At 39.8% G+C, this 144,179-nt stretch overlaps 3 protein-coding genes across 3 annotated transcripts; 1 reads left to right on the forward strand and 2 right to left on the reverse strand.

Moving 5' to 3' along the window:
- Nucleotides 1–10,713: 10,713 nt before the first annotated feature.
- Nucleotides 10,714–29,581, reverse strand: ALG5 (ALG5 dolichyl-phosphate beta-glucosyltransferase; the record flags this gene model as incomplete). Its single annotated transcript, XM_079547679.1, has 10 exons — nt 10,714–10,826; nt 12,049–12,134; nt 19,000–19,151; nt 21,466–21,525; nt 23,601–23,714; nt 25,255–25,347; nt 26,341–26,409; nt 27,067–27,113; nt 28,557–28,728; nt 29,504–29,581. 10 exons carry the CDS (start codon nt 29,579–29,581, stop codon nt 10,714–10,716), a joined length of 984 nt encoding a protein of 327 aa, XP_079403805.1.
- A 241-nt stretch (nt 29,582–29,822) lies between these two features.
- On the forward strand, nt 29,823–37,400 carry EXOSC8 (exosome component 8; the record flags this gene model as incomplete). Its single annotated transcript, XM_079534299.1, has 10 exons — nt 29,823–30,149; nt 31,582–31,645; nt 32,531–32,604; nt 33,167–33,212; nt 34,225–34,330; nt 34,415–34,460; nt 34,716–34,812; nt 35,570–35,690; nt 36,777–36,883; nt 37,285–37,400. 10 exons carry the CDS (start codon nt 29,823–29,825, stop codon nt 37,398–37,400), a joined length of 1,104 nt encoding a protein of 367 aa, XP_079390425.1.
- A 432-nt stretch (nt 37,401–37,832) lies between these two features.
- Nucleotides 37,833–70,960, reverse strand: SUPT20H (SPT20 homolog, SAGA complex component; the record flags this gene model as incomplete). Its single annotated transcript, XM_079534421.1, has 22 exons — nt 37,833–37,970; nt 38,756–38,883; nt 39,402–39,507; nt 42,681–42,732; nt 45,059–45,217; nt 46,265–46,577; nt 48,379–48,546; nt 48,786–48,894; nt 53,989–54,106; nt 56,493–56,525; nt 57,930–58,087; nt 59,002–59,073; nt 59,890–59,946; nt 60,034–60,190; nt 61,152–61,291; nt 62,245–62,298; nt 62,404–62,520; nt 62,999–63,102; nt 63,697–63,826; nt 69,646–69,712; nt 69,812–69,870; nt 70,904–70,960. The coding sequence occupies 22 exons, from the start codon at nt 70,958–70,960 to the stop codon at nt 37,833–37,835; spliced, it is 2,496 nt and encodes an 831-aa protein (XP_079390547.1).
- Between the last annotated feature and the right edge of the window lie 73,219 nt (nt 70,961–144,179).

The following is a 144,179-nucleotide window of genomic DNA, read 5'->3' on the forward strand; positions in this document are numbered from 1 at the left end:
TCAAGCCACTCCTGAAACAATTCCTTCATAGGGAGGGTGATGCAGCAAGATCAACCTTCTCTCACTATGTTATCTGAAACTCCTTCAGTATTGGAGGTGCAACATCCATGATTTTGGGGAATGGAGTGGTCCTTGTACTGGATTTTTCTTCCTTCCAGTCTTTCCAGTTTTCTGAATGTAAGACGCAGCCATGTTCACTCTCCTTTGAATAGCTCTTCAGGTGTAACTCATTCCTAGGATACCTGAGCTGTGACCCTGTATTTGGGATTTTATCATGATCCTCTTCACTTATCTAGAGAAGGCAGTGTACAGGATATGAAGTTAGCTCTTCCTTGGTTAGCATGAAGCTTAGAATGGCACTGGTGAAAGACATCACACACAGGCAAAATGCTGGGTTACATCTCCATTCTGCATTATTTGTGTAGGGTCTGATAGGTCGTAGTATTGCATATTTTTTGTTTACCACTAGAGAATGGAAAGGAAAGGAAAGGAAAGGAAAGGAAAGGAAAGGAAAGGAAAGGAAAGGAAAGGAAAGGAAAGGAAAGGAAAGGAAAGGAAAGGAAAGGAAAGGAAAGGAAAGGAAAGGAAAGGAAAGGAAAGGAAAGGAAAGGAAAGGAAAGGAAAGGAAAGGAAAGGAAAGGAAAGGAAAGGAAAGGAAAGGAAAGGAAAGGAAAGGAAAGGAAAGGAAAGGAAAGGAAAGGAAAGGAAAGGAAAGGAAAGGAAAGGAAAGGAAAGGAAAGGAAAGGAAAGGAATAGGAAAGGAAAGGAATAGGAAAGAATGGTTATAGTAAGTAATGGCTAGTAAAACAGTAAGCAAAGGCTATAGCAAGTAATAGCAAAGCCTATAGATGAGTGGCTGTAATATGTAGTCTAGCTGTATATACTAATTCTGGTAAACAATTTCCCAGTAATTGATTCCTTTGATAAATTAAATGAAAAGGTCCATATTTTTTTGCCATGGGATTGCTTGCCCTACATGCAGGTAGAGGTGTGGGTAAAGGAATTTCAGATGTATCATAGAAGTTCAGGAAATACATGAATAGATGAATAGTGCACACTAAAGTTACTTAAATCTAATATATTCCTGTGTAGTCAACCATTCCTTCTGTAGCTTCTTGCAAATGCTTAAATGAAATTACTCGCTGTCTCCCTTATGAGAGTAACTGGTACTTTTTGTAGTCCCATTGCAGCACTTCTGCTGAAAACTGGTGATTTTTAATTCTGTTCCTATTCTTATGAAGCATTTTATTGAGAAAATAAATCATTGAGAGCAATAGAATTAGATAGAATGTTTTTTTTTTTTTTTCTGAGACCAGAATTTTATTGTTTGATTAAAAAACAGTAAAGTCTGTCCGGGCCTCATCTGTTCTTCAGCTTTCATTATCATGAAAGCTTCTACCAGGCAGAATCTAGCCAGACTTGTAAAACTACCAAAGGAAGAGCTGACACAGTGGATTAGCACTTCCAAAACTTATGACTTGGCTTAAAGATTGGAAGATGGCCATGGATATGGTGTTGGTTTCTTGTTTTTTTTGGCAACAAGATAGAAAAGTTATCAGCAGTTCTGTTGTTGAGACCTCAAATGGCATCAGACACAGTCAACCAAAAAGAGTTGGAAATTCCTTGTGGTTTTGACCTAGTTCCTGGTTTGACAGCAGATGATTTAGAGTATGCAGCAGGATAGCTCATGACAGTCCGTGCAACTGAGTTTGCAATGTGGCTACAGGATGAAGCCTGTCCTTGACATAATTGAATGACTTCCACAGCTAAACCTCTCACTGCTTAACAAAGATAGGAAGATAAAGATTTGTCCCACATGTGGAAGGCTGCTTTCCAGAGACCATGCAAAGTGGATTTGCCAAAACTGTTTGCAGAACTGAATGACTCTTCATCATTCTGTGGTTCAAACAGCTCTTCTGATCTCCAGTCCAAAAGCTAACACTCAGTATTTCTCTTTGTTTTGTAGCGGGATCCTTATACGGATTCAGAAAAACCCAGATGAAACATTAGAACATGGCAAAAAACAGATGGGAATTCCAGAGTTAATGTCACCTCATTCTTAAAGAATATTGCACAGAACACGCCAGCAGCAAACGCTTGGATTTAATCTAGATTTTGAAGCTCACTCTACTAAAACAATAAACTATTGATAGTTCAAAGGAGGGCAGTGATCTCAATAGCAGAACATGAAGACACAAGGAAAGCAGAACCTGGCTGGTGGAAACATGGATCTGAGAGGGACTTAAGGCCGAGCAGGTAAGAAGGACCACCCGTGGCTAAGCCATTTCTGGAAGATGTTTGTCCGATCTGCTGCTGTTTCTTAGTACTGAACAAACACATGGAAAGAGGATGTGAGCTTGAGAAAGTTGTTTGTGTAATTTGCTGCTTGTATGGCAGTGCTGGGAAGTGTGGCAGAGTGCGTGTAGATGAAGATAACCACTGGCAGCCTGTTAGAGAGATGATGACTGAGTTACTGTTCAGTGATGGTAAAACGTGTCCTTGGAAAAGGTATGAGCGAGGAGGGTCTGATGCAATACCTGGCAGCTGCAAGGAGTCCCAGGAGGAGCACCCCCAATTAGTGGCTTTCCTCATGGGCAGTTTGAAGGGTTCCCTGTGGACCTGCTGTAGGAGTGCTTACACTGCAGTTGGCAACATACTGTACTACTGCAAACCCTGTGCTGCTGCAGCTTGGCTGCTCCCATTTGCCTGAAGTATGTCAAATTATTTCTAATGACTGCCATCATGCATTCACAGAGCTTCTGTGCTGACCAGGCTGCTGATTTGAAATGGCCTGACTGCTTCTTTCTTCTAAAATGGGTGTCCCATGTTTGCCAGCTATGGAGTGCTCCTACCAGTGGATTACATCCAGCAAGAGTTCACCTCCTTCTGCAGAAAGGGAGACGTGGAACATATTGCTTTTGCAAAATAAGGTTTATCCATGGCACTAATGAATTTGCACTTACTAAGGCTGCATGTGTATTATGTATCTAGTATAAGAATCTGGCAGATAGACAACTTACAAATTGATTGACTGTTACCTGCAAAAGTGTGCTGGTACCTGGAAGACTTCTCCAAACATGAGGGAACTGGAAAAAATGTTCTTTGTTTTCTTTAGGCCAGGGAAATACCTATTTAAGCAGTTAGAACAGTTGAACAGATTTGTGAAATGGATGGACCTATGAAAATCTTAACAATTATCCAGGAAAATGGAGGCTAGTTAGCTCTTTCTCTACTGACAGATCTTTCAAATGAAATCATATTTAACCCACTCCTCCCAGCTATGATCTCACAACTATCATTTAAGCACAGTCATATAAAAATACCATCTCTTTCTCCAGCAAGAAACAAAAGGTTTGTCTGTAGCTTCTCCCCTGAGTCTTGGTGACCCCGTGGGCTACTGTGGTTGAGACTCCCTTATGTGCTGTTGGCTAACGCAACAGGCACGACATAGCAGCCTCCAATTCCTAACCTCTGAATCCCTATCCCGAAGAGGTAGATAACTTATAGTTCAGTTGGCAGGGTGCAGTCTTCGACAGTGCTTGAACACTACTTTAATTCATGCCCCTTGAGCTATAACAGACGTGCCACTGCATCCCTAAGAAACGTACATGGATCATAAATAAGGTTAGATGCTATTTTGAGTAATAAACATTGAGATACAGAAACTTCATTGCAGCATCCTAGCTTTGCCTGTCTCTTCATTTAGACTATTTTTAGTTTGCAGTCAGCATGATGGCTGTGAACCTAAAGAACACTTGGACAATAGGTACATAAATAATTATGGATAGGTCTCCAGAGTCATGAACAGTGGCGGAGGGATTCAAGTTATGTACTGGCTGGGACTATCCAGTGCCTTGTAGTTACTGCTGTGTATGTTTATACATATGAATACAACTTCACTCTCTGTGGTGAAACACTTACCTGGACTTCTCTGCGTTACTGGTGGTTGAAAGGTCTGCACAGGAGCTCTGAGAGTTGTAAACTGATACACTGCTATTGACACGGAATGAACTGGAGCTGTCTTTTGCACTTGGCTGCTTATGCATCACAGTAGAGATTTCTGATTACTTTATATGGCTGAAAACTGCTCACAGCTGCATTAGTATTCATTTCACAGTTACCCTGCTTTGTGATAATGCTGGAGAGTTACCAAATCTAGTTAATCATAGAATCATAGAATGGCTTGGGTTGGAAAGGACCTCAAGGATCATCAAGTTCCAACCTCCCTGCCACAGGCAGGGTTGCCAACTGCTGTATCAAGTAGTTGATCAGGTTGCCCAGGCCCCCATCCATCCTATCCTTGAACACTTCCAGGAATGGGGCATCCACAATCTCTGTGGGCAGGCTGTCTCAGTATCTCACTGTCTTCACAGTGAAAAACTTCCCTTTGACATCTAATGTAAATCTTTCCTCCTTTAGTTAAAACTCTTGTCCTATCACCCGTGTAAAAAGTTACTTTCCCTCCTGTTTATGATCATAGTCACGGAATCCTTAAAGTTGGATGGGGCCTTTAAAAGTCATCATAATCTGCCTTTAAGTATTGGAAGGCTACAATGAGGTCTCCTCACAGCCTTGTCTTCCTCAGACTGAATAAGCCCAGCTCCCTGAGCCTAGAGAGGCACTCCAGCCCTCTATGCATCTTCATGGCCCTCCTCTGGATCCTCTCCAAAAGCTCAACATCTCTCTTGTAATGGGGGCTCCAGACCTGGACACAGTACTCCACATGGGGCCTCACGAAGGCAGAGTAGAGAGGGATGATCCCTTCCCTCTCCCCACTGGCTGCCCTATTCTCCTGTAGCCAAGGATATTGTTGGCCTTCTGGGCTGCAAGCACACACTGCTGGCTCATGTTAAGTTTTTCATCTACCAGGATACCTAAGTCCTTCTCAGCAGGGCTACTCTCAAGTAATTCTTCTTCCAGTCTGTATACATGTATGAGATTATTGTGATTCAAGTGTAAAACCTTGCACTTTGCTTGGTTGATCATAGAATCATACAATGGCCTGGGTTGAAAAGGGCAACAATGATCATCTCGTTTCAACCCCCCCCGCTATGTGCGGGGCTGTCAATCACCAGACCAGGCTGCCCAGAGCCACATCCAGCCTGGCCTTGAATGCCTCCAGGGATGGGGCATCCACAACCTCCTTGGGCAACCTGTTCCAGTGCGTCACCACCCTCCGTGTGAAAAACTTTCTCTTAATATCTATCTTAAACTTCCCCTACAGAGAGGAATGAAGAAAAGCTAGGCATAGTCCTTGTTTGGACAAGAGGCTTTGTGATCAGGGAAGCAATCTACTTACAATTCAGCTCCCTGTAGAATCTCTGCAGTTAAGTAGGACTACATCTAACTTGAATCAATCAGTGTTTCGCCCGCTAGAGCCTCCCATTCTGTGTTGTGGAACTGCATAAAACTGAGTGTTGGCTTTGGAATACATAAAGAGACAGCACCAGGACTTACCTGCTGGAAGTCTGTACCTTCAGCTCCTGTCTCCTGTCTCAGCTTGAAAGAGGAAAGAAAAAATTTAAATTTGCATTTCCTACTGTCGGAAAGCGACTCAGTCCATAGATGAGAAGCCATTCTATGAGCTTGTGGTGAGTTCATGACTGTCAAAAGGGGAAGTCCTCCTTTTGCTGCTTTTTAATGCATGCTTGTTGGAGCATTCAGTGAGTAATTTAAAATCACTGAAAGGACAGAAAATTATCTCAGAAGAAAAGAAAAAACAAAAATGGAAAATGGCATCCTGCCATTGTATTAAGCAGAATTGGTGAAGAAACTCCAAGCAGCCTGAGAACAGGTGTAGAGGGAATGCTCCTTGTTATGGTTGTGTGCAATTAAACCAGCACAGCTGCTTCTGAAATGGTACTTAGGAGCATCCTCTGCCACTTCTGGGATTGCTGTGCAACAATTCCAACTATGTTATGCTGGAAAGAACACAAAGGAGAGTAGTACTTTGAAGAAATCTATCCTTGATTTTGATGCAAAAAAGTAAATACCCCAAAGAGAAGGGCTGGCATCTAAGTTTCCTCACCCTCAGCTAAGTGCTATGATAAATGAGGTATTTAGAGAACATCTCATGGGACAGGTGGGTTTGATCTCCTTCCAGTGTGGGAGTTTGCTCTTGGTCTCCCATTTCTTAGGTACCGGTCTGAATTGTAAGCAGACTCCTGCTCTGTTGAGGGAAAGCTCAGACCTGTTTTTCTGAAAGGTTTCTATTCTGGACCGTGCAGTGAGCAGACCCCTCTGCCTGCTGAAGGGGCTGATGTCACACAGCGCTGACTGAAGCCAACAGACTGGTCTGGGACAAGTAGTACTTCACACGGGTAAAAGGTGCCTCGTTCAGGATTCTGGATTCCAATAAGCACAAGGTCAGGCACCCAGGAACCTGATGGTTAACTTCTGAAGTCACGTACTGGATCCGGTCCAAAAGCTGTCATCTGATGTGATCTTCATGGGAAGATCAAGATACATGATTCCAAACTTCCCATTGGCTCAGATGATAGTTGCATACAGATATTGGAAGTACACTAAGCTGAGTCATCAGTTAGTATCTAAAAATGTACAGATTTCACAAGAAAAGCTCCTCCTTTTAAGGTAAAAGCTTGGAGACGATCAGGCTATGGATGACTTAGTACATGTATTTCATGCAAAGACACAGCATCTCTGACTGCTCCAGATTTTTATAAGACGTCATTAACTTCTAAAGGATCTGAATTCTGACAGTTTCAAACAAATTAATTATATTTCCCTTCAGTTTGCCTCTGACATTTCTATATAATTCTTTGGTTTGTGTAAAATGTTTCGGTGTCAGAGACTACTGCTTGCTTGGGCGTCAGAACTGTTAGATGCTGTAATTTGGGTCTCTTCCACATAGTCATCTCATGTAAGAAATTCATAGCCACTGTGTGCCTCAAAACATCTTCTTATCCTTTATATTTGCTTAATAGTTTTCAGTCTGTACTTGCCAGTGTGCTTCTTTTTCTCTCCGTTCAGTAAATACATGGATTAAGTTATTAATACATTGCTATGTACTGATGTGGGTCTCAAGACACAAGTGCACTTAAGACTTCTGACCCAAATCTGGAATTTATCGGTGTTCAAAATCTTTGCTCTGCACTGGATGGATCTGGATAAGCCATGATGTGTAGAATCTTTTGAAGTTCCTCATACACACTATATTTCACTGTGGACAAGCTCCTTTGCACTTTAGTTTTCATAGCATAAAGTCACTTTCTGCTAATCCTTGTTCTCCTTGTTGGGTTCTATAAAGTAAGCACACCTTTGCCTCCAGACTATGATGTTTATGTACGGCTGCCCAACATACAGTTAGAAGAATGCTGGTGACTGAGTAAAAGCCTCAAGCCAAGCACGAGCTTAACCTTCTGTTAGAGCCTGTGCCTGATGGAGCCCTGCTCACCTGTGAGCCTATGCTTCTTTCATAATCTGCAAATACAAGAAGAAGTTGAAGATGCTGCCCAGGAGACTTCTGAGCACTAAGTATGACAGCCCCGTTGCACTACTGAGTGCTGCTCTCTATAAAGATAGAGATATTGCCTCATCTCTATCACTGAACAGTCCACATACCCCCTTGAAATGACTTTCAGAATGGTTTGGGAATCCTTTCACCATTTCTTAAAATGCGGGCTTGGATTCTCTTAAACATCCCTTTGAGTGTGTTGAACATTTCACCAAGAGGGAATAAGAACCATCTGCCTGCCTTGCTGTGACCTTAGGCTGATGAAGGAGGGTGCACTGCCCCTCTTTTATCCTTGTCTCATGAACACGCTATCCAAGCTTCCAATTTATAAACAAGTCAATCAATCCAGATGCCTTTGCCATACAAGTTATAATTCTCAAATCAGTCCAAACTACTAGAAATACGACTACATGAAAAGCTTTCCTAAAGCAAACATTTCCTCTCACAGCACATAAAACACAATGTTCGAAAATGTCAGAAAGACTACTTCTGTTTCCTGCGTTCTTCATACCTGGATTTCTAGTTCGGAAAAGCCATCTTTTGAAGTTTGGTTTGTATAGTCTCCTGCATCTTTGTTAAAGATTCCATTGCTCCTTAATGCTGTTCAGAACTGGAGCAGACTGCAGTGACCAAGGCTGGAAGAATAACTGATACTGGCAGCCAGTTAAGGACTGGCACACAAAGATGAGATATAATTTGCCAAAGGATTTTGTGAAGGTTAAATAACAACAGAGAAACACTTAGAAAGGGATCCTGGGTTCCAGCCCAGACTCTGAATATTGCCGTATCCTATCCACAGTCCCAACTTGCTTTAAACCGTGAAATTTCTGTCCTAACCTTATTCTTGTGGAGGACTTGGCTTAGCGAACCCCTTCAGCTTCCCCTTCCCTCATTAGCAACGTTTCTTTTTCTGTCCTTAATTGATCTGTCTTCTTAGCCATTCCCTCGCTCTTGTATTTTTTTGCTGAGTCCAATGCTGTTCCACCCCATTCCTCATGCAGTCTCAGTGCTCTGTCTCCCATTTCACTCACTGCCCTCCAATCTCAGTCCCAGATCAGCCTCTTCAGCTTCTCCCCGTGCTCTTTTTGTCCCAGTTTACTCTTTTTTTTTTTTTTTTATCCCAGTTCAACTTTATCCTCTCTGCAAGCGAATGTGTCAGGCTACACCTACACAAGTAACCTAAATTGTGCCAGGTGTCCCACAGCTGCCTACGTCTGTCATATGCTCTTAAAATATTTTTCAGGCCCACTTTGGCAATGAGTGGAGGCTCAGGACTACCTCCAACAGAGCGTGGATATGGCAAACCTGCTCTGAAAGGCAGCTGAGAAGGACACAGATGTTTGGCTGTGACCTGTGCCATGCCTACAGACCTCAGAGACACTGAACAGATTCTGGACCATTTAGACATGAAGCGACCTTTATCCAGGGCTCAAATTTTCTGAGAAAATCCTCATTCATCCCAGAAGAGAAATTTCTGCCAACAAGTCCCATTGTCCAATCCCCAGAAGCTCAAAAATGGTAAATCCAGCCTTACCTCTGCACCTCTGAGGTGGAAGATTAAGCTTTTTTTTGTTGGAATGACCTATGCACAGCTCAATAGTGAGACTTACTGGAGAGTCTTATCTGCAAGGTTTTAAAAGATCTTTGTAGAAAATTAAAAAATAATATATATATATATAAACCCATAAGCAGCACCCCTCTTTCCAAGCTTTGACATCCAATACAGAAGAATTTCTTGAAGAAGAGGTCACCAGATTTTTACAGATCATGCAGAGAACAACGCATGACCTAAGTCTCATCGTTTGAAAAAGATGAACTATGTTGGTTAGATTTAAAATAAATTCCTTTTTAAGGTAAGACACGAGGAACATTTTAGGAATCTACATTTGAGGGTGGGCTAGCAAGCTTAATTAATCACAGCCAGAGTTACAATTATCCAGGTTTGATCAGGGCAATCTCTCTCACCAAAACTGGGAAGCTGGTTTTTTACTTAAGTAGTGTCAGCAGTCAATCATGTGATTGGTTTTGCAGAAATGAGAGATATATGTGAAATCAACAGGAGAACGAAATCTGCAAAATCAAAGATATTTCTGAGAATTTATTCCAGCAGTTTATTATACAGAAAACTGAGGTAACCCTTACAGAAACAAAACTCAATACTGCAGTATAGCACTGCAGAAGGAACAAGAAAAATCATCAGTTGAAAAGGATGTGAAAGCACAGACCATATACCCTTCATTCTTTAAATCTGTTTATATCCGTATTTGGCTTCTTTTGTTGGCAGTCCACAGCTGTTCTGACAACACTAAAGCTGCGTACTGTAATAAGGTGTGGCTTTATAAGAAAGACTCAAGGTCTTCTCCTTCTCCTCTGATCACATTCAAAGAGTGAGAACTTCATATTGGCATGGCTAATGCACAGGCCCCCAAGTGTGGACTGGGTCTCATTTCTGCATTAGATTTCCATACCCTTTTTACTACAGACTCAGAGAAGCCAAGGACTACTAGCCTTGAGCACGCAGTATTAATTAGTATGTATGAACAAAACATTTATCAGTGACAACATTTTGAAATGAAATGTGCTTTTTCTTGGAACTTCTGCAGCCTGGAGGCGATCTGCAGTTTGATCTCAGACGAACTGTTTGAGCTTCAGACAGCTTTAGAACATTTGGAATGTCAAGAGACTACTGAAAGTTCTGAGAACAGCCTTATGAACACTGCTTTTATAAATGAGTAAAACGCACTGTTTCCCATAACACTGAATCTAAACACACATCAGTGCGAATCAATTTTGATCATTCAAGTTGTAAGATGGCCATATATTTCCAGGTATTGCAGAGAAAAGTGGTTGTGGCCATTCACAGCCCAATATTGCACCTTGCAGAAAAGAGTGCCTCTCTTTAATTTGTATAAATGTTACTAGTGTAAATTCTGAATGTACGACGAGACAAAGGCAGATATATTTATGTGAGTGAGTTTACATGACATGGTCATGCAACTATTTCATACAAGGAAGACCCAACAACCAGACAAGAAAATGTTCTTTGGAAATGCTTTCTCTTTACAAAACATTGTACAAATTCCTTGTTGAGAATCTTACAAAACACACACATGCTGCAAAAATGAAACATACAGCAGGAGCAATAAAGAATTACCTCAGCTTTCAACACCATTTCACTTGATTGAAACTGTTCTCATGTTCCATTAAGTATAATAATACATTTGAAAAATGTAAATAACCTAATTACATTTTCTTGTTTCAAGCTGCCAGGCACCAGTCATATATCGCAGTCGTATAAAAAGAAGATCCCTGCCCATCTGCAGCCAGCTCCAAAAGGGAACTAACTTAGAACCTGTGATTAATGAAGAAGAAAATCAGAAGGACATTGTTAGAAAAAATGAGGAATAGCAAAGCATACTTTTACTAGTCGTGAACCTCTGCATTCTCAGCACGTTCAGCCTTAGTACACAGACTTTAATTTTAATTAAGGAATCTTACAAATACTGTAAAAATATGTATTAAAATGTATTGCCTTGCAGTCATTACATTATACCATAAGCAGGGAGATACAGTTTGGAAGCAGCACAGCAGTTCAGCATATGCCACAGGATACACAGACTGCTTTGCAGTAGGGCTTTGTTCAAGTAAATAGGAACCTGAACACCAACAGTTAAGGATTCCTGAGTGACTTTGTACAAGATGATCATCTCCTGCTCTTAAAGCAGTACGAATGTGCCAATGTCCAGGCAATGTAAGGAATGCACATCATAACTCCTCTTCCATCTCTGCTAACATTTATAGTAGATGCAATACACCTGAAACTGCACTGAAAGAAAACATTCTCTTTTAACAGTGAAGTTGGCTTAGGATGTTCTCTGCTTGTCTGCATCCTTTATCACCATCACAACTCATCACTCTTTTTGCTGTTCAGGGTTGTGCCGAGGAGAAAAGATTCAGGTTAAAAAACAAAAAAACACCAGAGCAAAAGAAAGGAAGGAAATGTATTTGATAGGAGGAAAGCAAGGAAGTGGAAAAAAGCAGTACCTCTTGGTACATATATGGAGCTATTCCTCCTAGTAACCCCAATAAGAGAGTCCTCTGTACATATCTGAAAGAGTCAAACCAAATCTTAACAGAGGGTGCTCTAAAGAAGGTCTTGATAGGTAGGATGAGAATTTTGGAAGAAAAGATACAGAAGAACAGAGCTGAATAAATCAAAAATGACAGTTAGGCTTTCTGCATAGCATTTTACAAGAGCAACATTTTTATTATCACATTATAGCAAGAGGATGTGCTGAAGTAGTGCTTCACCACTACTTCGGTAGCCCTAGCAGTATAATTACCTACTTTGTCTCCAGTGAGAGTTTCTCTCCCTTGCCCTCTGTTCACCTGTTCTTCCTGTGTCTGTATTACCCTGCCATGACAGAATCTGCAAGGATTCTGAATTTGTATGGAAAGAAGGCTGCGTGCTATCAAAATTGGATAAAATATGATTCACTTTGAGAAAATCCTCAGCTATTTTATTCTGGATTGATACTTAAGGAACCTTAACAAAAAAGAAAGTGCTTCCTTACCTTCAATTTCAGTCCAGTTGACAGCAACTTCTGCTATAGGTATTCTCAAATGCTGAGCTATATAAAGGAGTTCCACATCAAACGCCCTGCAATAGAACAGCAAATAGAAATTCAGTGATATTTATTTCCAGGAGGAATATGGTGGCATTGTAAATTTAAAAGAGGTTGGTATTCAGTTACAAAATTGATACCAATTCTCTACAGATCCAATGCACATGAAAGGAAAACCAATTTCCTGACTGAATGACTAAGAAAACAGTCAACATACAGGTAACAACACTTCACTGCACTCTGTTTCTGAAGGTGTATTTCATGCTGTGTCCACACCACTGCTCACTTTCCATTCTGTCACAATCATGATTCAGAAAATTTTGAAGACCAAGGAGTCAAACGGGCAATGTCAATCTGCAATAGCAGAGCCCAGTGACCATTTAATGTGCACCTCCAAAACCCCCTTGAGACCGGTCTTTTTCTTTGCTGGCATGATTCTCTGCAGGCTGTGCAACAGAATGAATTTGGGAGGAGATCCTACCCTAATTCAGTTGCCCTCCACCCAATTTGTCCAAAACATGCTTTAATCCTCTTTGTTCTCTGCGTAGAAAATTGTGCATTTCTTTCTTGCAAGTGAATGCTTAGGTAGGACCTCTGAATCAAGGCTTCTGGTGTTGTTTGAATTCAAGGTATTAGTAACCTCATTTGACACTACAGCTGTGGGACAGAAAGATGCAAGCAAGCAAAAAGGCATATTGAAGGTGTTGGCCAGCCACATTCAGGCATCACTTCCTTGTACTATTAATGAATGCAACAATAGGAGTGACTTTAAAGTATGTTCTCAGGTGTGACACATACGTGTATGTTCCATTGAAGTACAGACCGCAGCACGCTGCCTGAAGCTGAGGTCATTCTCACACACACATCAACCTGGACTTGCACTGTACGTGTGTGTGAAGGAACCACTGACACAGCACAGCAGTAAAACATGCAGAGGTGGTATAAACAGAAGTTATCAACAGAGACTACAGTTATTCTGTTGAGAGGATTTAGAAACGGTCTGTAAATCTGATTTTGATTAGAACACAGGCCTTTTAATTGCCATGAAAACAGTTACAGGAATAAATTGATGTTTTTTCCCCCTGTCAACTTAATCTGAGCCAAGCAGCCTTGACACTTTACTGTTGTTTTTTTTTAAATTAGGGTTGAATATTATTTTATTAATTATACCGTGGTCTCTTACTGAAATCGTATTATTTGGCATTTTGCTGACATTTTACATTTGTAAGACAAAAAAAAACATGTATTCACCTCTGGATGTTTATGAGTCATGTGTATTAACAGTAAATCTAATTTTGTAATATTTACTACTTAACTGACTAAAAAACTTAAGAGACAGAATAATTGTCTGATGAATTATACCATATGAACTGTTCTAAAAATATTACTCCATAAAGTATTAGCCCAGCAAACTAATGGTGATTTGCAGCAATTCCTATGGACAACCAATTACCCGAATGTCAGCAATATACATCAGAGCACAGCAACATTAAATAGTTTGGAGAACTACTGTGCTCAAAGTAAAAGACTAAAAGGATGGGAATTAATCAGGTTGAACACTAACATTGTTACATGTGGTTGCCATTAGTGCAGCAGTGAACATATCCTGAAATACACAAAATGCCTTTCAAGGCTGGAAGGAGAACGACTTCTGTCGTACACTGCCTGTGTACAGTTCTTCTTCTGCTCCCCGCGACCTTTTCATAGCATCAGGGAATCACAAGGTTGGAAACGACCTGCAAGATCATCTAGTCCAACCACCCTCCCATCACCAATGCTACCACGACTCCACCACCTCCCTGAGCAGCCATTCCGGTGCCTGACCACTCTGAGAGAAATTGTTCTTCCTTATGTCTAACCTAAACCTCCTCTGGTACAACTTGCGGCCATTTCCTCAGGTCCTGTTTGCTGCCTGGGAGAAGAGGCCTCACCAGTGCTGAGTACAGATGCATGCTACAATAATTAATGAGGGAATATAGCTTGCAGTATATTCCATACGTGATAATATGACCCTCACACTGCAGAGCACCAAATCCAGGTGGTACAAAGTTTTAGGACGTAAGTGTGGGTATTTTAGCTGGAGCCAACTCCAGAGATCAAAGCAATGCCAGCGGACGAGTTGGTGAATGCAATACATGTGTTTTGACATGAAGCAGCATGTCAGACATTTGCAATTAGTTACTGCGTGACAGAAGCACTGCTAGGAATTGCAGGGTATTATTCACATCATATACTTCAGAGGATCCTGCTGCAGAGAGTGGAAGTAAGAGCCTCTGGGCAGGGGAACACAGAGTACCTGAGTGTGGCTCTAGCTTGAATAAGTTCCTAGAAAAGCTTAACACTGCCTTGATCACATAGGAACTTCAGCCTCTAATTTAAGTACCTCAAGTTAGACATCCAAAAATATATGGTGTGAAGCTTGCCTACCTATTTCTAATAGTGGCTCCATTATGTGTTAATTAACACAAACATGAAGTATAAAATACTGGACAACTTTTCCATGTGGCTCTACTTACACTAAATGCTTTTGTCTAAGTTACGACGATGCTGGCTTAAACTTGATGTAACACAAAGCTGCTGGGTGCCCAACTGAAATTAAATCCCTTTTAAACTGAACTTGTTTCAGCTTGTAAAGTACTATGAGGGCTGCTCCAAAAGTAATGCCTTCTGGTTTATTATGTCATCCCACAATTTCAGAGGTGGATGGTGGTGGTATAGCAGTAGAAATTGAATCTTTCCACCAATAACCACATTATATTTTGTTGCTGTGTAACAGACAGAAGCAGAGGGGCAGTCTGGCTTCTGGAGTGGAAGTGTGCCTGAAGGAAAGGTGTTTTGAATTCCTCCATGTGGAAAACATGGCACCCATTTGACATTCAGGGACACTTGCTGAACTCCCATGGAGACAAAACAGTGGATGTGAGCACAGTGAGGCAGTAGGTGGTGTGCTTCAGCAGGTCACATGCAGGCTCTTGTTCACTGCAGGTGAAAATGCATTGCTAACAGGGGTGACTATGTTGAAAAATAGTGTTTTGTAGCTGAGAATTTTCTCTATCAAACAGCATTCTTGTATTCTTTGTATCTGTTACAGTTTCCATGAAAATAAATGAGACATGACTTTTGGAGCAACTGACATATCCTGAGAATTTAATAGTTATTTTGAAATTGCCATTAGGCTCTTTTTTGCTTGTCTAATATTAAATATATCAAGTATCCAACATTTGGCCTTCTGTTATATCATTATGACTGGAATTTATAACTTTTCGTTGATAACATGTTGTTCTAGTGAACTCTTAACAGGGCAGATGCAACTTTCAGTGGCCAAAGAATGAAATACGGTAACAAGCTCCAGCTGTAACAAGGCTTTTGAAAGCCCACGTGCACCTGCCAGGATCAGAATATTTTAATTCTACAAGACAAAACAGAGATAGTTTTAACAGCAAAATATTTTTGTGTTGATTTTGGAGATGAGAAGGCTCTGAGAAGACCTCATTGTGGCCTTCCAGTACTTGAAGGGAGCATATAAACAGGAGGGGGAACAGCCACTTACGAGGCTGGATAGTGATAGGGGGAATGGTTTTAAACTGAGACAACGGGAGGTTTAGATTAGATTAGGAGGAATTTTTTCCACACAGAGGGTGGTGACGCACTGGAACAGGTTGCCCAAGGAGGCTGTGGATGCCCCATCCCTGGAGGCATTCAAGGCCAGGCTGGATGTGGCTCTGGGCAGCCTGGTCTGCTGGTTGGTGACCCTGCACATAGCAGGGGGTTGAAACTAGATGATCACTGTGGTCTTTTTCAACCCAGGCCATTCTATGATTCTATGATTAGACATTCATAAACAATTCTACTTGTCCTGCACAAAAACAGGAAAAAACAATTCATTCCACTGCTTGTGTTGGCCTATGATGCCCAAAGCAGTGGAAAAATATCCCTGTAACAAATATTTATATGTTTTTCTAAGCAATACTTACTTATTTTCCTGTAATTTTTAGAGATTCACATTTACAACTTAGTGATAGAAGAAACAATCATGGGATGTCTTTTATGCTGAACGTGTGAGTTTTAAATGTGAAAAAAAGTGGCTTGTTCAGTGCACAAGGCAATTTTTATAGACTAAAATAATACAATTTGTTCTATCAATTTTACTCTACAAACATTTTAAGCTAACCAATCTATCTAACCAGTGATCTGCTAAGTTGCTTAATATCATTACAAATTGCTGCTTTACAAACTGTCAATCAAGCCAGGGCATGAACTACGCTCTGAATTTCCACTCATTTTATCAATATGCCAGGTAGAAAAGTAACTGCTGCCACGTCTAGTTCTTCTGGGTGAGGAAACAAATATTCTGTCTGGAACAATTGTTATGATTTTTCTGTAGTCAGAAGAAAAAGAAAAAAAATCAACGATCAAATTTTGCACAGAAAAATTCTGTCAGTTAGGCAATCTAATTTTCCAGTTTTCTTCCTGCGCATTACAATTTCACATAAAAATTACACTTCCCCAGCACAGACTGAATGCAGAAATGGAGCTTCTTTTGGGGTCTGAAAGTGAGTGATTCCAACTGTCATCATTTTGTTTTGAAAATACCTCTTTTAATTTTCTTTTAAGTCTTAATTTGAAAAACGTGCTCCATCCATTTCTGAAAAATAGATTAGTGCTGTAATCAGATTCAGAACCTAAAACACGAAGCATATGCTCTCTGTTCAAAAGGTTGCTCTTATTTCAAACTAATGTCAAAGCTTTGCTATGTAGAAAGTAAATTTCAAGAATGTTTGGGTTTTGTTCGTGTATATACAGCCAGCTCTCTGAGGAACAGTTACACCAAAAAGTAAATAAGAACATTAACGGGAAAAGAAAAACTTGCTTAGGATCTGAGCGTGACTTTTTAGTATCAAAAATATAAACAATATCCAGTATCTATTAATTTTATGCTTTCTAAACTTCAGCATAATAAAATATTCTGGGAAGTCTCTCAGCCTCTCTTGAAAAACTGTTGTATGATTCTCATCCCCCTAAAGATAAAAACATTATCTTTCTCTGTATATTTCAGTTTGCTTTTAAGATTTCATAAAAATAAGCATCTATAAATCAAACTCTGCACAGCAAGATGATAACTGTGATTTCAGTTTTCTAGGGTTTGCAACATTAAAGAGATGATATTCAAGTCAGTGTTGGCTGGAAGAGAAGCATGATAAAACCAAAAATAACCCTGGACTTCTGAGCAACTACTGCTTTATTTCTACTACAGCTGAAATTGAGTTATTTCCCTCTCTTTAAACTAATATTAGAAACTGCCAAAACCAGACAGAGGATCATATAAAGGAAGATCTTGATGCTGTGTCTCATTGCTCCCCACTCCCACTTTCGTCTACAGAAAGTGAATATGGAAACGCAAGGCTGCATGGTATAGATGGTGTTAACAAAATATTAAAAACACCATAAGTATTTAATTGTGGTCTTTCTGATAATAATACAAGTATGGAAACTTACTTAACAGTCTTTTGTTCTCTCTGACCTAGCAGCTGGATAGCTATGTTGCTTACATGGACATCTCTATTGCCAGAACATGAGACGTTCAGCTTCCAAGAATGCAACTGTGCTCCTAACACTGCTTAAGTGAGGTATGTTATCATCCTGCTGAGAGACACACAGACAAAACCTGTATTATTTACTGGGTAAGTACTGCTCTGCATTTGATAACATCCAGCACTTCAGTGCAGCCTCCGACTACTCAGCGCTAATTTAACACTTGTGCTGTCTGCTGTACAGACATTGTTGGATTCATTTAGCAAAAGGGAAGAATTGTCTTGGCTTTTAGTCTATTAAGACCACTGACATTGCCTATATGGACCAGAAACTGAGCTGCCTTAGATACAAGTTTGGGTTAGTAGTCCAAATGGCTTTTACTGAATGGTTTTATCCTTCGGATGCAATTAAGGCACAAGCCTCTGACACAGTTTGTTCCTACATATTACTACACTGAGCAGAATGTACCCTGCTGAACTTCAGCCACCTACAGTAGAGATAACTCCTGTACAAGTTGTCCAGGGTTTTTCTGTAGTTGATGGCAGGAAATGAGACTTGTTGGCCATGCTTCACTTGGCATACTTTAGAGCCCTGCATTAGGATGAAATTAATTACATCCTGAAATTATCCCTTCTTCTGTCACCCAAGAGGACAAGCAGAAACACTCTAGATGTTATGGAAGGAAATCTTTGCATGTGCATATTTATATTAGAATCATAGAATCATAGAATCACCAAGGTTGGAAAAGACCTAAGAGATCATCCAGTCCAACCGTTCACCTATTCCCAATAGCTCCCACTAAACCATGTCCCTCAGCACAACATCCAGTCTTTCCTTGAACACCCCCAGGGTCGGTGACTCCACCACCTCCCTGGGCAGTCCATTCCAGTGCCTGACCACCCTTTCTGAAAAGTAATACTTCCTCATGTCCAGCCTGAATCTCCCCTGCCGTAGCTTGAAGCCATTCCCTCTGGTCCTATCATTAATGACACGAGAGAATATTTATTTATTCAGAATAAATATTATTTATTCTGAATAAAAAGCTTATGAATTCAGGGCAGGAATTATTAGACAACTGATTTTATAGGCATTTTATATTAACATCAAGAGTAAATGTATGTTGGTGCTTAGTCTAAATATTATCATAGAATGCCTTGGATTGGAAGGGACCTCAAGGATCATACAGTTCCAAACCCCCTGCCACAGGCAGGGCCACCAAGTTCCAGATCTGGTACTAGACCAGGCTGTCCAGGGACCCATCCAACCTGGTCTTGAACACACTGTTTCACAGTGGTTGCAATGCTGAAATTACTTTACTAAAATCATGCTAATCAAGAAAGAAAAGCAACAACAACAAAGAAAATTTACCAGCGTTCTACGTGGAGGGTTGAGAATGTCCGCAATGCAGCTTCTCTGGTTAGAAGTTTAAATCCACACTGTGTATCCCTGATCTTTTTGACACAGAGAAACCACACAAGGAAATGGAAGCCGTACATAAGGAGAGTTCGAAAGTAAGAGCGCTGTGAACAAAAGGGAAGAAGTTAGATGGTTTTCTTTAGATGATGAGCACAGTGTTTAAACAGAGCTGGCTCTCAGGACAAGAGCTCTGTTTCAAGACAGCTTTCAAAGTTCATAAACTATTTTCTTTAGTGCAGGAAACAAACCAGAACTTTTCAGTTGTTACAATGAAACAAAATTATAGCAGAAAAGGAAAGACTTGCCAGTCAAGTCCATAATTAGGATACACACAGACTTTTAACATCTCTATGTTCTTGTTGCTGTTTTCCCTAATCCGTGGCAGCTTTTCTGGACGGTACCATATTACATGCAGCAGAAGCCCAAACCTGGATTTCAACTCAAGACTGTGAGTCTGTGATTCTCCCAGTCTACTCTTTGGTTACATTTGTGCTCTTGACATCATGTCATGTGGATATGTTTGTCAGTGGAATCCAGAGGCTGATTCTGTGTTTGCAGAATCACTGCCAGTCTTGTATTTGAGGCAGCTCCTAAACGACTGCAGCTCAGATCCATCACTTCTGAACTCAATCCTGAATTTGGTGAATTAAGTTGAATTTAAGATGACTGTATCTAAGACCATGAGCTAAATACCATGCAAAAAAGGAGACAGCAATTTAACTGTTAAACATCTCCGGGTGATAAGAGATGCCTTGAAAGCAAATAATTTCAAACCTTGATTGCAAAATGAGATGATGTTCAGCTTACTATATAACAGCCTTTGGCTTAAGGAAATTCACAGCTCTAAAAAAGTGCTCTAGCCCCAGGTTAATGGTGGATCTGGTGTGGACTCTTCAGTATTCTGGTGAAGGTGAGCTACTGTGTGACAGGGAACACAAGGCTACTTGTGCATGACTGTCATTCATTAACACCACGCACCATCAAAAGTAAGAAACGGGGAGAAACTGAAAGCAAAGAAGGAATATTCTCATTTGCAAACTGTATTTCTGCAGTTTGCACCCAGTCACTTAGTAAGATCCTTCAAAGATGATAAGAAATATGAATGCACTGAAGAAAACGTAGGTATACTCTGTGTTTCCACACAGCATGAAGGATTTTTGTGGGCTACAGTTTATCAGCTACATGGCCTACACCCAGCCCTATGGAGACAATGTTGTTACAAAAGCCCCAGGACTCATTGGCTGTACAGTTAACAAGTACCAGCAAATGGTACTCAGTCACACCAGCACGTGAATTCAATGTCAAAGATTTATCCCTATTTCTGAACATTATGTGAGCTTTCTTTTTGTTTGTTTGAGGATACTAACATATACCCACAAGTATTTATAGGAACTCTTCCCAGAGAGCTGTTCAAATACCATCTGATAAACCAGAAAAAAAAATCCTGAATGCCTACCAGAGGCTGAGCATTACCAACACAACTTCTTTTGGTCTTCCATAACTATTTGATAATTCACATATATATATATATATGAGAACATTTTCAACATCATTCAACATATTTAACATCAGTATTAAAAAAGCTCATTCTTGAGAACATTCAAAATGATGAACACATCCAACGATGCTGGAAAAATTAGTCCAGCAACATGTCTGTTGCAATACAAGTTCAATGCCTGCATTTTGTCAACTACTGACTGCCAAGACATCAGAAAACCAGATGCAAGATAAGACCGTGCCTATGCAGCACTGTTTATTCCACAAGAGCCACGGACTGAACAGTACCCATCTCTGTGTTCAAAACTCAAAAATTTCACTATGAGTAATACAGAAAAATTACAGTACTTTCCCACTGATTAAGACACCCTTCAAACAGCTTAGTGCTAATTATCCTAACTCATTTTGAGCAGATCTCAAGATTTGTAGATCAGTAAGATCCTGCACTGGAAGAGAATCAATAAAAATGAGCTCATCAGTCGCCCTGCACTCCAGCACCAGTACTGGCAGAAGATGTACATTCACACAGAGACTACTCCTGCAGAAGCTTTAACTCATCAGTCACAAAATGTTGCCTTCTACAGACCTGCCTCTAAAACTTCAGCTCCTAATAACAGCAAACTTAAATGGTCTCTAGCTATTAATTGTCAGGAATTTAAATTCTGCTTCTAAGATGCTCTCAACTAGGAAAATGAAATCCTTCAACTGGAACAGTAACTGAAACCAGTTCCTAATTGGTGGTGCCTGACACGCAGAACACATCCTTTGTAATGTGATGGAGCACAAGATCCATTCACAGCATTTCTTATTTTTAAGCTCCCATTCTCTTACAGATGTTTATTTAACTGTAAAATCTGTATAACAGAATCAAATAAAGGAAGTATTTTGAGTAACAGAATACAGGAGGAACGGGAAACAAACCTTTGCTATTGAGTCCTTTTCCAGATGAGCTCTAGAACCACAGGAAATAGCCATCTGGTTCTGCACAAGAATACACATTAAAGACTTATTAGTTAAACTATCATTTTCTGAGTCACTGGAATCTCCTGACTCTATATGAAACCTTTAAGAGTGATAAGGACCGTACAATAAAAACTTCAAAGCCATACACTTTTCTGCTTTCTGTAGCTACACTTTATCTACTGTTGGTTTCCAAGGTTAAAATAAATCTCTTCTACAGTTAACAGATGATCTAAAGGCTAATACACTTCGTATATAGTGCATACAAGTTGCTGCAGTTTATTCATACCTATCAACTATAAACAATTTAGTTTACATTGTTCCTCTCAAGTACAAATACAATAAAAGTGCAAGGTACTGCACCTGGGTGGGGGTAATCCCAAGCACAGACACAATTTGGGTGGAGAATGGCTTGAGAGCAGCCCTGAGGAGAAGGATTTGGGAGTACTGGTTGATGTAAGACTCAACATGAGCCAGCAGTGTGATCTTGCTGCCCAGAAGATCAATCATATTCTGGGTTACATCAAGAGAAGCATGACAAGTAGGTCAAGGGAGGTGATTCTGTCCCTCTACTCCACTCATGTGAGACCCCACCTGGAGTACTGCATCCAGCTCTGGGGCTGCCAGCACAAGAAGGACATGGAGCTGTTGGAGTGGGTCTAGAGGGCTGCAAAGATGATCAGAGGGCTCGAGCACCTCTTATGAGGACAGGCTAAGAGCTGGGGCTCTTCAGCCTAGAGAAGAGAAGGCACTGAGGAAACCTTATAGTGGCTTTCCAGTACCTGAAGGGAACCTACAGGAAAGCTGGGGAGGGACTTTAAATAAGAGCATGTAGCAACAGGACAAGGGGAAATAGTTTTAAACTGGATGAGGGCAGATTGAAACTAGATATTAGGAAGAAATTATTTATTGTGAGGATGGTGAGACACTGGCACAGTTCCCCAGCAAGGCTGTGGATGCCCCCTCCCTGGAAGCATTTAAGGCCAGGCTGGATGGGGCTTTGAGCAACCTGGTCTAGGGGGAGGTGTCCCCGCCAACAGCAGGGGTTTGGAACTACATGATCTTAAAGGGCCCTTCTAACTCAAACCATTCTATGAAATGTAGTGAGCAGCACTGATAAACATTTAGCATTACAAGGCACCTAAAGTTATAATATATGTTTTCCCTTTAATTTGCATTGTGAAAAGGATAACAATACTTGTTCCATGGAAGCACCTTCAAATAAATTAATTACCATGGTATCACTCACAAATATAATCTCAAATTAAACCAAAAGAGGCAATCAAAACAGAATTTTTACATTTATTCTCAGACGACTCCTATAAAACTCCCAAACCTGCTGTATTTGAGCATGGGATTGATGCTGGAGACCCAGCAGCAGCCGTGGTAGTGAGGAGCATGAGAGAAACACTGCCACCCGGCGGCCCCTGCATGCTTACACTCACAGATGGACAGTGGGAGCTGCCACCTGTCGCACAGATGCAGCCAGAAGAGCTCCCACTGGAAAGCTGAGCACCACTTCTTGCTTTTTGGGAACCTCACCAGACATATATACCTCTGTTCTGGGTTAAGCACTGGGCTTAAACCTCAGTTCTTTCAGGTCACGGCAAGACAATGGCTATCCAGGGAGGAGATCTTGTTTCACAGTTTATGAATTTATATTTATAATAAAAGGCATTCCAAATACCTTCATTAAACTAACAACTCTGAAAAAGAGTTAAAAAGTGGGGTGAAATTAAGATGCGCCCTTAGCTATACAAGATGACATCAGATAAGAATAAAATACTACACTTACTAAGCAAAATAAAGGTTATTTAAGTGAGTAGGAACACATGCTTTTTATAGTGACTGTAACAACTTCACATGAAGAATGATGAGTAGAACAGAACGTGCTGCACATTTCATAGGCACAGTGAATGCAAAGGAGCCCCATGCAAGCTACCTCCTGACAGCCCATTCTCACAACTTCAAAGCATAACGTTTTCAGACTTACAGCTAGAACTTCATTCAGCTGGACTCCAAACAACTCAAAGTGAATTACAAGAATCCACCTGTATGTGTATGTATTAAACTGAAAAAACAGAATTTATACTCACAGGCCACGGTTGGAGATTTGTAAGACCTTCTTCCACTTTTTCAATATCTGCAAATTTTGTAGCTCCATCTGCATCAGCCATAAGAATTTTCTTCCCCCGAGAACTAAGAACACCCTGCAATCACAACAGTCAAGAAAAGTCTACACCTCCCAATTCAGTGTTTGCATTTATGTTGCAGTAACATCTAGAAACTGCACGTACTGCACACCATCCCATAACGACAGACAATGCATGAAAATGGGACCTTAAGGATCCCTCTTATCTACGGAAGGTTACAGGCTAAAAGCTTTACAACTAAAATCGTGAGACACGTTGCTACAGTCAGCTACACAGGGGAGCACAGAGCAGTAATTAGTGGTTAAAAGTGCACTGGACAGCTTTCCTTTGTCATCTGAGCTATGGAAAGGAGGATGCAGTGCTATATGTTCTTCTAACTTACTTTCAAAAGAATTCAAGAGATAATCTCCAATTAGTTCTGAGAAGTGTCACTGCAAAACATCCATGATGCAGCAGGTTTTGTAGCCTATTTTGACACATTCTTGACAATGAGATCTTTGATGCTTATTGAAGGGCAAGAAAAACAGGAGAGGGTTTGCCAAACGTATTGTCACAAATGGGCATGTGGGACTTAAATAATGAAAGGACCCCACTCAACACTCTGAACAGCAAAACTGTATCACATACACAATCAGCCTCCTTCTGGAATAACTAAAAAATAACTCAATGACTCGACATCATGATTTCTCCATTTGCTATATATAAAATACTAATGTTCCCTAAAAAAACAAAAATACCCCAAACTGGACGTGATAAAGATACAGCTTAAAATTTGCATACATGGTATGCATGAGTAAAAGTGTTTGTTGAATCATAACTAACTTTACATTTTACAGTTTCTCATTAGGCTTTGATAGCTCACAAATGATACCATCCTTTTCCATATGAGTACAGTGTCATTTATCCTAGGAAAAGTGTTCCCCCCAAATGTGTAGCAGCTATTTTATGTTTAAGGATAAGGTGATTTTATGACAAGATCTATGTGCAAGTATTAGTATGTGGAAGCACAAATTCTTCCTGTTCTACTATGAAATACAGGTGATAAGCAGTGGGCTTAAAGTACAAACTTCACTGTACTTATTTTTTTTTTTTTTTTTTTAATAAAAAGAATGATCATAGAATCACAGAATGGCCTGGGTTGAAAAGGACAACAATGATCTTTCAGTTTCAACCCCTTGCTATGTGCAGGGTCACCAACCAGCAGACCAGGCTGCCCAGAGCCACATCCAGCCTGGCCTTGAATGCCTCCAGGGATGGGGCATCCACAGCCTCCATGAGCAACCCGGAAAACAATACTTGCAAACTTTGTATTTCCTCTATAAAATCTGTGAGGGTATTTTTGCTGTTGTTTTCTTTTTCCCCTCACACTGCAAAGTCATTTCTGAACAGAACAAGAATATGAACATTACATTCCCAGAATCTAAAATAAGTTAATTTTGTAAAGAGTTTTTGCTTCAGTTCATGGAATTTGTATTCAGCTTTCTAGGAGTCATTTAGTTACTATATTGAATTCAAAACGTGTATCAGCACGGCTGTATTTCCTGCGTATTTGGGTACAGGAAGTTCAGACAGAGAAGGAGATGAAAATATCAATTACCATCCTGACTGCTCCTCCTTTCCCTCGATTTTTTACCAAAGAAAGCACTCGCACTTTGTCGCTTCCGTATTTCTCGCAGTACTTCATTGCAACCTGAGAGACATACAAAAAGAACAGCACAAAACAGAAAAAAGACTCAAGGTAGAAGTTTACCATTGCTCACCCTTTCCTTTTTTTCATTTAATAGCACAGAGCTATAATCACTTCAGTCTCAACAAATACACTGCCAGTGTTTGCTGGAGTCTGTTTGGGAAAATAAGAAGTAGTTCACAGTCAACACAAGAAGTGTGAAGGAGGTATTCATATTCAGGAAGCACAGGATATTCCTCCAAGCAATTCTAAACCCCATTCACTGAAGACCAGGAGACTCCCAGTCCTAATATAAATTTATAGCACACTGTTTCAGACTTTTATACTAACACAAACATTCAAAAGTAAAATAATTTTCTACTACTACTACCTACTTCTCACTCGTCTTGCTGCTCTCTGTGGTCTTAAACAAAAATTCAGTGATGTAAAATCCCATTCACACTGCAGAGATGTGCAGGTTTTGTTCCATGCTACGGGGGGAAAGAAAGCATGAGCTTTTCCCTCTCATCTTCTCTAACAGCTGTTGCAAGTCAACATTCATCGAAGTAGAAGAACACAGAACTGTGTGGGAAACACTGCTACTGCCATTGGGGTTTTTAAATGAACAACATCATGAAAGATAAGGCAAAGAGACAAAATGTCAGCTCTCCTGTCAATCACAGCATGAAACAGGTACTTTAAAAGGCGTCTTATGCTTCCTCAAGATCACATTCACATCACTTTGCATGTGAAGAATACGTTCGAAGTTGTTAACTGAAGCTAGGATTAGAACTTCTAGAGTTCCAGCTGCAGGAAAGACAATTAAGAGTAATAAGCATTTGAAAAATAATTATATGTGTATGTTTATGTATATGTGATATTCATACTGCATGTAGGACCATAACAGAAAACGTTCAGAAATATGAATTTGAATCAATTACTTCAAGTGCCAAAATACATCATCATTATATTTCACAACTGCAATATCAAAACTCATACCTCTGATTGTTTCCTTACCTCTGTGGTCCGATCTTTACTACCATCATCAACCACTATTACTTCATAAGTGAAGGAAGGGTCTCGTTTCTTAAAAAGAAGAACACAAATAGTGCACTGCATGCCATTTCTGAAGTTCACAGTAGGCCTTTTAAGCATCAGCATTCTTTGTGTCTGGCAGTTTTCAGCTCATTCCCATGTGCAGACAGGCTCCAATATTATGCAGTAAATTTGCTAACATAGTTACTTTATTGAAATAATTTTGCCATATTTGATGCCTCTTCCATTACATTGGTTGCCATATTTTTCCTCAACTACTATTTAGAACTGAAAAATCAATTAAATTCATAAAAACAAGGAAGCCCAAAGCAACATTACTGCTAAAACAGATAAACAAAACCAAACACCTTCTTAACTCAAATAACCAACCCTGAAGAAGAACAAATGTTTAAAAACTGGTTGGGACCAACCAATATGTAGTTTCGAATGTTAAATGTATTGTTCATCCTCATCTCTGTCTTGGAGAAATCATACATCATATAGTAGCACATTCAATTTAATTAAATAATAAAAAAAAAGCCTTACAGCATACTATCCAAAAGAAAGTGAACTGATAAGACATGTTTCACTTCCAAGAGGCTGTTATACTGCTTTAACATACACCAAAATAACAAAGTTAATAGATCACATCCTTCTTATACATAACACATAGAAAGACTTAATTTTGCATTCAAAAAATGCTAATACCTGTCTTTTTTCTAGATAATCCAAAGCTTCATCCATCATAAGAGGTACTAGAGGGAAAAAAAAAATAATAAAAAAAAAATCAGTAGATTATAACAGGCTGAACAACAAAGGCACCAAAAAGCATCAGCACAACCAAGCTGACCACAACCAGAAGGGGAACATGAGTGAATTGCCTCAACCGTACAACACTAGTGAACAAGTTCAGGACCTGCGATTCAAAGCCCTGTCCTTTCTGAATGCAGAAAGGGAATGAAAAAAATCATACATGCAGGACAACATAAAACCATTTCTTTTAAAGATAAGAACCAACATTCCATTTTGAATTAGGTAATGATATCAAGTACTAAAAAAATAAATAAATTAAAAAAATTCTCCAAGACAGATCCTATAAATCAGCACTGATTTCTCCTGTTCAAGCAAAGCGACAAAGATCAAGAGAAGTTCCCAATGACAGTCAGTATTATGTCCTCTCTTACTAAGGCTGTTAGCCATGATGATGCCAAAGAGTAGGCACTGATTTATCTGCACGTTAGAAAAATATTCAGCCTCATGGCTGCCTTTGGTTCAAGTGATTATTCTGCCTCCAAAGAGAGAGATAACTAAGTGAAAAGCACAGGGAACATGTGAAGTCTTTGCTTACTGGAAGTATGTATGGAGAAGCAGGACTCAGGAACGCACTCTTCTCTAGAAAGGGTCAAGTTCTTTACTATGAAAGTAGTGAGGTACTGGAACATGCTGCCCAAAGAAGTTGTGCATGCCCTGTCCCCAGAGGTGTTCGAGGCCAGATTGGATGGGGCCCTGGGCAGCCTGGTCTAGTATTAAGTGGGGAGGCTGGTGGCCCTGCATGTGGCAGGGGGGTTGGAGATTCATGATGTTTGAGGTCCCTTCCAACCCAGCCATTCTATGATTCTGTGAAAGGGTCAGGTGTACCTCCTGTCCATGTCTCTCTCAGTGGAATCCTGAACAGCTCACTACTTTCACTCACCAAGAACAGGAATAACGTCAGCTACCACACATCAACAAGAACAGCTCTAGAGCTTAATGATTTCTATCAGATAGGAAAGCACTCACTTTTTAGTATTTTGTCCTCATAAATAAGGCCACACCACACAGCAGAATGAGAGACAAGAGATCACCCTTTTCCTTGCTTGTCTGAGACTGCAGCTGTTGCTTACAGAGTAGGAAGCTCTCTAATTTCAGAAGTCTGTTTCTGCGTCTTGCCTTATAGCAACTACTGGGGCAGTAAGCAGCTTTCTGCTGCAATTTATTAAAATAAAGCAGATTGCTACAAGTGCCCCATGCTATTTTTAGCATAAGAAATCAAATTACACAATGTTTTAATTTTGAAACTCCACCTAGTTGGTCAGTTTTCTGGAAACTACGTACAGGCCTGTTAAAGACTACCGCCACCAGAAAGAAAACCTCTGCATTATCACAGTCACAACAGACTTCACTTTTTTTTTTTCTCCTCAAAACAAGACAAATCTTACACCGGTCTTCCTCGTTGTAAGAAGGCACAACTACAGAGAGTTCCTTTGTAGGGGGGTCATGGATGCTCGGTACAGGTTCTTTCCTGCCTTCAGCACTTGTGAAGAATTTTTCTTCAGCGTGTCGGTGGAGGGTTGGCATTTTTACTGCGGTTACGTGAGCAATTATACAGACCTGTAATGAAAAAGAAGAGAAAATCTTTGAGCTCTGTTTATAGAATCATAGAATAGAATCATAGAATGCCCTGGGTTGAAAAGGACCACAATGATCATCGAGTTTCAATCCCCTGCTATGTGCAGGGTCGCCAACCAGCAGACCAGGCTGCCCAGAGCCACATCCAGCCTGGCCTTGAATGCCTCCAGGGATGGGGCATCCACAACCTCCTTGGGCAACCTGTTCCAGTGTGTCACCACCCTCTGAGTGAAAAACTTCCTCCTAAGTTTACCTACCAGCACCCTGTTAAAGGTTTATCTAACTGCTGAACGCATTACAAGGGGCAACCAAAGACATAACAAGATAGATCAACAGTAGTGCATTTTATCACTGAGCTGTAGAGTGCTTGGGTTGAAAGGGTCATCCAGGCCAACCTCCTACAACGACCAGCCAGGTCAAGGTGCTCAGAGCTTGAACCAGCCCGACCAGGGATGCTTCCAAGAATAGGGAATCCACCACCTCTCTGGTATCCTGTTCCAGCGCACAGCCTACACCAGAGGGCCGGAACCCTCTCGTGTAGTGGCTGCCACTGCATGACACGGTTCACCAGTCCTGGCCACAGAGGGCGGGTTTTCCCACAGGCGCGGTGAGAACCCCTTTTCTCCAACGCACCTCGGACGAATACAGCCAGCGGGAGCCCCAGCCAGCGGGAGCCCCAGCCAGCGGGAGCCCCAGCCAGCGGGAGCCCCAGCCCCGAGCGGCCCTCGCCCCCACGCGGGATGCCCGCAGCTCTCACCAGGAGCAGGAGGAGGGCGGCCAGGACCGCCAGCACCGCGCCGAGCTCGGGCAGGGATAGGGGCAGCGGCAACGCCATAGCCGGGGGGCGGCAAGGAGCCGCTGCTCCAGCGATGCGGAAGCCGCCGTTTCCCCGCCCCGCCGTACCGTGCCGCCAGCTTGGGCTTCCGGGCCGGGCCGCTGCGCAGGTCCGGAACTACGGCCGCAAAGGACGGCGGTGCCGCCATGGCGACGGCTTTCAAGTGAGTCGGGGCGCCGCGGCCCCTGCGATCTCCGCGCCGTAATGGAGCGGGTCCGTTCGGGCCGCGCTGCTTTGGGGGATGCGACGTGGCGAGGGCGGGGCTTCTCCTCTGGAAGCCGCCGTTGCGGGGTTTCTCGGTGACGGGGCTTCGCGAGGGTCCGTGGGTGGCTGCGTTAAAAGCAGTAGCGCTCCGTGGGACCGGGAGCTCCCGGGTCCATCAGGGACTGCGCTGCTGAGCGGTTTCGCTGCCCGCCTTCGCTCTCAAGTGATGCGTTGCCGAAGGCTCCCAGCTCGCTTTTCCCTCCTACGCTCTCGATGGGAGCTTGCACGTGAACCCCCCCCCCCCCCCCCCCTTTCTGTCTGTTTTAGAACAGTGGAACCGCTGGAATATTACAGGAGATTTTTGGTGAGTAAAAGATGGTGTGCGTGCATACCTCGGTGTTTGCAGCTTTCTTTTGCGTGCATACGGTTTTTAAACTTGGAATCATACAATCATTAAGGTTAGGAAGACCTCTAAGATCATCCAGTCCAACTGCCCACCTGCCACCAACGCTGCCCACTGCGCCACGTCCCTCAGTGCCTTGAATGTCTCCGTGCATTTCTTGAGCACCTCTGGGGACGGTGACTGCAGCACTCTGAGAAAAGATTTCCTGCTACCCAACCTGAACCTCCTCTGGAACAGTATTGTAAGGCCATCCCTTCTCATCCTATCACTGCTATCCACAAGAAGAGGCCGACCCCCGCCTCGCCACAACCTCCTTTCAGGCAGCTGTGGGGAGCGATAAGGTCTCCCCTGAGCCTTCTCTTTCCATACTGAACAATCCCAGCTGCGTCAGCTGCTCCCCATCAGACTTGTGCTCCAACCCTTCATAGCTTTGTTGCCCTTCTCTGGCCTCAGTGTCTTTCTTGTCTATGTGGAAACCTGAAGCTGTGAGGAAAAGTCATAAACCTTGTCAAATTGGGGAAAAATGGTCATAAATCTTTCAGAAGTTGTTTTTTCTCCTACTTGTGGCATTGGTACCACCACAGGTTGTGTTCCTGTTTAACTGCAGGTGAGTAAATACTTTCATTGGCTTTGTGTCTCTTTTATAAAGGCAGGGCTCTCAGATGCTGCTAAATGCTAATAGAAAATATTGCTACTGACTGCTCATCATAACTGTGAAGGAAATCTGCTAGCTTTCTGTCATGCAATCTGCATGTTACTGAAACAGCCTCGGCTTGGAAATGAGTACAGTATTACTGCAGTTCTTGTAATTGAACCAAAAGTCTCTGATTTTTGAGAAGCTTGAACTTGTGATGAATAGTAGTCCAGCTCTAACATGAAAATGAATTGATGCTGCTTTTAATTTAAGATTCAGGTTTTGTTGTACAGTGTCTGACTAGGCAGTATTTAGAGGTGTTATGTTTGGTCTGATTCACTCTGACCTTCATTGTCAGAGTTCTGCTGGGTGAGAGTAAGGAAGAGAGCTGTAGACAGGTAAAAACTGTCATCTTAAGTCATCAATGAGTATCCATTTCTGGGTGGTTTTCTGAATCTAGCCTGTGGTACTTATCCTTGAGACAGACAGTCAATCTGTTATATTAATCTTCTAAATAAGTTAAATAAAAAAAAAAAATTGTGATCTACAAGCCTAAACTGGGTATCACTTGATAGAAAAACAAGTTGGAATAAGATTGAGCTTGCGCTAGCAATTTTGTAACTATATTCCTACTACAAGAAAAACAATGCTTTATTTTTCCCTTTAATAAACACATTGTTCTATTTGATATAATATGCTATGTTTGGTGTGTTCTTTAATCAAATGTTTTCTAATTTGATCTCTGTAAATTTTGTTTAGAAAGAGAACTGTCGACCTGATGGGAGGGAGTTGGGTGAATTCCGAGCAACCACTGTCAACATAGGTAAGTACTTTTTTGGAATGTCTTTATTGATTCCACAGTTCTATTTAGGAACATGGCTTAGTGGTGATGAGTGATGATCTTAGTCATCTTCTCCAACTTTTAACGATTGTATGAATAATAATAATGGGAGTAGTATTAATCTCTTAATAGCTAGTTAATGATTTGCTTTGATTTGTCAGTCTTCATGGTGCTCACAGTTTGAAACAAGAGAGCATTTTTATTTGTAGTTTATTTGTAGTTACCTGCCTTTCTTGGTCATCACTTTCTAAAAGCACTGTGCAGGTTCGCATTAAACTGCCATGGAATGGCTGCTGATCATTGCTCAAACTGACACTGCAGGTTTTTTCCTTTGTCTAATGTTGCCTTTTCATGAGGTCTTGCTGTAAGCCCGTCAGAAGGTGATCTTGTCATTGCCATCCTTGATTAGTGGTTTGTAAGTTTCCCACTAGTAGGATTGTGGCATTTAGAGCTGGGTTTTTTGCTGTTTTACCTGTTTGTGTGGTAACACTTTCTTGTAGTAGAACACTGAGTGCTTTTAATTTAAGGGATATTTTTAGTTCAGATTTGTATTAATGAACCAAAAACAATATGGTGATCATGGGAAAGCTGGATCAAGATAATGAAGCAGACTTATTTGGTAACATTCTGGGGGAAAACACTAGAAATACATTTTGGGTAATGGATTCAGCGATTCTTAGCTTCAATTTTAGGATTGCTAGTAATCCAGTATTTTGACTGTTTGCTAGAAAGGGAAGCTCAGCTCCCATCTTGGGTCATCAAGACTTTGCTGAGACTGGTTTAGAATAATGGAGAATAAACACTGTAAAGGTGGATGTTAAGGATGAAAGAGAACAGATTTTACTAAACAGCACTTTCTCTCTTCAGGTTCAATTACAACTGCAGATGGTTCTGCCTTGGTGAAGTTGGGAAATACTACAGTAATTTGTGGAGTGAAAGCGGTATGGTTGGTTTTGATTTTAACTTGTCTGTTAGCTGAGTTTGTACCTTCATTTGTAGAATGCCTCTCCCACAGATTTACAATAACATACCAGTCAGACAGAATTACAGTCTTTCACTTGAGTTATTTAGTTGTCCAGTGCAACTTGTACATTCAGAGAATGTGTGTGTTTGTGATGTGTGCTGTGCATAGGGGAGGACGTGCACAAGGATATAGGAGCTTTTCTCCAGAAATGACAGAGTAATTGATGAGTTCCTTCAGATTGATCCATAAGTGGGTTGGTGAAGAGCTGGCTGAGCTGTTGAGTGCCTTGTTAGCTCAGCTCTGGTGGCCTGCCATGAACCATGAGACAAATCACTTCACACCCCTGCAGCAAGAAGTTTTCCCATAGGTGAATTAGAGACAGTTTGCTACCTATTAACTTGCAATCAACTCATTAAAAATAGCTCTTTTAACTCTAACTGTAATAGTAACTGGCAAGAAAATGACACTTCATAAACGAAATAGCAGGAAAATCATTTTGAACAGAACTGAGCTCTTCATTTTTACCTTTTTTATTCCAGGAGCTTGCTGCACCTGCAGTCGATTCTGCTAATAAGGGATATATTGGTAAGATTTTTGGTATCGTTCTTATGCAGATCTTTTCCCTTCAGCTAAAGGGCTGCAATCATGGGACAGGTTGAGTGTGCTGTGAAGGCCTCTTAAAAGAAAGAAAATGGTTAGCACTGTATTATCTTCCTTGAAATCAGTTTCCAAATTGGCATTCAGGAAGTGGTGCTTCAGAAATTTCAGAACTCCCCTGCTCTGCTGGGAGTTTTCCGTGCAAAGATGTTCTTTTTCATTCCTGGTTCCAGCCCAGGTTGAAAATAAACCTCCTCTGGGGGGTAAGTGTGTATGTTAGGAGGAAGAAGGTAGTTCATCTCTGAAATACAGCGCTGTGAAAGGCTGTGCAAAGGCATGCATCTTTATTGAAGTCTGAACAGACAAAAAGTGCTTCTTGTGAAAAGAGTGAACTAAAATCTACTTATTTCTCAGGGAACTGTAGAAATCGAAGTACATCTGCATTCCTGTGTGATTTTTAACTCAGTGGAACTGAGATCTTCTGCAAAATATGTCGTTTGCAGTGAACTTGATACTGGTCTCAGATTTTCTTCTACCCCCCATGAATGTTTATGCATGTTTTTGCTTTCAGTTGAAAGCATCAAGTTTTGACAGTTGAAGAAGACCAGAGAGCATACCAGTAAAGCCAGGCAGTGGGATGAATGTGGTGTTGTTTCATGATTTAACCAAGAATGCTTACAAACACTTATGAACACTTATGAAGAACACTTATGGAAGAGTTTGTATGTGGTCATGATATTCATAGCAGGAATATAAGTGGAAAATGGTACATATCAGTATTGGCTTTCCAGTGGAATATGTATTTCCAACTACAGACTTGTAGAAGTCCTTTACTACAAAGTCACATTGGATTTCTTTTTTGAGGGGAGAGGTAGAAAGGCTTGACTGAAAAAGTCTTGGTTTTACCTTTTGTTTCAAGTATATAAAATGGTATTGGAAGTACATATTGTCCTATTTCTGAGTTCCCATTAGTTTATAACTAACGACCTTTGCTCCCCAGTTCCAAATGTAGAATTGCCATCTCTCTGCTCAACGAGGTTTCGCTCCGGACCTCCTGGTGAAGAGGCTCAAGCAGCAAGCCAGTTCATTGCAGATGTGATTGAAAAGTAAGAGCCATTGTGCTGCATTTAAAATACAAAAAAACTGCAGGATGGGTTTCTGTTCCCTGGTTTACACTCATTTTATTTTAGTTCACAGATAATAGCAAAAGAAGATCTGTGTATTGCAGATGGCAAGGTAAGTTCTGTCTCCAAATGAAGAGGGTCATAGCAGCAAGATCAGAGTGTTACAACTTTAAAGAAAATAAGGGGGGGTTATAGATTTTGTTGAGTTTGTTTTTTAGTCAGCATAGATTTATTTATGTTTGAAGTGTAAAAATTTCTTTCTCATGTGAGAAATAAGTGTATTTATTCAGGTGGCCCGCGTTTGCTTAGATATTACACTATTTATTTAGCTGCTGTAATACTCACATGTGCAAACCTTTTTTGGTAGCTTGCTTGGGTGTTATACTGTGATATCATATGTCTGGACTATGATGGGAACATCTTGGATGCCAGTACCTTTGCTTTGTTAGCAGCACTGAAAAATGGTAAGTCTTTTGTGGAGTAAAACACACTGACTACTGCTGCTGACAGAAATGGCCACCAACTTAAATATCTTACCTTGTTCATCTTCCCTTGCTCATTGATTTTATGTAGGCAGAATAAGTTGGGGGCTTTCTTGTTTGGCAGAACAGAATATTCCAAGCTCTTAATGTATTATAGTCTGAAATAAGTGTTTTCATGCATGCAATACACTGATCGATCCCCACAAGATGTGGGTTAAGCACACATGTTGGAAAGCTTAAGGAGAAGCTTACAGTAAGGCTTCCTTTCTTAGTGTGACCTGTATGCCTTTAAATTCCTGTGGCTACTTTGCTCTTGATTTCCCTGTCTCCAATACTGTATGGGTTGACAAAGAGTTATCTGATGATTAGATTGTGTTTTTTTTCTAGATTTATGAAACATCTGTATGTCCTGTAGGCTTTTTGGGTGGGAAAAATGCTTTTTGTTAAAGATATTGTAAGTGTATGGTATTTTGGAAGCAGAAAATGCTTCTGTGTAAGGAAGAATGTTATATACTTACTTGAACAGGTACTTCTAAGTTAAACACTTTCCTTGAATTTAAAAAATGCTTTGTACAGGAGCACCAGTAATGTAGCCACGACTCTATTCTCATCTGTTTTCAGTGGCTTATCAATATGGTAGTAGAACAGCTGAACTGTTTCAATAGCCTTGGATATCTCTATGCTTACTGAGAACAGCAATGCTTAATATCGTACCAATGCAATGCTTTCATTTCTTCAGTGCAGCTGCCATCTGTGACTATAAATGAAGAAACTGGTTTGTCCGAAGTTGATTTCAAGCAGAAGAATCCCTTGGTTATCAGAAAGCATCCAGTTGCCACATCGTTTGCTATATTTGATGAGTAAGTCTGTAACTGTTTTGTACTTAAAAAACTGCTGAGTGTATAAAATCACAGAATCACAGAATGGCCAGGGTTAGAAGGGACCTCAAGGATCATGAATCTCCAGCCCACGTGCAGGGCCACCAACCTTCCCAGCTAATGCTAGACCAGGCTGCCCAGGGCCCCATCCAATCTGGCCTTGAAGACTTCCAGGGATGGAGCATCCACAACCTCTCTGGGCAGCCTGTTCCAGCACCTCACCATTCTGTAAAGAACTTCCCCCCGAAATCCAACCTAAATCTTCCCTCCCTCAACTTAAAACCATTTCCCCTCGTCCTGCTGTTATCTGCCCTTTCAAAGAGTTGATTCCTCTCCTGTTTGTCAGTCACCTTCTTTTCTCCAGGCTGAACAAGCCCAGCTCCCTCAGACTGTCTTCATAGGGGAGGTGCTCCAGTCCCCTATTATCTTTGTGGCCCTCCTCTGGACCCTCTCCAACAGCTCTGTCTTAAAAGAAGTAGCGAAAACTTCTTAGGATGCTTAGGATGACAATTCTGCATGTCTCATCCACTTCTAGTGAAGAATCTAGTGAAGGCCTGTTCCTCTTGCTCTTGCTACCAAGGCCTGTCCTGCTGATCTGTAGTTCTGTTATGAATGAGTATGCAGCAGAATGAAACAAAGTCTGTCCAACTTCTTCCTGTGACTTAAAGCAGAATGGTTTCCCTGCCTAAGACAAGCTTGAAAAGTAGTCCAGGATTGAAGTTTCTGGAATAGGTATTGTGTGTTTATGCAGTATTTTTGAGACAAAAGAATGCTAAGAACAGATAATCTTTTAAAAGTGTGTATACATAACTGATATAAAAGATGGTAATTTTTGAACAGCTTATATCAAGTATTTGTCAACCGAGGAAATAAAAAATACCGGTCCAGTTAGAATAAAATCTCTTGATAATGGAAACATATTTACCCAACTTGAAATATGACCAGCATTCCTACGTCCTTGTTTCTGTAGGTAGGGAATCTGAGAGTTCAGGGTAATCACATCTGATAACTTGGTGATATTTATGGTACATCACAAACTAATGCCTGCATATGTTTCTCTTTCAAAAGCACATTACTCATTGTTGACCCAACTGCTGAAGAAGAAGACTTAGCAACTGGAACAGTGACTGTTGTCACAGATGAAGATGACAGACTTTGTTCTGTCCACAAACCAGGTACCACACAAGAGCTAAAGAAGAGGATGGTCTTTTCTTGACCTATATGTTATGTACTTGCATTTCTTTGTAAAATGTGGGCCCTTTATGATGACAGATTGCTTAAGTACTGATTAAACCACTTACTGTTAAAATCCATCTTGAAGGAGGCAGCATGACTGTTAAAAAGTCATAACTGGTCCTTTGTATAGCAAAAGGCAGATTTTGAGCATGTCTGCATTTTAGCCCTAATGTTTCCTTCCTGTGCTTGAGGTTATAGTTGGGGAAGCTGTATAACTTCCCAGGTGAAAACTGCTGGTTGGGAGAATTACTGTATCAGTACTTTGATTTGGAAAATACAATTAGGGATACGTAACTGAAGTACAACTGGAAAGCCATTTTTTTTCCCTCCCAATTCTTAGGTGGAAGTCCTCTGACAGGAGCCAAGCTTCAGGACTGTATCAGCAGAGCCATTACGAGACACAAAGAAGTAAAGAAGCTGATAGACAAAGTAATAAAAAGTATAAAGCCCAAGTGAACAAAAAGATCTTTTCAAAAGTGGATTTATAAAAATTGTATTTGTTACGGTGTTCACAAACCTTTTTATACTAAATAAACAAATACTAATACTACATTTACAAAGTTCATTTTCTTCTAAAACGTTTTTCACCCTTTTGCTATGTACAGTGCTGCTGAATGGTAAAAAATACAAGATAAAACATTCTGTTAAAAAATTAAGTGACTTACGGAAGCCAGACCCCAGCTGCTTTATTGATGAAGTCATTACATTATGTAGGAATGGCTTCCAAGGAGTTCATCTTTTTTCAGTGTCATGTCAAAGTTCAGTTTCCCAACAACACTATAAAATACTGATTTGTTTTTAAGCTTCATCCTTTTTAAACAGGGAAAAAAAAAAAACAACCCACACCTTTAAATCATTTTTATACTAAGGAAAAAAAAAGAGAAAGTCTCAGGATTTTGGAGGGGCAGGTGTGCCTCTTTTCCTTTTACTTTTTGAGTGGCTGCCTGAATGCTGCTGATGTCGTAGATGAGCTGCTTGTGCTGCTGCTGCTGCCATAGCCATTTGATGCTGCAAGAATCGCAACTGCTGCCACAAAGGAGGAGGAGAAAAAGCTTGTTAGTGTTAGCTACAAAACTATGGCTCACATCAGAAAGAACGGCAGTAAGGTGGTGGGGGGGGGGGGAAACAAAAATGGAAGTGCTGGGTGAACAAAAGAAACATATCATGTGCAGGGGGGCAATGAGTACAGTCAAGCAGCACCAGTGGCACAGAAGCCTGAGGGCGTCTCGTGTTTTACACACATTCTCTAACAGCTACTTCTTCGCCCTTTCTGTCCATTGCAGTAACTCAGCAACTTCAGGAAACATTTGGTGACGCTCTTTTAGCATGATGCATTTTCCATGCATGTATTATTTTCTATGTACCTCACAAGGAGACTGTGCAGAAGTATTTTAATATTTTCATCGACCACATGAATGACAATACTGAAGGAATGCTTTGCCAGAGCTGTTTCTGCATGCTGCCTGTAGCTGCACTACATTTGAACTTGCAGGTGCTTACAGTTTTGTTGTTTTGGAATCCTAATGGCACCTGGCAGTTTATTTAGTAATGTGCCACAAGCACTCCTTGAATGTTACCAAATTGGGAAGGTGGATGGCTTAAATGAATAAAAATAAATTCAGTGCTCCAAGCTGAGAGAATCACAGATTTCAAGTCTTATCACAATCATTTGCCAAAATTCAGAGGTTTGTTTCTTTGTAAGACCATAGTGACAGTTAAAAAAAAAAAACAGAAAACAAGGTTTTCGAATTTGGAGCTAAGAACTGTATTACTGTGTTCTTTTTTTAAACGGAGTGAAGTTGCTGGATTACTTGTATCTGTTGCTGCTGCTGCTGCAAGGCTTGTTGTTGTTGCTGTTGTAAGGCAGAAGAGAGCTGGAGTCTCTGCTGAGGAAGGCTTTGCCCAGGTCTGTTCATGGCAGAGCCAAGCTGAGACAACACTAAGAAAGGAGAAGGGGAAAGCAGGCAGGTCAAAGAGGTCAGGTCAAATTTATCAGGGTAGGGAAAGGAAGGCATAGGAAGAATGTAACAGAAAAGGAGAGTCACAGAATTAGTCTGAGTAAAACTGGAAACAGTACAGAATAAAATATACGTGATATACATACTTGGTTAGTTAGAACATAATTAGATTATGAAGTGCTTGTGGAGACACAAAGAGGTTTATTATACTAGATGTTCAGCACACAGTTGAGCATTCCTCAATGAAGTCTGGCATGGAATTTTCCTGTATTTTGTTTTCAGATCGGATGTGACAGCAAAATAATAAACTGATTACACTTAACTGCCAAACAAAGCAGAGAAGTGCATGCTTGGAAAGTCAAATATTTCTTGTACAGTTCATATGCTGATAATACATAGTGTGTTGTTCTGATTGTCTTAAATCAGAAAGACCAAACTTCATTTCAGTGTGAGTTTATCAACGTACACAGATACAAAGGGAGGCTCAGCAAGCACGTACCTGTGGCTTGAGGTTGCATGAAATTCCCTACTCCCGTCAGGTTAATGACAGCAGCTTGCTGGGCAGACAATGCCTGATCTTGATTTGATGGACCTTGGTCAGACCCCTAGCAAAAATGAAAAGCTTGATCCTTATTACCAAACTTTAGTACAGGTAAGTAAATAAAGCCAGTGTGAAGACAATCTATTAAAGTGCTATTTGAAAACATTTAATTCTACCTATCACAGTGCATTTACATACAAACTATTCTGGAGTTGCTACTGAAGCATAACAAACATGCTAATGCCCCCAAACAGCTGTGTGGGAGAAATGGTATTATGTTCATTGCCCAGCAGAAGTCCCATGCAGATAGCAGCTTCCCTGCTGTCAGGCAGCAGAGATGACAGTTTATGGTTGTAATGGCATCATGTCTTTTCTCTAGCCCAAAGCCTTCAGGTGACACCTGAAGCCATCTATATGCAAAAGATCCTAACCAGAATCAAAACAGGGTAAGCATAAAAACATTAAACTGTGTGACATGTGCCTCAACTTCATGATAAATACAAATACTGCTTTTAAAGTTTTGTTTTCTAAACAAAGTAGCTCTGACCTTAATCACACACATGGACTTACTGGAACCTGATCCAGTGTCTACTGATGTGAAAGGGTGCTGCATCACGCACTTTTCTAGAACTTAAATTATGCATTTATTCAAGAGGTAGGAAAATAAAGTATGTATTACACATATGACTTCCAGAAACAGCATGGCTAGTGTCTTAAGGAGGAAAAAAACCCCACCAGTTTTTGAGCTGGTACCTTTCCAGCAATAGCAACACTTCTTTTGAATGACCATATGAAATAATGCCAATAAGATTCGGGTAAATTGGACTAAGAGACTGAACACTCAGACACGCATCATCATCTCACTGAAGACCACAGAGAAGACTTACAAAGTCACAGAACCGACACCAGGAAGAAAAAACTTAAGTAAGAAGTACCTATGTATTCTGTTGGCAGCACAGGAAATTTTTGGTCTTTTTGGGCCAAAGTTTTTTTTCCACTAAGCAATTGCTTCACAGCCCTGTGAACACATACTTTCCTGCCCTTAGTAAAAACTATGGGATTTAGTATACAAAGTAGATCATTCTAGCTTTATGACCCCTAGCCCTAAACTGTAAGGAGTAGTAAAAAAACCAGTTCCTCGGGGCAAGTTAGCCAATGCAGAGAGATGGATTTTCTCCAAAAGAACTTTCTGTCATAGGAAGGTCTAGGCTCAAACCAGCCTTTGTATGAATGCCCTTAATGATCGATATCTAGAAAATAAAACCCAAGAGAACGAGCTTGCATGATTTTTTAGTAACTCAAAAAGTAACTGACGTTTGGATTCTAAGAATAAATCCCATGGGGTTGTACACTGTGAAACCACAGCGAATTCTGTGTGCAGAAGTCCTGCATATCTGGAAAGACAAATGTAATTCTCAGAAGCATAAAAGCAGAGCAGCTAGTTTTCCCAAAGTACTGGTGCTTGTAAGAGTTTTAGACACAGGCAGTACCAACCACTCAAAATCTGTCACTTTGAAGACAGATCAGATTTCCACTGCAATTTTAGACCTACACAATTCAACCAAACTGCTGAGTTTCCCCCTGTCCTAGGATGGACACGACATTGATAATGATGTACTCCCTGGAGAATTAACAAAGTAATAATCCTTTAAAATTGACTGGTTTACAATTGTTGTTTGTGAGGAAGTCTCATAGAATCATAGAACCACTAGGTTGGAAAAGACCTTAAAGATCATCGAGTCCAACCACAACCTAACCATCCTACCCTAACTCCAATAACGCTCTGCTAAATCATGTCCCTGAGCACCACATCCAAATGGTTTTTAAACACATCCAGGGATGGTGACTCAATGGGGAGCCTATTCCAGTGCTTCACAACCCAGTTTTTCCTAATATTCAACCTAAACTTCCCTGGTGCAACTTGAGGCCATTTCCCCTCATCCTGTCACCAGTGAGAAGAGATCAACCCTGCTCTCACTGTAGCCAGATAATTTTAAGAATAATTAAAATACATTTTAATGTATTCTACTTAATATAGTAGATTACACCAATATCAGAAATGTTTTAGTAACTCAAAAAGTCTTCAAAAGCACTGCAAATTAATTTCACATTCTAAATATTCCACTGAATTTTAGCATATTCCTCTGAGAACCTGCAAGGTCTGATGCAAAAACTGTTAAAACAATCTTGATTCCACTTCCTTAACCCATTTTAAATGCACTGATTTTCAGCCAGATTATTTTTGGCTTACCAGCAACAGAGGTAGTGTGAAAGGGAATACTTCAATTTGGAATCACATAAATAGAAGCACTCAATTTCATACAAGTGCTTTATTCTGGCATATCTGCCTCCTGTGCTGTCCCCTTCCCATAGCTCTGGAGTGTGTATGGGAGTGGCAGAATGAAGTAGGTAATGAAGCTGCCCATGATCTCCTCCTGGTATCCATTTTTTGAAGCATGGTGCAACATTTCACAGAATCATAGAATGGCCTGGGTTGAAAAGGTCCACAATGATCATCCAGTTTCAACCCCCCTGCTGTGTGTGCAGGCCTGCCAACCATCAGACCAGGCTGCCCAGAGCCACATCCAGCCTTTGTGGCATTTTGGAGCTGCCACCTCTGCAGTAATTAGAATATCTAGAAATTACACCCTGTTCTGCCCTGAAATGGAGGTCAGACATAATTAAGCACCTTTTGCTCATGTTTCTACCTGTATGTATGCTTAAACGAAATAAAATATTTACAGACCTTTCGAACAGCCTATCCCACATCAAATCTTACTTTCACTGCCAGCAGCAATTTAAAGTCAACACTGCACCTACCTGTGCATGTTCATGTCCACTTTTAGGCCCTACAAGCTGATTTTACTGTACTGTTTTTTGCTTCTCATGTAAATATAACATTAAAGAAAAAATGATTTGCAATAAAAACTCAAACACAGTATTTTTGGATGAATCTCTTGAATTCAAATGTCAGCATTTCTACACTGACAATGAAAACTAGCTGCTTTGTTGTGAGTTGAGAACGTAATTTTCACCTGACATCTTTATGGAAATAACTTTTTCCTCCCATTTTGAATGTCTTAATAAAAAAAAAATCAATTAACAACCGCAGGACATGCTTTATCCAATCAACTGGCTTCAAAGATTCGTGTGGGCTAAATATAGTAAACAGCACTAAGCATTAAGCATGGGTCTATAGCAATGTAAGAAAGGATTGTGTCCATGTGTATCAATTACCTGTAGAAGATTTAAGGGCCGAAGATTTGATGCATTTTTCAAACCAAAAGGGCTGCCTGTTGAAGAAAACATCTTTTTATTAGTAGAAAGTCTTTACTTATTTATACATGTGTATTGCAATCAATACACCCTTCCACTGGGATTATTTGTAAACATTTTGAAGCTGGAAAACTGGCAAACTTAAATTTTGTTTTTAAACATGAACGCTACATTTTCCTTTAAGTTGAAATGTTCACAGTTATCCAGATTTAAAGACAATTGGCTGTACAGAAAAACTACTGAACATTGTACACCGTAACCTGCAACCTCTGTATGCTTTTAGGATAAAGATGAATGTGAATATTATAGCAGTTCTTTTTCAGCGATTCTCCTTCTGGCTTTGAGACATTTTATTGTTTGCACAATAAAGTAATGGTCAAGAACTGAATGAAGTAGCAAGTCCGCTGGTTCTCAATCATTAAAACCACAAAACCCTGATCAAAACCTTAGCAGCTGCCCTCCCCTCCTGATGCCCCTGTGAAGATGCATCTGACTCATAGGGCTTTTGGCATCACTCCCCATGGAACTCTTCCAAGCTATGCTAAAAAGGTTTATATGTAGTTATCTGAGGTGGGTACCAAACTGATCTGAATGCTCCAGTAAAACAGTAGCTGTCAAACAGAATCCCCACTGAGGTCTGCCATGGACTTAGATAGCCTCTACTGTCATTTGTTATGTGAATGACAGTGTAGAGTGTAAAAATCTGTGACAAAACTGGCAAGGGTTGACGATGCCTAAAAGGACAGGATTAGAATTAGAAGTGATCCTAATGAGTTGGAAAATAAAGTCCAAAATCAGTGACATTGAATTCAAAAAGGACAAACGAACAAGTACAAAACTGAGCAACCAGCTTTGCATCTATACACAAAGAAATGAGAAATTACAGAAGTTACAGGTATATCTGAATAATCCGTATCACAAATTATAGAACACAAAGAAGAAAAGAACTTCTTCACACAGTTTACATTTATAAAACTGTCACAAAATGCTGCAGGTAACAAAATTACGAATGGGTTTCAAAAACCAATCAAGTAAGATCCCAGAATTAAATCTGCCACTGGTTATTAAGCAATCTGCAGCTGAGAAAGCCCCTCAGCTGGAGACTGCCAGAAGATGTACAGTCATAGACCAAAGGATGCATCGCTTTACATCTGCCTCAACTTAAACTCTTCCCTAAGCATCCTCTAATGGCCACTGTCAGAGCCAGTGAGAACATAAACTGGGTGGATTTTTGGCCTAAGCCACTACAGCCAATCGTAGGTTAATGCAAAAAAAAGAAACGCAAATAAAAACAGGCAGACCTCACTTGGGGAAATGTTAACAGGAATGTTGTGGAAGAGATGAGATGCAGTTATTCTGCTGTGCTCCACAGTGGTAAATCAGCCAAGCTCAAGCTTGTGTCCAGTTTTGGGTATCACATTTTAAGGATCTGAGCAAATTGGACAGTCTAGAAAAGAGTGACAGGATTATGAAAGGTTTGAAAAATACAACCTATCAGAAAGACAAGACAAATGTGGGACACAACAGCATGTTTCTGACAGAAGGTAAAGAGAAATGGTGAACAACTATATTCTACGCCTGCAAGGAATAGGAGAAAAAGTAATTCAACTTGCAATTAAGGAGATGAGCTGTGGTTAGAAGAAAACAATTTATACAGATCATGAACTACTCTTAACAGCTACTGAAGGAGACTGGAATCTTTGTCAGCAAAAGTATTTATGGAGAGTTTAGATACGGACAGCTCAGTACGAGCTTAGATAGATCCAACATTGTCAGTGTAAGAGATGCATATTTTGATGTCCCTTCTATCCTCTCAATTCAGTAATCATACTTTCAGGTTCTTTGTCTTAGTTTATTTTTTTGAAAACAATAAATACTGCTTTAATAAATATTGAAGCATACCGATTTATTTATATAGTCATATTTGAAAGCAATAAGAAACAAATTCGTTGTCCATCTAGAATTAAGTAGATAGATAGACAGAATAGAATAAAATACCCTGCACATTTAAAAAGGGAGGCCTCTTTCTACATTCAGTCATGTCTATTTCCACACAGTTATTACCAGTACCTGAATTTGGATTCGACCTTAAACATCCTGCTGGGCATGTCAAGTATAATCTGGATGTAGAGTATATTTCCCCAGCCTAGCTTTTAATAGTCAAATAATCTGTCATTTGCCTACACTTAGAATGTGAAAAATACTTATGCTGTTCTGAGATGCAGAGCTGAAGTCATCAGATAACCATCCATCCACAAACAGCCACTTTGGCCCACTGTTCTCACAAGACGTTCTCACACTGTCCCTCTCTGAAGGGTGGCTTTCCATGTTATTCACACTAACCTGCTTGAGAGGCAGACTGCATTGCAGCGGGCAGTGCACTTGGTACCAGACCTCCTGATGGTAAAATGCCACTCAGATTTATACCTGCAGGGGCTATGGCACCAGTGTTGCACCCCAACATAGGGTTTGAACCACTCATCAATGTCTGTGCTCCACTGTAGAAGAGGAAAGACAACACATCAAATCCAAGTGGTACAAGCAAAGCCAAGTAACTGAGGTTTTGCCCTCTGTCTTGTGGAAAGTAATTCAATTGTTTGCCAGAAATAAGATTATGGATAAAGCATCAAAGCAGCGTAAAAAAAAAACAAACATTATGCCTAGGGTATAACAAACATGTAAATCCATATTCCAGCAAACAATTTTCTATTTAGTTTAATCCATAGAAAAAGTAAGTCGTTCTTTTATTTTAGAAAAACTGAAAAGGTCAGTCCTCAGAGTGGTTGGAGTACTGCACCAAAAAGCTGAGGAGCGGCTCATGTTTTCCTCTAGCACCATATTGAAGTCTCCTCAGCTGATCAGCACTGATCAACTGCCAACACCTCAGATAAGAAACTGCAGTGCCTGATAACTGCACTGAAGAGCACCGTGTATCTTACACAGTCCATCCTATACTGACCGTGGTATTTCCATTCAGTCTAAAAGCAGTTCACTTTATACCATATAGCCTTCTCTCACCAGCAGCATTATTTCCTAATACTGCAAAATGAGCTTTACAGATCAAAGGACTTTCTACCTCAGTATTTGATTAAACTGTCAGAAAACGTACTCGCTCTTTTCTTAAGTTTTACACACTTTTCATTCATAGACATGTTAAAAATGAAAATCTTTCCATTTCTCATGTAGAGAGGTCTTAAACTTATGGCACAGCTTATGGAATTCAATTATATGCATCTGGAAAAGCTGAAAGTAAAATTTTTCTAATGGAATTCTTTCAATATTTTGATAGTAAAGGCCTTAAATTTCAGAAATATAAATAGTTTCTAGTGGGTTTTCACTTCAAAATTACAAAGTCAGTGATCTTTTTGTATCACAGCTATTGAGAAACACCTATCCTCCTAAAGGACGCTGAACAGCTTTGTGCAAAAGGACAAAAAACCAAAAATGAAACAAAGAAAAATGAAAAAAAAAAAAAACCCAACCCAATCCACCACCAACCAACCCACCCAGGACAAACTAAGAAATCATCGTAACAAAGAACTTACCACACAGAGCCCACTACATTGATGAAGTTAAGTCCTGCAGGGTTTGCCATGACCTGGGTGGAGGCTGTTCCTGTAGTAATGGATGTTACCATGGTGGAAAGAGGAATGGTCATTACAGGCAGTGCCTGGCTCAGAGACATCTGCTGCTGAGCAAACGGGGTTAACAAAGTGGGCTGAGGGGTGAAGCCTGATTCTTGGGGAGTAGGGGTGGCAGAAGGGGTAATAGGAGTTGAGCTCTGAGCATCAGAAGGGTGTGGGGTCGATGAAGGGGTGTTGGTTGGAGTAGGAGTAGATGGTTTAGGAGTTCCAGACCCTGCTCATTGAGAAAAATAAAAAGTGCTAGTTTGTTATAAAAGGCCTGTTGGTTTTCTTTTTTTTTTTTTTTTTTTTTGTATAATAAGGTTAATGGACTCTTATTTAGCACTGAAATTTGTCCCATTTTTCAAATGGCAAGTGTTAATTTCTACATGACACGAGTGTTGCAGCACGCACTCAGTGTTAAGGATGCAGTATAATCACACAGAAAGCTCAATCTCCGTCCTTTAAGCCAAACACTGTTTTTTATCCTGCATTAAGAACCTTCCATAGTTTACCACACATTAAGTCACAACTCTATTTAGAAATACTTGAACCAAACCAAAACAATTTCTTAGCGACCGGCTTATCCTAATTAATGTTTTCTGTCCTAAAATGTTAAACACACAGTCTGTATGCGCTGCCTGCACAATAGCACCATGCTAAGAACGTACCATGGAAAACAACAGATTCAACAAAGAACAGATACTGCCACTAAATCATCACGGGGGTCACTCTGAATTTCGTCAGATAGCTAAACTCCCATTTGCCAACTTCTGATCAAATAAAATGAACAACTTCTTTTAAAACAGGAACCAGATGATAATACTGCATCTTTACAAGTTACTGTTTGGTGTCTTTACTTGAATGTAGTTTGTACGTAGCAATATTTGTTGTGGATGCTGTTAGCATAATTTATGAATAGAAAAATGAAACAAAAAAAAACAACCAAAAAGCTCAGTGTTTTTCTCTCTCTCTCTCTCAAAAAAAAAAAGCTTTCATGTCCTGCAGAAAGAAAGGAAAGAAGTGTGAACGTCCAGCTGTTGTGATCAGGGCCTTACTTCTTAAAGTAACAACTGCGAGCAGTAGATTTACACAATCCATAGCACTAAAATAAGCACTGAGTAAATCTGGTAGAAGAAAACTTGTCTAAGTTTTCTAGTTTTTCTTTGTGCAAAACAAGAAGGCAGAAAAGTTACACCTTTTGAGCTACAGAGATTTTAAATTATTTAATGAAAAAAATGCATATTATAACACTGTGCAGGATACTGGAATGTGCAGTACATGATTATTCATTAAAACTGAAACTGCAGCTATGGTTTCTTTGTACAGATCTTTTCACAAGATGTCTCAAGACACATACATATTTTAAAAATGGAGTTTGATCTATTGCTATGATTACAACGATCCTGTCAGTGTTAATGAAAATAATTAAGCTAGGATGTCATTTATTACTGAAATTTACATTTTAACACCTGAGAATACGGTGCTATCATCATCAGCATCACCACCACACTTGCAATCAGCAATGATTTGTAAAACAGTGTAGGAGTGTTTTAAAAAATCATCTTATAGTTTATTGTATCACCACCTTGGGACTGATCAGATTATATACATACACAGAGATACAACTGCATCAGCTCCTGTAACATTTAAAAAATCAGATGCTTAAATTATGTCAAGGCAAACTGATCTAACATACTGTTTTTACACGGGAGGAAAAATCTACACTTTGGAATTTCATCTCATCACATCATCTACCAGCCTTTCATAGAAGAGGAGATCATACTAATTGCATAAAAGGTATTAAAACGTATACACAAAGGGTGCATACATATATACAGAAAAAACGAACACAGTTACAATAAACATAAAAATACATACAGTGAACAAGAGACCTGCCTAAGGCTGCATAACTTATACAATTTAGGGTACACTGTACACTTAACTTTCATCATTCCACAGGTTAAGAAGTTTTATCTCAGGAAGCATTTATGCAAAAGCCTAAGATTTAATGGAGAATTTAGGTCGTGACTCACTTTGTGAAGAGCTCGCAGGAGACATGGCAGCTGGAGAGAGCATGCTAACTTGGTTAAGATCCATGGATTGTTTCCGAGAAAGACCAGGAGGCTTAGAAGAAGGTGGAGGAGGTGGAGGAGTTGGGGATTTTAGATGGCCACTTGACTGCTGTGGACTAAAGATATTACCTGAAAACAAGCGAACAAACAAAATTAAGATACCTTTTTTTACAAGATAACTCAAGTATCTTTTAGGATATGCGTTTGTGAATGACACAATCAGAAATTAACAAAGTGCTACACAAAAATCTCGTTTCACAGAGAAGATACTGACTTCTACAATGCAAAACTTTACTAAAGGGTCAGCATATCACTTTACAATAAGCAGAACGCATGGAAAGGAAATGCTCAAGTGGATAAATAATTACCTGAAGAGCTACTTCCTGAACTTGAAGGTAATTTGATGGGAGGAGGTCGGTGTTTTACACCTTTCCCCAATACTGAAGACTGAACAGAGCCTGATATACTTTCGGGCTGCTAGGAGGAAAAGAGAAATTAACACTACCAGAGCAATAATGTGAGCTTTCATGTATTTGAGAGATAACATAAATCAATTAACTGGCATTAGAATTCTCAAAATGATGACAGGATATCCTTAAAACATTTCAGGATTGTAGTTATTCAGAAAATAAGCTACTGAAAATCCTTTTTAGATAAAGTGCTTACCATCAAGAAGAAACTCTGTACTTCCAGAAAAAATTAAACTGAGAAAAAAAAAATTAAGGTCTTTGTTTTTCTCAAATCTTTCTTTGTAACTTTTTACAAATGCAAGTGACAGATGCACTTGAATAAAAAAGACAGTTTACTCTTACTTGAAAAATTACGTTCTTTCATTCATTCACCAGCTGCAAACATCTGCTATTCCAATCAATGAAGATCTCTGTTCCTAGGAATAGGAATCTGAATACATTCAGGAAAATCCTGAATGTGTACAAATCAATACTTTTTCTCACTGACTTCAGTGGGATCAGAATTTCCCTAGGCTGTTTATATTAAATGTGCTAGGTTTCTGTTTTTTCTCTGTTAACATGCTTATCAGGGTGTTTAAAACAATTCAACTTCAGCAAATCAAATCTATAGTTCTTAGCCACCCACAAGAGACCATAAATCCATAATTTCAATAGCTGACATCATCAAAAGACTCAGTGAAACACATTTACATATATAGACTATATATAAAACATGTATCCAATAAATGAAAATGGTGTCTAAACAAGCCTACTATCTACAAACAATCTGCAACTAGAAAATCAAGCTCTCAGTAAAGCAAACAGAATATTTCAGTGCTGGAGGCCTAACTTAGATTAACACAGGCTAAGAAATCAGAGCAACCACTGCTGTGCAGAATTAACTTTTCTGGAGAAAACACACACTTACAGCAAAAAGAGACATTGCCCCATTTCTAACTGCTAACAAAAAGAGTACTTCTGAAATTCTGAGCATAAGTTTCTCTTCTGCTATCAAAGACTCCTTTCTCCATTTTGAAAACAAAGACTAAAGCTCCATTCAAAATAAAACAGATCATCAAATAAAGCAAAATAAGTAACTTTGGTCCACCCTTCAGCGGGGGCTTGTACAGCTGGACTCTTCCAAACTAAGTTATTCTATGACTTTGTACATGTGAGCTGTGTGTAGATGTGCACATACACACACACACACACACACACACATTCACGTGTAGATGTGTATATACAAACTAAAACACACTCATATTCTTTTCATAGAATCATAGAATCACTAAGGTTGGAAAAGACCTACAAGATCACCCAGTCCAACCGTTCACCTATTCCCAATAGCTCCTACTAAACCATGTCCCTCAACGCAACATCCAGTCTTTCCTTGAACACCCCCAGGGTCGGTGATTCCACCACCTCCCTGGGCAGTCCATTCCAGTGCCTGACCACCCTTTCTGAAAAGTAATACTTCCTCATGTCCAGCCTGAATTTCCCCTGGCGTAGCTTGAAACCATTCCCCCTGGTCCTATCACTAATGACACGAGAGAAGAGGCCGACCCCCAGCTCACTACAACCTCCCTTCAGGAAGTTATAGAGAGCAATGAGGTCTCCCCTGAGCCTCCTCTTCTCCAGGCTGAACATTCCCAGCTCCTTCAGCCTCTCCTCATATGGCCTGTGTTCCAGACCCCTCACCAGCTTCGTTGCCCTTCTTTGAACACGTTCCAGGGCCTCAATATCTTTCTTGCAGTGAGGGGCCCAAAACTGGACACAGTACTCAAGGTGCGGCCTGACGAGTGCTGAATATAGGGGAACAATCACCTCTCTGCTCCTGCTTGCAACACTGTTTCTGATGCAAGCCAGGATGCCATTGGCCTTCTTGGCCACCTGGGCACACTGTCGGCTCATGTTCAGCCCAGCATCAATCAATACCCCCAGGTCCATTTCCTCTACGCAGTCCTCCAGCCACACCGCCCCAAGCCTGTAGCGTCGTCTGGGGTTGTTGTGGCCGAAGTGCAGGACCCGGCATTTGGCCTTGTTGAAACTCATCCCATTGGCTCCAGCCCAGCTCTCCAGCCTGTCCAGATCCCTCTGTAGGGCGTCGCTACCCCCAGGCAGATCCACGCTTCCAGCCAATTTGGTGTCATCTGCGAATTTACTGAGGGTGCACTCGATGCCCTCATCGAGGTCATCTATAAAGATATTGAAGAGGACAGGCCCCAGCACCGACCCCTGCGGAACACCACTCACGACCGGTCGCCAGCTGGATTTGACTCCATTCACCACCACTCTCTGCGCCCGGCCCTCCAGCCAGCTCCTTACCCAGCCAAGAGTGTACCCATCCAAGCCTCTGACTGCCAGCTTCTGCAGGAGAATGCTGTGGGAGACAGTGTCAAAGGCTTTGCTGAAGTCTAGGTAGACCACATCAACAGCCTTTCCTTCATCCACCAGATGGGTCACTAGATCATAGAAGGAGATCAGGTTGGTCAAACAGGACCTGCCCTTCATGAACCCATGCTGGCTAGGCCTGATCCCCCGGTCACCCTGCACATGCCGCATGATCTCCCTCAAGACGATCTGCTCCATAACCTTCCCTGGCACCGAGGTCAGGCTGACAGGCCTGTAGTTCCCCGGATCCTCCTTACAACCTTTCTTATAAATGGGAGTCACATTGGCAAGCCTCCAGTCATCTGGGACCTCACCAGTCAACAAGGAGCGCTGACAGATGATGGAAAGCGGCTCGGCTATCACCTCCGCCAGTTCCCTCAGCACTCTCGGGTGGATCTCATCTGGCCCCATCGACTTGTGACAGTCCAGCTGGAGCAGTAGGTCTCTGACTGTTTCTTTCAGAATCGCAGGGGGGTTAGTGTGCTCCCCGGCCGAGATTACCAGGTCAGAGAGAGGGGTATCCTGAGGATAACTGGTCTGACTTTTAAAGACAGACGTAAAGAAGGCATTCAGAACCTCCGCCTTTTCCTTATCCTCAGTGGTCACATTCCCAGCCTCATCCAGCAAAGAGTGGATATTCTCCTTTGTCCTCCTCTTACTGTTAATGTATTTATAAAAGAGTTTCTTATTCCTTTTCACACCAGCAGCTAGGTTAAATTCAAGCTGGGCTTTTGCCTTTCTGATTTCACCTCTACACATCCTAACAACTTCCCTGTATTCATTTTGAGTGGCCTGTCCCTCTTTCCACAGGCGGTAGATTCTCTTTTTCTCCCGGAGCCTCAGGAATAGCTCCCTATTCATCCACGCCGGTCTTCTTCCCCGCCGGCTCATTTTGCAGCTCAGGGGGACTGCCTGCTCCTGCGCCCTTAAGACTTCCTTCTTGAAGAGCAACCAGCTCTCTTGGACCCCTTTGCTTGCTAGGACTGAATGCCAGGGGACTCCCCCTATTAGTCCCCTGAACAATTCAAAGTCCGCCCTCCTGAAGTCCAAGGTAGCAGTATTACTATTCCCCCTCCAGGCTCCACCGTGAATCACGAAGTCTATCATTTCATGATCACTCTGTCCAAGACAGCCTCCAACCTCCACATCTCCCACCAAACCTTCCCTGTTTGTGAACAGCAGGTCTAGTGGGGCAGTTCCTCTCGTGGGCTCTCCGACCAGCTGTATCAGGAAGTTGTCCTCTACGCATTCCAGAAACCTCCTAGACTGCTTCCTCTGTGCTGTGCTGTACTCCCAGCATACGTCAGGGAAGTTAAAGTCCCCCATGAGGACAAGGGCAGGCGACTGTGCAGCTTGTGCCAGCTGCTTATAGAATACCTTGTCTGTTTCTTCATCTTGATTTGGGGGTCTATAACAGACGCCCACCAGGGTGCCTGTCTTGTCAGCCCTTCCTCTGATCTTTACCCATAGGGATTCAACGTTATCGTCCCCAGCCATAATCTCAGTAGCGTAAAAGCATTCCCTAACATAGAGAGCTACACCTCCACCCCGCCTTCCTTGCCTATCTTTCCTGAAGAGTTTATAGCCATCCATTGCAGCACTCCAATCGTGGGAGCAATCCCACCACGTTTCCGTTATGGCTACTAGGTCATAGTTTGCCTGCTGCACAATGGCTTCCAACTCTTCTTGTTTGTTGCCCATGCTGCGTGCATTAGTGTAGACGCACCTCAGCTGAGCCCCTCGCCTCTCACCTAATCCCACTACCACTTCCCCAGGCTGCTCTCTAGCAGGCCTGTCTTTATCCCCCTCCCCCTTCCTATCTAGTTTAAAGCCCTCTCTACAAGTCCCGCCAGCTCCTGGGCAAGTATCCGTCTCCCTTTTGGAGACAAGCAATTCCCATCAGGAGACCTCAGGCCAGATGCCGAGTAGACCACCCCATGATCAAAGAATCCAAAATTTTTACGCTTGCACCAGCCTCTCAGCCATGCATTTATAAGATGGCTTTTCCTGGTCATATTCTGTATTCCTGGTCATTTTCTGTAACTGCTGCAGCTTTTCTGGCTGACAGAAAGAACTCCCAGAGCATGGTTATGGCACTTCAGAGGAGTTATTTAGTAGAAAGATGTAGCAACACAAATAGCCACATGAGACACAAATTCATATACTAGCTGAAGTTACACTACTGAATCTCACCAAGAAAGCCAGCATAAGTAATGCACAGAGCAGTGTCAACAAGAATGAAAGTTCAGGAATGTAGGAAATTTCTAACAGATGCATACATATGAATATATGCACGTCCAGTTTTATTTGAAAATTATTCTCTTTAAATTAAGAGGAAAATAAGTTTTAAAGGAAAAGGAAAAGTTCAGCAACTGTATCTACTTTTATGTTTACTGATGCATTTTATATAACATACAGGTGCACTGTACCATACTGCTCTGGGAAAGGTTAATCTGAATAGAGAAAAAAGCTGCATCAAAACACTGGAGCTAACTCTAATACAGATTACTGTAAAAAAGAGTCATGCCTAAAATACAATTACTGAATAGTAGAAACAAAAGTACTTTTCTCTAACTTGCTCGATATATTCACCATAAATGATTATGGCAATGCGTTTAAAATTAATTCAGCTTGAATTTTTACATGATTTCACTTATAAATGTGAAAGATGAGAATTCTAATAATTCAGTAATCAAGCATGAGTAAAAAATATTCAGCTCAATAAACTCACTTCCATTTCCTTCCCTGGAGAAAGATGACTAAGATTGATTGATCCACCTGAATTATGGAACATTTTCACAGGACATTTAGCTTCACTTTTTACCAACTCGTGATACTGGTTCACCACTCTGAAACAAACAAATACATAAAAACATGTTAAAAGACTAATAATTTGAAGATGATACAAACACAGATGATACCTAAACATATAACTACGCATAAAAGGGACTTTAAATACATATCCATGTAAAACACACATACATAAAGACATATGCTCCTGGGTTCTGTTCTTATTCTTCTTTCTAATGCCAACTACAGCTCCTCAGATAAAGCAGTTTCCCACAAGAAACTTGAGTTTCTATAAGACCCATCTTACCAGAGAAACATATCCCACCCTTCTCAATCATGCCTTATTAACTTATTCACTGCGTTTTGGAAGTATGGACATTTGTAAACAACTGTTTTCAAGGATGAAGCAGAGGAAAATTTCAAAGGTCTCTGATGAACACCTTGAGAACTCACTAAGAATGGCAACTGCTTACACTGAACCAGACTGACACATTACTTTCACAAATATCCCACTAGTTTTGTGCTTCTTGCTCTTTCTGTAATGTTATAATAAAACTATTAAACATTAAAATAGGTTTTGTTGCTTACGTACGTTAACTATCTTATAAATTTTACAAGGACTGCTCTGAAAGTAACACTTCTACTGCTAGCCCATGACATCAGAGGCAGATGTTGGTGGTATGGCAGTAGAGGCTGAACCTTCTCATCAATATTCCATTACATTTTGTTGCTGTGTGACAGATGGCAGAAGAAGGGCAAGTCTGACCGAATGGTGTCTGACATGGAAGTACATATGAAGCAAAGTGTGGAACTGAATGCTTCCATGCAAAAAACAACTTCAGCCATTAGCATTCGTCAGTGTTTGCTGAGCGTTTATGGAGACCAAACAGCGGATGTGAACACAATGAGGTGATGGGTGGTGTGTTTCAGCAGTAGCAATACCAGGTCATCTCCACTGGTACAGATTTTCATACATGTTTACAAGCAGGCTCTTGTTCAAGGCTGGCAAAATGCACAGCTAATGGTGGTGATTCCGCTGAAAAACAGAATGTGTTTTGTAGCTGATAATTTGCTTTGTTAAATACTGTTACATTGCTCTCTGTATCTGTTGTAGTTTCCATGAAAATAAACAGGAGGCATTACCTTCAGAGCAACCTGTGTTTATGGGCCCCCAAGACAATCTCTTTTCACTGAGAGCAGCCAAGGCAAGCCAAAAGGTTAGACACACATGAACTGTATTTTAATTTGGTATAATATTGATGTAATATCCTGCCATAAGCAGTGGCCCAAGGCTTAACAACATAGAAAAGGAGATAGAGTACCTTTTCTGCAATTAGAACATAGACAATTCAAAATTGAAGTGGGACAAGTAATAAAAAGCTATGTACCCAAAAACTGGCCCTGCCCTCTTCCACCTCTAATATTTCCTGTTCCTACCCCTGAAGCCCAACTGCTTATTCTGATAGAAGGATTTGGACAGAGCAGTAAATGTGATCAGGAAATCAATCACAAGACTGATCAAAACTAAACCCCTGTATTATTACTATTGTGCTGGTTTTCAGCCAACAATTCCTCAATTCAGCTTGCAGCACCAGCAACGAAAGCCTCTATCAGCACAAGGAACTAGGAAAGCAAATAGGTATTTTTGATCAATAAATTACTAAAACAAAGAGTATTATTTATGATTTTTTATGAACTCTGGGTTTCATCTCCTGCCAGGCATACAAGAATGGGGAACAGTTAGGGCATGGGCACCACATCAAAGTCTCCTAAGAGTGCACAAATGTGCAATCAGCATTGTGAGAAACTGCTTTTTAAAAGCTCTGCTTTCATATGAAAGAAGGTACAACACACACATCCAATCACATCAGGCATGTTGATAAATATTCAAAGAAATCCTTATTTTGCTACCACACAGTTATGACAGACAGCATTGCTATGCCAACCATTCTACAACCTAAGTATATTGGAGAGCTGTTTTGGTATTTGCTTCTCTAAGAAAGCTGAAACAATGAGCAGCATTAAAAAAAACACAAATAAATGAAGTCCTATACCACTCTTTGAGCTGAAATTAACAACTTCCATGACTGCTAACTTGCCACATAAAATCTCAAGACAAAATTCCTTGTAGGAGCTCTCAGAATTTTATCATTACTTGTATGATCAAGAATAACCATGCAAACAGTGAACAACATGCTTGGAATTTAGGTTTTGGAACAAGCCATATTACACACTTGTTTTCCTCTGTATTTCCTTGCTCATTAAATGTGGGAACTGCAGGCTACCTCCTACCTATTATAATAGCAATTTATTCCTCTTATTTTGCTTATCTGCTCTGCACATTTCCAGAAATACAACATAAACAGTCACAATAGCAAAAAGGAACAAAATTAAGCATCAAGTCAGCTGGCCATATACACAATATCTGTTGCATATACAATTTACCTTTCAGCATCAGTCTTGGAACCAATGAGGAACCTGAAATGTAAAACAGTAAAAAACATCTTCAGTGATGAACTGCATTAAAATAGTATGATCTTTATAATTATGAACCTTGAAAAAATAAATATCAATGCTATTCTCTTCTTAGACTCTCTCAGAGACAAGAGATACTTTTACTCATTTGATGGACTGGGTATTATTTAGTACCTGAAGTAACAACTTAGCTTCATTACCATGGGTACAATGGTACAATGAACTTAGCTTCATTACCATGGGTACAATACACACATGTTGTCTAATACAGGTGCCTTTAAATTACAAAGTAAAAGGTAGAATATGGAATTCTTTTTCTTTAAAAGAAATGGAAGCAAGTAACTAATATAGCATGGCTTCTGCTAAAAGAATAAATCAACATACCAACCCAGAAACACAGAAATACCCATATAGCACTTATGTATGTGTGTCAAAACCAGCTCTATCTGTAGGACTTCAACATTTGGTTTCCACTGTTGGATTTCACATGTCCAAATTCCAGTTTCCCACCATTTTCCAAAATCAAGCATTTTTCTTTTGTTTAATACTCCTGGTTTGCAAACTATCTTATTACTTCTCTTAATGTTTTAGTTTAAGAAAAAAAAACAACTCTTCCTCACTCCTAGTGTTATTACACAACTGTAAACTAGATCTGTTGTTCTAAGTAGATCAGTATTAAGTACAGAAAGAGAAGAGCCTTAGATTTAGCAAAAAAAAAAGCAGTATACAGCAATTATATGCCAAACAATGCTAAAAATTCTTTTTTTTTTTTAATTGACCTAAAGTTTGCTCAACCTAACTGCTCCCTGCCTGCTCTGCTGCACAGGTTTCTCCATGCAAAGCAGTGTCACATACAACAAGAAGAGCTAAGAGTTGAGAACCTTTGTAAAAACTGAATAGCAGACTCAAACCAGTATTACAAACAGGACTAAACTTGGGAGCCCATGTTTACTGCCTTCATTTGTTTAGCCTTAAATTCTCTATATAAAGGTAAATGTGATATAGTCAAGTCTTATGTTTTCACAGCATCTGGCAGATTTCATCAGAATGATTACAGCTGTGAGAACCATTGTGAAACTGAAGCTAAGTTGTTACTTCAGGTATTTCATGCTAACCATGTCTGGCAGGATTTTCACAACTGGAGATTTTTTCTTAAAATGTAGTTTTAACATACAAGAGCATTCAGATTTTGTATAAAACAACATGCTCTACCAACATCATATCTTCAATATATCTTTTCTCATCAGAATTATTTTAATGAGGTTTATTAGCTGAAATTTTCAAAACAAAAAAACCTCTTGAATCAGATTTCCAGCTCCTGAATGCTCTCATGCCAGAAAATGTTAAGTAGTGTTTGTTGCCTTTTATTTGTTGGATCACAGCAAAGATTAAAGGAACACAACTTACTGTGGTGGAACTAACAAGCTGTCACTCTCATCATCACCTTTGAGTGTCTGAATTTTACCATAGTACAGTGGATTGCCAAGAGACTGAAAAATGGTCAGCTTTGTTTTTTGCAGCTGATTACCAACTTCACATTCAAACACATAATCATCTTTTACTTCCTGGAAGACAGAAAAAAAATGATCAAATAAATCTTACAAAAACAGTAGCAAAAAAGAGCTGGTAAAATAAGCCAGTCCTATGCAATACAAGACATAAATAAACACATTGTAAGAAGGGATGTAGTTGCTACTACAAAAACTAGGAGGAAAAAGGGGGAAAAAAAAGTTTACCATCTCTTAATAAATACCATAACATTGCAAATCTTAAAGCAATGATGTTAGATGTCAAAAGGAAGTCCAGGTAAACATATATACAAAGTGTTATAAAAATAGTGGCAGTGCAAAAGAAAAAAAAAAGTTCTAAATAAAATGCCAGACATGAAAACAATGCTCTATAGGGAAGTTTTACCTAATATGAGGCTGAAAAGACACTTGATAGATGCTGTTAATAAAGATGCTGTTAAAAATGCTTCAGAAATTAGAAACAATTAATGAACTGATTTATGTCTAATTATGTTAAAACAACCTTTCTTCATCAAATCATGCAATTTGCATCAAATCTTAAGGCTTCACTTCAACACCACAGAAAGGGCTTTCTGTAAGAGGCATTTAACATTACATAATCTCTTTTGAAGCAGCGTCTGCATGAAGAAAGCAATTTGTTGATCTGAGTACTGTTCCCTGTAAATTCTTATATTTATTTACTATACAGTAACAGCACTTACTTTGAAGATTGAAATTGCTTTCTGTTGTGTTTCTGGCAAACCTGAGGAAATTACAACACTAATCATATGTATGAGGTTGTGTATGAAATTACAAGTTTCTGTAATAATGTTTCCAAACACATGTAGCACATGTAAGGTTAATTACATTGGAAAAGGGAAGATTATTCCCACACTGGTTTAGATTTTATTGAAATAAGGGATATTTTAACTAGGGACAGAACAGCTTGGTCAAAGGTCTGAATTACTCACATGTGCTGGCCAAACAGTTGGTTGTGAGTCATCAGGCTTGATAGAACTCTCCACTTTGGCATATTTTTCCACCTTAAAATGGAGATAGGAAAAAAAAAATACAGAAACAAAAGAAATCCCCAAGCTAATGATCATATTGGCCCGAGTTAATGTCAGTCTAGCACAGCTTCTTCTTTTGAAGTGGATAATGCTAAACCCTTCAAAAAGTGAGTACAATCCTCTGTATTTAGCATTCTGAAAAGTTAAATTGGAGATCCTTACATTTATTGTTATACCATAGTTGTTATGTTAAACTTAACAAAAGAGTGGCTTAAAACTGTAGCATCACATGAGGAGTGACATGCATTGCCATCCTTACTAAAAGCTACAATCCTGGCTACTCTACCAACCCCTTCTGTATGCCAGTAGTATACAGTGCCAAAAGCCAAGAATAGGCATGTCCTCGAGATCAGAATGCATACAGACTTATGAGAAGAATTTCCAATGAATATTTTCAATATCATTTTCAATTTTTTTGTAACAGATAGTTCTACTTCCTAAAGTATACATTACAAAGAAAAATTCTACCAGGCTGAGAAGCAACTCATTTTAAAATACTTTCCTTATTTTTTTAACATAAGACAACTTAAAATAGACACTTGAAGACAATCTCTCAGATGAACAATATTAAAGATCAGTTTGCACTGTTGATCTTATCCAAACTATCACACTGCAGTTGTAACGTATTCCAATGTAGCTTGTTTTTATCCTAAACTAAAGAAAATTTCACTTGCACTCTCAATTTCTTTTAGAATTCGATATTGGATAATATTTAGTCACTTCCTTCTCCTCATATAATACAACTGACTACAATTGCTAGTAAGTGCAAAAGGTAACAACCAAACTTACATCCACTTCAGAAGGTGCAGTCAAATAGCAAGGGTTCTGTTTCCACATATCTACACACTAGAAGATGAGCAAAATGGTATTAGTATGCTAATCCTTAAAATAAATAGCTAAGAAGTTCACCCACCTATGTCTTAAAACACTCACGTTTCCAGCTTTAGAAATTTTGAGGTCATACTGCTGGGTTCCTTTCTTCTCCTTCTTTTTCTGTAAGTAGTCAACTAATCTGAGCTGAGGTGGAGTTGAGTAGTGAGCTACTTCCTGCTGCCTATTCAGAGATGACTTTGAGTACCTTTTGAAACACCTATGGTAAGACGACAAATAGGTCTGTAAATCCATCATGTGAAATTCCCCACTGTCAATGCATGAGCACAAAAACATGCAGTGAAATGCTAATTGAGACTAGAAAACAGGTTTTGAAATACTCATTTGGTTGATTATACAGCATAATGCAAACTCAATCTCAAATTCTTAAGAATGCCAGTATTCTGTTCATGTAATTTGGAGCTAAGAACGGGGTTATTTCTGAAACACATAATTAAAATGTCAAAACGAGTATTAAACCTACAAGATTAGTACACTATCAAAGATTTCAATTTTGCCAAAATATTTATGTGCAGCTTGTGCATTCAGAAATTTCTAGGCACAGGAACTATTCTTCATTCTTTGTGTCACACCCAATCTTTCAGCACATATTCAGGTATCCTGGACACTCATTTAACACCTGTGTACTCTTCTGATGGAATGCTTGTTGACCATCATGCTCTAATTTTAACAGCAGCCTGGCTGATTTCTCTGTTTACACTTAATCAGCACCCCTGGTTGTTTTTAATATACTTCAGCAAACTGAAACGATCGTTAGTAGGTTTTAGTTCTACAAAGTGAATACATCTCTTTTACTAAAAAATAACAAATTATTTCAAGCTTTTGTGGAAAGCAGCGAATCACCAGCACAAAAGTGAAACAATATCAAGATTTTGTATGCAGTGGACATTATTTACAATGAGTTATGTCAAAATAATGTAACACTTGTTTTCAGGTACAAAAAAAGCATATTGCAGTACCTATTACTGAAACACACTACAAAATTGAGCAGTTCAAAATAAGATTCAATTTCACAACTGTTCTCTATACTCCAGATTTTTAAGTAGATATTAATTTGAGCACCGCATAACAGAAGGCCAAGTTTTTGTGCAAAGCACAGCTCGTGTTTCTTTCATAAAAACTCATAAAAACTTGAAACATGCTTCACAATGAAAAAATACCGTTTCATGGGGCGAGTGTTCATTTTCTGCTTGTTGTACAGGAGTCTGTTTGTAGTACAGGTCACTGCTATTGACGGATCAAGACACAAAGGCTCGGCTGTAGCCAAAATAAGTTGGCTCTCAAGTAGGAGTTTGTCCTCCTGCAATACACACAGTATTAATAAACGTAAAAATGAAGACTTTCACATCAAGTCAATACAGACCTATACTCAAGGAGAGAAAATACCTAACATTTAAGTCAGCAGTCATTAAGAGGTACAGAGCTTTGGTTAGGGTTTCTAAAAGGAAAAAAGAACCTACTGTAAAATGTAGCGTGGTTTCTTTTCTTTCCCTTTTTATTTTTTACATCACAGTAGTGGGAATGAAATCAACTTTCCCTTATCTTGATGGACAGGCAATCAGTGACATAAAGATTACAGAATCACAGAATGTTTTGGGTTGGAAGGGACCTTTAAGGTCATCTAGTTCCAACCCCCTGCTATTGGCAGGGACACTTCCCTCTAGATGAGGTTGCTCAAAGCCCCATCCAGCCTGGACTTGAAGGCTTCCAGGGAGGGGGCATCCACAACCACACTGGACTGCATGGGACTTCAGATTACAGTTTGAAATGTAGTTTATCAAGATTGTGGTCCTAAAAAACAAGTGAGTGGTTGCTTGCTTCACAACGTTTAACTAACTTTAACTGTACAATCAGAATTATTTAAGATTCTCTTTACTGTAATAACATCAATAACAATGTGCTGCTGAAGGAGAAATTGTATTAAAAGACTATAATTACTGCTCCAGAGTTGTATGTTGAAGATTACTGAAGTAAGGTAAACTAGTTAGAGTAATTCCAATAATGTCATTTTGCATTATCAAAAGACAAGATTTGTTTCTATTAGCAATTCCTACCATTTTCTGTGACATCTTAGGGGAAGATACTATGAACAAGTTAATTCAACAGCTCTCAGGAGCACACAGCATGCATCACTATGCACATCACAATCAGTTTGAGTAAATCCACAATTTTGTGAGTTATGCTTATGAGATTTTTTTAAGCTAAGCATATTCACCACATCACTGCAAAGTTTTAAAATAACTGCTGACTTACCTGTGTCCATTTGTGGTTGTCACTTGTTATAGAGTGAACATCACAAATTAAGGTCTGATGGGAAAGGCATAATTATAGTTAGCTTTGTGAGTTATTAATATACGTTCAGTAAGAGCTGTAACTACTGTAACAGTGAGAAATAGATGAAACACTTCCTACCTGCATTGTAGGACGCAAAAGAATGTGCTTGCTTTGGTATGTTGGAGATTTCATGTTACCAGACTGCCTATAGTCACGTATTTCCGCTATGACACATCCACAGTGAAAAATATTAACCTGGTAGAAACAAAGAGCAACTTGTAAATATCCAAATATTTGCTTATGTGCCTCAACCCCAGCCTCAAAAATCAGTATCACTGATACTACAGATAAAAATACCAATTTTGTCAACATCACTGATGTTACCAAAAGAGTCATGTATGAGCTTCAAATGTTTTATTTCACATGTGAACAATGTAGATTCAAGAAATTCTCATGTCAAATATTTCATTACAATAAAAAACAGAGAACGTTTTGCTGAGCACAGTCTAAGTTGCCTGTCATCCTAAATAACAGCAAAGCCTTCTATCCCATTCTCCCTCTTTGCTATGAATTTTTTTTTTCAGTTATCAACAAATTATTTGAGGCATTCAGTATTTTGGCTTTAAATGCACAAGCATTTTACACCTTTTTGGAATCACCTATGTGAAGCATTCACAATTCAAAGTCTATGTAGGTACAAAGCAATTTATTTTTGAAAACAAAACTTTCAAACCTGAGATTTTTCTAAGAGATCAACCAAAATAGGCGGTAACTCCTCTGCATCCAAATATTCAAGCAGCTCTCCTTCCTCATAAGGCAGTCGAATGGTCTCAGAATCTGAATTTAAACAGAACATTGCTTTTATTTTGCCTTTCATGTTCAGACTTTAACAAAGTGAAATCTAAAACAGAGTTGGTGGAAGCTTATCAAAATCACCAATTTTTTTTTAATATAAAAATGTTAATTTTTATATGCATTTCTGTTCCCAGAGCATGATTTCATTCTTACTGTGCTAGAAAACAATGTTCCTTTATATCTCACTGGACGCTGCACGTTCTTACTGCATGCCACAGTACCAGGTGGCACGAAGGTGCGATCCAAATGGAAAGCAGCTGACTTTTAGCAGGTGCACATATAGGAGCTAGTGAAACAAATTATTTAGGAGAAGGAACCCGAAGTGAGAAAACTTAAATAAGGGAACCAGGAAGGAAAGGGAACAGTTATGAAGCCGCGGGGAAATAAGAGAGTGAAAGGCTGTTGAAAGATCATTATCTACTGATTTACGTTATGCTATTAGAGAAAATGAAGATTTGAAATACAGGTTTTTTTTATGTTAGAAGCAAAACAGTTAAATATAAGCAATAGAAACACATTCTAACTATTTATAGAGCATTCTGAATAGTTTTAAAGATTAAGTAGCAAAAATATTACCTGAACCATTTTTTCCCCTGAGCATAAGTGAATAACCCTCATTTCCCGGATAGAGGTTCACTACCAGACATGACAACGTCTCCTGCATAACCAGCTTCTCAAGTAAATTCACATTTCGCCTCAGCTTCTGCTTTAAAAGTAAACATTGCTCATGAACATAATACTATCAAGTAATTAGTAGCATTAAAAACAATTGCCAGAATCAGAATACTATTAAGATACATGCTTCGACATTAATCTAAATAAGCACAGTTAAATTTAATTTGAATGTATTCAGGAGATTATATTCATTATGTATTTTTTTACATACTTGCACACATATTTTTTAATCACTCATTTCAATAACAAAACAAAAATAACAACAGTCTCAAGTCCACAGTTAGCAAGAATGGCCTTAGGCTACAACTTACTATGTCTTAAATCTGTGGTATTTCTTTCTTTGGTAACATTACTGTGTGCACTTTTAAAATACAATTTACACTGTTTGATACCAACAACGAATTATTTACTAGTCTGAAAGAACATACATTACCCAGATTAAAATACTGAATTACAGCATTTGGAAGCTTTGTTAATTGCACTGACTTGCCTGCATTTGCTGAAATCTGATGTAACAGCTACAGAGACTATTTCCCTATTAAGTGTAAGAAAGATCTTTTTTCTGAAAAGCTGTATTATATATATACACATATATACTTATAAATGAATGGATATTTCAAAGACCCCAGGTGTATCTTAAATGTAAACATATTTAACAGCCATTTAAAAATTAAAACTGTGATCTCTAAACTTGAAGTCATTTATGTCTTGTGATGGGAGGCTAGAACTCATAGCTGAATACTAGTAGCAGGTGAAGGTATTCACTGAAGGGTAATCTTAGTGCTCTGGTAAGTCTGCCCAACTGCTTATTTCGTATACACCCACTAAATAGTAGTGGGATGGCTCCTTTTGAACAGATTTTGTTTTCCAGATAATGAGGAGACAGAAAACAGAATTATTACTTCTACAGAAACCATTCCTAAGAGAAAACAATTAAAATAACAACAATAAAGCAACGAACATAAGTAAGCACAGCAATATAATCCAACAGACCATTTAACAAGTATATATAAGGAAAAAGAGAAGCAAAATCTTTCATCTCTTTCTAAGTAGTTTTGGAATAACAGCACAAAGTTAACTCCCTCCACGCATCATGAATGATGGTGGCTTCATTCTACTTCCTTTTACAGTTTAGAAATTGTGGAAGCTAACACAAAGGAAAGAATGAAGTAGCACGAGTTCTGAAAAACAGATGTGGACAGAAGTGAAGGAATGGAACAGAAGAAGAGAAAATACATCTTGGCAACAAGTAAGACAGATAAAAGAATGCCATTGTTCTGGAGGTGTAGCTCATTAGGTAAAATCTTCAATTAAGATTCCTATTACTACTGGAAGACATCTACCCAAAAGAAGAGACTGCACATACACAGCTTCAATTGCCAACACATCACTGTGTATTGTCTGCCAGCCATCACCTTCACTTAGACACAGTAAGAAGTACTCAGGGGTACAGTAATTACCATTTGAAAAGAAGGTCAGCACTCAACTGCTCTGACATCTTTTAACATTTTTTCACAGAAGAGGGGGGTTGGAATCACAGAATCTTGAAGATTGGAAAAGACCTCCAAGATCACCCCATCCAACAGCCCACCTGTCACCAATATTTCCCCAATCACCACATCCCTCAGTACAACATCTAAACGTTCCTTGAACACCTCCAGGGTCGGTGACTCCATTGCCTCCCTGGGCAGCCCATTCCACTGCCTGACCACTTTTTTGCAGAAGAAATTTCTCCTAGTCCAACCTGAATCTGCCTGGAGCAACTTGACACCATTCCCTTCAGTCCTAAAGGAAGGACCTGCGGAGGTCATCAAGTCCAAGCCTCTGCTAAAGCAGGTTGCCTACAGTAGGTTGCACAGGAAGGATTCAGGTGGGTCTTGAATATATCTAAAGACGACTGCACCACCTCTCTGGGCAGCCTGCTGCAGTGCTCTGCCACCTCAAAAGCTGCTCTTTCTCACATTCAGGTGAATGTGAGAACATTCCTGTGTTCCAGCTTGTACTTGCTGTCTCTTGTCCTGTCACTGGGCACTACCAAAAAGAACCTGCCACCCACTCTCTACATCAGCATTTTCATATTCAGTTGTAAAATGGCATTAGGAAGATAGAAAGGAATATGTGAATTACCAAAAAACTAAAATAAGATCAGAATATGCAAGACAGTTTTAAGAAGAAAATGATTTACTAAAGTTATATGTAAAATAAAAAAAAAAAGTCTAGTTAAACCTTTTATTTTCATGAGCTTAAGAGAAACGATTATTCAACTATGCACATTATTTCATGAAAATTATAAGCACAGAATAATTTTAACTGACCAGTAATCACCAAAAAATTCTAAATAAACAGGTCCTTTTTTTTTCCTACCCCAGAAATTTGTCCATGCATACAAGATTTATTTTTATAAGGGGACTATGCTCTTCAAACATCTGACAAGTAACATATACAGTGGCAATTCAATTGTAAAAGTAATTAAATTGAGTTAATCACATTACTCTGACAAATTTATTCAGGGAAAGACATTAGGTTTACCTTTCAGTTTTTATTTTCTATTCAATAATTGCTAACCAATTACAGCTCAGCAGGTATTTTTGTTTGTTTTTGAGGAATATGAGAAAGGATGCAAAGGAAAGAGCAGACAACAAACAAACAAACACACCTGGGAACTTTCTGGCACTTCATCCATATGAGCTAAATTTCATCAGATGGACGCTAAGTACATTTTAAAATAAAAAACCTCCCCAAGTCCTTGGAGTAAACTGGCATTTAAGCACAGAAGTTTCAGTAAGCAGGTAGGTAGTTACCTTTCACTAACATGAAAATGTCTGTAACCACAGAATCAGCTTTCTCCTTTGAGCTGGCTATTGCAGGTGGTAGCTCTGAACTGATATTAAACTCGGATGTATGGACACATTTCAAAGATTAAGAAGTGGATTGAGGTGGATTACGTTTCTCAAATGTTCATCACAGTATAACACAAGAATTCAGACACAAAACAACCAAGTCAGTTATACTGCTGTTATACCAGCTAAAACTCCCAACTCTCTCTGACATCACCTGCAGAAAAGTGGCACCCTTGTCTCCCTGAAAACACCCTGAGCACACAAATACTGAATATTCCTGCCTAACAAGACTTACATATTGGCTCAATGCTATGTTTGTTACTTCTTCATTCTCAGCTATAATTAAAATGTTAACTTTCATATCTTAGTCTTCCCCACAATGCATCACTGTTGAACAAAAATTGATTTTATCATTACTATGATTGCTTTTCTTGCCCCTCCTATAACACCTTAAATCAATTTTCCCAATTGCCTTTACAACTGAAAAATAAAATAAAATAAAGAGAATATCTACATAAAAGTAAATTGAAAAAAAGGTCTTGCAGCTATTTACTATCTGTGAAATGAAAATCTAAGAAAAGAATCACAAAATGGCTTGCATTGGAAGGGACTTTAAAAGACAACCCCCCTGCCATGGGCAAGGTTTCCACCCAGCAGTTCAGGGTGCCCAGGGTCCCACCCACCCTGATCTCAAATGCCTTCAGAAATGAGGCACCCACATTTTTGGGCACTCTGTGCCAAAGCCTCACTACCTTCTGAGTATAGAATTTTCTCATAACATCTACTATAATTCTCTCCTCTTTTAGTTTAAAAGCATATTCCCTTGCCCTATCACCACTAAACCACGTAAAAAGTTGATATCCTTTCTGTTTATAAGCTCCTTTCAAGCACTAGAAGGCCACAATGAGTCTCCCTGGAGCCTTCTCTTCTCTAGGCTGAACAAGCCCAGCTCCCTCCTTCCCTCTCCTTTCTTCACAGGAGAACTACTCCAGCCTCTGAGCATCTTCATGATCTCCTCTGGATGCATTCCAGCAGCTCTGCATCTTTACTGTGCTGGGGGCCTTATGCCTAAATGCAGGTGAGTCCTTAACAGAGTTCTTCCCTTGCCTTTACACATATTTCATTAATTCCAACATCACTGTACAAATGCAGAGAAGGTGCACAATCACAGACTGGACAACATCACTAATTCTTTGCAGGTCCTGACAACGAAATAAGTTGTAAATAAAGAAGAGTTTGTCTGCGCTCACCATCATAATCTGCACATAGTTAATAGTATTTTCTAATTTTAAGTTATTAGAAGAAACAAAGTTTAAGTTTTTTTTTGTATCATTTTATTTCTACTGCATAATCTCACTTTCAGGAAATTTTTCTTAACAGCCATCATAATTTCAGTGACATCACTTTCTTGAAATCTTGAAGGTTAACAGATCTCACTGTACGAATCCTGTCTTATTCCACTCCTTTCAACTGCAGCATGGAAAAAGAGACAAAAGACCTGGATTTTTGATTGCTTAAAAATAAAAAAAAAAGTGAACAGTCAGCATCTCCTATTTTCAGTAAGCCACTGCCTTTTTCAGTGTCTTCTTCTGTTGGACAATTTAAGAAGGAATTTTGAAAGGCCAAGATCTATTCAAAGTGAAATCACAGATCTTACAGTACATTTTTTTCCAGAATACTTCCTGTAGGGTAAACAGTTAAGAATTAATTTTCAGATACAATTCTTATTCTTTTTTAAACTATAAAAAGGGCAGAGGTGAGTATGTTCTGAAATACTCATTCCACAGTCAACCAGTTTTAATTACTCAACACGCCCAAAACAATCAGAATAATTAATATACCAAAATGAGTAATTATTCCTCAAGGGAAAAAAAAAAACAAAAAACATCTCATATGATGCCCCACCTGGTTGCATTAGTTTTAAGACTTCCTAAGGTATGACAACAGTGTAGCTAACCACATGTCAACAGTCTCAAGTAAGAATTATCAAGGGAAATTACATAGCCACTGTTACACACAAAGGAAGATTAAATATAAGTAGTTGCATGGGAAAAAGCTTTTGATCTAATCTTTTCTAATCACCTAGTGAAATGCTTTTAACTTAAAGTAGACTACCACAGCTATCACAGGCAACTGTTTCCTCACTTTCAGACCATTTGCTTCTGAATGGCCAACGTGTTTACAGCTTACATCACTAAAAGGATGCAGTACAGCAACAGAAATTTTGACAGTTCTATACATCAAAATCTTTGAAGTCATTGGTCAATCTCTAGTCAGAACACTGTTTCCTTCTTGTTGTAGTCAATTGAGACCAATAGCAGTCCTATGTTGATGGATGAAGTCTCAAAAAAAAAACATTGTGCTCTGAACATCACACCTTAATCTTCAAGCTTCTCATTTTCAGCAATTAGAATCCACAGCAAAAGACCAAGATATCAGTTAACACTCCACATCTTAGTCCAGATTTAGCAACAACTACTGTATGTAAACCCTAATTTTATCAAATCTTCTAGTTTAGCAATCCCAACCTTCTCCTTGCTGCTCAAATATCTTCTTATCCATTTGCTACTGATGGCTTAATCTTTTCATCTCTGTATTTTGCTTAACATTTTTACTTGCATTTGTGATATAAATCAGCATCATACACTACATAAAACTAACTACTGCAGATTCATCTTGTTTCCATACACAGAAAAGCATCTCAGAAGTAAAAATCTTCACAACCCTCTGGTAGCATTCAAGTTCTTTACCTTTAAAAACAGATTTGGGGTTATCACATAGTCAGTGGCACTCATCTTGCTTTTCAAATTGAATTAAGAAAATTCTGTAAGGTTACACAGTCGGTTTAATCCATGCAAGTCATTGTTTCTACTGAAGTCTTAACCTTTAGTAACTACTACAGCCACCAGTCCTTACTCTTTTTTCGATAAAAGAATGAAACACAAAATAATCTACTCTGAACTTGCCAGTTCAGACAGCACTGGAAATCTGCTGAGAAGTTCTCACTTACCTTTATCTCAGGCTCTTTTTCACATTCTTCTATATATAAATCATAGAGTTTTTGAAATACAGATTTTCTGAAATTAAAAAAAACAAACAACAACACCTTAAAATGTAATCAAAATTAAATCAAAGAAATACTATTTAAAAGATACTAAGTCTGAAACTCTCACTACCTTCCGCTGGATAAATATTTTCTTTTGGGAGGTCTCTGACGAGCACTTTCAATGATGTACTGGAAGAGAAAAATAAATCAAATAGTACATATCCTACAAGGAAATAGAATTCTAGTTTACATGTGATTTTAGTCATTAATGGTCTTTTTTCTACGTATACAGTAAGTTACTAACAGAATAAATGGTTAAAAATGTACTAAAAGTTGTCTACTGTATGCTATATTCATCAACAAGGAGCCATCTCATTTTAGCAGTGAAATACAGCATTACACAGCTATGGCATGAGTTGCATGCAAAGACTTAATTTTACATCCATGCTTTATAATTACAGTAATAAATATTTGCTTAAGTTAACACACTCACATACTAAGATAACTTTCTCAGATAATCAATTTGATGTGTACTGGCTCAACAGTGTTTTATAAATCATGCATTCTCCAACATAGCCAACTTAGAGAAATGTAATTATACCCTTGTCTCTTGCTTTTACATTAGGTTTCAATTAGAAAAGAGTATGAATAGAACTACCATCGCACCGAATGTCACCAGTATTCTAACAAACTTTACCCAAATGTCTGTATGTTTCTCCAAAGTACTTCTCCAAACAGTTTAGATTAACAGTATTTCAGCGAAAATGTGTTTCTGTGGGAAAACCTATTGCCATGAGCAATGTTGGAAACCATTATACCAACGTGAAATAGCATGAATATAAGGGCACTTGCCTTTTCATTCCAACTGGGCTTTTGTTAAACACAACTTTGCCATATATTTCTTCTATCCACAATCATGATTTTAAAGCTTTATTTCACTACTCACAGATTAGTTGCTTTCAAAAGGGGAAAAACTTATATGTTGCAAAGTCTATAATCATTGCACCAGATGATATTCTCAGTACAATGGATAAGAGACAGATGGCTTGCCTAGCAACTTTAGAATTTTACAAATCCACTGCTAAATGTATGGATCATTATTTATACACACACACACTTACATGAACACACTCTCTGCCTCCCACTACTTTCCACAATTGCATTTCTTATACTAGGATTGTACTTAAAATATACTATGCTCCAGCAAGTAATTACTGCTTACCTCTGCTCGATCCAGTGCCTGTTCTAAAGCTTGCTGCTGCAAGATTATAAAGACCATTTTTTTAGAAAACATGTTAATTGTTTGAACAACCTTGTACATAAAAGCCACCATAAAAAACCTTCAATTACTGCTGATATGAATTAATAGAATGTGGTCTCAAATATTCTTTGCTCCCCCCCCCCCAAACTTAGTAAGTGAAACCTCAAGTAATTACATTAACAACAATTGATCCTGCTACCAAGTGTCTACATTTGCCAAGTTCTGGCTACATTACAAAGAACAATGAAAGGCAGTTAGAGTTAAAAGTGGGAACAGAAATTATACTTCAGAAAGGTAATTACAAATATTAATAAAAACCATTACAGACAGAGTAGAAAATCTTACTCCTTGAAGCTGGCTACTAACTCAATATTAAGCCTAAGTCTTTCTGAACAGCACAGCCTACACAGAAAACATTTAACATTCAGGCACAAATGTCAAAGAATGGTAATTTTTCTACAAAAAGGGAACGTAGATCCTGCACTCAGAACATTATTTCTGTATGCGAGAAAATATGGAAGTTTCTTATGACACACTTTGAAGTGTAGAGGAATCTGGGGGTGTTGGTCAGCGCTTGACTGAACATGAGCCTCCAGTGTACCCAGGTGGCCAAGAAAGCCAACAACACCCTGGCTTGTGTAAGAAACTGTTGTCAATGGGAGCAGGGCAGTGATGGTTCCCCTATACTCAGCTCTGATGAGGCTGCACCTTGACTATTGTGTTCAGTTTTGAGCCCCTCACCACAAGAAAGACACTGAGACCCTTGTGTGTGTGTCCAGAGAAGAGCAACAAAGCTGTGAAGGGTCTGGAGCACAAGTCTCACAGGAAGGAGCTGAGATTATTCAGTCTGGAGAAAAGGAGGCTCAGAGGAGACATTATTACTCTCTAGAACTGCCTGAAAGGAGGTAGCATTGAGGAGGAGGACAGCCTCTTCTCTCAGGTGGAAGTGATAGGACAGGAAGGAATGACCTTAAACTGCACCAGGGAGGTTCAGATTGCATTCTCTTCTTTAAAAGAGTGGTCAGGCACAGGATCAGGCTGCCCAGTTAGGTGGCTGAATCACCGTTCCTGGAGGTGCTCAAGAGGCATGTGGATATGGTACTAAGGAACATGGTTTAGTGGGCAATATCACTGGTAGGTAGATGATTGGACTAGATAATCTTAGAGGTGTTTTCCAACCTTAACGATTCTAACCTTCTAATCTGCTTAACAGCAGATAAAATCCATTGCAAAATGAAAAAAGAAGAACATTAAAAAAGTGTAAGGGAACTGTAGAATCACAGCCTGAACCTCCGATCGATCACCTGAGGCGAGCACTGAGTCAGCCACGGGAGCACAGGTGAAAGCAATTCACCTGTGTGACCAGAAGGGTTGGAGCCTGGCTTCATCTCTCCTAGACACCATTTAAGGGCTGACTGTCACTGAGGAAGGATCTCTCTGTAGATATTGCTCCTCATGGAGTTTCCTGTGAACCTACAACACCAGTGAGCACTTTCCATTTAACTCTGATTTTCTTTCCAAACGTGATAATCTTAGTAGCCTAACTTCTTTGTATCCTATACAACATCATACAAAAAGGTAGAGTGGTAGTACTTGTACTTTGTACTAGTTGTCTAATGTCATACATGACTCAAAACATACTGCAGTCTTTATGTGATTCTCCTGGGATGTGCTGGGCAATGACTAAGCATTTAGGATAAGTTATGAAGGAAAACTGAAAAAAAGAAAAAGAGGGGAAAAATAAAAAGAACTCAGGAGCAATAAGCAAGATCAAATTTTTTAAGGAAATCAAATATTAATCACTCTATCCTCATCAGTCAGAGCTAGCAGACTCTAATAAAAAGATCTGAAAATAAATTATCTAAATATATTATTATAACTTACCATTATAGTTGAAGCCAGGTGACCAAGTTGTGAGATAATTAGTTACAAAGTTTGGTGCAGCAGGCAAAGAATCATATTTTATGGTCACACCTGGGGTACTGAAAGATCAAGGAGAAAAAAAAATAATCACTACATGACTAAATAAGCATTCTTTTCAGATGCAGTGTTTTAAAGCATAGAATGGCTCAGCATGGAAGGGACCTCAAAGATCATCTAGCTCAACCCCCCCAGCCCCAGGCAGGGCTGCCAACCTCTAAATCAGGCACCCATTCAAGCTGCCCATCCATTCTGGGATTCTGGGCTCCACCCAACCAGACCTTGAACACCTCCAAGACTGCTGTTCAACATCACTGAGCAACCTGAAAAACAGTTAATTGTACTTAAATCTCATTTCCGTTGTATCCTTTCTTTCAAAAGTGGGGAAAAAAAAAGCACCACATTCTGTTCAGTTTAAGTGCAGAAGTTCATATTCTAATGACTTCACACAATCATATTACTTCTAAAAAATAGAATAACTATACAATTGAAATTAAACAGCCAAGTATAGTGTTCTATCATAGGCACCCCAACCACCAAAATGAGAGAAGCACAAAAGGTTCCTATATTTAATTACAACTAGCCAGAATATTTAGCATACCCAATTATATGTTTTGTTTTTGTCTCAGGAAGTGTAACAAGGCCAAGTGCAAAGTCATGCACCTGAGTCAGGGCAATTCCAAGCACAAATACAAGTTGGGCAGAGAATGGCTTGAGGAGAAGGATTTAGGGGTGTCAGCTCATGAAAGACCCAATGTGAGTGGACAATGTGTGCATGCAACCTAGAAGGCCAACCCTATCCTGGGTTGCATCAAGAGAAGTGTGACCAGTAAGTTGAGAAAGGTGATTCCACTCCTCTACTCTATTCCAGACCCCACCTGGAGAACTGTGTCCAGTTCTGGGGCGCCCAACACAAGAAGGACATTGAGCTGTTGGAGCAGGACCAAAAGAGGGTCATGAAAATGGCCATGGACCATTTCCTCCAAGCTCAGAAGCAGTGTATCTTGAGGAAGAGGAAGGCTGGTAAGAATTTGCCAGGAGGCCTCTATGGCTCAACAAGATGGTCCTGGAATTACTTTTGCACAAAAAGAAAGTCTACAGGAAGTGTAATGAACAGGTTACCTCAGAGGACAACCAGGTTAGGAAAGCTAAAACCCAGACAGAATTGCATCTAGCCATGCACATAAAAGGGAACAAGAAGAAATTCTACAGGTATAGCAGCGATAAAAAGAAAGTCAGGGAAGATGCGGGTCCTTTCCAAAATGAAAAAGGAGGTCTGGTCATGAGGGATACAGAGGAAGTTGAAATGCTCAGTGACTTCTTTGCCGCAGCCTTCACTTGCAAGGGCTCTAGTTGCACCGCCCAAGCTGCAGAGAGCAAAGTAAGAACTGGGAGAAGGAAGACCTGACCACTGTAAGTGAAGATCAGGTTCAAGACCATCTAAAGAACCTAAAGGTACACAAGTCTACAGAACCCAATGAGACCCATCCACAGCTTCTGAGGGACCCAGTGGATGAAGATGCCAAACCACTATCCATCATATTTGACAGATCATGGAAGTCTGATGAAGTTCCTGCTGATTGGAAAAGGGGAAACATTACCTTCACTTTCAGGAAGGGAAAGGAAGATCATTCAGGGAACTACAGGCCAGTCAGCCTCACTTCTGTGCCTGATAAGATCACAGAGGAGATCCTCTTAAGTCCCTACTAAGGCACGTGGAAAATAAAAATGAGCAGATTGGTGGTAACCAATATGGCTTTACCACGGGTAAGTCATACCTGACAAACCTGGTGCGCTTTTATGGTGGAGTTACAGAGTCAGTAGATAAAGGAAGAGCAATTAACATCATCTACCTGGACTTGGGCAAAGCATTTGATGCTGTCCTGCATGACATCCTTGTCACCAGCTTGGAGAAAAACGGATTTAATGGATGGACTGCACGTTGGATAAGGAATTGCCTGGATGTTTGCATTCAGAGAGTTGCAGCCAACAGCTCAATATCCAAGGGGTGATCAGTGACAAGCAGCATTCCTCAGGGACTCGTCCTGGGATAGGTTCTATTTAACATATTTGTAAGCAACATGGACAGTGGGATTCAGTGTAACCTCAGCAAGTTTGCAGACAACACCAAACTGAGTTGACACACTAGAGGGAAGGGATGCCATCCACAGGGACCTAGACAGGCTTCAGAACTGGGCCGATGCCAACCTCAAGAAGTTCAATGAGGACAAGTACAAGGTCCTGCACCTGGGTTGGGGAAATCCCAAGCACAAACACAGGTTGGGTGGAGAATGGCTTGAGAGCAGCCCTGAGGGGAAGGATTTGGGGGTGTTGGCTGATGGAAGACTCAATTTGAGGTGGCAATGTGAACTTACAGCCCAGAAGGCCAACTGTATCCTGGGTTGTATCACGAGTGGCATGACCAGAAGGTGAAGGAGATGATTCTGCCCCTCAACTCTGCTCTTGTGAGACCCCATCTGGAGTACTGCATCTAATTCTACATTCCCCAAATCAACAACACTATGCTGTTTGAGTGAGTCAAAAGGGGGGAGAAGTCAGAAGGGCCATGAAGATGATCAGAGGGCTGGAGCACCTCCCCTATGAAGATAAGCTGAGAGATTTGGGGCTTTTCAGCCTGGAGAAGAGAAGGCTTTGGGGGAACCTTACAGTAGCTCTCCAGTACCTGAAGGAGGCCTACAAAAAAGCTGGGGGGGGACTTCTTATAAGGGTATGTATTGACAGGACAAGTGGAAACAGTTTTATACCAGAAGAGGGTAGATTTAGACTAGATACGAGAATGAAATTCTTTATTGTCAGGGTGGTGAGACACTGGAACAGGCTGCCCAGAGAGTCTGTGGATGCCCCCTTCTTGCACGCATTCAAGACCAGGCTGGATGGGGCTTTCAGCAACCTGGTGTAGAGGGAGATGTCCCTGCCTATAGCAGGGGATTGAAACTAGATGATCTTAAAGGTCCCTTCCAACCCAAACCATTGTATGAATTCTGTGAGTGTATTGTTTTGGGTGAATGTTTTCCCGGACTTCAACACGCATCTGTTAGCTACCACACACAGCTTTGCTCAGCAATTCTAAAGTGTCACCAACTTCCACAGAAAACATACAGAGCCTCACACCAAGCGGTGGCAAGCGGTGGGCAAGGAGCGGTCCACAGAGGATGGCCGTGGGCAAACCAGCCACGCTTATCGCTCGACGGTACCGCCGACTCTGCAGAAAAGGGCCTAAATCCGAGGGGTGGGCAGAAACAGCTCGGAGCCGAAGACCGCAGCAGCCAGGCCGAGCTCAGCTGCCAGGCCGGGCCCTTCGCTCCCAAGACACACCCTATTCCGCCCCGCCCCTCCCTTCAGGGCGCAGGGGTCCGCCGCGACATCGCCTCCCACATCAGCCACCTCCCTCCCGGCGCAGACAGCCCCGCAGCACCGCGCTCCATTACCTGCCGGCCTCCCGCAGGGCCCTGCCCCCCACACTGCGGACCCCGCCGCCCGCTCATCCGCCCCCTCCTCTGCCCACCGCGGCGCTCGCAGCCACTTCCGCCCCGCCACTTCCGCTCGCTGCCGGAAGGGGCGGGCGCAGTCACCATGGCGACAACGGGGTTCGGCAGTGGGCGGGAACAGACTGTCGCCGTGGAGACGGCAGGGCGGAACTTATGAGCCCCGCCTCTGTGTACGGCGAAAAATATGCGGCCGTGCTTTCCATTTTTATAAAACAATTTAAGCATATTTTTATAAAACAATTTCAGCATAGCTTTCAAGATTGCAGAAAAGAGCATCTTTTTTTTTTTTTCTGTATATTTGCGACTCCATTTTAAGTTGACGTAAATATATGACCTGCAGATGTTCAAATGGAATGTGTACGGTTCCAATCAGATATTCACCTCGCACAAAAGATGTGTCTCTTGGCCAGAGAAACATATACCTCCCTTCACAATCACATCTTATTCGTGTCAGCACTTTTCAGCAGTACGTACTGTTGTGAACAACTGTTTTCAAGGACAAAGCTCAGCACTGCCTCCAAGTTAGTTTATATCTGGACTTAAGAACATTGCCAGAAAAAAAATGAGCATATGTGCAAGTGTTGTACAGTGGTAATAATGTTAGAGTGTTGTAATTACGTAGCAAGAATCCCTTGAGAGATTGTATCTATGTTACAATCCTCCTGGAAATGTTACAGGATTTGTGATGATAGTCTGGGAAGAGGAAAGGGCTTGGTGATGTATGCACAAATCCTGCTTTATGTTTCTGGCATTCGTTATACTTGTTTCTATAAGAGATTTTACATTTCGAAATCTTTTGCAGAGGTCACTGATTAATGCTGAACCATCAGACTTGCTTTGCTTGTCATTTAGCCATTTGTTGTTGAAAATCCTCACCATCATCTTTTATTCTGAACCATTCTGAATATCAGACTGAGATAATGTGAAATACGAACTTCTGAATAATCTTTTCCTTGTCAGCTTTGCGATGAAGCCTGTTCTCCCCAATTACTCACTCTTTTGGAAATCATAGAGTAAGATGCCTTACAGCAAATCATATTTTCTTTCATCTTTTCATCCAGCTTATTCCAATTGTTTTTGTGTTCTCTCTGTGCTTTCTACAATCTATGTTGAAAAGCCTAAAGATCTTGAACCTAGGTGTTCAAAGAAAGCTGGAAGTATAGAATCGATCGGCTTTTCTGTGAGAAAACTGGAAAATCAGTCCTGGGGGTTGATAGTCTGTCTTTAAATTTATTCATCTTATTTACTTCTTTGAACCGTGTGCCATTTTAAAAGTCATCATTTAGAACTCCTCAATTGCCATTTCTTGTACTCATCCAGAGCATTTGAGGACGGATGCTATCTGAGAAATTATGTTATGAGTTATGTTACGGTTTACTGAGTTTCATCATAGAACATAGAATGGCCTGAGTTGGAAAGGACCATAATGATCATCTAGTTTCAGACCCCCTGCCACAAGCAGGGTCACCAACAGGGTCACCTAGACCAGGATGCCCAGAGCCACGTCCAGCCTGGCCATCATCAAAGATTCTTGCTACCAAATAATGAGTTTTCTTTCTCCTTCAGAATAGGGAATGCGGATAATTAAAAGTTCTCTGCATCCCTTTTGTGCTTAAATTCAGCTCTCTCACTCCCATTTTTTTAAATATGTGTTTTTGTGTAATTTTTCTCTGGAACCTGTTAACTGAGAACAGATCCAATACTGTATTTCAGGATGGGTCATTTCAAATGCAAATTGAAATGCATATTGTTTGCAGATTTGCCTCTGGCTTTGCTTTGCTGTTTTCACACTTTAAATGGAAGGCCTTGAGGAAAACAAGCATTCTACATTTTCTTTCCTATAAACCCTTTTAGCACTGATTTGTCTGTATTCTCACACCTGCATCCCACCATTTAGTATATTGCTGGCTTCTTAGCACTAACAAGGCCCATATTAAAATTTTGGAAATTAATAGACAGCAGCTGAAATTAAAAGCCAGATTTCCCAGAGTATTCATGTGTGACATTTTCAGCTTCTGAAAAACCATGGCAACATTCTCCTCCAGATTCAGATTCTGCAAGTTGGGGTTTAAAGTGACTTTTATTTATATTGGATTTCACCTACTGTTTTACTTCTCAGCTGCTTTTGAGAGTGAGTTCATCCTTACTACAATCTGATATTACAGAATTTTTTGCCAGCATTCCTAGCAATGTATTGAACAACACATATTTGTGTAGATCCCTACTGGTTCACTGTGGAAACTGGCTATTCATTTCTTCCTTTTGATTCTTACTTACTCTTAAAAGTCCATGTTAAAGCAGTCTATCTTTGAGTCTGTAGATGGGCCTCAGCAAATGCAGCTTCTACAAGCTCATCATTTACTCCTAGCCTCTAGACAACACAGCAACTTGAATTTTATCATCCAACATAATGAGTGTTGTTGTCCATCCAAAACTTGGTCTCCCAGTTTCCTTCATCTTACGGCAACATCTCCCTTTCAGACCTCAGACTTTCATTTGTTTGAGTCAAATATTCTGTCTGGAGTAACAGAAAAGATGAACTGATTTGGCTTCATCTGCTTTGTGCTGCTACAGGCCAATTTGCTTTGTTACATAAAAGACTGCAGTGCAGATCCATCACCCAAATTGACTTCTGGAATCCAGAAAGATAATACAGTATTGTTGCTTTTGAGTTTCCATATTTAAACAGACTTCCCTTTAAGGTCTATTCCTCCCACATTCCTTTCTACTGTAGTGTAGTATGGATTTTCTGCTTTGGGTCTGCAAAATGAGTTTTGTTCTGTTCTACTGACAGAGCTTCACATTTGACACCTAACACTTGACGCCCAACACTTCTAAATTCTCTTAGCATTGCCTTCTTTGCTGAATTTTGCTTTGAAATCAACTGGTCCTATACCTGTAACCCCCAGAAGGAGTAGGGAATGACCGTGCTGCTGCAAGGTTGTATTGGAGAGTGAACTTTAAAAGAGGTATTTGCAATGCACCTTTTGCTGTCTTCTGAGTCTGAAGGAAAGGTAATCCATTTACTCAGAAAGGTACTTTTCTGCACATGCAACTTCAGATTCCTTCCTGGAGCAAGAGCTTTAAACATGTATATGTAGCTGAGAAGTCAGTCTCATTATTCATCTGTCTTAACTGGATTATTCTTTAATAACAATAATAATAAGCTTTCATTAATAATGTTTATCTGTCTACAAACAGATTTGCTTGTTTACCGTGTTTGATGCATTCGTGGGAATGGAGTCTCAGACTTCTGTAGCCATGGTGATGCTTTTGTCCCAGCACAAAATTGCAAACCTGTTTTTCATTTCCCTGTGCTGTTTCAAAATGAAATGACCAATCTGAGACAGATTTATGTGCCCTGAGACAGAGCTGAGACAGTGATTCAAGTATGGCCCGTCTCATTTGAGTACAGATGAAAAGAGAAATGACAGCATGCTCATGAGTAGAAAACTCTTATTCAAGTCAGCCAGACTGTGGCATGCGAGTTACACTTAGGGCAAAGAGCCATGAACTCCTGAATTGTATATCAGTTATGTCACTCTAACTTTCTGTGTGAGCTCTCATAAATCTCCATGGCTAATATTTCCTAACCTGAGTATGTACATCCATATTTAGGCCTCAAATGATTTGCAGACATGCTGAAGACCCACAGTTTCTATTTATTTTTAAGGTCAGATACACCTTTTCAAGTACAATAATCTATTATCTTTTGTTGGCACACATTTCTAATTTGATCATTGAAACAGAATTTTATAGTTGGAAAAAAAATATGAACAACCCTGATTTTCAGAATGTTTTAACTTATACTCAATTAATTAAGCATTTTTGTTGGATCTCAAACTTGATAGGTAAAGAAGATTTATTTATGATTTATATCAGAAGAAAATATAACAGCTGATGTCAATCAGTTCCAACTACATGTGTTATTTTGAATTGGCTCTTTTGATGGCAGCTGCAGTAAGGCTGCTTAAAGCTAGATTACTTTGTCTACGTTGCAGGTCAATGGACGTGTAAAAATAGGACGTTCATGCTGCAGATGTATTGGGTCTCTTGGAGAAACCTTTATTATACCAATCATTTCAAATTCTCCAATGTCATCGCTCTGCTCTATTCTTGCCTTGAGTTATTTGCATCTCTAATATTTTACTTTACAGTCCTATGCAAAAGACTATCTCATTCCTAGCAGTGTCTCATAGAAGACAATCAGTTCTGTTCCAGAATATCTAATTACTGTCTCTTCTTCATTGCTTTCCCTTTACTTGAACTTGGTGGCTCTCACAGGCCACAGCACAAACTTTGATAGGAATTGAAATCATAGAATCATAGAATCACAGAATAGGTTGGGTTGGAAGGAATCTCTAAGATCAAATATTCCACCTCTCTGCCATGGCCAGAGACACCTCCTGCTAGCCAAAGCTGCTCAAAGCCCCATCCAGTCTAGTCTTGAATGTCTCCAGGGATGGAGCATCCACAGCTTCTCTGGACAAACAGTTCCACGCTCTGAATTTCTTCCTAATATCAAATCTAAATCTCCCTTCTTTTAATTTAAAACCGTTACACCTCATTCTATCACTACACTCTCTGTTAAAGAAATATGTAAGGACCTGCTGGGATTTCTGTGCACAGGAGGGTGAATAGTAGAGTCTGAATTTAGGAGCTAATATTAGTCTTATTTTTCCTTTTTTTTTTTTTTCCTTTTTTTTTTTTTTCCTTTTTTTTTTTTTTTTTTTTTTTTTTTTTTAAGAAAAAGAAGGTGAAAGCAGTGGAAAATGGAGATTTGGAGAACAGTCGGAGTAGGTCAGCCCCCTGGTCACTTGAAGTTAGGCAGGCAGAGCTAATTGGGGCCTAAGTAAGGAAGTTATGCAGTTCAGATTACATTTTATATAGAAAAGCCACTTCATTAGCTTTTTTCCTCTTTATGCTTACCTAGAAACAGTTACGACTGACAAAGTGTGCTTTTGATAGTTGTTCCAGGATTCTGTCTGCATTCTAGGTCAAAATGTGCTACCTGGCAGCACTTTGCTTGCTGTTGGATCGCTGTCTTTCTTCATCCAAAAGCCATTCACTGGGGTGGAGGTGTGTGGTGCTTTAGAAGTTGTGCTGCAAAGCACTACAGTGCCAATAATGCACTGTAGGACTGAGCCTGCTTGTGCTGTAGAAAGAGCCTTGTGGAGAGATGCAGAGTTTGGCATTGAGGGCACTTTGAAGAGAACTTAGGGCAATGGAGATACAGCCAAATGGTTAAGTATGTGATGTCAACATTATGTAATAGACTGTGGCATACTAGTACATGAAAGGAAGAATACATTTAAGCCACCTCTTACACTTTGTCTATTTCAGGGGGCAGTACCAGTTGGTGCATCATAACAGATTATAGTGGTCAGCTTGGATTTACTAAGCGGTGAGATTGCCATGATAAACTGCACTGGGAGAATAAAACGAAACTCTAATTAAGGCTATGGTGTCTGAATACAAGATTGTCAATGTCACAAAATGTAGAGGAAACTCAGGAATCCCTTGAATTTTTTATCAAATTAGTCCTCATTTGTCAATATATATATATATGTGATTCTGTAATGAACAAACTTAGTACGGATATTGAGATAATTAATTTATAACAATGATAGAAAGCTAACGTTTTCCTTCAGAGATTAAAAAATGTATTATTTATTGAACTGCTTCTGTAGTAAATAAGCAAAGAAACGTACTATTCCTACATAAGTAACTTTTAGATGAAGTGCTTTGGCTGAGTTTTCTAGAATTCATAAGCAATACATTTGTTGGTCTTCTCTTGAAGTAGTCAGAATCTGGAAAACATATCTGCATATTTAGATTTTGATCACATGCAGATGTGAAAGTGTAGCACTAAGTAACCCTTAGGAAGAGGTTTTTTTTTTAAATTTTTCATACATGATGCACTTGTTCACTGTCTAGTTTAGTCTGATTCACTTCTGCTTAGTTCATGATAAATCACAGCAACATTACATTAATCTGGATATGTGACTAAGGGAATTAACTGTATGGATACTTTCATTAGCATTACTGTAATGGAGACTGAAGGATATAGACTGTGGAGCATAGTTTAGTAACTGTAGCTATCCTGTTAAGAAAGTCCATGTATAAAGAATTTCAAAGAAGCTGCCCTCATTCCTACAACATTGCTTTTCATTTGGCGTTATTTATGAAAATAGCATATCTTGCATATTTTCTGTCTTCACATGGAAGCCTCCCATGTTCCATTGGAAAATCATTGCAGCAGTCATTTTGAGCCCTGGATTTAATTTTCACTGTGGGACAGAAATAGCAGGAAATCAAAGATCTAAGATCCCCAATCTGCTGTGTATCATGAAAGTGTTAAGGGCCATCAGTTTTTACCAAATGTCATAGTTGATGATACTTCTTAGCAATCTAAGATATGCTTAGATTATAAAAAAAATTGCAATTTTGTTATCCCAAACTTGTCTGTTTCTTTTTCTGAATACAATGATAGATATCTCTTGGTCAAAAAAGATAAGTCAACCAAACTATGCAGATAGCTAAGAGGCTAATAACGGTCTTTATTTAACACAGAGCTCCCAACAGACATCAACATTCATCTGCTGAGTCTCATAAACACTTCATCAATCAGATGGATTTTGCCATAAAGCAAACACAATACTGCTGTTGGCCTGTGCTTAATTTTCATCTGTTTAATAAAATAATAGCCCTTGGCAGCTTGTATGACTTTGCTGGAACTTCTACATATTCTAGCTTTAAATTAAAATTAATATGAAACCCAATTAACAATTTATCCTGCCTGCAATAACTGTTTCACTCAACCCACTAGAGGTCAGAGCTGTACTGCTAAGGTGAATAGTTAAAAAGTCAGCTAGCAAGAAATCTCACAAGATGTTTCCAGAAGTGAAAACACTGTCAGTGGTTTCTGCATTTTGGATATTTATAATGTTATATATATTATTCAGTTAATGTTAAATAATCCCTCATATTTAATATGGGCAAAGTAGATTCCTTCAGCAGATCTATCATTAATGTGAAGTTACATAGGCTGATTTTGCAATTACATTATATTAATAATATATTTTGTAACCTATATATCCCCAAAATTTTATTTAAATGTAGTTGAATTTTAATTTCTAGCTCTGTCTTTGTGTTCTATACACTGATTATGAAAGCATAGGCTTAAAGAAGATCTGAGACAGATATAACAAATATTTTTTAGATCAAGGGCTAGATCCAGGAATATAAGCTTCTTAGTGATGTTTTGAAGGAGTGGGTTCCAATAGTAATGATCTGTAATCCAAAGAATAGGCTGGGTTTTTGAAATGACATTTTGGTTTGGCCTCCAGTCTGGTTATAAGAACCTACTTTGTGTTAGTATAAATGAAGATAACATAGCACATGATCACTTTGCTAATATTATTTTCTTCTGCTCTCTAATATTGTCTTTTTGGTAGAATTCATACTTGTTCGTACTTTATACAACTATAGCAACTTTATACACATGCTATACTTTATATATATATATATATACATGCTATAACTTTATAGCAACTTTATACAAATGGTTAATTATAATGACCACATAACTACTCTCCTGGAACAGAGAATCCTGGAACAGATCCCCCTAAAAGCTGTGCTAAGGCACTGGGACGAAGACAGAGAGATGATGCAAGAGATCCAGCATGACTTCACCAAGGGCAAGTGCTACTTTATCAGCCTAGTGGCCTTCTATGATGGTGGATGAGAGAAGAGCCACTGATGTAATCTATCTGACTTCAGTAAGGCCTTTGACATGGTCCCCATAACATCCTTCTCACAAACTGGAAACATGGATTTGGTGGGTGGACTGTTATTTGGAAGAAGAATTGGTTGCAAGATTGTATCCAGAGAGCGGTGTCCAGTGATTCAATGCCTGGATGGAGATCACTGACAAATGGTGTCTCTCAGTGATCTGGTGCTCTTTAACATCTTCATCAATGACATCAACAGTGGAATCAAGTGCACCCTTAGCAAGTCTGCTGATAACAACAAGCTGTGCGGTGGGGTCAACACACCTGAGGGATAGGATGCATTTCAGGGAGACCTAGACAGGCTTGAGCAGTGCACCCAGGAGAACCTCATAAGGTACAGCACCAGAGTCATGGCAACCCCAGTTATCACTACAAACTAGGGGATTAAAGTATAGAGCACAGCCCTGCCAAAAAGAACCTGAGGGTACTGGTGGATGGGAAGCTGGATACGAGCCAGCAATGTGCCTTTGCAGCCCAGAAAGACAACTATATCCTGGACTGCATCTAAAGAAGCGTGGCCAGCAGGGTGAGAGAGGTGATCCTGCCCCTCTGTTCCGTGCTGTGAGACCTCACTTGGAGAACTGCATCCAGATGTGGAGTCCTCAGGACAGGAGAGACCTGTCGGAGCGCATCCAGAGGAGGGTCACAGAAATGATCTGAGAGATGGAACACCTCTGCTATGCAGTCAGGGTGTTCAGCCAGGATAAGAGAAGGCTCCATGAGAGCAGTCTTTCATTATCTAAAGGGGAGCTATAAGAAAGAAGGGGAACAGACTCTTTAGCATGCTGTTGTGATGGGACAAGGGGAAATGGTTTCAAACTAAAAGAGAGGAGACTTAGATTAGATGTAAGAAAAAATACTTTTACAGTAAGGGTGGTGCTGTTGTTACCCAATAGTTGCCAAGAGTTGGGTTAACAATGCTGCAAAGAGGGAAGAATGACAATCTTTTTCTCCACCAGGATGGGCTAATGCGTTGTGATGGTCTCAGGCCATCCAGAGCTGATTTTCTGCAGACAGCTGCAGAGAGATGGTCCTCTCTATGAGGAAGTACTTCACCCAATGCTGGTCATCCCAGTCACTACATAATGTGACTTTAGGTGTTAGTCTTTCAGACCTTAGATCTCCTGATAATTGGTAATATGTAGCAGCCTTGGACCATCTTTGTTGCTATTGGCCTTGACAGGGAGGCCTGGGCCTCAATATCCATTTTGTTTTGGGCACTGCCAACCCCAGAACCAGATATGAGAGGCTGGTGTTACGGAGCCTATGCTGAGTAACACTTCTGTTGGCCTCAGTCAAGAAAGCAGTCTTCAAACAGCCTGAGAAAGCATAAGAGGCTGTCTAGTATAAGTAACAAAAACTCAAAGTAGTTGGAGCTTTGGGAACACATGTATCTGAAGGCTTAATGAAAGCTGCCAAAGGCAGTATGTTAAGACACACTGTGCTTGCTTAATAACTGCCCACGGGAGAGCAGCTGTAGTGAAGCTGTCTGCAGTGTGCAGCAAATGAAGAGGCGTGTGTCCTATAGGACATGCTAGAAAGATTTGTAGGCAACTTCAGAGCTCTGTGATTTACGTTCTGCGTGAGGGTTTCTGTCACCTATTTTATATTTGTCATGAGACCATCCTGTTTAAGAAGATGGTGAGTCCATCATCCTATGCCAGCTTGTTGGAGAGACAGAGCAAGTGCTTTGGCATATTCATTTTACTAGTATAAACATACTGTTAAGTCCAAATTGAACAGAGCTAAGTATTTGAGTTACTGAGTAGCTAAAGGATGTTTCCTGAATGCTGATATGCTGATTGGGAAATCACATTTGCTCTGCTGTTGGAAATACTGAAAACAATAATTCCGTTCATTGTAACTCTTCCCACTTTCTGTGCAGCAGAATTACTTCCTATAAATTGTTTTGAAGTTGGAGCCCTTGTATCAAAACAGAAGAGAGACCAGATATTGGAGAAACACCTATCTGGCTTAGACATGAAATAGGTGCTGAGCTTCTCAGAGCTGTCAGGATTGCATTTCTTCTGAGGATTCCCAGATGGAGCATTCTAGGCATTAGATGAACTCTGGTATCAAAAAGTTGGCCTGCTGTACATTTTCTCCTCCAGACTGAATAGATACTGAATGGTGATTTTGCTGGGCTTCACTTCCAATTAACACATCTAAAAAGCAGTTGGGACACATCCATAAGAAGACTCAGGCACTTAAGGAAAATCTGGATTTTTATTATTAATTAATATTAAGTGCAGTAAAATTAATCAATGATCAATGAAATTAATACTTGAAAGCAGGACCCTTTTGTTTTCTCAAGCTCAGAAAGAGCCAGTATTTTATTTGTCTCTTTGTGTCCCTCCAAATGATAATTTTTTCAAAATGCTTCTGTTTTAAGTCAATTAAAAACTTCATTCAGTAAGATTAATATTGGTGAGCATTGTTTTTTTTTTTTTTTAAGTAGTTCTGAAAAGAAATCAGATTAAATATTGCTACACTGACATAGCATGGAAAAAATCACCTGTTGAGAAAGCCAAGTATCCTTCTGATGTAACTTCATCTTATATACCAGGTTATAATTTTGATTGAGAATATCCTTATTTCCAGCCATTGGAAGCTTCTGCTTTTCAGTTTTATGAGCCTCAAGTGTGTCTATTAAGAAGAAAACTGATTCAAAGCCATTTTCATTTTGTTGTGTCCCAGCTAAAAACAATCACTGCATCTTTTTGTGTAGATAATCCAGAAAGCTTTCTTATGGGAATTTGCTTCCTGCTCAAATTGGCTTTTTGTCTTCTCTCGTTCATTTGTTATTATTGGTTTACAGTATGCTGCAAATGATAAAGACACCAAAGCCTTGAGCTGATTCTAAAATCACGAGTATTTGGCCCTTACATGCTTACATGCTTACATGAACAAAGCCAATTTGTTCCATTGTGATTGATCTGTAATTTCCTTTTACATTTTAAAATAAATGTCTTATCAATACTCACACACACTCTTCATGATTCTAAGGACTTTTTCATAGTGAGTTCAGCTCAAGTCTTGGAATGATGTGTGACCAGGCAGGCTAACTGAAGAAACCAGACAGCCCGAGGTCTGTGGCGCTGAAAGAAGCACCATGCACCTTTCACTGACTCGGTCTTCTCCACGATTTGAGGTCTCTGTTATATTTCACAAGAAATGCTAATTACTTTGTGTAGGACAAAATGCTGCCCAAGGAGTAGCATATTTTTGCCTCTGCATGCCATATACATTTGTATTTTCTCAACTGGCTGGTATGTTTAATTATAGTCTAAACCCTTGATATGTCATGATGCACATTTGATTTTTTTTTTTTTTTGGTGGTTTTTGTCTTCTGTACTAATAGTATCATGTTTGATATGGAAAATAAGAAGTGTGTTATGGCTTCCAGTGTGTATAAGTGTAAGGAATGGATGTTTCTTGCTTAGGACCTGTTGGCCTTTGACTGCATGGAAGTGGATGTGATACAAGAGAACACCACTTCAGTTGCTGTCTTTCACTGCATTTGTAATATCTATGGAGCTCCAAACCACTTGTGCTATTTCTGTTTGAAAATCTTACGTATTTTCATGTATCATTTTTCTATTTGTACCTTCAAGATTGGAATCTTGTTTAGACTATAGACACTTAGGTTTCTGTGTCTCAAAAGAAATTTCCACATACACTTGATGTGTTTCAGGTGCCCATACAAAAAACAGATATCTAATTAATAGTGAATGGAGTGGGATTCATTTGCCCAAGTACAACCCATCAGTCTTAAAAGGTTTTTAAGCTGATCACTTGTAGATGCTTCTTTTATAATGAGCTGCATCGATCTCTTGATTGTACAGGCTGGAGGAGGATTTAGTTGTCTAAGCATATGGCTTTAGTGTCCATTTTGTTGGGAGAGGTTTGTTCCCAGACTTCAGCTGCTGTTCAGCAACTTTCTTGCAAGTTTCTTGACATAGCTGATAGGACTGTGTGAATGTTTTTGATACTCCATCACAATGCAAATCTCCTTAGGCCACTAAATCTTACCCTAGACCTGGTGCAGGAGCACCAAAATGTAGTCTTTACAATGTGAAATTGATTCCAGCCTTTACCCTTCACTGTCCTGCTGATCACCTCTCTGTTAATCCACTTCAGATTTTTGTGTCGTGCCCAAAAAGTGGGCACTGGTCCTGCACAGCCTTTTAAAAACTCTATGTTATACAAACAATTCTATTTTATGTTAATTATTGTATTCAGACGATATAACGTTAAACATAAAATTTCTAGTTAGAATGTTGAATTGTATATTCTATAACTCTGTGTTCTTCTTTTCAAAATGCATTATGAACAGTATAACATAATTTATCCAAAGTATCACTCTGTGTTGTATTTCAGTTGTTTGTGAAGTGATTCTTATTTGCAATTTTGGGATCTTTCTGAACTTGTGTAATTAATGTCATTGTTACTTGCTTTCAAGAAGGATTCTACCACCAATGCAATTTGTCTGATGGAGTTATAAATACTGGATGTCCTTTCACTTGACTCTCATCATTTAAGCAACTTGAACAATTCTGATGTAGACAGGAACTAGAGACTCCTGCAGACACTATGAACAGTCTTAATTATATTACCTCACTCTTCTCCTCAGCAAAGAATATTCTGAATTGCTAGACAAAAAATCAGTTGTTGAAGTTGGTCCAGATGTAAGCTGGAAAAGTCTTTGGCACTCTTATTTCTGTGTGAAACCAGTGCTTTTTACAGTAAATAAGCTTTAAGTCATTTCAATCAGTTACCTCTTTCAAATGCAGAGTTTATTGTGGAATATATGAAGAAGTATGCATTTTATGACAATAATGAGGAGAAAGCCACATAAGGAACTAACAGAAATGCCTCAGTTGGTGCTTATCTGGGTATTAGGGCTGCCTTTCTGGGCTTCACAGACTAGACCTAGGATTATGATTCTTGACAAAAAAAGCCACCTTTATAGATGTTTTTTTTTAAATATCATTCTGCTGAAGATTTAGTTCAGTTCTGATTGACCTATATCTGATAACACTCAAATAGTTTCTCAGTGCTGAATCACTCACAGTCCAAGGTGTTGAAAGAAGACTGTTGACAGGACAAACAAGAAGTCTGAAGAGAAACCACTCCTGCAGTGAAAGCCATCTTGTGGCTATGTCATAAGGAGCAAAGGTTTATTCACTAGCTGTCCCACTACTGTCCCAATAGTCTCTATTTAACTAGCTGTCAAGATCTAGTGGGACAAGCTATTCATGCTATATACCACTATTTTTGCAATGGTTCACCATCTTATGTAGGAAATAAATTAGGTTTATCTGCAGGAGCGTGAAGGACCCATAACTTGCTACTGAAATTGGAAGGTTTCTCAATAAATATTACCAAGAAGTTTTTATTGATTGCATATATGACTGCAGTCATAGAGAGTCCTGTGTATCTGTCATGGCTGTGCTATGCCACTGGCCAAATCATTTTCTGGTGACCAATAAGTGGTCAGTATACTGCTGCCCAGATTGAGATCTTATGGATAAATTTGTAGAAGTGCTAAGGACTCATAGCTGGATGGATATCAAAGGCACTTAATGCTTACTACACCCAGGAGACAGACACAATTTCAGTTACCTGAAATAGCCATGAAAAATTACCCCAAAAAATTCAGTGATGTTTTCAGAATGGTGTTGAATAGCCTACAATAAATAATGCATGAGAGTGAATATGGAGTAAACCAAACTCTGAACAGCTGGACACTGACACAGAAGTCTTGTGCAGAGTGAGCAACAAAGAATTTGACAGAAAATGAATGGTGACACGATCTGCTAAATCAGAAATCATGTTGTAGCTGAGGTCACTTTCACTGCTATACTAAGTGGAGTATTTATCTCAAAGTATTGTTCCTGCAGCTATGGCTGAGAAAAGCCCACTGTCCACGTGGTAGCCAGACAGCATTACATTGTGCCAGGTTTCTGTTGTGTGTAAAATGTATTTTTTTTTCACAGCATTTATCTGCAGAAGATTTTAAAAATATTCCTTACTGTATTGTTTGGTGAATATTCAATTTGCTATTTCTATATTTTCTCAAATTTTCACTAACTTGGTAATTTATTAATTTTATTACTATTATTACTAGAGTTAAGAAAAATTGCCACATAACTGAATGAGAAAAAGTTGTTTAGCTAAAATTAATACTTCTTGACCTATTAGCAGGTTTTTTTGTGTGTGTTTTTTTTTTTTTTAAGGTATTTTATTTTTAAAGCTAAGCAGGCTGAAATGACTACACTGAAATACAAGGTAAAAGAGATATGATTACTGCAGCTGTTTGATTGTACATACAATATACAATTGACTTGAATCAAGTGGTAACGTTTATCTCTTAATATCATTGCTTTGGAGTTGTTCTAATTAAAAGAAAAAGCAATTCAAAATGTACCCAGTAAGGAACAGTTGTTTCATATTTCTAGTAGATATTTTAGAAAAAAAAATCACTTTCCAATCAATCCCACTTTAAGAACAATAATCACACTGTAAATGTGGAGAAAGATTAAAGTTAGGCAAGCACTTAAATGGAAAGCCCAAAAGTTAATAAAGCAGGGAAGAGGTTTCAGTAAAAAGCAGGTTAAGTTTTTCTCTCATTATATATCTGATTTGCCACTGACAAATTTTCCTTTCCTGGCTCCCAGAAAACAGCATTGTGCAAATAATGTATGGCTTGCATAACAGATGCAGTAGATATGCTTTGGACAGATAAATTTTCCATCTGGAATTATCTTGCAAACTCAGCAAGAGGTGGATCGAATACTTTAGAGCTCTTTTATTCAGAACTATTTTTTTCTTTGTTCCTTTTGGTTTGAGAACAACCATTTTTTTTCATACATTTTTTATTTTCCTTCTCCTCCTCCATAAGTTTTAAAACATTTTCACTGGAAAAATGATAAAATGGCAAAAAAGAAGTGGGAAGAAGAAATAAAATATGTCTGTACACGGAGGGAAACTTCTGAACTTTACTAAGTCAGTTGTATGCAGCGCTGAAAAGAGGAAAAGGCATTTCCAGTTGTTAACTGCCATGCTTTCTGAATACCACTTGGTAGAGAGGTTGAATAGAGAATGACTTCACACAGTTTAAAATTATACAAAAAGAGTTAAAATGAACAGTCCTCATAAGTAAAAGGGATGAAAGATGTCCTGTATAACTGTTAGAAATGGTGGTCTAAATATAAGCTTTGGTCCAGCTTATCCCTGGACTGATTATTACAGGAACAAAGAAAATATTATTAAAAGAAGATCCCTCTATACTTAAGCTTTGTTTTCCTTAAATTCACTGCAGTAGATATGCTTTGAACAGATACATTTTCCAAGTAGAATTATCTTGTAAACCCAGCAAGAAGTGGATTAAATGCTGATGGAAAAGCTGGAAAGAGGTTAGAAGGTTTTATGAAGTTGCTTTCATAGAATGGCAGATCTTATGATCTTAGGTGCCTACACTGTTCTCATTTTTAAGGTATTTAATGTGTTAGCACCAGCTTTAACTAAGATTGCACTTTTAATTCCATGCATATTGTCTTATGAATGAAACGTCATTCTTCATTTTATGTTCTCAGTGTGAGAATAGGATGCATCTGAGCACAATCTTTGACTTATCTGTCCCAGAGAGATGGGGAGAAGTCAACCCTGTCACTAAAGCCTCCGTGTCTGACTCATGTTCATTTGTGTATCGTGTGTTTCCTGCTGAATCACTGTATGGCTTTCTCACTGTCTTTTCATCCTCTAGTGATTTCATGCTTGAGTGGGAAGTTATTTTGGCTGCAGGCCAAACTACATCATACATAGTTCTGTGTAGTGTGTATGATGAAGAAACACAATGTGAAAAACTAGGAAAAACAGATGAGGGATGATCACAAGAAAATCATTTCTCAACAACACAGGTCATTCCTGCGCTTCAGTCACAACAATCCCATGCAACAATACAGACTTGGGGCAGGGTGGCTGGAAAGCTGCCTAGGGCAAAAGGTCCTGGGGGTGTTGGTCAGCACATGGCTGAACATGAGCCAGTGCTGTGCCCAGGTGGCCAAAAAGGCCAAGAACATCCTGGCTTGCATAAGAAATAGCATAGCCAGCAAGAACAGGGAGGTGATCATACCCCTGTACTCAGCTCTGGTGGGACTACACCTTGAGTACTGTGTCCAGTTTTGGGCACTCACTGCAAGAAAGATATTAAGGCCCTGGAGAGAAGGGCAACAAAGCTGTGAAGAGTCTGGAGCACAGGTCTTACGGTGAGAGGCTGAGGGAGCTGGGATTGTTTAGCCTGGAGAAGAGGAGGCTCAGGGGAGACATTATTGCTCTCTACAAGTGCCTGAAGGGAGGTTGTGATGAAGTGGGGGTCAATCTCTTCTTCCAGGTGACAGCAATAGGACAACAGGGAATGGCTTTAAGTTGCACTGGAGGAAGTTCAGATTGGATATTAGAAAAAGCTTGTCCTCTGAAAGAGTGGTGATGCACTGGAACAGGCTGCCCAGGGAGGTGGTGGAATCACTGTCCCTGGAAATGTCTAAGTAACGTGTAGATGAGACACTGAGGGACATGGTTTAGTGAGCAATGTTGATAGTAGGCAGACGGTTGGACTAGATCTTATAGATCTTTTCCAACCTTTATGATTCTAACATTCTAAAGCTGTGAACTAGTCTTCTTACCACTGGCAGGGCATATGTTTCTGTTGCAGATGCCAGCATGTAGAAGACAATCCGTAGGTTGTAGTTTGGACGGGAAGATCCCATGCTCTTTCTGTTGATTTATGAAGTATAAAATGAGCTGCCATTCCTGAACTTGCAGTTTTCCAATCCCTGTATGTTCAGAACTGCTTGCAACAAACCTACCAAGTAAACAACTAATTAATACAAATACTAATATGTAAATAATGAATGTGCAGACTAATAATTAATAAAAGATTGTGTAGATTTAAAACTAAGACCTGGTTTTCTCTTGGTGGGAGCATACTTAGTCTCTGTATGCCTGTGTTGCTGATTTATACACCAATGCATACCCTCTTCCTTTCATGATTAGTTTTTCCACTTCAGTACTTGAGTTCTACTTTTCTTTCTTTTTACATTCTTGTGAAAGTTTCAGTAAATTGACAGGCTTTGTATTTTTAGTGAAGTGTTCAAAAACCGGGGCTTGTTTTAATATATGCAATCCACTATCAAGAATCCTTTTTTCTGCAGTCTACCCAAAGGCATTTTTCCATTTGCTGTGCAGACTGTGTATTTGCATTTCAGTCTGAGTCTATCAGGTTCTAGTTGTATAAGTGCCTTAAATTAGAGTTACTATCATGGCTTGATACAGTACTAGACAGGAAAGCAGTGGAGCTGACTTCATGGATATGGTGCATCAATACTTAGCTTTGTCATTAATTAAGCTGATTCTAGCTCCTTGAATGGGTTGTTCACACAGCAGCCACACACAGCTGTTGGTTCAGTGGCTTGAAGCAGCATGACATGTAAGCAAGGCTGCAAAGCAAGTCACTGTCACAGACTTCTTGCATGTAAATTGATGAGTTTCTTTGATGAGCTACAGAATCAAGAGACATTCCTTGTTGATATACAGATTGTGTAGCTGTAAAGGATCTATATGAGCCTTGGCTTTTCTGCTGCTTTACTTAACAGAAATTATAGAACCATGATTGATGTTGAGACTGGTATTTCAATACTACAATGTATTAGAAATAATTCTTTGAATCACACCATCAAATGTTTTTTCCTGGTTAATATTCAGCTTCTTTTCATCCATTATTTTCTGCAGGCAGTGAGACACACTGATAATGGATGAGCTTGTAACATTTAAGCAAAAAACAAAGATATGCATATAATTTCCATTTTTTTACCCTTTGGTATTTCAGAGACTGGCTGTGATCTGCCTCTCTCTGATCATTGCATAAAAGAAATAACAAGTACTGGGCCTTTCTGGGACTGAAAGGTTTATGAAGAGGAATCTGATTGCACCCATAAGAGTGATCTTTCTGAACACTGTTACAATAGATTACTTGACATGGATCAGGCCCCAATACAGTCTTTCCCCTCTGACTGTTGAGGGCACCTGGCTGTTCAGATTAGTTCAAGTTACATTTTTGAGTAGGTGGAAGACAATGAGATGCATCTCTACTCAATGGTATGAAAAAATCAGTCCTAAAAAACCCAGTCATCTTGAATTGTTCATCGAAGATGATAGATAAGCCATGCTGTACAAGTATCTTTTTTTTCAACACCTAGTGTTTCCGTATAGAGGCCTGAAGTTAAGGGAGGTGGATACCATGTCTATATTTTTGATGTTCACATTTTTCACAAAATCAACATTCCATAAAGTAAGCTAGAGTTGACATCATACTGACATACTGATATCAAAGTCCATAGAGACAGAGGCTGAGGCATGGCCAAATATTGAGGTGAATCAGCAATTTGAGTATTTGAGAAGATACTGCATACTTCTTCAGCTCTCTTCACTTTTGTGAGTGCAGATGTTTATATTTCAGGCATGGTAAAAAGAAAGTGGTAAAAATTCTGGCAGGATTGTTTTAAGCCTTCTATTTGAACAGAAATGAACTTTGGAGTGTGGAGATGCCTACTGGTTTCCTGTGTCCCTTGCATTAGGTTGTGTGTATGAATTTCTCTAGGGTTTCTGGATGTACAACAGTAGGTAACTGCTTTGAGCAGAAGGATGGCAGGCTGCTGCTATAAACCCTACTATGTGTAATACTGAAAGCAGAGGCTGAGAAGTAGTCTGAACATTCACAAACAGTCTGCTTCTCCATTGAGTCATAGCCCGAGTTGTTCCAGCATTAGCTATGTTGCTTTAATCTGCTCTATGGAACTGTGCAGCTGTTTCTGATGACTGATTCCAAGTAATTATTTTATAGTATTTGATTTTTTGTGCTACAGAAATTTTGTTATGGAAGAAGCTTAGCAATATTCATTGGCACTGTCATTCCTTTTCTATGTTTACTAGAATGAAGTCATTGACATATGGAAACATTTAGATGAGTGTATCAGACAAGCTAAACTGAAAGAAACTGACAGATATTCAATGAGTTAAATATGTAAATCTTAAATGCAATTACAGGTACACGTGTACCTGTAAAGATGAAGTGATTAGAGCAATGAACAGATGAAAAATGACCATATTAAAAATGAATTGAATCTGTTCTTATACCTTCTATGAGAGTTTTTGTGACTCATATTATTGTCATAAACACAGTGTGTAACTGTTTTAGTATAGTTCTTGATAATTTGCACATTCTTTGTTATTCTTATGCTATGTGTTAAGACGTTTTTCTATGCCACAACATCTAACCAAAGTAAAAAAATTTAATTCTACCTTTTCTTTGTGTACATGTTCACCACTGGGACTAAGTGCAGCTACACAAAACTTGATCATAGAATCACAGAATCATAGAATGGCCTGGGTTGAAAAGGACCACAATGATCATCTAGTTTCAATCCCCCTGCTACGTGCAGGGCTGTCAACCACCAGACCAGGCTGCCCAGAGCCACATCCAGCCTGGCCTTGAATGCTTCCAGGGATGGGGCATCCACAACCTCCTTGGGCAACCTGTTCCAGTGCGTCACCACCCTCTGTGTGAAAAACTTCCTCCTAATATCTAATCTGAATCTCTCCTATCTCAGTTTAAAACCATTCCCCCTTGTCCTATCACTATTCACCCTTGTAAACAGTCATTTATTTATGATTTAAAACCACTGAAGTTTGCAGGGTTTTGCCACTGGATGAAGCACAGCTGGATTGATCAGATTTAATATGAAAAGCATTTAATTACAGCAGAAGGGATTAATTTCTGCCTCGCAGACAACTTAGTATGAATTAGTTACTTAATTTCCTTGGCAATCAGTGGAGAGAGGTGGTGGAGGTCATGGTAGAATCCTGCTTTAAGCTAATATACCTTTTGTCTACTGCTGAAGGAGGTGACCTGTCATGCTTCATTTACTCCATTGCTCCTTTTGTGTCTCTTTTAGCAGACATTGAAATGAACACTGAAATGCTGGTCAGGGTCCAGCATCCTTTGTGTCCCCATAGAGGTATGCAGGAACTGCTTTTGGTGGCTGTTCAGGTTTCAATTGCATGAAAGCACCTGTTTAGCCACACTTAACAATGCATGAAGGGAATTATACTGCCTATAGCAGGAACTCACGCTACTAATGTACTTACTTACCTAGGGAGATAGAGTTAAATGAGATCATCATTCATCAGTGTTCGTAATTCATAATTCTAAACAGAGCAGAACTTAAATTACCACCGACTAATTCATGAGGACACCATATGCTCTAGAAGGATGCTCTGATTCAAAATTGAGACGTCAGTCTAAAAATCTGGATTCTAAATGTTGCCTCCAACAACTGATGCTGTCCAGCTGTGTCTGCAGGAAAGCTGTCTTCCCTCCCACTGTTTGTCAGTCTGTTCTACTTTGAGCCTCTACTGTTCTACTTTGAGTTCAGAAAGAAAGGAGCGAAAGCAAAATGGGTTATGAGGTTGCCCTCTGTTTCTTCACGCCCTCTCCAAAGCGAGAAGAGCTGGACTTGTTATTTAACAGCTGCTGAAGTGGCAAAATTTGCAGAGTCATGTTTTAAAGTAAAGCATCACTAGCTTTGGTCTGCCTGAAATACTACAGCCTTTACTGGAGCAGCTCAGAGGGAGATTTGTGAGTTTAGCACTGCTTTTTCCCTCTGCCAGAGACAAAGTGGAATTCTGGGGTGGAAGTTGTGACAGTGATACTGTTTTGTGATGTATCCCTTCAGGAATCAGAGTGCTTTAATTCTAATTCAGACCTTCAGAGTTGGATTTTTCTCTCATAATGAAAATTAATATATTATGTCCCATAAGAGGCCCTTCATGTTGCCTGGGACTTTCAATCACCATTATAATACAGATAATAACAAGCTAATGAACATCTGTACATGATTACAGAAAGGCACTACGTAACAGGGTTATCATGAAGAGATTCCATTAATCTATTTTCAGAACAAGCCAAAATGTGGGGCTTGGGAGTGTCCCTGCTCTGTGGAGCTGACTTATGACTACTTTCAACAGTAAAATTTGGGTTGATTGTATGCCCTAAGGATAGGATGTCTTCCAAATGCTGGTCTTCCGGTTCTTTGTGGTAACCAACAGCATGGATTTTGGACACTTATTTTGATCCAGTTTCGGTCCTTTCTAGAAGACCCACTGGGAGGTGCTAACTTACTTTTTGTGGGGAAAATTACAGATGCAAAGAGTATATGTCCATGTATATGAATTATGCAGCAGAAGCCATATACTGAGTTACTGATCTGTACATAACAAGAGATTTAATTGATGTGCCTCCTTTTCTAGTTTGCTTTTATCATGTGAGCAAAAGATGTACATATGCTGTAATGTGTTGTTTTGTTTTTCTGACAGACTAATAGCCTGTGTTTGAAAGATTTATGTTTATTCACTAGAAAGAGAGGAAAATATTAGTTTTATATAAACTTAAGGGGCATTTGCAGCAAGTAATTGTTCTCAAATTCAGACTAATTGCAGGCTAAGTAAGTTACAATTAAGAAGTTATTGTGCCTAATACACTGAATTTACTGTGGCAGACAAATATGAAGTATACTACAAAACATTTACCAGTGGGAAGTAATGAGGTTTGATGGCTTTCTAGACCGTTCCAAAGTAATGTGACTCATCATCATTATGTATTATTTTTTCTTGCATGATTTCTTTTGCATTGTATGACCTTGAAAATAATTCCAGCTAGTGAAAGCATACGTCTGCATTCTTAAAATGCTTATCTGCCTAGGTATTAAAAGACAAAACAAGCAAAAAAACCCAGCACAACAGCCCTCATGATTTCAGTTATTCTAAAAAACTTTGCTTACTTGTGGTGGTCTGGACAGGCAAAAGAAAAGGTGGTGAGGTGGGGAATGAGGTGAGAGTAAACCTTTTAATACAAGAATTGGTCATTGTAAGCTAAATGTCAGAAGAAATGCAGATGCCAGTTCTTATGAGCAGAAAACCACATTTTCCAGAAAAACAATAAATTCTTACTAAGAAATTTGATTCCTAATTATAAAGTTATTGCCTGTCTCCTTCAGCATTACACAAACTACTTTGGGGCTTGGCCAGACAATAAGCAGTGAAGCCAACATTAACCTTTTATTAAGGCATCAGGGCTACCACTTTACTTAAGGCATTTAAAACACTGTTAAGTTAGTTGTCTGTAAAGCCTTAGAAAAAATACAGAGAGAATCAATAATAGAAAAATTTAATAGTCTTTAATTTAAAGTAAAAATTTAGTTTAGGTGTATAAGTTTTTAAGAATTTATTGCATGAGTAATTGAGATAAGGGGAAATGAAGAACAAGTTTGGGTGCTGAAATTTTGGTAAGTCCTTAAATGTACAGACACATTTCAGTTTATTTGAAAATGAAAGCACATATGTAAGTCTCTATGTATGGATTTAAGTATCAAGTCTTGAAGTCAGCAGAAACTTGGACATCCTTTCTCATACTCTAGGCACAGGGATTTGTCTCCTTTGTATTTTTCTGTGTAAAGCTCTAGCGTTATTATGATGGACCTCCCTCCCTATTTGTTCACATAGCCATATGCATTGTGTACGTTTGTGAAATGGAAAGAGTCTGCCTTGCTGTACTCAACACATATCAATATGACAACTATTTCCACCTCAGCATACTCTGTCTTATTCACACATAAAATTCCTTCTGGGTCACTTATTCCTCTTCTGGATCCAGGAAAGTTATGAAAACATGAATCCTGTCCAATGGTCAGCTTTACAACAGAAAATCTCAAAAGCCAAATTTAGGTGAGCTTTCTATTATTTCAGATTCCCAGGAGCTGTACATTCTCTAGTAAATCTAACCTGAAATGTGTAGTCAGTAGCTTCTCTAATTGTAGCGACTTCAGAATTAAGGCAAGAAGTCATGCAGAAAGTTCTCAATTTCCTCAGCATAGAAGAATTCTTACAGAAAGAAGCTGTGTAAAATGCACAGAAACTATAAAAGTGAAATAAAAACATCAAAGATATTTGCAAACCTGATGCTTATCTATAGGCATTGACTTAGAATGGCAGCAAGTGGGACGAATGCAAAACAACTTCATTGCGATGTGGATCGCAATGGATCTTTAAAGGCCATGTGCTAAGTTAATGTGCTGCTGATAACTTATTATCTTTTCTTTCTAGACATCCAAGCTAATGAGAATGGAATATTTCCGAGTTATTTTTCCCTTTGTTCTTATCTTCCCTTCCTCAATGCTCTTTTAAACTTCTGTGCTGTTAAGAATAATGGAAACTTGCTGTCAAAAAAGACAGGGAACCTCCCCTCAACTTTTCATGGAGTACTGTGGAATGTGGAGCTTAGGGCTCTGAGACGACAGATTTCAATTTGAAAGTAGTCCTTTCTTATAATGTGACAAACAGTATCTGTTTAAACTGATTCTTGAGAAAAGGTTTAGGCCTTGTTTTCTATCTGCTATATTCTACCTGGATTGCAGATGAGTTATTAGAAAAGAAAGATAGCTCTCCTAGTCTTACGCTGGATGTTTATGCTATCTTGGGACTATTCACTTAGTTAAGATTCCACATGAGGAAGAAAGGCCTTGAATTTATAATGATTTAGCCACTCCAGCAAGAGGTTTTCCTTGAACTGTGTATAAAGACTCCTTCAAAAGCTCTTTTAACTAGTAAGGTTTGCCTGCCAAAAGATTAAAAAGTGACAGGACTATGAATCACCTAAAACCACTATGGAAACCTATCTTAGTTTTGTAATTTCTAGCTATCTGACAATCTTTATAACATACTTTGTTCTACAACAATTTTACAGGGTAGCTGGCAGAGCACCGCTTTCATATTCATGCAATATTTGCTTATATTTTAGCTCATTGTCGGTTTGTCTCATAGAAATGATTCTATCTATGTGGAATGAAAGAGATAAATTTTTCTAACAGTGAGCAGAGGATTGATATTCATGCTAATCTGTCAGGTCTATCTGAAGGTTTTTGACAGTTGTAACTATGAGGTATCTTACTTCAAGAAGTATTCTTTGAAAGACTTGTATTCTGAGTAGTGAAAGAGGCCCACTGCTCTGGCATTTGGTCTTGCTCTTGTGGTGTTCACTGTTACTTATCTATTTATCTTACCCAGTCATCTTACCTATTTCAACATTTTCATGCCTATCAGGGAACAGGAGTTTGGCTGTTCTGCAAAAGGTGAGCCTGGAGCAGAGAGAAAGAGCTCCATCCCATGGTATCCAAGTAAGAGGAGCAGAGCAAGTCTGGGAATAGTAACTGGCTATACAATGGCTTTGAATGCCAGACAAGTTCATGGTGATATACTTAAGCTGAGGCCAAGCTGGGAAGGCAGGTGAGCAGATCAGGAATGAGGTCAGTATGACACAGGGCCAAGCACAGGCATCCCTACAGTGCCTTGTGGGCAAGGACTGTGTGCTGTGTCTAAGCCCAAATTCAGCTCCCAAGCCTGGAGAGAGGTGCTTGACAAGGGTATTCTCAACTTTCTCACATAGCTCTGGACCCAAGGTTACATCCACACTGTATCAGAACTATCCGTGAGCACCTGCAGCCAAAGCACTGCAGGAGGAAAAGTACAGGGTGTACTGGGACATACAGGAGCTTGAAGCTGAGCAAAAGCAAGTCAGGGATGGATGGAAGGCCAAGAATGCTGAAAAATCCAGTGACTCTGACACTTTGTGGGGTTTTTTTTCTGCTTTTGCTCGGAAGATATCTAGGCCTTGTTGGCCAATTCAATCTGTAGTTTAAAAATAACTTTGTCTCCTTCTTTCATGATAAGGCAGGTCATCCTAAGAACCGTAACAGCAAAAATTACAGAAAAGAAGACCCCCACCTTGTCATAACCTCCTTTCAAGTGATTACAGAGAGCAATAACATCTCTCCTAAGCTTCCTCCAGATGGAACAGTCCCAGTTCCCTCAGCCACTCCCCATCAATCTTGTGCTCCAGACCTTCACAGCTTTGTTGCCCTTCTTTGGACACACGCCAGGGCCTTGATATCTTTGTTGTAGTGAGGGGACCAAAACTGAACACAGTATTTGAGATGTGGCCTCACCAGACTGAGAGTACAGGAGGACGATCACCTCCTGTTGGCTGTGCTATTTCTGATACAAGCCAAGATGCCATTGGTCTTCTTGGCCACCTGGGCACACTGCTGACTCATGTTTAGCTGAGTGTCGACCAACACCACAGATCCTTTTCCTCTGTACAGCTTGGCAGCCCCAATATCTTCCTTTTTTAATTTTTTCTTAATAGGCAGTAGCTGCAAGATAAAAAGAAGGAAGTCACTTTTTATATAATGAACAAGTAAATCATGAAATGTTTGAAATGACAGAAGGCTAAGTTAGACACAGTAAAAAAATAGTTCAACTAGCTTGTGGAGGATAAATCTTCAGATAGCAAATAAAATTCATAATCAAAATATGATATTTGGCTCAGTAACATCCTAAACCATTGTTGATTAGCAGCTGGGAGGCTATGCCAGGGAAAAAAAATTGTCTCTGAATCAAGCATATTTGTTACATGGTGCAATAATGTTCAAGCAGTTTGAATGTTAAGGCAGTTAATCATGATTTTATTGTATTTTTTATTCACTATGTTACTTATCTGGACATGAGTCTTTTTAGCTGTTAGGATGTCTGAAATAATAAAGTTTACTGCTGCTTGTCTCTTCAATTGTAGAGAGGCCAAACTTGTCCTTCAGACAAACCCTGGCTTCCTAATGGCATTTGTCGCTGGTTTCAAGAGCTCATTGAAATACTTAGTGACTCAGGCCTGGGATAGCTAAAAGCTGTCCTAAACCTCTAGGTTGATGATGTGCTTCTCTGCACAATGCAACACTCATGAACTTTTCCTGGCAGTCTGAGGATTTGGAAAGAAGTCAGTGGGGAACAAAGGATCATTACCAATCTCAGTATATTTTGTTCTTTCAATGAGCTTTTTCTAAGATAAACACATTGCCATGTATTTTAAAGAATAACCTAACACAACATGAAAATAAACCCCCAAAGAAAATTCAAATGTCGAACTAAGTAAAACCCAAATTCAAATAGGACAAAACTGACCTGTTTCTGGCTTTGCTCTTTTATGCTCCTGGAGAGCTGATGAGAAAAATATAAAACAGTGCACGGCCCTTTCTGTCCAAGTGAAAGGAGCTCAGATTGTACTGCAGTAATCACATAGGAGAGCAAGAATAAAACTGGACAGATGCCATGGTTTATGCCAAAACAAGTCTTTACACTACTTTCAATCAGTGAAACATTGATAACTATTTTTTTTCTTCCTTCCCTTCTAAGGAAGAATAAGTAGAGAGATTTGGCAGACCCAAAATGCATATGCGGTAGTTCTCTATGTCCTTTAACTTCTACTCATGGTCCATTTTTACATTCTTACAATGTTGTTCATGAGTATATGTCTCAAGTTTCTATTTTACTCTTCCAAAATCTGTTTCAGTCTTCTAATTTTATTTATAGAAGGAATGGTCTTACTGTTATCAGGTTAGATCGTGAACTAAAATAATCTGAAGATATATGTATGAAATTTGCATCATATCAGCTTCTTCTGAGGATGTATTTTCCTTAATCTTACATCTCCAGCAATGCACCCATGATTTCTCTTGGAGGAAGAACTGGAGTCTGTAGAGGCTCAAGAAAACAGCATACTTCTATGTTCCTTTTTGATCATAATTTCTAGCTTAACCATTAGAACTTGAATCAATCCAGCCTGGCTAACCGTTGCATGTTTTTTTTTTTTCCCATTTGGGCTAGGGATCAACAGCAACAACAACAAAAAGACAACCCAGACCTAAAACATTCAGTAAACATTCAACATGTTTGATCTAGTAAGCAACTGAACCACGTGACACTGCTTTACAGCAGACTTTCATAGAGGATAGTCACATTTTTAGAAAAGTAAATTCTCAGCTGGAGCTCATTTGACACCTTGCATCCTACTAACTCCTGCATCATTTGCAACAGAAACTACTTATGCTGAAATATTAAGCAGTATTTCTGTAACTTCTCCATTGGCATCTCTCGGGCTTTCATTTTCTATAAGCAACTAGTAAAAATTTCATTGTAAAATGTTGATGAGATGTAACTTTGAAGCATTTATTTTAGCTGAAGAGTTCTGCTGTTTGCTCCTATGTATGTTGTTTGGATAAAAAACATTTCTTAAAAAAAAAAAAATCATTAATAAAATAAAGCCCACAGTATATATTTTATAAATTCTTGAATTCTGAAAAAAAACTGAGATACAGTTGAATAAAGTAAACAGCACCCTTCTCCAAATATCTGCAGCATAACATCTTGTTGAGATTATCATTTTAAATTCCAGTCTCAGCAAGAGATTTTTCAAAATGGCCAAATGCCGGGTCCTGCACTTTGGCCACAGCAACCCCAGGCAGCGCTACAGGCTTGGGGCAGAGTGGCTGGAGGACTGCGTAGAGGAAATGGACCTGGGGATACTGACTGATGGCTGAACATGAGCCAGCAGTGTGCCCAGGTGGCCAAGAAGGCCAATGGCGTCCTGGCTGGCACCAGAAACTGTGTTGCCAGCAGGAATAGGGCAGTGATTGTCCCCCTGTACTCAGCTCTGGTGAGTCCGCACCTCCAGTACTGTGTCCAGCTTTGGGCCCCTCACTGCAAGAAAGACATTGAGGCCCTGGAGTGGGTTCAAAGAAGGGCAACAAAGCTGTGAAGGGTCTGGAGCACAGGGCTTATGAGGAGCGGCTGAAGGAGCTGGGAATGTTCAGCCTGGAGAAGAGGAGGCTCAGGGGAGACGTCATTGCTCTCTATAACTGCCTGAAGGGAGGCTGTAGTGAGCTGGGGGTCGGCTTCTTCTCTCGTGTATCTGGTGGTAGGATGAGAGGGAATGGCTTCAAGCTGTGCCAGGGGAGATTTAGGCTGGAGATTAGGAAATACTGCTTTTCTGAAAGAGCGGTCAGACACTGGAATGGGCTGCCCAGGGAGGTGGTGGAGTCACCGACCCTTGAGGCGTTCAAGGAACGTTTGGATTTTGTGTTGAGGGACATGGTTTAGTGAGAGCGATTGGTGATGTGTGGATGGTTGGATTGGATGACCTTGAAGGTCTTTTCCAACCTTGGTGATTCTGTGATTTCTGTGATATAGATAATATGCTAAGGTGTTACATGCTCCCAAGACATCATCATCAGCAAAGACTGAAGACTAGTGCCTAACTCAGGCAGAATTCTGCTGCTAAATGTCTGTAACTTCACTGTGTATTCTGTCCCAGAATCTACCATGCTCTGATTAATAGCACTGGTCTGATCTGACCTGATCTCATGCAGATAATGGACAGCTAAGACAACTTTGTGCATTCTTCACACTAATAGAGTAGCAGAAAGCACCTAGGGCTTTCAGCCCTAATTATGCACATTACTCTGAAAAATGATAAGGCTGTCTTGGTCCAGACTAGAGAAACAAGTTGGAATTTTATGTATCATAGGTGCTGTGCTTTACGCATCTTACAGCACTTTAGCTGGGCACTGATATTTTTCAGTTTTGATTGGAAGTAAGTGCAAGTGATCCTGACTCCATTGGAGTACTGAATGAAAAAGAATAAAAATGTATGTGTTGCACATACATAAATCATGGTTGAAAATGTTATTGACGAGTTTGGGGCATGTTTGTCAGAGGAACCAAGAGTAAGCAACAGAAGTCCTTACATTAGGGGAAATAATTTACTTTACACTTTTTTCCATCATGCAGGAAATTCCATTCTGCAAAATTTTAAACTAGTTTTCAAAAGGAAAAAATTGATGACATTCCACCTTGCTCCATTTATGATATGTCTTCAAATGCCTTAGTTTAGGTGTGTAGTGTGGTGTCAGAGACCTTAGGTCATCCACAGCTTCTTGTTCTGTCTGTCAGTCCTGTGTCTTTAAGTAATCAAAAATGACAGTAGATACCAGGGAACTAAATCAGCTTGGCTTGCTTTTCCCTTGCATCTCATTAATCTGGTTTGGTAACCTTGATCTTGGACAGATCAGCTCTCTCCAGAGTCCTGGCCTCTCCCTCAGTCATATATCTTCAACTGTTGTTGGTGGTAAGTCTTCCACCCAGGGAATTCAGGTTTCTTCTATGAGAATAAGAAGGCATGTGGGTGGAAAAGGGGTGTAGGTGGGCGCATACCCATCTGGATGAGAGCATTGCTTATGGACATGTGGGCTTGAGGACTGGGGTGAGTACCTGTCTGTGGGGACTGGGCCTGGTCTAGACTATGTCTAGACATGATCTAACGAGAAGTACTAGTTTTTGGCTAATGAAAGACAGCTTGAAATCTACCTAGGTGTGGCAGGAAGGATGCTGAATCAATAGCTCTCATCCAGCTGTGTCCTCAGATAGGGGAGTTTACATGGCTGTGCGGGTGACAAACAAAGGCAACAGTAATACTGTTTGATAGAGCAAATCCTCACTATTTTTCGGTATAGTCATCACATGCTTATGTTTTGCCAGTAATGAACAGCATGCTGTGCTGAGAAAAATCTGCATGGCTGTCCAAAATGTGGCTTGTTTTACACGCTGCTGCCGAAAAAACTCTTCTCCAAACCATGTGAAAATTTCTGGTACCAGGTAACAGAAAATTGTCATGTAAATTCTTAGCTTTCAGAAAATTGTAGATTTTTCACTATACTTAAATCTATGGTGACTCTTAAATGAGCAGCACTGGTGAATAAGTCTGGGTGGGCTGTAGTAAAATTACTGGAAGGTAAATCTGCTGGGAATTGCTGTTTTAAAAATACAAGCCTCTTTATTCAAACATCCAGGCAGAAAATCATTCAATACTACTAAGAAATTTCTCCTCAGTGACCTTCAGTCCTGAAGATTGGGCCAGTTAATAAAACGCTTGAGCCTCTTCTGGATGAAGAAAGCATCTCCCATTTTCATCTGCAGAAGGAAAGAGATGTGGCTACCAAATCCTTTCTCCCATGTGGAAGGAAGGTAGGTTGGATTCAAAGTGGATGTAGGTATCAATTTTGTGAAAATAGAGCAGGGAAGCAGGATATCCCTCCAGAGTTCTTGAGGCATTGCTTCTTTGCACTGACATTCCAGTGTAATCTGGTGCTAATTTTAGGAGGTCTGACTCATTTCCCAGAAGATGCCACTGAACATCAAGGGAATTGAAAGTGTAAAAAGGACAACAAATTTGTGTGCTGTGAATTACACTCAAGATTAATAAAGGTCCTTAAAGGAATGTTTTCACAAAGCTACCTTTAAGGAGGCTTATGTGTGTTAGAAGTTACACAATTCTTCCCAGTTCTACCTCAATTAGTAAACTCATGTTTTACCTTCAGGTGTTTCCTCAGACTTACAGTGGCATATCAAACTCATTCTATTGCCTGGTAACTAATAGAGAGGTATTGATTTAAACTGATTTTAGGCTAATCTATCTTTCCTTTATCTTTTTCTTCTTGTTTTATTTAGCTGTCGTTTGACACGGACCGTTTCAGATTATTGCAGATTTTACTAGACAGGATTTAAGTGGTAGAAAAAACAGAGGAAATATTTCTTTAATAATTTTTGATCACGAAACCTTTTTTTGTTGTTATAGTAACTAAAATTCTCTGGATGTATCCTCAAATAGATCTCTTGCTGTGTGACTGTTTCTGAATTTGCAAATGATTTTCTCCCCAAAAGTTGAACGCTGTCTGCAGGCATTCTCATAGCAGCACTCACTTTACTTCTACAGTGGGAAAACACAGCTTCTCCAGGGGAATATTTCATTATACTTTCCCTCCTTGTATATATCTCTGCCTGTTCCAGGAATGCATTTTCAGAGATGGGTGTAAAATCCCTCACCACCTTGTCCAGGCAGACAGTGGAGGTAGGCTCTGGAGAAACCACAAGCTGTCTTGGCCACCAGCCCTTTGTGTAACCCACTGTAGGAACTTGTTTATGGATGGAGCCATGGTTTATCGGAGAAATCTGTCTCTTTCTCTCTGGGCTTCAGACTGCCATGAATATAGGGGGAAATGCTGCTCTTTGCTTCAGTTCACGACTATCCATAGGCTTTGAAAAGACTGTTCATTAAAATTAGAGTCATTAGAAAATCAGAACACTTGGAAGCCATTGAAATGGTTTCATTCTGTGTTTCTTAATTTAATTTTGTTTTGTTTTATTTTTTTTTTTTCTGATGAGAGACGGCTTTTGGCAGGATGCAGAGTTTTTCTTTATGAAACCTTGTCTGTTCCCACAGCATCTAATCCAAGAACTGTGGAAAGCAAATGGAAAAAGTGACTATGGTTTTTGTCAGTCTTTACTTTGGGAGCTGGGAGTACATAAACAGTGTTAGAAGCACAGTCCAAAATGAAATCTAGCCCCAGGTGTGGGTCCAAGCATAGCCATGCAGCCCCATGCCTTGTGGTGGCCATTCCACCCGAAGGTGTGAATAATAGCACACATCCCTGTGCTACATAACAACTGTGGGCAAGGAGTAAAGCATACCGCCTGTTTAGGGGTAAAGAGAGGGGGCAACACTTGCAAAGAAGTCCTCTGAGGATGAACAGTGCGTGGCTATGAGCTATATATGGAGCAAGACTTGGCATCACTGATAGCACTCCACAGGGCTGAGATAGAGAGCCCCAGAGCCACTGTGGTGGCTGGGTTTCAAACACAAATTTTTACCCTCTCATATTTTTGCAAAAGCAACTAATCGAAGTAAACTCAGATGCTTTACATTGCCAACATTTCTAATTTCAGTAGTTGCTTCCTGCAAAGGCTAAGGCTGGAGAGAGCTTTACAGACTGTAGAATAGTGAACATAACAGTCTGTTTACTTTGTCAACATGTAACCACAGATTATAATATTTTTGCTATTCCTCTTATTCCTAATCAAAATGCACTTAATTGCACTGTTTCTGATACAACTTTTTGTTGTTCTGGTTAATGAATAACATATTCTGGTAATCTCTGCTCTGAATAATTATGCTCTGAAAGCGTTGTGAGATAACCAATCAAACAACCAGCCCAAACACCAGAGCATGTTACTCAGTACACTGTGCATTTGTTTGATGAGACTGAGTGTGCTTCTTGCCCTTGTGCTGCATTCTTTGGCAATACACAAGTCAGCACAAGATGGTGCTAAGCAGAAAACCATTAATTATTTTCATAGAATCATAAAATGGCTTGGGTTGGAAGGGACCCCAAGGATCAAGTTCCAACCCCCTGCCACAACCTCTGGATCTGGTACTACACCAGGTTGCCAAGGGCCCCATCCAATCTGGTCTTGAACATTCTAGGGATGGAGTATCCACAACCTTTCTAGGCAACCTGTTCCAGCACCTCACCACTCTCTCTGTTTTCCTGTATGCTGTGCTTTTGGAAAAGGCAGTAAGCAGGCAACCTTCATCACAAAAACAAAAACAAAAAACGAAAAAGAAAGTCATTAATTTATTTGTTTCTGCCTGTTACGGTTGGGAAAATTTCCCCATTAAAGCCTGTCCACTATGAGAGAAGTTTGGTCAGCTCTTAGCCTCTTTGCTTTGGGTTGGAGCAGAAGTGATAGTTGGATATTTTATTTTCTTGTCATCAAATCAAAATGTTCCAAAAATGTTCCAGCAAAAATGTTCCCGAGATATCCACAGGAAGGGATGGACCACACCTCCATAAAACATGTTTTGTTGATTTTTTTGTTTTTTTGTTTTTTCCCCAAGGTTAGGTGAAATTGGTCTCCCTGAAAAAAAATCCAAACCAACCAACCAGACCATGCCTTTGCTAATCTACATAACGTAGACCGGCAGGAGTTAGCTAGCTAGTTCAGCAGGAGCTTTCCAGGAGACCCAGAGGAAGCAATTATTCTAAACTGGTACTTGAGCTGTCCTTCCACATTTGCCAAATGCACATTTTAATGGGCCTTTCTGCTTACCACAGTACTGATACTCAGTGTTGGGTGCAGGGTCTTTTGCAGGGTGACCTGATGTGTCTGATTTTCTTTGTCATGTCGAACATGAATAGCCCCATTTTCATCATAATTCAATTGGGCTGGGGTTAGACTCAGGAATGAGAAGTATTTGTTGCTATTATTTTATATATGTAATTTAATTCATACATTAATATATGAGAGCTGCTCTGAAAGTAATACCTCTCATTTTATTATGTTGGCCCACAATGTCAGAAGCAGATGGTGGTGGTATGGCTGTAGAGATTGAACCTTCCCACCAAAATCCCTGTACGTTTTGTTGCTGTGTGACAGATGGCAGCAGAGGGGCAGTCTGACAGAATGAAGTTTGATGTGGAAGTGCATATGAAGCTAAAGGGTGGAACTGAACTCCTCCATGCAGAAAAAATGGCAGCCATTGACATTCATTGACACTTGCTGAATGTTTATGGAGACAAAAGAGTGGATGTGAGCTCTGTGGGTGGTGGGTGGTGCATTTCAGCAGTGACAGTAGGTCACCTTCACTGGTGCTGATTTTTACAAGCGTGACATGCAGGCTCTTGTTCATTGCTGGTGAAAATGCATAGCTGATAGGTGTGACTGTGTTGAAAAATAGTGTTTTGCAGCTGAGAATTTGCTCTATTATGTAGTGTGCTCTTGTTGTGCTCTTTTTATTTGTTATGGATTCCATGGAAAAAAGTAGAAGGCATTGCTTTTGGAGCAACCTGCATCTACATTAATCTTTTCAGTATTGCAGGTTTTCAAATGTAAGCTGAGAGTCCCTCTAGTTCCTATTATTTAATTTTCCATCAGTGACATGAAATCTCTGAAAGACCTTTGTAATTGCAGTAACACATTTTCTGTTGGCATTGAAGAGCAGTTCAAGAATTGTTCTTTCTGCACTCCAATCACACTCACTTTCACTACAAAAAAACTATTTGATGATGAATTGATACATTTTCTCTTGACTCTTTACCAGGCTTACTGATGATGTTGATGTAAGTTAACCTGCTGACTCATGTTCTGGAGCTAATTATTAGTAGACTTTTTCATCCGGAGACGAGTCTGGACAACCCATCAGGACCTAAATTTATGGAGAAGTTCTTAGTTTAGATGATAGTAGGATTAGCTGTTGGAACAAAATTTGGCAGGCATCAAGAGATGAGGCGTGTTTCTATAGGTGGAACATTAAGTTAGTTTTGGATAAGCACCTGAACTTCAGAACATAGTTCAACATGTCTGTCTGGAGTGAGCAAGACCCTTCTCTGGATGGGTTATCCCACAAATTTTTACTGGATAGGTGGATCAGCAGTCTGATTTTATAGGATAATCCCTTTCTTTTTACTTATTACACACCAAACTAAAGCAGTTAAATTATCTTTACTTTGCAATTGATTAATGCACTTCTTAATGCATACACCATTATTTTACTAAGGATGTGTTTGATACCCTGGAAGTTTTGCTGATGAGTGTCAAGGCAGACAAGCTAGTGAGGGGTCTGGAACACAGGCCATATGAGGAGAGGCTGAAGGAGCTGGGAATGTTCAGTCTGGAGAAGAAGAGGCTCAGGGGAGACCTCATTGCTCTCTGTAACTTCCTGAAGGGAGGTTGTAGTGAGCTGGGGGTCGGCCTCTTCTCTCGTGTCGTTAGTGATAGGACCAGAGGGAATGGTTTCAAGCTACGGCAGGGGAGATTCAGGCTGGACATGAGGAAGTATTACTTTTCAGAAAGGGTGGTCAGGCACTGGAATGGACTGCCCAGGGAGGTGGTGGAATCACCGACCCTGGGGGTGTTCAAGGAACATTTGGATGTTGTGTTGAGGGACATGGTTTAGTGGGAGCTATTGGTAATAGGTGAACGGTTGGACTGGATGATCTTTTAGGTCTTTTCCAACCTTGGTGATTCTATGATCCTTACACATAAGAATTTGGGCATCTGTTCAGATGCAGGAAAAAACGCTTACTTTGGCCTTGGGGCACACCTGCTGGGGAAGAACATAGTCTAGATTTGACAAATCTGGATCTGCAGGATGCTGGGTGGTGACAAGGAGGGGAGGGCTCCGACACTCACACCTGATTACTGTGAAGAACACACCTGGAAGCACAATGCAGTTTTTCCACAGGTGAACTCTCATACTCCCCATCCATGTTTGCAGTGCCTTCATTAGGGGACATATTTTCAAAAGTTTCTTCATAATGCAGCATTACAGAACTACTGAGTTGGTACTGAAAGCGATTAAAAACTGGAAAAAGAACAGCACAGACCTCAGACTATTAATGGCTTTTATAGATAAGGATCCTTCAGTTGTCAGGGGAGGCACAATAGAGAAAGCAGCAGGCAGTGCAGCATAAAAAGGTGCAAGGTGTTGGTGTAACTGCATTGCACCAATTGACTTGAGTGCTGAAAGTGGAGAAAATGGAGAAAGTGGAGAAAGTGGAGAAAGTGGAGACATTTTCCTCATTTTTAACAACACTGCCTTCAATGGATGTTATAAATTATTTGGCCATTGTGCTCATTTTCCTTTGGCCTTCTGGTGTTATCCCTCCTGCAGGCTGGAACATTGCTCTGAAGCACAGTGTGTTCCTGGGAAAGTCGTGCTGGCATTTTCAGCTTCAGCTCCTCAGGAGGATAGAGCCTAAGCATGTAGAGAGAGGCCTAATGCTTCCCTTGCTGGAAGACTGTCTGTATTCTCTGTGATCACAGGAGCTTAAATTACTAATGACTGCATCTTTCAGGCTTTCAGGCTCTTATTCCTTAAGGAAATAGAAACTTAGAGCATTGATTTTTTGCTTATTGAAAATATTTTTTTTACCTATTGTTTGATCACTTTGGTTTTTCATAAAAAGAAAGATAAATACATGTGTGCATATGCATATATGTTGGAATCAAGAGATCCTAATTTTTTGAAAATTGTTTTCTATCCGACAGCATGATGTGGAACAACTGAAAAAAAGCAGCTCTCTAAGGCAACATTGACCTTCAAGTGTTGATACAATAAGCACCATATGACTAAATTTTAAACATAAACTCTGCCCACAGCGTTTGATTCAAATCCCAATTCAGAGACTTAGGTATGGAGACGGGTCATTAGCACAGACGCTTAGTTTTCCATAACTGCTAGTTTGCAAATGGGCTTTGGTTTGGGCCCATTTCCTTAGCACAGATGTGGCCCTGTGTGTATGATTCTGGCAGACTGCTGCTCTGCAGTGTGCTTTGGTTTCCATCAGATTTTGGGAAGCTCTTCTGAGCACCTGTGAAATTCAGTCCTGTCTACGCTGAGCAGGGCTGCAGTCACAGTTCTACTGGGTCCATCTCTCCAAGTCCTTGCTTGGGTGAGACACAGGCTGAGCTCTTGCAGACTGAGTTTATAACATCTGGTGTAGCTCTGCATTGTGGACACTTCACTGGAGCTTCCAGGGTCAGCTGATGGACTGAGAAGCCCTGGGAGGCACAATGTCTTCAGGAACCACGGGGAATGGCATGGTACAGGGTAAGTCACAGGATATTATTTTTCCAGGAGCCCTCTGGAAAATACTTGCAAGCACCAAAGATAATAGCAGGAACACTTTATTTATCTGTGAGATAAGAAGGGCTGCTAGTTAGTTAAGTATCCAGTTCTCAGCAGAGCAGCATCCAAAAAAGATATATGCACGGTCAGGCTGATAGTTATGGGAAAAACCTGAATTTCAGAAAGTTCCTCCTTCCAGATTTCTCATTAGCTAGCAAGCCTAAGGTAAGAATAATTTATGTCTTTAAATTTTAGCTTTTCAAGAAGAGCCTTGTTGTCTATATGAATGCCTAGTTCTACTTTTATTGCTGACCAGTATTTGAGTGTGTCTCATAGAAGTGACCCAGACAGATTATGAAATGTCATATAAAAGGCCTCTGTGTGAAGTAAGTTGCTTTTCAGTTTCCTTACATATGCCTTCCACCACCTTGATTATCATCCTACAGCCATGCAATCTCGGAGAACTAACTGCAAGCTCTCCAAAAATGTGCATTATGGATTTTTGTAACAGCTGCAGGGAGAAAGAAAAATACAGTGCCAAATGGTCCTTTTAACTAATTCATAATGTGTTGACTTAGAGAGGTCTTTGGTTTGGTTTTCATTCTGTTTGCTTTTATGTTTTGTCATCTTGATGATTTTGGCTAAGAGAAGGTATATTCATTTTTAATATAAGCAAAGCTGGTAAAGGTTTTGAACCTCTGAGAGACTTTGGAAATTGTAGAAAGCTGGCATTCCAGTACAGTACCTATTGGCCAAGGCTCATGTGTTAGGTTGCCTTAGGTTAGACACACTCACTTGGCTCCTGTCTCTGCCTCCTTGGGCTCCCATTGTATTTGTGACTGTGTGTTAACATGACCAGGAGAGCTCACATGAGCTGTCACAAAAGCACACACTCAGTTTAAAACGAGGCACTGGCACAGGCTGCTCAGAGAAGCTGTGGATGTCCCTGGAGGTGTTCAAGGCCCAGTTGGAGGGGATCCTGTTCAGCCTGAGCTGCTGGGTGGTAGCACTGTCCATGGCAGGGGGACTGGCACTTTAGGGTCCCATCCAACCTAAGCCATTCTGTGATTAGGTGATTCCATGATCTTCACAGGAGCTCTCTACAGTTAGTAAAGCATCCTGTTCATATGCAGGAGCCTGCTCAAGGTTCTTGCACTCAACAAAACATTTCTTCCTTGACTCTTGTAGATTCTGGAAGTGTCTTCTATAGAACAAGTGGCTTTTCTTAATGGGAGAAAATCCATGGAAAAGCTTTACAAGACCTTACTAAAACTGCAGATTAAGACTCATCAGTAGTGTTATCAGAAAGTGAATATCTTCTTGTCAAGTAGTTTAAAGGCCATGAAAAACTTGGAAAGTCTCTCTTAAATTTTATGTCCTATTTTGAACTTGTGTGATTGATTTGTTTTATGCTTAATATTCTTCAGGGAAACTACTCTGATTTAGATCAGCTGGAGGTGTGATCCACCATGCATTACAAAGAGAGAAGCAGGAATACATTTAAAGGAATCTGGCAAAAGTTTTCAAGTGCTCCTGGAGTTTTTGAGTACAACCCATCTGTAGTCCATACACACCTAATGTGTGATGTCACCACACAAACTCAAAAGCTCTTTGAAGGTTTATCATAATTGCTACTGTTTTTAATGGACCAGCATATCCATGCTGCCTGAGCAGTGCAGAACCTTAGACTGTGATTAGGCTGTTTGCTGCTTGTGCGTTCCTTCTGCTGAACCTAAAAGTGATCAGCATTTTTTTTCTTCTTACAGTCCCTCCTAAGCATTTGAACTGCATTCTGTCTGTACAGCTTTAGCTGCCTGAATGACTGCCGTTCAGTTGCCTGATGCTGGAGCACTGTGAAAAAGGAATAAAGAAAGGCACATCAGTGCTGTCAAAATTCAGAACATTCCTGCAGCAGCAGAGTGGGTGTGAAATTGTTTCACCGACTTTAAGCTAAAGCCTTGGCAGGGCTATAGAATGGGATTAGAATGGCACATTGGAAATATGGTGCATTTCTACCTCATGCTTTACTAATGGAAAGTATGAAGTAAGTGACCCTGTCAATTATTCTGACAAGAAAATAGCAAATATTTATTTTTTATGAAAAATTCTTTGAACTAATGCTTTTCAAATGTGGATTTCAAGTCATTCTGCTTACATTATGTTTTTATGAAATGTATTATTTCTTCTGTCAGTATTATACTAAATAGGATTCACAGTACTTGCTCCAGTTCTGTGAAAATACAGACAAATCACTATGTGTAGTGGACTATTTTTCTTCCATGCTCCAGCAGAATTCTTTGTCCATGCCTCAGGAGTGCTACCTGTTCTTCTAGTACTCCTCTGTATTTTCAAAATCAGCATCTATTCCATAGCTTTATTTGTAAATCTATTTTATTTGTTGTTATTTGTTGTTACTGTTTTAAAATATCTAATACTGCTGGTAGCAGTAAGAGGATAAAATCATTTTGTTCCACCCTATGAAATAAAAGACAATTGATGATTTAATTTTCTGGCTGTCTTCTGTAGATGCCATTGGATAACTTCTTGTTTTCGTTCTGACGGTTCTGACACCTTATTTATGGAAATGTGAAATTATTAAAAAAAAAACCACAAATATCTCAGACTTGCAATTGAAGTCTGCTATTAACAGCTTCTGCCCTCTAAGCTGGACGTAGATTCAACTTTTCTCTATCTTCTTTCCACTTAGGGCAGTAAGAGCACACATAATTCCTCGAGATTTTAAGCAGAGGAGTACATAGGTTCACACTCACTCATCTGTTGGAAGACCTTGCAGCTCTTACATTACATTGAGGGAATGTGCCCAAGTTTCTTATCAGTGCAAAGGAGAGTTGTAGGGAGATCAGGAAGAGAAGCATCTGTTTCTCTCCTTCCATGGGGTTAGGCATGACTACAGAGCTGTGGTGTCTACTGACACTTCCAAACATTTCATTTAGATGTATTACAGTTAAAGCACCATGCTTCATTCTTTTTTGAATATGAAGACTGGCTCCAGAATAGGCTGGGACAAGAGATCCAGCTGAAGGAGGAAAGGGATTACTGAGGGGAAAGAGTTAACTTTACTCTGAGGATTTGGACACTTGTTATCCCAACTAATGTGTAATCTGACTGCTACTTTCAATATTGCCCTAATAATATTTAGAATTAAAATCCATTATTTTCCTGGATCATGGCATCTATTTACTGGTCTTTTCCAAAAGGCTGTTGAAATATAACTCAAATCAAGTTTAACAGTGTTTCTATTTTTTCCAATTTTCTTGGATCCCAGAAGGGTGGTACAAATATGGACAAATAAACAAAAAGTGAAAATAAAGGGAGAAAAGTGAAATAGAAACCCCAAACAGCCTGGGACAAGTTCACATAGCAGTCAGTGGTGAAGCTTGAGTTACACCAGCATTCAGCTCTTTTGAACCTCACTGCACTATTCTAATGGTTAGCCCATAGTTGTTCTCAAATTCAGACACTTAGATACCAAGGTTTTAAATACAGAATAAAAAAAATGGTATATAGACTGCTTATGTATGGGATTGTACTTTTACTTTTTTTTCTTTGTAATTATTATTATTTTTTATCATTATTTTCTCCAAATCAGGTTTTGTTTTGTTTTGTTTTGTTTTCCCAAACTGTTTGTGGTTACAGCAGTAAATTATGAAAAAAAACAAGTAAGGATTTTGAAGAGCTTTTGGGCACATGATATCGACTGGATTTATTGTGCTGGACCCTGTGCAATTTATGTAGCCATATGGGCTGGTTGCATAAGTTAGCTGTCTTTTGGAGAGTACAGATTTTTCAGGAACAGTCTTATGCACTGATAAATAATATTAGCTTCATAAATAGAAACTGATGCCATGTCCTGTGAATGATGTGTGATATAATACACTTAAGTTACTGTTTTTTAAAGTCTCATTTGTACAGGAAGGCAGAACAAAAGGAAATTTCATTTAGTCACAGTTTCTATTCTTTCAGACTTCAGGTTTCATGTGAGTCTGGCACAACAGCATGTTGGTTGAAATGGCCAGCTGGACTCAAAATGTAGGCTATTTAGAGGCCCAACCACAAAACCTTGTGCACAACCTTGTGTCTTCTACTTGAAGCTTTTGTTATCCTTAACATATAGGTAACAAGCCAACTAAATAAATTAATATGCTACTGCAGGTTCTCCAATGGCTTCATTGGAATACATTTATGTGTATATAGGGTAGATCAGAAATCTGGGAGAAGTGTCAGATGAAGACTGGCTTTCGGATGAGTGTAAAGGACATCCATCAGATAGGTCTGTTGTTCCTACTGCTGTCAGCAATTGGTTTTGAACATTATGTTATTAAGGGAACGATCAGTTGATTCACCATGCTTAGTGGTTTATATACCCTCCGATTCTATAATCATAGAACACCGAAGAGAGATATGTTAACCATGAACAAGTCAGCAAAGAGTGAAGCTCTGAGGAGCAGAGGCATCTAGAGCCAGTGCATGGCCTGTCTTGGCTCTCAGCTTTTGTCATCTTTTACATACACAGTTGTTCACTTCAGAAACTCTAGGGTCCTTTGAAGCTGATGTGGCCAAGGACTGAAATTGAAAGCAGCATGACATGCTTCATGTTTCCTGGTCAGAATTTCAAACAAGTTTTATTTTAAACTTGAGCTGTTTCTCATACAGTGTGAGACTTTGCTCTGCTCCACGGCATTCAAATAATATAAAGCTGTGTTCATAATTTTATTTCTTTTTAAATGGGAAGTAACCTAACTTTTCTTAAAAACAGTCTTGCTGGTTATCTCACACAATGTACTGGTTTTCATTTACAATCAGCTGATGTGTTTTTAATGGTCATTTACTAGACATTTCTACTTTGCATTTTTGCATGGTGAGAATGTGTAGGCTTTGGTTTGCATGTTTCACAGGCTAGTCATATTGCTCTTGTGTCTTATGCACCACTTCAGATCCTGAGATCCTATTGCTCTAAAGCAATAGTTTCCTATCCATAGAATGTGGGCAATAAGCCCAGCATTACTCACTGTGCCTTTTTTTTCGCTATAGATTTTGCTTTCGCATAGCCTTAAAAAAAATAAGAGGCACATGTCCTCTGAAAATAGCACAGAGACTCAGTCATGTTTCTGTCTGCTCTTCACATAATTTACTTATACTTTACTATCTTCTCTAGAAGACCTGTCATATTTTCCAGGGAAACTTTTTAATTAACCAGATACAGTCTAAGGAGTGAGTATATATCAAAGCATATTCTGACTTCACAAGATCACTGTTTTTGAATCTTTGTGATTTATCACTCATGGAAAATTTTCCTATCAATAACAATATAAAAATGAAAATATTCAAACATTTACTACGTCAGTGGAAAATATTGGTATTTTTCAATATTTTACAGTCTATGCTAAATAATAGCTTACATATATTTCTTTTCTACTGTGAATGTGTAAGAGTACAAACACTATGGGCTATTTTGCTTGCCCATGATTTCTGGAGAAATCACCTTATTTGACTCTTTTTTAGTGACTGACTTTCTACTTGTCATTATGTGAGGCTACTGGGTTATTCCATTCCAGTATGTGTTCTGTTGGGAACTTCCATACCTTGTAGAGATATCAAGTTTTTCTCAAAGATCTTGGTTCCACCCCTGGTATTCCCTCTAGACAACAACAAAAGCAAAACATTTTTTAGCAGTTCAGGGATATTATTACACATCATATTTATTGCAATTTGCTATTTGCTCCCTCCTATAGTTTCTATATTCCTCTCTCTAGGCAAAACTGATACTGTAAGTCTAGATTTTACTTCTATCCCTTCTCCTACATTCTCCTCCTCTATCTACGCTCAATTTCATTTTTGTGCCTCACGGACTGACATGTATATGTCTAGGTTAAAGTTGTAATTATATTGATTCTCCCTGCTCAGCTGGCACTAGGAAGGGTTTTCCATCCACTGCTTGGGCTTCTGCTTCTCTGTCCACACTATTCTCATTGCAATGGTATATACAAATTCTTGTAAGCTGTGTAATCTGTTTTGATTCTGCCTGTTTTTGCAGAGACTGAGCCATTCCTGGTTTGTGCTATTTGCCACAGCATCTGAAATTGCTGATTTTTTTTTTTTTTTTTTTGACTCTGAATTTGAGCTCTGTGTACTGTTCTGTCTCAAATGACTTTTCTTTTGCTATGCTCGTTTACTTGTTATGTGTCCAATAGCCAAAGATAAAACATGAAACACCTTTCATAAGCTTTTTAGAAGGGATAGGCAAGTCTCTGGTGACTGGAAAAAGGGAATGATCACTCCATTTTCAGGAAAAGGGAGGAAGATTGACTCGGGGTACTACAGGCTGGTAAGTCTCACCTATGTACCTGGGAACATTGTGTGTTGTCAGCAACGCAACAATTGTGGAACAGATCTTCCTGGAAGCTGTGTTAAAGCACATGCAAGACTAGGAGGTGACCCAAGTCAGCCAGTATAGCTTCATCAAGAGTAGATCATACCAGACCAATGTGGTGGCCTTCTCTAAGGCAGCATTGGTGAGGCAACCAAAGACAATTGTTGTCATCTACCTGACCTTTGACAAAGTGCCACACATTCTTATCTCTAAATTGGAGAGATTTTGATTTGAAAAATGGACTATTTGGTGAATAAAGAATTATTTGCTTGGCCACAGCCAGAAGTTTGTGTTCAGTGGCTCTATGTGCATGCAGATGGAGAATAGTTACAAGTGATGTACTTCAGAGGTCTGTCTTGGTACTGGCGCTTTTCAACATCTTTATCAATAACCTAAACAGTAGGTTTGAGTTGCAAATTTACTGATGACGCTAAGCTGAGTGGTGCAGCTGACACAGTAGAAGGGAGGGATGCCATCTGGAGAGACATGGGCATGCTTGAAAAGTGAGCATAAGAGAATCTAGTGGGGTTTAACAAGGCCAAATGCAAGGTGATACACCTGAGTTAGGGCAATCCCATATATGTGTACAGACTGGGAGAAGAACTCATTGAGAGGAGTCCTGTGGAGAAGGACGTAGGGGTCCTGATGCATGAAAAGCTGAACATAAACCAGCAGTGTGCTCTTACAGCCCAGAAGGCTAACAGTATCCTGGGCTGCCTCAACAGAGGAGCAGCCAGCAGGGAGGAAGGTGGTTGTCCCTTTACTCTGCTCTTGTGAGGCCCCAACTGGAGTACTGTGTCCAGGTCTGGAGATCCCAGTACAGAAAGGATGCAGAGCTGTTGGAGTGAGTCCAGAGGAAGGCCATAAAGATGATCAAAGGGCTGAAGCACTTATGAAGAATATTGAGGAGCTGGGCTTCAGCTTGGAGAAGAGAAGGGATAGGAGAAACCTCATTGTGACCTTTCAGTATTCGAATGGAGCTTACAAGCTGGAGGGGGACCAAACTTTCATACTTTCTAATAGTTATAAGACAAGGGGAGATTTTTTTTTTAAAGTAAAAGAGGGGAGATTTAGGTTAGATGTTGGGTGGAAACTCTTTATTCAGAAGATGATGAGGTACTGGAACGGGTTGTCCAGGGGAGTTGTGGATACCTCATCCCTGGAAGCACTGAAGGCCAGGTTGGATGGGGCCCTGGGTATCCTGAGATAGTGGGTGGCAGCACTGCCCACAGCAGGGGGTTGGAACTGGGTGATCTTAATGGTCCCTTCTAACCTGAGCCATTCTATGATTCTATGATTTTATGAAGTACAAAGGCAGATTGGGCATCTTACTTAGCAGAGCACCTCTAATTTGCAATCTGGTCAGCAGCTGCCTTTTTTATAAGTAGAAAATTTCCTTTCCCAATTTTAACTTGTGTAGATGGCAAGTGTCCAGGCTGGGAACAATTTGCAGAAATTCATTTTCATTGAAAAAATTATTATTTTTAACTTTATAGTTGGAGTCATAGTCCATTTCCAAATCCATAAGTGCCATGGAATTTCCATTTTTTGTATGGTTTTTAGTATCTTTCTGTTATTTGATTAAGTCATTTTTCACCATTTCATGTATTTGCTTTGAGTTTGGCAAGGCCTTATTCAGCCAGCAATATCAAATCTTGACCCCTCTTGACCTCTGGCATTTTCTGATCTGATGGCTGAGTCAGAGGCTGCAGTGCAGGTACTGATTCAGGCACGAAGTTTTCCTGTGTGGCTGCCAGAGAATTTCTTCAAAAGAGCACCATCCTTTAAGCGTTCTGTCTTGCTCTCCTTCCCATTCTTTAATTTATGTTCACGTATGACAGTATAAAAGAGTGCCATATATTGAAACAATCGTGGTCACTTAACAGTCTTCAGGCAGCAGAATATGATAAACTGTAGAAAAATGTACCTCTTCTCAGTCCTGCATTGTCAGTTAAACATTCTCCTGTGGGTTCAGGGGATCTCTGCTCTAAAAGAGTTATATTGAAGACATAACCAGAAATGAAATTGTGATTACATGTTGTTGGATACACTGTGGGCTAAGAGGATGGAAATGAAGTACTTGCAAAACGGAGAAAAATTTTAACTCCTCTTTATTTAAGACATTTGTTCACCATCAAAAGGGGGAGGGGAGAGAAACTCACAGGAAACTCTTAGGGGTTTTGTAATCATCTTCCTGACCCTTTCCCTGGAGGCACTTACGAACTGCTAGGATGGGAAAAGGAAAGCATGTTATGCAAGTAAAAGATTACCCTACTTCTTTTTTTCCCAGGAGGTCTTTCTGCAGTTTTGGTATGCTGTACATTAACTCTTGTAGTACATGAAATGGTGTGAGAGCCCATGGAATTTTTATGGTTTAGGCTAATAAGAGGTTTTCAAATGACAGGGGCTGAGCAGTCAGGGATTATTTCCTCCTGCACCTGCCCTATTTTCAGGCATAATGCTGAAGTGTTCAGGAAGATGCAGTGTTTTACTGACATGCCATAACTTAATCCTGGTCAGCTTGTGTATTAGAACCCTTGTGCTCCTTTTCCTCTTCTGTATTCATAATTTATAAGTTAGCTGCATCTGAACTTCAGCACTTCTCCCTGATCCTCCTTCCCTGTTCTATGCTGTAGGACAGAGAGCAGAATCACAGAATCACAAAACCAGAGGTAGGACTACTGCTGATGTCATGTGAGGGCTTTTTATATATGGATGAGAGATGGTTTAGAAAAAACTCTTACTTCAGGATTGAAGGGAAGAGGTTTTGAAGATACGGTCATGGAAAAAGTCAAAGCAATATGAGACAAATTAATTTGGAGATGGTAAGAAATGATAGTCAGTGGGATATACACTGCTTAAAAGGGACTCCAGAGATATATTTTAGTACTAAACAAAGCAGTCATGCAATGATCAGTGCCTATGTTGTGTATCTATCAATGGAGAAATATACACAATGTTAAAAACCGCTGAAATGGCACATCATTTAGGGTCAAGGATAAAGTGAGAAAAACCTTATTTCACAGCAGCTAAACACTCTATTCTCTACTAAAGAAAAGTGTAGCATGGAGTACAGCACAGTAACCATAACATAGCAATTCTACTAATATATATAACATATGTACAAAGGAGGGCTGCAAAGATGGAGAAGAGTTTAGAGGGGAAAATGTATGAAGGACCACCCCTGGTTTGTTCAGCTCAGAGAAGAGGAGGCTGAGGGGAAACTTCCCATGGCTTCCACACACGAGGGGAGAAGAGGGGTAGGCCACTAATGGTGATGGTAGAACTTGAGGGAGTGGCATGGATCTGTGACATGGAAGGTTCAGGCTGGATATCAGGTTGGATAGACCAGAGGGTGGTCAGGCACTGGAAGAGGTTCCCTGCAGTGGTCATGACACAAAGCTTGCTGGCATTCAGGAAGTGTCTGGACAGTGCTCTCAGACAGTGTTTGATTTTTGGGTGGTTCTTTGTGGAGCCAGGAGCTGGACTCAATGACCCTTGTGGGTCCCTTTCAACTCAGGATATTCTGTGATTCTGATTCTATATACTGGCATAAATCTAGGTAGCTTATTTATTCCATGGAACCTGCAACAGATAAAAAGAGCACAATAACACTACTTGATAGAGCAAATTTTCAGCTACAAAACACTGTTTTTCAACACACTCGCCGTTATTAACTATTCATTTTCACCAGTGATGAACAAGGGTCTGCATGCTTTGCTCGTAAAAATCTGTACCAGCGGAGGTGACCCACTGTTGCTGTCACCAGTGTGAAATGCAGCCACCACCCACTGCGTCACTCTACTCACATTCACCTTTTTGGTCCCCATAAACATTCAGAAAGCACTGATGAATGCCAGTGGGTGCTATTTTTTCTGCATGGAAGAATTCAATGACACACTTTTGCCTCACATGCACTTCCATGTCAGGTGCCATTCTATCAGACTGCCCCTCTGCCCCATCTGCCACACAGCAACAAAATGTAATGGGATATTGGGGGAAGGTTCAGCTTTTACTACCATACCAGCACCATCTGCCTCTGACATTGTGGGCCAACATAAGAAAATACAAAGCATTATTTTTGAAGCAGCACTCAAATAATAACCAAATATTATTGCATTGATACTAGTGTTAACCCTTTGACTTTCTGTGCTTTCTGTCACATCGTGTTTTTTTTTGTTTTGTTTTGTTTTGTTTTGTTTTTTAACAGGGAATGAATGCTCTGTTCCTCATCTGAGCCCCAAGGAAAACTGTCCAGGAGCCATTTTGTTATTGCACCAAGAGCACTGAGTTATTTCATTTTCTTTCTATTTTGTCACTTATTAAACAATAAACTCATCTTTCCCTTAGTAGCAAATGTTTGGCACTACAACACTGAGTCCTTAATCTGTGATTATTACCATTAATAATGTTAGCAGAAATATTAAAAATGTTTGATCAATGGATTCCCTTTTGCTATAAAGAACAGACAAGGTGGATCATTTCCTTCTCAGGAAAAAAACAGTTTGGGGATTGTTTGCCTGGCTCGCTTCCTTGCTTTCTCAGGCGCATGGCCACATAGCTGTGATTCCCAGTCTCTTCCACTAGCATCCTCCACTTACATGGGACAATTAGCAGCATGCTGTGTACAAAAGTTAATCCTGACTTCTAGAGCATTTCTACTGCAATTACAGAATTGCCAAGAGGGTTAGGGGAAGAAATCAAGCAGCTTGTTTCCGCAGCTGTTATTCAAAGCCTCTCAGAGAGAGGGAACGAAGCTGTAGCCAACCAGCTCTGTTTCTGTATCTCATTTGCTTTCTGTTGCCTCATTAATTTTATGCTTTGCAGTCAGAAATCTGCTGTCCTCTTGTCCCATTTGTACACCTATGGAGGCAGTGGCTTGGTGAATTTGCCCTACAGTGTAAGATTTCTTTATGTAAAGCATTGAAGTTGCGTTTCCTTTGAAAGCCTCACTGGGTTTTACCCTGCTAATTTTGCTTCTTCTAATTCCTCTCTGCCAGGCTTATTCCTCTGTGAACAGCTTCTGAATATTCTTTAGAAATGTGATTATGTGGAGTAGACATTTCTTTCTTTTATTTACGGTATCAGCAACTGGAATATCACTGCTTTGTACTGTGGCATTATATTGTATTTAAACAAACTTCATAAATGGACCTGAACAAATGTGCTCTTATCTGCAAATAGTACTTAGGGATATGTTTATCTTACACAAGTAATTAATCTCACTGAAGTTGTGCATATGCGTAAGTGCTTTATTGGATCAAGGCCCTTGTTCCTTTGACACCAGGGTAAAAGACTGTTAATGAGAAACTGTGCTGAATTCTTCATGTTTTAAGAGAAGGGAATGAGTTTTTCATTTTTGGCAAGGTCTTTCATCTAACAAGAAAATTTTAGGTAAATTGTAATATGTTTGGAAGCTGAGTGTCAGGTTTTAAGTATTGGTGACAAGTGGGAGCGAAACCTTTAACAGTTCTTCCAGATTTGTCATACTGTGAGTAATCTCCTCTTTAACGGAGTAAGAAAGACTTCCTCAGAAATTACACAGTTGTTCAGAGGATGTTTTCCTTTGATTTATTATAATTGTCCCTGTGGAAACCACATATTGTGTCTGTCAGCTTGGAATGTATTATAATGGAGAGCACTCAGCAGAGGACATCTGCTGATGGTTGTTGGTAAGTGTTTGTGTGGATAAAACACAAATAAAGGGACTGTATTTGCCATGTAAGATGAAGTAAAGGCAGCAGTTATGAGAAAATGAATTTTAATACTTAAATATGACTGAGATAGTAGAGAGGATTGGTTATGAGATACCTCTTACCTATCTTGAGGATATGAACCCACTCTTTCCTACACCTGCTCCACAATTTGCCCTGTAGCATTTCTGGATTGCAAAGCAGAGCAGTTCTGGCAGTTCTCTGCATTGGCTTGTCTTCTCAGGGACATTTTCACAGCTAGCAATCACAGAGATCTGGGAATGCTGCTGCTGATGAACGCAGGTAATGTCTCAGCACATTATGGGAAAGCGATGTGCAGCTGGAGATGCAGGGCTGACCCCTGGCGAAGCCTAGTCAGTCTCTCAGGGTCAAATTGTGCAACCATGGGGAGGTGTGGGAAGCACCCACAGTGCCAGCTGTCAGCCAAGAAAGTCCTGTTTGAGCAGAATGATCTCTGGTTCTGTTCTGGGATGAGCAGGATTAGGAGAGGTGCCAGAAGCTGTCAGTTTACTGCAGTGATAAGTTAGGAAACAGAGTGCCAGCATGGTGTCTGGTATGGATGTGAGGACTCCACATCTGGATGCAGTAGTCCAGGTGAGGCGTCACCAGTGCAGAGCAGAGGTGTAGGATCATCTCCCTCACCCTGCTAGCCACGCTTCTTTAGGTGCAGCCCAGGATAGGATAGGCTCTCTGGGCACATGGCTGGCTCATGTCCAGTTTCCCATCCACCAGAACTCCCAGATCCTTTCCAGCAGGGTTGTGCTCCATACTTTCATCCCCCAGTTTGTACTGATAATGCCACGACCTGGGGGGCAAGACCTTGCACTTGGATTTGTTGAATTCTCCTGGGCCCACTGCTTGAGCTTGTCCAGTTCTCTCTGAATGGCATACTATCCCTCAGGCAAGTTGACCCCACCAAAAAGCTTATATCATCCACAAACTTTCAGAGGGTGCACTCGATCCCACTGTTGATGTCATTGATGAAGATACTCAGTACTGACCCCTGAGGGATGCCAGTCATCACTGATCTCCATCCACACATTGAACCATTGATCACTGCTCTCTGGGTACAACTTCACAACTAGTTCCTCATCCATCAAACAGTCCACCTGTCAAATCCATATATTTCCAACTTGGAGAGAATTCACTTTTGGGGAAAATGCTTTGAGACACGTTAATTAAAGAGATTTCGCTGATGGGAGATTGTTTAGATTTCTATTTATAGAAATCACTCTCACATTTTTGAGAGTAATGACTACCCATGAGTGAATTCTTGTGAGAGACCTTGGCTCCCAGGGAATAAACAGGAAGACAGTGGTTAATCAAAATGAGCTGTTGCAATTTTTACTTTCTTTTTTTTTTTTTTTTTTTTTAATGCTACAGATTAGCTGTCTGAATAAAATAATATTTAAATAATATTGATGTGAGTAGTCACTAATTGATTTGGTCTATATGAAATGGACAAATAAGGAAGGGCAGGTCTGTAAATAAATTGCTTGGTTTTAAAGCGGAAAACTTGGTAAATTAAGGTATCAACTATACTGAAATGACAGATTTGCACGTGAGGAATTCCTAGTATTACTTTATTTGTAGTAAAAATAGCACAAATCTATACCTCAAGGAAGAAGTTGCAATGTAATCTGTTGTTCTGTAGGAAAAATTACCCAAAAAGTAATTCTACAGAAATGCATTTGCTGGAGTCTGTCCCTTGAGTTTGACCAGCTTTGAAACAGCTCTTCCATATTTAATTCATCTCATCTGCCTCTGCAAAGATTGCTCTCCTTAGGTTGCATTAAAAGCTGCTTCATGGACAGTACCAAGAAGTCAGTGCCAGGCTCTGTCTGTGTGCCCAGTGCCAGGACCTGAGGCCATGGGCATAAACTGGTGCACAGGAGGTTCCCTCTGAACACATGGAGCATTGTCACAGGCTGCCCGGAGGCTGTGGGATCTCCTCTTTGGCAATCTTCAAAAGCTGCCCAGATGTGGTCCCGGGCACCCTGCTCTGGGTATAATACCAGATGACATCCAATGATCCCATCCAGTCTCCCAACCACAGCAATTCTGTGACTCTGAGAAAACACTGAAAGGTTGAGCAAGGAATCTCTCGCATCAGCACAGCTGTCTCCTGGTAATATTTCTGAGAATGGCTTGGATTCTTACTTATTCTGGGCTTGATAGCTCTCCACTGTCAAGTGGATGTCAGGACCGATGTAGGACAGACAAGTTCCTTCTCCCACTGGGAATGATTTCTACTTCTTTACAGGATTAGTACTGACCCACTTTATAATTGGTACATTATAGTTGTGAGTAATATGCAAAGTCCTTCCTTCATTTTTCCTAAATCTCCCTCAAGAAAGAAAACAAGAAAACATTAAAACAAAATCTAGAGTTTTAATTGATGTTGGTTCTTTCTCATTGTTTTGCTTGTCCTTTTGGCTTGAACTGTTAGAAATGATTTATGCCTACAGGAAAGCCTGACCGTAAATCATGAGAAAGCATAAGCAATATCTTTTGGCTACAAATTGATGCCTCATGAAAGACTGATTCATGGTTATGATACGGAGAAGGTCAGATCTCCCCAACAAAATGCAAAATGCCTGTTACTGGAAATATTAAATTTAAAAAATATCTTGGATGCCTCAGATGTTGTAGCTGCGTAAAAACTAGCAGGTAGCAACTATGAGAATTCTTTAAAACGTAATGTGCATAGCCTTCATAAACAGATTGAATAACAAGTGTTAATTCCTTGTCCTGATTGTGTGATTATTCTCGTTCCTGTGAGAGCTTTCTCTTCCACAGGTAGTCTTAGTTTTGCTGCAAATGGGCAGGTTGCTAAGCCTCTCATCTGTATGTGCGATTTCCTTCTGTCATCCTGCTGGCTCCACTGGCCTCCTCAGTTTGTATTCGTAACACGTCTTGTTCCCTCTCACCATCCTCTAGTAATGCTGATGGCAAAGCTTCATGAACAGAGTGCACACACCAAGCAGTGAGGCCTTGACATGCTTGTGCTCAGTTTGAAGTGGGTGGGAAAACAAAGAAGTGCATGTTGCTTCTTCCGACTGAACACTGGGGCCAAAGGTTTTATCATATAAGTCTACTTTGTCATATTCATTATTATGCTGTAAGAAACTCACATGGCTCTGTTGCCCATCACTATCATTAATCCACAGTATGCAAGATAGTGTCCATTCTACCATACTTCTGTACAGTCTTATTTATAGAATGCAAAGTCTGCCACAATTTTCTTTAATATGTATATATTAATTTTAATTTTTGTATTTTTACAGCAGATTATGGAAAATTTAGGTTTTCATTGCTCTCACCTTACTGAAAATCGATGTGAAAACTCACCCATTAAACATAGTCTAAGCATGCCTAGTTGGGAGTACGGTGCCATGTTCATTGCCTGGCATATTTTACAAATGTCAGGTCATGGCTCACGTTTGTGGCACTGTGCTCATTCCAGTGTCTGAGCATTCTCATGTCACAAATTGCTGCTTCACCTAGTCTTATCTTCATGGGCTTTGAATCTGTGTTCTCTACCTCCTCTATGTATACTTAAGGCATCAGGCTCTGGGCTTTCCATGTTGAATAGAGGTAAATAGCACTGCATGGGGCTTGTGGATGGGTTGCTCCTCTGTCCACACATGGGAACAGTGCTGCAAAAACATATTCCTTGGTGCAGAAAGTGAATGAGCTTATACATTAAAAGTCTGTAGTTTATTGGTGGGTCAGTGAATTAGGAGCGAAGTTTTAGTTTTTGGTCTGTTCTCTCAAGGTTTTCTTAACATTACATCTTGTAATAACTTCATGCAAAATTCATTTTAGTAGTGAGAAGAAAGGAGCTCTCTCTTTCCCTCCCTGCCCAGTGCCAGACCATAGTCTTGCTCCACCTCATTAACAGATATTCTTTGTTATTAAGTTTTATTTGTATCATTTTACAAGAAAGAAAAAGTAAAAATTTTTTCTCTGTTTCATAGCCCAATTCTGCCGTCAGTGTAACTCCAAAGAAGTTTCAGAAGAATGTTGGGTATTATATTTCTGGAATTGTTTACCCACTTAGTACATAGAAATAATAAACTTAGGAAGTGTTGATAAATATGGCTCTTATGGATAACTAAACAAAATTGAGTTGAAGATGAATTTAGCTCTTAGCCACTGTGTGACAGAGGAAATAGCCTAAATACTTGTGTGTGGTGAATTGCACTACAGACTTAGAAGAATTAACTTTTCTTGGGTCAGTTAACATTATTTCACTTGCCAACATTTATTTCTAACAGAGTTCATCATGGTGAGGCAAGAACTCTTTGTGCTAGAGACAGGGTTTCAAGTACTGTGCACCAAGCAGTAGATGCTTAAGTTCATGGTGTCAGGACTAGTTATACAATATATATATACAAATATATATGCAAAGAACTTAGCTGGGTCAGTGCAATGTTGTAGCTAAGGTGACATGCATTGATGAAAGTCCTTGTTAGCTTATGTACAAAACTGTCAGTGATGCTGTACTGCTCTGTGATGTGGGGTACTATCTCCACAGTGTTCTATCAGTGTATCATGTATGTATCTATATTATTGATGTTGATTCAGCATCACCTGTGTAATGTGAAGAGGCCTGCAAAGGCATGAGACATTCCTGAGACAGTTAGAGAGACAACAGGTCTGTCTAGTAGAGTTGTTGGGCAGCAAGGGAAGTGGTGACTTTCCTCTGCTCTTCTGAACAGTTGAGCACTCATCTTCAAATCATTAGCAATGATGTCATTAATCATTCGTACCATTAGTCAGTTATATTCAGATTCCAGAATCATGGCTTCTCTGTGGCACTCAGCAAGTGTTTGACAGTCCTAGAACTACTGGTCTTCATTTTGATGGCTCACTCTGATCGTATTGATCATATCGTATGCTGCTCTAGTTAACTTAATGCTGTTCTCTGATATCAAACATAGCAGTGAGACCAAACTTCATTTCTTTTTCACAGGTAAACAACATCTCGTCGAACTTCTTCCATCCAACACTTAGTTACTTCATGATGCATGTTCCTAGTTCATGTTGGCAAGGATAGCCCAGTGACCACTGATCATTGCTCTCAATTTTTGTCCAGCATTCTAGTCACCCTCCACATTCACAGAATAAGAACACTCAAAAACTTACGAAAGCTGTTCGGATGCGTTTCTTTGGTCTCATATCAGAAGAACAATCCCATATATCATTAGCTGGTGAGATATCTAACAACCATTTTGCTCTTGATATCTCTAGTGATAATTGTCTTCTTTGCTATAAGAATGCATTTCATTTGGCTGTTATTCCATGGCAAAACTGAATGGCTGAAGGTAAATGTAGAGATTACAGTGATGCATTCAGCAATGATTATTGCAGGACTATGGAGAATTTCTGTGTAACACTGGAATGGCAGTTGCTACCCCCCTAATTCAGATAAAGAGAGAATGAAGGAAAAAGTGAAAATTTTAGAATACATTTGCTATTCAGTTGTTTAAGTGGGCATCAACTCATCAGGGAGATATGTGTTAATTTTGGTTTACATCTGCTTTACTGAAATAATGACATTCTAGACTTTTACAACGTTGTTTTTAAACTCTGTTGTTCTGGAATGGGTATTTCAGGCATTCCATGTGTTAGAAAAATCTGATGAAAGGAGTGACACTTTTTTGGAAAATGGTCTGTTCAGGAGCAAAGGGAGGAGTAGCTCTATGCAAGGCAAATACTCTTGTTTTTATGAACAACATACTTGTTTTCATGTGCTGAACAAGACCATCAATTACATGTGAAATATGTATGGGGTTTTTTTTTGGTGACATTTATATAAAATGTTCTTTAGTGCTATATACATTATGACTGGAATTCAGTTCACTGATAATTGACCTGCATGAGTAAGAAAAAAAACTGGAATGTGTGTTTCTGAGCTGCAGCTCTGAGTTCTGCTCTGCTGCTACATCTTACTAAAGATGGGCTCAGTTGGCAGAGTTCAATTGCAGGGAACAATATTTCCATCTCATCATCACCACATTAAGTTGTTTTGCTGTGGGAAGCAGTACATAGAAGCCAAGCAACTAATGAGAGTCAGGGGATTAGGAAAAAAACTTAAGTAAGGAATGGAATAATAATTTTAAAGTTCTTTAGATATACTTAATCCTGGTTCCATACAACTCCATCTAAATGATTATTTAAGTAGAACTCAAGGAATTATCAACCTTCTTTCAAGTGATTTTGCATTCTATTTAGCTTTGATCTGAGAGAACACAAAGAGCAAAATAACTTCTCCCTGTCTCAAAGAGGCAGCATACCAGTAGTTTATTCTTTCCAGTGCATCTTGTCTATGCTTGATGTTTACTAATATGGTGGGAAACTGTTAAGGCAGATTTTATTTTGTTTTTGGATGCATTTTAATGATCCACATAGGACCACTGATGAAATTTTCTTACAATACCCAAGGTGTGTGTATCCTGAGGAACTCTGAGACCTCTTGTATTCTAAAAACATCATGAAAACATCTGCATTATCCCTGTGCCAAGGGTTTTGGCTTAGCAGGCACTATATGAGAGATGCTCTTCCTTCCAGTCACTTCTCCCAGTGCTCTCTTCTTGGGAGGCTGAACCTGATTAGGTCTTGGACAGTAGGACCTGATGGAAACACTGCAGACACTGACACAGCAGGCTGCCTTTCAACTCCAACTCTTCAAATATTCAAATAATTAACTCCTTCCTACTAGAGGGAGATTAATGCTTTTATTGTACATGAAAATCTGAGGATATAGCTGAGAATGGCAGTAAAGCACATCACAGGCCCCCATGAATGTGTCTGATAAGACAACCAATGCTAAGAGAGCTAAGCTCAATCTCTGGGCTGGAAGCAGAGGTCATCAGCAAACCTGGCTTCTCATACCAGACATCTTTCTACCCCATCTCCATGTATGAGCTACAGGAATGCTTCCACCAGTGTGGATAATGGGCTGTGGAGACTTGAACATACCCTCTAAGCATTGCAGACCTCAGTGGAACCATCTACTTGAGGTCCCAACCTCATGATGGTCCCAACCTTCTCCACAGGACAGGGATAGTTACTGTGTTTTATTAAGATTTTGATGCAGATCAGTGATCTGTTGCCTGGCACCACACAGTCTCAAGTTACTTTGATGAGATGATGCTACTTCTTTACATCCAGCACTGAAAGTGGGTGGAGCTACTGCACTTCAGCCCAGAATGAATCCTGTAGGTCAGTTTATGAGAAAATTGCATTGACTAATAAACAATATTTAAGAATGTAGAGCTTGCAAGACAAGCTGATACTTCACATTTGAAATTTTTTCTCATAATAATGGAAAAAATTTTACTTTTAAACGTTGGAAGGCACTGGTACTGTTATGGATAACCAGGTGCAAAGCTATTATTTAAACCTTTGCCTCTTATGGGCAAGAGTAACATAGTGGGTGTTGGCACCTATGAATCAGCTGAGGTACAACATTCAGACCCATAGTCAGTTGCTATAAGGAAGAAAGTTGGCCAAACAACTGTTGCTCATGGTAAAAGTATAGTCACCAACGTGGCAAAAGAATAGCATCACCACTAAATAAAGACTGAAGATTTATAACCATGGCTCTTAGGTGAAACTTTCAACATATGGAAAAATTCAGAGAGCTAAAGGTGAAGAAAGCCTGCAGGCAGACAATCCAGTGGGAATATGAATCAATAAGTAGTCATTTACATTGCCAGGTCAGGTGGAAAAAAACAACCCATTTCATCAGTGAGACTAAGAAGGGTACCTTGAAATATTTTGCCTGTGTGTGTGTGTGGAGGGGGGGGGTTATATTTTCTGTTTTGTTAGTTTTTATTTTTCCTTCTTCCTTTTTCCTTTTTTCTTTTGCTTTTCCTTTTGCTTTTTTCCTTTTCATTTCCTTCTCTTTTCCCTCTTTTAAAAAATACTTTGGAAACATACACTTAAGAAGCTGGGGCAATTAAGTACTACAGGACTGAGAATTCACTGGAAAATGATATGAAGCAGTGTTGCAGGGTGTTTGCCAAGCAAAGTACAAAAATTGGTAGGGAAAGGTCTCACAAGAAGCAGAGGTACTGAAGGAGACCAACAGTATGTGTCTGGAACCACTGTGCAGTGACATCTGACACTGGAGGCTTAAATGCAGCAGGATGTGCCAGCTGCAGCTGAGTGCTGGGAGTGTGATATAATGAGACACCTCGTGGCTGGCACCATCTGACACTGCTGGAGAGGAGGCTTGCACAAGAGCTGTCGGGGGAGTGACCAGGCCTCTGGAGTTGCAGTCATAAAAGCTCAATAGCTTTGTTCCGTTGTTGGGTGAATGCAGTCACATGCAAAACACTGAGATGAGCTGCAGTCAAGTGCCCTATCTCTAAGAAAAGGAGAGTCTGAAAGAAGTAAAAAAAAAAAAAAGATGAAGGACATCTGTCTCTGGCATCTACTTTCTTACTGCTGTGTGAGCGTGCTCCTGGAAAGTAGGACTTAGTGTCAGGAAAATGGCTTGAAAGCAGCCCTAAGGAGAAGGATTTGGGGATGTTAGTTGATGAAGCTGGCAGTGTGCTCTTGCAGCCCAGGAGGCCACCCGTATCCACTGCTGCATCAAGAGAAGTGTGGCCAGCCAAGGGAGGTGATTCTGCCCCTCTACTCTGTTCCCATGAGATCCCATCTGGAGTACTGTGTCCAGTTCTGGAGCCCCAACACAAGGACATGGAGCTGTTGGAGTGGGTCCAGAGGAGGGTCACGAAGATGATCAGAGAGCTGGAGCACCTCTCTTATGAGGACAGGCTGAGAGAGCTGGGGCTCTTCAGACTACAGAAGAGACGCTCCAGTGACACTTTATAGTCTCTGAAGGGGTCCTATAGGAATGTCCCCCTACAGGAGGAACTTTTAATAAGGACATATAGCAACAGGACATGGGGAAATGTCTTAAACTGTAAGAGTGTAGATTTAGACTATATATTAGGCAGAAATTCTTTACTGTGAGGTGGTGAGACGTTGAAACAAATTGCCCAGAGAGGCTGTGGGTGCCCCCTTCCTGGAAGCATTCAAGGCCAGGCTGGATGGGGCTTTGAGCAACCTGGTCTATAGGGAGATGTCCCTGCCTATGGCAGGGGGTTGGAACTAGATGGTCTTAAAGGTCCCTTCTAAACCAAACCATTCTATGATTTTATGATTCTGTGATATGTCTGTGACTAGCAATGAACACTAAAAGGATGGTAGAGAGGTTGAGTTTATCTCTTAGTAAGGAAGGATGATTTGGCTGTTATACTCTATAACCTATGTCTTGAAAGAGTTGGGTTTGTCTGGACTTTTATAGATTTTGCGCTCAAACTTGGGCAACACATTCCATCCACATTGTGTTTAGCTCTTTGTCCTGAGTTTACTGGGCCTTCTATGGTGATCCAAAGATTCAATAAGCATGTGCATCTACTTCAGTTCATGGTATCTGAGATAGCACAGGGGCCATGTGCATTTCATTTTTTTATGAAAAAAACAAAATTGTTTTTTTCATAACTTGTAGTGTAAATTATGTGTTGAACATCCTGAGGAGAGGGAACATAGGAGTGTGTGTGCTGTGTTTCAGGGTACAGAACCTGAGGAAGTTGCAGGACAGGAAAAGAATCTGATATAGTGGTTTCCATTTTGGCTTTTGGAGGGATCCCTGCACTGCCTCATATCCATAGTCAGACTTTGCTTGGGAGAGAGCTAGCTGGAGCGTGCTGTGGAAAAATCTAAAAATACTGCAGTATGGACAGCCGGTGTCAAGCTGTGTCCCCAGCCTTTTCTCATTTAGTGGTGCACGTATTTCATTGCTTCTATTTGCCTCCACCTCTGAGCAATTTCTATTTCACACAGACGGTATGTGAGGAGGAACAGCAGGGACAGAGAGGCCACTGGGAGCTACAGTAGTGATGCTGGATTCACATTTAAGTAGCTTTGAAAACTGCAGCATAAAACACTGTAAAAAATAGTTACATTGAATAGAAACCTAGAATAAAGAAGTTCAGAGCAAGGAGAAAATAGGGTCACTAATGGATTAAACAGAATGTCTCTAACAAGCAGCAGAATTAGGCAGAACTGGGAAATCAAGTGTTTTAAAAAGCTGTATGATACTTGGTCTGTCTTCATAGGCAAATCTGTCTGTCTTTAAAGCTTCACTGCAGGCAGAGATGAATAAGCAGATTTAGAGATGTGTCTCCCATGTTTGGATCTGATACCCAGAATTATAACTTTCATTTCGTTATCTGATTGAGTATCTGGAAATTACCCTGGGCCTGCTGTACATGTCTCCCAAGACCAACATGACTTCTTTCTAGAGAGAATTTTGAAACTTCAGAAATAGGTTTTCCTTCAATTCCAGAAATCCCCAAATAAGTTTCCCATTTTCAGAGTTCTCCAGGGAGTGTTACTGATGCATGGTGGAACAGCTGGCTGCTGCTGCTCTGGGACTGTGGGCTGCCCATGCAGGAATGCAGCACCCTGCCAGGGGGAAAAGTTCAGAGCATACCTGATGGATCTTGTTGGAATGGCTTGGTTTCCATCAGGTCATGATAAAACAGCATAAAAATGTTCTCTTGGAAGCTTCCCAAGTGGAAACACCCATTAGTGACACCACATCAAAAGCATCCAGTCTCCCTCAGTCATAAGCACAGAGACGAGCTTGCTAAAGCATAGCAGACAAAAAGTTTTAAAAAGATGTCATAGAATCACAGAATCATAGAATGGCCTGGGTTGAAAAGGACCACAATGCTCATCCAGTTTCAACCCCCCTGCTATGTGCAGGGTCACCAACCAGCAGATGTGGCCCAGAGCCACATCCAGCCTGGCCTTGAATGCCTCCAGGGATGGGGCATCCACAACCTCCTTGGGCAACCTGTTCCAGTGCGTCACCACCCTCTGAGTGAAAAAATTCCTCCTAATATCTAACCTAAATCTCCCCTGTTCTCAGTTTAAAACCATTCCTTCTACACACTGTCCCTAAAAATGGCTTGGAAATTGAAAACACTTGACAGCAGGAGGATCAAGTTCTCATGGGCTGCATCTTTTTGCCAAAATGCAGCGGTGAATTAATGTATCCTCTCATTACCTGAGGAAAATGCTATTTTTTTTTTCTTCCAATTTAATCAGTCAGGGTTTTGCGGGAATTTGCTGTTATATGTTGTGAGGTCATGAGACAGATGTTAATAGTGATCATCCTGTGGAGGGTTTCTTTTACAAAGTGGGCTGGGTTTTGGACATGAAAAATGTTGGTGTTTCTTTGAGAAAGGAATACTTCTCATTGGGTCCTTGGTGACAGGCATAGTATAAAAGCTTTTAAAAATGAGGTGACTATGTGAACAGATAGCAATGGCTATTGGTTATAATCAGTGCAAGAGAGAAACAAAAGAAGAAAAGTCAGGGCCGTAGCATGGATGATTATATGCTTGGAGGGGGAAGATTTTAAGGTTGGAGTAGGTATCTTTTATAGATGCTCTTTATCTCCCATCTCTCCTGGATTCCTCATTTGCAGTTAAGTACTGGAAGTCACCTTAAGTACTAAGATCATAGAATCATACAATTGCTCAGGTTGGAAAAGACCTTCCAGATCATCAAGTCCAACCACAACCCACATGTTCTCCAGGCAGGAGCTATGAAGAGTTAACACTCAAAATAAATATTTGAAAACAAAACAAAACACTTAACCAAAACACTTTAAACACGAAATTTGTAAGTCTGCATACAGAAGAGATTAAAATCAGAGACACTTATTTAATGGTTTCAAAGGTCTTGAAGCCTGTAGCAGCTACACCATTGCAAAAGCACTGCAAGAACAAAAGGAGACAGAGACTCTGCGAAGTTTTCTAATAATCACAGTCCTTACTGAAACTGGAAAGGAAAGCTATAAAAACTTATACTGAGTCTTGCAAAGCACAGGGGAAAGATATAGTGCAATGAACACTTAAGGTCATAATATTATAATCCGAGAACACAACCACTGCTGGCAGTTACGCTGTCAGAGGGTGCCAGCAAGAGTCTCAATGCCTTTGTGACGAATGATCTGGAGCCCTCCTGCAGCTATGAGTCATTGTGCTCGGAACTGCACACAAACAGGGCTGACACCCGGTGTGGGAGGCAGGGAGGGAGAGTGCTGCATGTGAGCAGGTGGAGCTGGGTGGAGGAACTGCCCTGGTCCTGTGTAGTGTGAGCCCTTGCTGGCACTGCTGAGAGAGAGCTGTTACCTCAAAGCCCTGTGACTGGATCTGTCCCTGCAAAATAGAGTGTACATTTTCTCATTGCACCCTCGTGAGTTTGCAGGAGTAGTTGGAAAATGCAGCTCCTTAAGTATTCTGTTGGCTGAAATTTGCATGGTCATATTGCTGTTATAATAAAAGAAGTATTTATCTCATTCTGTTTTTTTTTTTTTAATTTTTATTTTTATTTTTTCTTCCCTGCCCATCAAGTGAGATATAAAGAAAAGGTTACGGGTATAGTGTAGTATGTATCACTTCTACATTTTCCAACTTCTTTTCTCTGGGAATGGCCAGAGCTCACTTCATGTTTTTAAGAAAAAACATTATCCATATTTAAATATCCAATCCTGAGGTCATTTGGCTGCATGCAGCGATGTATAAGTAGCTGTATATTGTAACACCTTTCTCAAATACTCATGAACATTTTTTCTTTATGATGGATTACATAGGGTTGTATTGTTTCCCTCAGATCGGTGCATCCCTTAGCACTTAGTGAGCATCCCTGCTTTGGCTCTGTTTTTCTCCCTCATCTCCACTCCACTACATGTATGGCCTCATCCCACTTCTCTGATGCAGTCTTAAGGATTTTCCTTCTTCTTTGTTCTTCACTGTCCCTCCTTCAGCTCCTTCTAGAATTTGGTCATTGTCGTTGTCACTTTATACCACTGATTCATTCAGAATCAGGAAAGCCTATTAGTACCAAATCTGATTTCTAATACTGGCAGGTGATGGCTTCATTCTGATGTGTGCACACACACACCTGTTCTGCCTGATGGAGACAGGGGCAGTCTCCAATCCTGGATACACCAGCTGGAAGACAGTGATGAAGCAAGCCCAATTTTCTAACTGTTCTTGGGAATTAAATCTTGATAGCTAGCGTTAATTCTAAGTAAAAAATAATCAAGTTATATTATAATGATATACTGAAATATGGTAATAGCAACTTCTTACTGTACCCTTGCTGTAGCCTGAACCTGATTACCACTCCATGTGTTTTTGTTTAGCACCAGTGTGTTACTGGAAACATGGAGAAAACCACATGCAGAGAAACATGACATTTCTTTTGAAAGAACTAGCATGTGATGAAGTTAAACTTAGAAATTATGACAAATGTAATAGAGAAACCCTTTAAGCTGCTCTAACACAGCTTGTGCCTGCATTTATCTTCATTTGCATCTTTGTATCTTCAGTTATTGTTCTATAGTGAGCAACATCACTGGCAGGATGGTCGAAATCAGTTAGGTCTTATTGGAGCAGGAGCAGCTTGTGAACCATTTTCAGCCTCTGCCTGCCATGTTCCCAGGTATCCGGAGCTGGTGTTAAGCTTTTCCTCCTGTCATTTCCATTTCTTCTGAGATCTCCAAGCATAGTCAAAATATTTTTGGCTCCGACCAGTGCAGGTCCACTAAATTCTCCATTAGTTCCTGTAGTGTAGTGGTGGATCTCACCTCATTTCTTTCCTTTTAAAATTTGACATTCTAGACATTTTCTTACAGTGCCACTTTAAAAGACAGCTTTTACCACGTGTCCTCTTTGTTGTAGCCAAGCATTTGTGCATTCGTTACAAAGGAACTCACTAAGTGGTCTTGTTACAGGAGTCATTTGTGCTGTCTACAGATTCATTGCCACGTTTCTTTCTCTGAACAAACTTTCAGCTCGCACACAACACATTCAATAATCCTGGACTTGGTCTATTTTTTTTTTTTCCTGATACTGCTGTGTGCCTTTCATGCGTGTTCTTGTAATTGACTATTTTTAGTATTAAATGCCCTTCCTTGGTAATTTTACAAGGACATTTCTTGTTGAAATCCAGCATAATCTGTCATTTAAAGAGCCACATTCACAGGATTGGCATCTTAGTTGTAAGCCCATGAAAAACTTAGTTCCCTTGTGCTTTGCTTTTATCCCGAGTGGATACATATATAAGTGAGAATAATCTGCTTACAAATGAAAATCTTCCAAGTTTTTCATCCATTCTTCAGAGCTTCCCTCTTCACTGCAGCTCCACTGGGCACACTGGACAGAGTTTCCCAGCCAGGCTGAGTTCAGGTGAAAGATCTGCTTGGATGTGTAGTTTACTTACTTCTCTGGCTTTCCTATAATGTTAAGCTTGCTATCTGAACCCTTTCCATGCATGTGTTTCTCTGCATTGATAGGGTTGGTGACAATGTCCTTATACAGGTGCCCTGGTAGCTATTTGAAACTTTTTTGGCACTCTGTATTGTACTTCTGGCATCACTTAAATTTCATTAATAAGCGCAACTGGTTTCAAAGTAAAACTGTTGTTAGAACCTGAAAATACATGCAGGAATGAAGTAAGAAAATGTCATGTATTTTGCTAGGGGTAACCAGGGCTTTTGATCTAATTGTTTCCATTTCAGTTCCTTTCAAAAAATAAGCAATGACATTGACATCAAGAGTTTTTCTCTTTAAAATTCCTGTGGGTTCTGACTCAAAGTTCTTGTGCTCTGTGCCAACAATCACAGTGAACATGGCTCAACTTGAGGGTGAAAGTTGATGTAAATCTATTAGATCTCTTTATCTTCATTTCTGGGTCTGAAAAACTACAGCCATGAGGATATGGTCTTCCTGTCTAAGTTCCCTCCAAAATGTTTCACTGATAGCTTGGTTTGTCACAATAACAGAAAGAAGTGTGTGATAAATCCCAAAGGGATGACAGTGAGTTTGAACTTTGGAACTATCTTATTGGAAATCCGGCATGTTCAGAAGTGACAATATCATCTCTCCCAGTCAGTCTTCCCAGCCCTTCTGAGTACCTGACCATGTTTGCTCTCCATACATAAAAGAATTTGAGAGACACATAACTGCCTGTCCCCATTGCTTCTTTCTTCTCTTCAGTATATAATAAAAAATAAATATTTAATTAATTAGTAGTTAATAATAACAAAAGGAAGATTGCTACAATCCAAGCCTGGGATCATTTCTAGGAACAAGGAAAAGATGAGCTTAAAAAGGTTGGGCTTGGAAAAATTAGACGTGAGGGAAGAGACAGTGAAAATGATGTTAATTTGTAAATGTAAAAATATTAACATGAATACCATGGTTGGGAGCCAGGAAAAAAAAAAGAAAAAAAAAGAACCACAAACACAAAGCAGGGAAAGAAACCCTAATATTATATATTTACCACTTACATAGCAGAGAATTAAAGAGAAGCATTTGCGAGGAACAGTTCAGCAGATTGTAGAGTCTGTTTTATATTAGTGAGCATCTTGTTGCTTGTCTGCCATTCTCTTATTGCACAGCTGTTCATATATTCTATCTGGAGTGAAACTCAATTTTAAAAAGGGAATTGACCCTCATTCATTACCAATGGCCCCCAGTTCATCCAGACGTACTTGAATGATTTACTATTGGTACTGTCAAGTAGCATGTATAAAACTATCTTGCATCCCTTAAAGAAAAAAACTATCACTGACTTCAGGACTTGGCATTGCCTGCTCTGATCTGTCCTCTCAGCACAGGCCTAACAGAGACTTCTTAATAATAGTAATTCTATCTTAGGAACTCTTGCTGCTGAGCTTTTGTGAATGGGTTGATTTTGGGACTGGGGACCTCTGGCAGAAGAGAAACTACTTTACTGCAAATAGTTTGAGAAGATCTGCAAGCATGTCCAGAGCCAGTGCATCTTTCCCAGGAAAGCTGCAGTCCCATGACAAACTCTGGCATGACTCTACAATTGGGACTCTGTATTGGTCAGTGGTATTGAAACATTCTCATGGTTCTTTCAAGGTCATATTTTAGACGAGACAGATAAATTTCAGGGAAAAAGGTATTTCCCAGAAGTATATTTCAGGTTGTTTGTTAATAGGAAAAAGTGATATAAACTCTTTCTTATGATAGCATTTGAAATGTAAACTTCTAAAAATAAAATTTAAAAATTAATTGCAATGGGTGGAAAACATAAATCTGAAAAGACATCAGAAATATGAAAAAGACATGGGTCTACTCAACTGGTCCTCCATATGCCTTGTGTTTTGTGTATGATATATCTGAGGATAGCAGAAAAGGCCTCAGGAACTATATATTTAGTCTTCTCACTGACTTCAGATATGCTGAGTTAAGCAGCAGCTTTCTATCTTGCTCTGAAATTTGTATAGATATGAGCAGATCAGTTTATGCATAGTAAGTTATTATGCTGAGCTTCAGAGAACATGGAAGAAGGAGATGTGTAATTCTGCAGTTTTAGAATTAATACACATTTCATTGCCACACATTTCATTGTCTTTTTATTTCTTTATGTATTTTTAACTGAATAAAACTACAAATGCCATTTTGAGGCTTGCATTTGCCTTTTTTTGTCAAAACAAAAGCGTTTATCCAATCCTAAATTCTTCTTTGAATTCTTCTTGCCCATTTTATGGATCTACTTTTAAAACACACGTGCAATTTGAATAATGTACACTCTGTACTGTACAGGTACTGTACTCTTGATCAGTTTTATTAATTATCTTTTTTCCTTAAGAACATTTGCTGCCTGGGGTAACAGAGGAAGTACTGGTTTGGCTCCAGACTGAAGAGATGAAGAATCTCACACCTCTGCTTGTAATAACTGTGGCCTATTTTTCCTTCCATGTCTGCATGTTCATCTCCCCAGTAATATGTAAATAGGAATAGGAACATGAAATTTAAGAACTGTATTGCTCTGAACTTTAAGCCAACTAAACCACTTTTTTTTTATTGTCTCTTTTTCATTTCCAAGAGAATTTTGTAACCTAGGGAACTGAAGTGACAATCAACTGAGTTTTGATATGCCCCAAAATAGCTAACCAGAAGTACACAGAAACAGTTCCTGTAATTATTGTATTTTAATTATAAATTATGCTAATATTTATTATTTAATTACAATTATTCATAATTACTTAACAGTTATTTATTATCCCAATAATACATATGATATTGATGTTCTTGAATAAAATAATAGTTTGGGCCCAAGTCAGTCGTATCCTTCCTTTTGTTGTTCCTACCTGAATGTGCTGAGTTTGTGTTTGAACCCTGAGACTGAGGGCTGGTTAGCTGAATCTGCATGGATTAGAGGTGATCCAAGTGAGCAGAGCCCTATTACCTCATGAAAGAGATGCCAGACCAGAGTGTGGAACACTCCAAGTGTTACTGCTCTTGTGTCTGCCTGTCCTGAAGCAGAATTAGTGGGTTTGGTCACAAACCTCTTAGAAGAGGATAGCTGTGATGGAACACACCTGACTGAGCCTCTACAGTAAAAAGTAAAAAGCAGTGTCGCTAGACTCTGTGTCTCCCACTATTTGCTCTTGGGGAGAAGGAGGCCAAGAGGTGACCTCAATGCCCTCTGCTAATCCATGAGGAGGGGAAGCAGAAGGAGGAGCCAGGCTCTTTTCTCTGTCAGACAATAATGGGATACATAGGAATAGCAAAAAGCTGTGCTAGAAGAGGTTTAGACTGGACATTAGGAAAAATTTCTTTACTTTGAAGATGTTCAAACACTGGGACAGGCTCCTGGTAAGCCAGTTAATGCCCTGAGTGTCAAGAGGCTTCAGTCTTGCAGGAAGTCCTGGATGGAGCAGGGCACTGCAGCTGCTCAGACAAACTCCTGTCAGTGTATGGGAGTGCTTGTCAGGAGTTTAACACCCAAAATTCCTTCCCTGCCCAGGAGGACTTTCTGGCAGTAGTCCATTCCCAGGCTGCTCTGGGTGGGGATGGGAGTGGAGGGGTATTTCTCAGAGCACACTGTGTGCAGAGATGCCAGAGTGGCAGCCACCCCGACCAGCCTGTGGGAAAACTATCATTCAGCATCTCGGGAAAACATCTTTGACTTGTGAAGGTGTTTTCACCTCAGGGCATAACATTATAAGCAAAGCCTATGGCTCAAGTTCTGCTCCCAGCTTCTGCTAGTGCTCACCTTCCCTCCCTGTCCTCCCAGTACAACCATTTAGGAAGTTAGGACTACTTTCAACACATGGCTCAGTTGCACCCTCATGCTGTGCTTCACAGCTTCAGCAGGTCAGATTATTCCCTCAGCTCTGTCTTTTCCTGCCTTCATTTATGGATGAAGAAAGTACTTACTCTTTAAAATGTAACTGGCAGTTTAGGCTTTAGGAAATCCTCCTATCTGGTTAAAGTAAATTGTTTTTTTTCCCACGTAACTTTTGTCTTCCTGGGCTCCTCTTCTATGTTTTCTTCTTTCTCATGTGGAGGAGCAGATGTAGCCTTCGGGCACTTTGTAGGCAGCAAATTATGGCAAAAAGGAGGAATGTGGTGAGCTTGGGAAAATCATGATTATTTGTTCAGCATGGATACTAGTAAGGCAGGACTTAATACGTTCTGTCATCCCAAACTACTTTGTGCTCAGTCTGGATGTCTCTGCCTCCATGGTGAGTTTTGGCCTCAAACCAGATGATATATCTGCTGACACCAGAGAAAAATGTTTTTTCTCTTCTTCTACATCTGGGACATTTTAGACGTCAATGTGATACAACTTTTAATTTAGATGTCACATTTAGTTATCAAACAATGTTAGAGTTATAACACACCATCTTCTGTGTTGCTTTACCAGCTTAGATGAAGAAATACTAGTTTAGTAAAAAAACTGCTGAATGTAGCTGTTTGTGCTCCTTTCCTCTACCAGGTCCAAGACAAAGAGCCATATTTCCTATGTTTTTATCTAGCGAATGTGAGACTCATACAGTAGAGGGCTCTGAGTGGTGGTTGTTGTACTGTCCCAGAAAAGAAGAGCACGCTTTAGTGAGAAGGAATACTGTTATTACTTAGCCCTATGTCTAGTTTAAGTATGCAGTGAGATATTAATGGAATTTCCATGCTGGTTAACTCCCACCATAACTTTCGTAAGGTAGTACCAAAGGGCAATGAATTACAGAGGTAATCCATGTGTTATTTTAAAGTAGTTAATGACATTCTCACAATCTAGTAGAGATAGAGTTGGCAGTCCTATCTGTGGCAGGCGAGTTGGAACTTAGTGATCCTTGAGGTTCTTTCCAACTCAAGCCATTCTATGATTCTACGATTAAAATAAACAGAACAAGGGATGGACATAAATAAATGAAATGCATTAACATCAGAAGCCTGCAGAGATACACTGACATTTCTTCATATGTTCAAAGAATCGGTGCACAGTTATTCTTACTCTCACACAGTGTATTTGAGCTGAACTGCACCAGGAAATAAAATGACTCTTAGTAATGCAGCTTTGCTGGA

This window comes from Tetrao urogallus, assembly GCF_951394365.1.
Source record: "Tetrao urogallus genome assembly, chromosome: 1".
Taxonomy (NCBI): domain Eukaryota; kingdom Metazoa; phylum Chordata; class Aves; order Galliformes; family Phasianidae; genus Tetrao; species Tetrao urogallus.